Source organism: Rhinoraja longicauda, chromosome 15, assembly GCF_053455715.1.
Source record: "Rhinoraja longicauda isolate Sanriku21f chromosome 15, sRhiLon1.1, whole genome shotgun sequence".
In the NCBI taxonomy this organism is placed as follows: Eukaryota; Metazoa; Chordata; class Chondrichthyes; order Rajiformes; family Arhynchobatidae; genus Rhinoraja; species Rhinoraja longicauda.
This window is the reverse complement of record NC_135967.1, coordinates 38,733,269-38,877,447: the sequence shown is the minus strand read 5'-3', so window position 1 is coordinate 38,877,447 and position 144,179 is coordinate 38,733,269. Positions and strand designations below refer to the sequence as shown.

General features: G+C 44.0%; 4 protein-coding genes and 1 pseudogene across 7 annotated transcripts in view; 2 read left to right on the top strand and 3 right to left on the bottom strand.

The window, feature by feature from the left end:
• The window catches only part of amer1 (APC membrane recruitment protein 1), an 11,486-nt gene extending 6,994 nt beyond the window's left edge, over window positions 1-4,492 (bottom strand). Inside the window, exon 1 of one of the 3 annotated variants that reach the window (XM_078412528.1) lies at window positions 4,408-4,492. The gene's annotated coding sequence lies outside the window, so the exon portion shown is untranslated. Of the gene's footprint in view, window positions 1-4,131; window positions 4,221-4,407 lie in introns of those variants that run through there. The other 2 variants (XM_078412530.1, XM_078412529.1) reach the window with 2 other exon arrangements.
• A 15,831-nt stretch (window positions 4,493-20,323) lies between these two features.
• Window positions 20,324-24,687, bottom strand: LOC144600426 (ankyrin repeat and SOCS box protein 12-like). The gene is made up of 2 exons (XM_078412017.1): window positions 23,868-24,687; window positions 20,324-20,457 (listed from the first exon to the last, which is right to left on the bottom strand). Exons 1-2 carry the CDS (start codon window positions 24,685-24,687, stop codon window positions 20,324-20,326), a joined length of 954 nt encoding a protein of 317 aa, XP_078268143.1.
• A 6,956-nt stretch (window positions 24,688-31,643) lies between these two features.
• mtmr8 (myotubularin related protein 8) lies at window positions 31,644-64,494 on the bottom strand. Of its 2 annotated transcripts, XM_078412526.1 has the most exons (14): window positions 64,344-64,494; window positions 58,560-58,682; window positions 57,814-57,976; window positions 54,197-54,354; window positions 50,922-51,050; window positions 50,703-50,837; window positions 49,380-49,512; window positions 48,330-48,439; window positions 47,645-47,770; window positions 46,071-46,120; window positions 44,384-44,584; window positions 42,259-42,387; window positions 40,849-40,975; window positions 31,644-37,711 (listed from the first exon to the last, which is right to left on the bottom strand). In XM_078412526.1, the coding sequence occupies exons 1-14, from the start codon at window positions 64,365-64,367 to the stop codon at window positions 37,394-37,396; spliced, it is 1,926 nt and encodes a 641-aa protein (XP_078268652.1). In that variant the 5' UTR covers window positions 64,368-64,494; the 3' UTR covers window positions 31,644-37,393. The 2 variants fall into 2 exon arrangements, with proteins under 2 accessions (XP_078268652.1, XP_078268653.1); XM_078412527.1 differs by lacking the exons at window positions 57,814-57,976; window positions 64,344-64,494.
• Window positions 64,495-83,497: 19,003 nt separating this feature from the next.
• On the top strand, window positions 83,498-99,275 carry shisa2a (shisa family member 2a). The gene is made up of 2 exons (XM_078411854.1): window positions 83,498-83,795; window positions 98,659-99,275. Exons 1-2 carry the CDS (start codon window positions 83,498-83,500, stop codon window positions 99,186-99,188), a joined length of 828 nt encoding a protein of 275 aa, XP_078267980.1. The 3' UTR covers window positions 99,189-99,275.
• Window positions 99,276-118,940: 19,665 nt separating this feature from the next.
• On the top strand, window positions 118,941-119,053 carry LOC144600753 (U6 spliceosomal RNA; annotated as a pseudogene).
• Window positions 119,054-144,179: the final 25,126 nt, after the last annotated feature.

The following is a 144,179-nucleotide window of genomic DNA, read 5'->3' as shown; positions in this document are numbered from 1 at the left end:
GAGATTTCTTTGATTGATTTGAGAATATTTTTAAATCTTGCAAATTTAGCTCACACTGCATTACTAACAATAAAGTCATGCAGCACTGTAAAAGAAAATATGCTCTGTCTACCACTGCAATCACCCGCTCCCCAAACTTCTTCCAACATTAAATGCTGGAGTAACTCATTTGGACAGGCAGCATCTATGGAGAGAAGGAATGGGTGACGTTTCATGGCGAGCCAACCCATTCTTTCTCCCCAAAGATGCTGCCTATCCTGCTGAGTTACTCCAGCATTTTGTGTCTATCGTCAGTGTAAACCAGCATCTGAAGTTCCTTCCTACACTCTTCCAATATTACGTTAACATGGGGTAATTGGCTTTGTTAAATCGCTCTCAGTGTGTAGGATGCAAAACTGGAAGAACATGGAACTAGTGTACGGGCGATCACTGGACAGCACGGACTCAGTGGGCCGAAGGGCCCCTTTCCACGCTGTATCTCTAAACTAAACAGAAGCAACATTTTCATTCCCACACCACATCATTCAAGATTTGTCACAATTTCCTTATTTCCAGGTATTTGATTGCTTCACCAAAATTGATAATTTCAAAGCAGAAGTTTGCATTGGGCACCGTAATCTTAAAAAGTTCTCTCAAAGAACCTTGAATTATTGGCCAATGATACATACCAACATAGCACACCAGTTAATACATTGGAATTTGCAACGATGGCAGAATTGTTGTGCCAGCAATACTGTCAGTCACATATACATCAATCAAAAACCTGTAGTCTCTGTGCCCTCTTTGCCAGCCATATTCATGCAGATGTATCAAACGAAATAAGCAAATCGATGACCATTAAACATCTGAACCCGACAAAATTGTTTAGACCACGAGATCAATTAATGTATTTCAACTAAATCAATATCTCCAGAAGCAGGCAGACAGGGGCTGGGTGTATAATGACAAATACATTTATTTTTAAATATAGAAAGGTTATGGAAAGGATCTTAATGTCCTTTACCTCAGAGTCATACAGCATGGAAACAGGCCCTCTGGCCCAACTTGCCCACACCAACCACAGATGTCCCATCTACACTAGTCCCACCTACCCACGTTTGGCCTATATCCCTCCAAACCTGTCCTATCCATGTACCTGTCTAACTGTTTCTTAAGCGTCGCGATACTACTTGCCTCAACTACCTCCTCCGACAGTTCATTCCACACACTCACCACCCATTGTGTAAAAAAGTTACCCTCAGGTTCCTATTAAAACCTTCGCTCCCCTCACCTTAAACCTATATCTGCTATGTGAAGTGTATAACCAAGATAGCATAATTACACAGCTCTGGACAAAATGAACTAGATTTCACAGTCTTGGGTATAGAAACAGACCCAACCCCAACCAGCTCACCCCCTTCTATTCACCACCCAACCCATCCCTCCTATTTCCCACCATTTTAAAGCAATCATTATCACAATTCCTTTAACATCTAAACTATTTACACTTACTTACTATTTCTATTTCAATGCTATAAATAATGGATTGATATATTGCTTTAACCCATGTCAAGATAGAAATTAGTATCACCCAACTTTGAAACAGTTGATTAGTGATATTTTATGTTTGTTTTAATTGGACAACATGATTTACCAATGAATACCAAAATTCCAATCACAATTCAAAAGATCCATTTTTGACCAACTGGCAATCTATTACAAGTAACTTATTTTTTACAAATTAAATTTCAGAAAAAGTGAAGAGAGAATTAACTGACCAGATGCTTAAAATCACAAGTTTCCACTCAAATCTATTGCATGATGTCATCCCGGATAGATATTAATCTATGCCAACAAATGGAAAATTGAAAATACAGCCCTAATTTAAATTCTTCTGTCGTAAGGTCATAAGGAATAGGAGTAGAATTAGGCCATTCGGCCCATCAAGTCTACTCCGCCATTCAATCATGGCTGACCTATCTCTCCCTCCTAACCCCATTCTCCTGCCTTCTCCCCACAACCTCTGACACCTGTCCTAATCAAGAACCTATCTATCTCTGCCTTAAAAATATCCACTGACTTGGTCCCCACAGCCTTCTGTGGCAAATAATTCCACAGATTCACCACACTCTGTCCTCCTTTGTTGCCATCAAAATGTGGCAACACTTGTGGACTGCCAAGTGAGGTCTGATATATGATTTTACCAGGTTGCATGCAAAACAAAGCATTTCACTGTACTTGGGTACATGTGACAATGAAGTTTCATTAAATCATCAGGCAATTCTGTACTACACTACTATATTCAACAGCTTATACATAGTTCATTAAACTGAACATATTACAGGTTAAATAAAAATGGACATTAACAAACAGGTCAAATGAACAAATTAATAAAGTGATTTTTTTTCGGGAAAAAAACTTTTTTTAACAACCCTGGTGTAACTCTGAAGCAGTATGCAGCTAGGTTATTAGTAACCAGGAGATTTGTGAACTTACCCTCAGATTCCAGACACTTTAAACAATGCTTGGCCCCTCACCAAGGTCCAGCAATAGTGTCACTGTGCTTTTATTCTTGGCACGCCGGCACCAAAACAGCAAACAGCTCACTGTGGGCCAAGCATCCTCCCTCCAGCCACCCCATGTACAATAGAGTCATAGAGTGATCCAGTGTGGAAACAGGCCCTTCGGCCCAACTTGCCCACATCGGCCAACAATGTCCCAGCTACATTAGTCACACCTGCCTGTACTTGGTCCATATCCGTCCAAACCTGTCCTATCCATGTACCTGCCTAACTGTATCTTAAATGTTGGGATAGTCCCTGCATCAACTACCTCCTCTGGCAGCCTGTTCCATACACCCATCACCCTTTGTGTGAAAAAAGCTACCCTTCAGATTCCTATTAAATCTTTTCTCCTTCACCTTAAACCTCTGTCTTCTAGTCCTTGTTTCACCTACTCTGGTGAGTAGTTGGTGAGAGGTTTTAGACTAGTGTCACGGTTGCACAGAATTGTCGGGGCAGAGGGCCGAGTGAGGGAGTCTGCCTGTTGCTGACACTGGGGAAACCTTAAGGAGTGGCTGCGCAGTGTTCACAGCCCGGTTTCAGTGAGTGAGTGGGGGGTGAATGAGTGGGTGAGTGAGTGAGTGACGGGGTGAGTGAGTGAGCGAGCAAGCGAGTGGCTGGGTGGGTGAGTGCGGGGGTGAGTGAGTGAGTGAGTGGGGGGTGAATGAGTGGGTGAGTAAGTGAGGGGGTGAGTGAGGGGGTGAGTGAGTGAGCGAGCAAGCGAGTGGCTGGGTGGGTGAGTGAGTGAGGGGGTAAGTGAGTGAGTGAGGGGGGGTGAGTGAGTGAGTGAGTGAGTGAGCGAGTGGCTGGGTGGGTGAGTGAGTGGGGGGGATGAGTGAGTGAGTGAGTGAGGGGGTGCGTGAGTGAGGGAGGGGGTGAGTGAGTGAGTGAGTGGTGATGGAGGGAGGGGGTGAGTGAGGGAGGTGAGTGAGGGAGGGGGTGAGGTGAGTGAGTGAGTGAGGAAGGGAGGGGTGAGTGAGTGAGCGAGTGAGTGAGTAATGGAGGGGGTGAGTGAGTGAGGGTGGAATGAGTGAGTGAGGGAGGGAATGAGTGAGTAAGGGAGGGGGTGAGTGAGGGAGGGAGTGGGTGAGAGAGGGAGGAGGTGAGTGAGGGAGGGGGTGAGTGAGTGAGTGAGTGAGTGGTGAGTGAGGGAGGAGGTGAGGGAGGGAGGAGGTGAGGGAGGGAGGAGGAGGTGAGTGAGGGAGGGGGTGAGGTAAGTGTGGGGTGATGGAGGGAGGGGGTGAATTAGGGAGTGAATGAGTGAGGGAGGGAAGGGGTGAGTGAGTGAGTGAGTGAGTGAGTGAGTGAGTGAGTGAGTGAGTGAGTGAGTGAGTGAGTGAGTGAGTGAGGTGAGTGAGGTGAGTGAGGGACGGAGTGAGGTGTGAGTGAGTGGTGAAGGAGGGAAGGGGTGGGTGAGTGAGTGAGTGAGTGAGTGAAGGGGTGAGTGAGTGAGTGGTGATGGAGGGAAGGGGTGAGTGAGTGAGTGAGTGAGTGAGTGAGTGAGTGAGTGAGTGAGTGAGTGAGTGAGTGAGTGAGTGAGTGAGTGAGTGAGTGAGTGAGTGAGTGAAGCAGCCTGCTGCTGGAGACTCACCTGCAGAGAGAGCCACGGCCACGGCCGGCGCCGGCCTCCTCACTGCCCGGCACTGGGCCTGACCCAGCTCCTTCCCCTTCTCCTCCTCCTCCTCCCTTTCTCCTTCCCCTCCTCCCTTTCTCCTTCTCCTCCTCCTCCCTTTCTCCTTCCCCTTTCTTTTCCCTTCTTCTCCCTCCTCTTTCCTCTTTCTTTCCCTTTCTCTTTCCTTCTCCCTCAGCCCCGCCCCGCCGACACCACCACCCTCACCCACCCCCCCCCCCCCCCCCCGGCACTCACCCGCCGCCGCCTCCTCCCCGACACACAGCACAGCACAGCACAGGCCCGGTCACTGCCGCCCGCCCGCCAGCCAGCCCGGCCTCCGCCAGGCCCAGGCCCTGACGACGCCTCCATCAGGACGCGGTGGGCGGGCCTTCCGTGCACGCAGGGAGCAGCAACTTAGAGAGTCACAGTCACAGTGTGGAGACAGACGGGCCCTTCCTCCCAACAATGTCCCAGGCAGCTACACTTTGGTCCACATCCCTCCAAACCTGTCCTATCCATGTACCTGTCCAACTCTTTCATAGACAATAGGTGCAGGAGGAGGAGGCCATTCGGGCCCTTCGAGCCTGTACGCACCGCCATTCAATGTGATCATGGCTGATCATTCTCACTCAGTACCCCGTTCCTGCCTTCTCCCCATACCCCCTGACTCCGCTATCCTTAAGAGCTCTATCCAGCTCTCTCTTGAATGCATTCAGAGAATTGGCCTCCGCTGCCTTCTGAGGCAGAGAATTCCACAGATTCACAACTCTCTGACTGAAATTTTTTTCCTCATCTCAGTTCTAAATGGCCTACCCCTTATTCTTAAACTGTGGCCCCTTGTTCTGGACTCCCCCAACATTGGGAACATGTCCGAAGAAGGGTCTCGACCCGAAACGTCACCCATTCCTTCTCTCCCGAGATGCTGCCCGACCTGCTGAGTTACTCCAGCATTTTGTGAATAAATCGATTGGGAACATGTTTCCTGCCTCTAACGTGTCCAACCCCTTAATAATCTTATACGTTTCGATAAGATCACCTCTCATCCTTCTAAATTCCAGTGTATACAAGCCTAGTCACTCCAGTCTTTCAACATATGACAGTCCCACCATTCCGGGAATTAACCTAGTAAACCTACGCTGCACGCCCTCAATAGCAAGAATATCCTTCCTCAAATTTGGAGACCAAAACTGCACACAGTACTCCAGGTGCGGTCTCACTAGGGCCCTGTACAACTGCAGAAGGACCTCTTTGCTCCTATACTCAACTCCTCTTGTTATGAAGGCCAACATTCCATTGGCTTTCTTCACTGCCTGCTGCACCTGCATGCTTCCTTTCAGTGACTGATGCACTCGGACACCCAGATCCCGTTGTACGTTCCCTTTTCCTAACTTGACACCATTCAGATAATACTCTGCCTTCCTATTCTTACCACCAAAGTGGATAACCTCGCACTTATCCACATTAAACTGCATCTGCCATGCATCCGCCCACACACAACCTGTCCAAGTCACCCTGCAATCTCATAGCATCTTCCTCACAGTTCACACTACCACCCAGCTTTGTATCAACTGCAAATTTGCTAATGGTACTTTTAATCCCTTCATCCAAGTCATTAATGTATATTGTAAATAGCTGCGGTCCCAGCACCGAGCCTTGCGGTACCCCACTAGTTACTGCCTGCCATTCTGAAAGGGTCCCATTTATCCCCACTCTTTGCTTTCTGTTTGTCAACCAATTTTCTATCCATGTCAGTACCCTACCTCCAATACCATGTGCTCTAATTTTGCCCACTAATCTCCTATGTTAAACGATCTTAAACGATGGGATAGTCCCAGCCTCAACTACCTCCTCTGGCAGAATCCCCCTCTTTCTCACCTTCCACCCCACCAGCCAGCGTATCCAACAAATCATCCTCCAACATTTCCGTCACCTACAACGGGACCCCACCACTGGCCATATCTTCCCATCCCCTCCCCTTTCTGCATTCCGCAGAGACCGCTCCCTCCGTAACTCCCTGGTCCACTCGTCCCTTCTTACCCAAACCACCCCATCCCCGGGTACTTTCCCCAGCAACCGCAGGAGATGCAACACCTGTCCCTTTACCTCCCCCCCTCAACTCCATCCAAGGACCCAAACAGTCTTTCCAGGTGAGTCAGAGGTTCACCTGCACCTCCTCCAACCTCATCTATTGCATCCGCTGCTCTAGATGTCAACTTCTTTACATCGGCGAAACCAAACGCAGGCTCGGCGATCGTTTTGCTCAACACCTTCGCTCAGTCCGCCTTAACCAACCTGATCTCCCGGTGGCTGAGCACCAACTCCCCCTCCCACTGCCAGTCTGAACTTTCTGTCATGGGCCTCCTCCAGTGCCATAGTGAGGCTCACCGGAAATTGGAGGAACAGCACCTCATATTTCGCTTGGGCAGCTTGCAGCCCAGCGGTATGAACATTGACTTCTCCAACTTTAGATAGTTCCTCTGTCCCTCTTTTCCCCTTCCCAGTTCTCTCTCTATCTTCCTGTCTCCACCTATATTCTTCCTTTGTCCCGCCCCCCTGACATCAGTCTGAAGAAGGGTCTCGACCCGAAACGTCACCCATTCCTTCTCTCCTGAGATGCTGCCTGACCTGCTGAGTTACTCCAGCATTTTGTGAATAAATACCTTCAATTTGTACCAGCATCTGCAGTTATTTTCTTACACATCCTATGGCAGCTTGTTCCATTCACCCACCACCCTTTGTGTGTGGAAAAAGTTGCCCCTCAGCCGGTTTATATGAAATCTTTTTCCCTTCACCTTAAACCTACCTGCCTACTCTGGGCAAGAGACTCTGCATCCACCTGATCTACTCCTCTCATGATTTTGTACACCTCTATAAGATCACCCTTCATCCTCCTGCGCTCTGAGGGATAGAGTCCCAGCCTACACAATCTCTCTCTACAGCTCAGACCCTCTCGCCCCGGCAACATCCTTGTAAATCTTCTCTGTACCCTTTCCACAACATCTTTACAAAAACATGGTGCCCAGAACTGAACACAATACTCAAAATGCAGCCTCATCAACGTCTTATACAACTGCAACATGGCTTCCCGACTTCTATACTATACTTGGGCCTCAGTCAACAGCATTAAATCCTTCAGAGACACAGGGTTAGTGCAGCCAAGGGCAGCAGATTGTGGCATTTCATAGACTTGGATAGGCACCTGCCATGCAGGGAATAGAGGGATCTGGATTATGTAAAGGCAGATAAGAGTTGGTCTTAGCATCATGTTCCACACAGACATTGTAGGCTAAAGGGCCTCCTTTGTTTAGTTTAGTTTAGAGATACAGTGCCCGCCGACACAGACCCTTCGGCCCACCGAGTCCATGTGGACTAGCGATCCTCGCACATTAACACACACTGGGGACAATTTACAATTTTACCAAAGCCAATTAGCCTACAAATCTGTTTGTCTTTGGAGTGTTGGAGTGTGGGAGGAAACCAGAGGTCCTGGAGAAAACTCACGGAGTCACAGGGAGAACTTACAAACTCCCTACAGACAGCGCCCGTGGCCAGAAACAAACCTGGGTCTCTGGCGCTGTAAGGCAGCAACTCTACCATGTCGAAAAGTCCACGTTTGTCAGTGCATGTAGGGAAAAATAGAGAGGCCCCAAACATGGAAAATACAGACATAAGGAACTGCTGATGTTCGGTTTTTGAGCAAAACTAGAAGCATGGGAGGAATTCAGCAGGTCAAGCAGCATCTGTGGAGAGGATGGACAGGTGGCATGTTGGGTTGGGACCCTTTTTCAGACCGGGGCAATGGAGAGAATTCACGCAGGATTAACGCAACCAGGAGAAAAAGCAGAATTTTAGTGAAACATGCAAAATGAGCAGATCAGTTTGCTTTAGGTGGGATTTAATTTGAGGGTTGTGCTGGAAACTTAAGGGGCTCTTGATGGTAAAGCCTAATAGTAATGTGAAGAGACAAACTGGAAATAGAGTCTCACATTCAAAGACACATAAACACCCGAGCTAGAAATTATTGGCTATAGTTAAGGTTAAGCTGGATGATTTGGATGAAATATTGTAAATAAATAAACACGTGTTATGTCTTCTGAGATACAGTACTTGTGGGAATGCATCGTTTTCTGAGATAGCACAACAGTGACAAGATGGCTACAATTTGCTTGATAAATGGTCTGAATAACCAGGACAACTGTGTTAAATGATCATGCAATCAAAATCTTGTCAGGCCAGAACAGTATGTATATACTCCCTCTGCAATTGAAAACTGTAGTTGGGCTGAGAGCCAAATAATTGCCAGTGACTAGTTTATTAAAAAATGCTAAAAGGTGTATTCGTTGGTAATGGGTTTATTTATATGGAGGGAGAGTTGGAAACATGAGTAGAACCGAGAGGAAACAAAAGCAGAGGCTAGAAGAACCTTTTTTTAAGGCCCACTGAGTCCACGCCGACCATTGATCACCCATTCACACTAGTTCTCTGTTATCCCACTTTCTTTTTAGGGGGGGTGGGGGCGGGGGGAGGGGGGCGAGGGGGGGGGGCGAGGGGGGTGGGGTGAGCTGTATTATCCAAGATCTCAGTGTCCTCCCCTCCAAGACCACCTACAATGGTACCTATTCAAAAGGGGTAGGGTGCACATCAACAAATTCCCTAATGGGGAGAGAAATTACCTGTGAAAAGGCCAAAAGGATACAAAGTAACTACAGCTTATTCAGTGTAGCATCAGTGAGAATCGGTTTTAATAACAAAGTAGAGAAAAATTTAACATCAATTTTGAAAAGCACTCCAATGTTATAATGCAGATATTAATTCCTTTAACATTAACTGGCAAAAGTTTAATTTTATTGTTTATGATCAGATTCCCTAAATATTTGATTTGATAATTAATTGGATGTATTTCAGAAAATGGTCATTGGAGCCATCTAATGGTCAGAGCTTGTAATTATATTTCAATGAGTGATGGCAAAATTTAATGTGAAATCTTGACATCGCAATTTACAATGCTACAATGCTTAACAGTAAACCGTGACTAAATGTCTAGACAAAAATGAAAGGGCATAACCTCAAAATGAAGGAACATAACTTTAGAAAGGGGACAGGGTGGAATATCTTTAGTCAGAAGGTGGTGAATCTGTGGAATTCAATGCCACGGACGGCTGTGGAGGCCAAATCATTTGGGTATTTTTAAGGCAGAGATTGACAGGTTCTTGATTAGTAATGGTGTCGGGGTTATGGGGAGAAGGCAGGAGAATGGGTTTGAGGGGGAGAGATAGATCAGCCATGATTGAATGGCAGAGTAGACTCGATGGGCCAACAGGCGTAATTCTGCTCTGATGATTTATGAACTTATGAACAATGGGAATTTGGGTTTATAGATGGGAAATGTGGGCAAAATGCTTTTTTGACATTTGATTTTTCCATATTTTGAAACTTACTGGGATGAATATTTTATATGTAGAAGCATATTTTAAGGAATTATACCTTTACTGTATGAATGCAGCAGATTAGCAGAGCTTTTCGGTATTATTGGTTTGGGGCCGCTGCCAATAGCATACGTTGAATGGCGGTGCTGGCTCGAAAGGCCAAATGGCCTACTCCTGTAACTGTTTTTCTATGTTTCTATGCCTCTATGTCCATTTTGTTGCATTTAAGGCTTTTAAGATACGTGGGTTTGGAGGTTAATTGGCCTCTGTAAATTGTCCCTAGTGTGTAGGGAATTTGTGCGAATAAGTGTGAATGGGAGATCGATGATGGTTGGTGTGGACCTGGTGGGATGAAAGACCTGTTTCCATGCTGTATCTCTAAATTGAACTAAACTAAACTAAATATTGAGCTCAAGAGTCACAAGGTTTTTTTTGTATACCAGCAACCCTTTCTCTTTCCATTGAGCTGAGTGCCTCTGATATTTTCTATGTTTCAGACTACCAGCATTTTGATTTTTAATTATATTTCTTCATTTAGGTAATTAGCTTGTACATGAACTGGGAATCAAGGCAGATGTTGGAAATGTCAATATAATTCTGCACAATTATAGACCGCAGATGCAGAACAACCTATGCCGACTTCTTATTTATCAACCAGGTGCTGATCACATTAATTCTACTGTGCAGGTCTTGGGTATAATTACACTGATGATCCAAGAAATTGTTTGCCCACATTTACAGGAGCAATTATCCACATCAGAGCTCTTTCTCCTTTGATGATTTGCATTGCCGCAAATATGTTAGTTTACACAATAAAATGTAACTGGATAATATAATGGATTCTTTCATCAGAAAATATTAGATTTTTTCCAATATTGGACAGTCCCACAAATGAATAATGTCACGATTAGATTTTCCTTTGTTTGTGTTTAACCGTAACGGTAGTACAGCGGTAGAGTTGCTGCTTTACAGCGAATGCAGCGCCGGAGACTCAGGTTCGATCCTGACTACGGGCGCTGCACTGTAAGGAGTTTGTACGTTCTCCCCGTGACCTGCATGGGTTTTCTCCGAGATCTTCGGTTTCCTCCCACACTCCAAAGACGTACAGGTATGTAGGTTAATTGGCTGGGTAAATGTAAAAATTGTCCCTAGTGGGTGTAGGATAGTGTTAATGTACGGGGATCGCTGGGCGGCACGGACTTGGAGGGCCGAAAAGGCCTGTTTCCGGCTGTATATATATGATATGATATGATATGATAATAATACCTCCAGCTCTCACTCCACCTGATGTACTAGGAAAATAACTGCAGATGCTGGTACAAATTGAAGGTATCACAAAATACTAGAGTAACTCAGTGGGTCAGGCAGCATCTCTGGAGAGAAGGAATGGGTTGACATTTTGGGTCGAGACTAAAGAAGGGTCTCGTCCCGAAACGTCACCCATTCCTTCTCTCCTGAGATGCTGCCTGACCCGCTGAGTTACTCCAGCATTTTGTGATACCACCTGATGTAGTCATCACTTAATGAGTGGAAATGATTCACTTTGAAATGTGTACTTTGTGCTGGGACCAAATGATAAAATTAACTTAATCAATGATAGGGATCTGACATCAACAATTTCTCTTTAACCACTCAGAACTTAGAAGGTTTCTTTTTTCTTCTTTTTTCTTTTCAGATTGGGGCAGGTACTGAGACATGGTGAAAAACAGCCTAATCGTATTATACATGAACACAATCAAGCAAAAGACTAATACAAAAGGTAGCACAAACAGAAAAGAAAGACCACAGTGCAGAATATAGTGTCGCAGCATTGGAGCATTAGTTGCAGAGAAAATGCTGATAAGCAAAAAGTGCAAGGCCACTCCGAGGTGGGTTGGGAGATCAGAACTAGAGCCTTGCTTATCGGAAGACTGTTCAGTAGTCCGATGACAGTGGGGAAGGAGCTGTTCCTGAATCTGGAGTAGATGGAGTTGATGAGGGGGAGTGGGGGGAGAGGGGGGGGGGAGGAGAGAGGCGAGGAGGAAAGGCAGGATTGGGTAATGCTACATCTACAATTCTCTGTAATTATTTTGCGGTGTTGGGCAGAGCTGTTGCCAAACCAAGCGATGATGTATCCCGATAAGATGCCTTCTCCGCTGTATCAGCATAAATCAGTAAGAGTCATTGGGGACATGCCAAACGTCTGCAGTCTTCTGAGGAAGTTGAGACATCGTTGTGCTTTTTTGGCCGCAGTTTCAATGTGGTTGGTGCAGGGCTGATTGTTGGTGATAGTTTAACTGAGGAAGTTGAAGCTGTCGACTGTCTCCAGTTTCACAGCATTGGTGCTGACTGGGCTCTGTACACCACCTCGTTTCCTGAAGTCAATAACTAGCTCCTTCATCTTGATGATGTTGAGAGAGAGGTTGAGAATTATCGTGGAGGATGATTTGTTGCCTGATTGTGATCTATGGGTCAGTGAGTAGAGGTATACAGTGGTGTGGAGGGGTCAGCACCCTGAGTCAGGATCAAACCCCGGTCTCTGGGGCTGTAAGGCAGCAACTCTACCGCTGCGTAAATGTGCCGCCCCCAAATACTTTACCATAAATATGAATGCTATTTCATTGAGGCATGATCATCGGCTAATGAAGGACCCCTAGTGGTCTGCTTATACTTTGAAAATAGCTGTATGGAAATCAATGTAAAGATCTTTGCTTTCCTGATAAACTTTCCTGTCATATTGTCCTGATGCGAATGACCTGAAAATGTTTCAGAGGGGGAACCAGGCTATAATGCTCATGTGAAATATCCATCCAACGTGTATAAGCCAAGGCAAGTCAGCGTGGACACACAGGAAGAACGACATTGCTGCTAATCCAATCATTTGGAAAGAAAAGTAGCTAAAATGTTCAACCATTAAAGAATAAACCTGTCACTCACTCACTAAAGGGTTATTACAAAGTGTCAAAGGTATTCCGGTCTTAAATATAATTTTGAAAGTATTTGTCCTTATTTAATCTCTCCAATGACATTTATTGATAAATTGGCATTTGAAAATATATCTATGGGGAAAAACCTTGAAAACATATCTTCAGTTTCAAATACCCTCCTAGATAGTAGTGAAAAGGATTTTCAATCTTTTTGTAACTTTTTGATTAGTTCACAATTTTCTGGTTGGTAAATATTACGAACTGCATTTTATGATTTATGGCTATTAAATTTACTGGTATTTTAGTTCCACCTTATATGATGATCGGGATGGTTCTTAGCTTCAGTTTGTGATTTGCCACTACTGTGTCAGTGTGATGTCTGAATCTTTCCGATGAAAGTATTTCAAAAGATCTTCATATTTCAAAAGTAAACTTTTGAATAAAAGATTAAATTTTGAATAAAAGAATAAAAAATATATGCAAAACAAAAACTGTGGAAAAAAAACTCATCATGTCGTTACCTTCAATAGCTTTGTACCCAGCAGTGTTTACACCGATCTTTAAACAAAGCACCTTGCCACTTGTGTGGGCCCCTGGTGTGATATCCATTCCCTTGTATGAGGAGTGTCCCCACTAGATTCAGCCCCTCAATGTCCAGCAGCGGAAGTACTCTAGACTGTGGTGCATTTCAAAAGATGTGTGTATGGACAGGGTGATAATCGACAAAATCTGGAACATGAAGTGTACCACAATACTACACATAGTGAATAAATAAGATGATCTTTCAGCAGCTTGCTCAAGGTGAATTAGAGTATTGAAGTGCACAATCCATTACCAAGGATGCAGGAAAAGGATGGCTGGGCATTTTACAGATCCGTACCTATTACAAATAAGAATTTCATTGTTCCTTTTCAGTACATATGACAATTAACTCTTGAGTAAAATTGCTTTAAGATTAGATCTTGTGTCTGTGAGTCAGAGGAGAATGAAATGTCCTATGCTACAGAACAGAAGTTGTTGTGTCTTACAGCCTCCTGCTTAATCTGCTAAAATCAATCGTTTCTGCTTGGCAGTTTGTTTGAATGACATATGTAGAGTGAAGATTACCATTTCTCTGACTGAGATAATACTGAGTGGAAATGAGTAACCAAGGATTGCAATTTTTGACATAGGATTATTGTCTTCAGAAGTATCTATAAATCATTATTAGATAGGACCATGGCAGTTTTACTTGATCAAGGAGAGGGGGCATCTATTAAAGGTATCATTTGAAAGACAACACCCTTGATGTTATTGTATTGAGGTTTCGGCTTGGACATTGAGATTTTGCTACCATCGGGAAGAAGGAATAGATGACTGAGAACTGTGAGCTCCAGGTTCAAAAACAGTATCTTCTCATCAAGCCATGAGGCTGTCGAACCACATTGCACAATCTTAACCACAACCCTATCATGACAAACGTGTAGAGTTTCTGCCTCTTAGCGCCTTAGACCCGGGTTCGATCTTAACCTTGGGTGCTGCCTGTGTGGAGTTTGAGTGTTCTCCCAGTGCGCATGTGGGTTTCCTCCGGGTGCTCCGGTTTCCTTCCAAACTCCAACGATGTGCGATGCTTGTAGGTCTATTGGCCTCAGTAGATTTCCTAGTGTATGGGGAGTGGTGCTAAAGTGGTAGAACTGGTGTGAACAGGTTATTGATGGTCAGTGTGACTTGGTCTGCCGAAGAATCTGTTTCCATGTTGCATCTCAAACCTAATCCCTACTATAGGTTGTCCTTCATTCTGTGACTTGCTCTATTATGATCTAGTTACCTACTGTTTATTGTATATTTGTTTGTGTTGGAGCGTTAATGTGTCTGTAAAGCTGCAACAAATGTGATGCTGCCTGACCCGTTGAGTTACTCCAGCACTTTGTGTCTTCTCTTGTAAACTAACACCTGCAGTTCCTTGTTTCTACAAGAATTTAATTGTTCCGTTCCTGGGGCATATGACAAATAAATACACAAAATGACACAAAGTCCTGGAGTAACTCAGCAGATCAGGTAGCATCTCTGGAGATCTGAAGATGGGTCTCGACCTGCAACGTCACCCATTTCTTCTCTCCAGGGACGCTGCCTGTCCCACTGAGTTACTCCAGCTTTTAGTGTCTACCTTCGGTTTAAACCAGCATCTACTATTCCTTCCTACACTTCACTGGAGAACATGGATAGGTAATGTTTCGGTGTCGAGACCCTTCTTCAGCTCTTGACTCTTCTTCTAACTGTCAAGGTGCATTGGATCCACCTGGTTCACTAATCTCCTACTGAGAAAAAAAATCTGACATCCTCATATTGTTTAGTCTATATGTGATTTTAGATCGGCCCACACAGTTGTCTTTTAGTTGCCTCCTTAGTTCGGGACAATGAATAATGAACAGCGAACAGATATATTCGAAATATTTGAAATGCTATTAGGTCTTGCAGCTTGTTTGTGAGGCTTGTTTATCTCTGCGGTGTTACACAGGAAATATCACACTCATAGCAGCAAAACTGTCCTCCCACTGTATCTCCCCATAGATGTGTGCAATCAGTAACTTGATTGCCTTGTGGCTGTGAGGCATTCAATTCACACATCACAGTGTCAGCTCTAACACAGAGTCCCTGTACAATAGTAACACATTGCTGCAGATTTACTTCAGGGAGCATTGAGAGAGGAGCAAGTAGAATTAGCTAAAAGGGAACCGTTTAGATTCGAATTAAGACAAGGTGAGCAAGGAATCAGGTGTATTTTTGGAAGTGTTGAAAGATTGAGCATTATGGGCCCTTAGTTCATAAGATCATAAGTTCTAGGAGCATATTTAGGCCATTCGGCCCATCAAGTCTACTCCGCCATTCAATCATGGCTGATCTATCTCTCCCTCATTCTCCTGTAACCCCTGACACCCATACTAACCAAAAATTGATCTATCTCTGCCTTAAAAATATCCATTGACTTGGCCAATATCCATTGACATGGCATCAACTGGTTTATTTGCTGGGTGGGGGGTTATGTTGGTGGATGGCTGGCTTTTCTTTTGTTTGGAGGGGATGGGGGGGGGGGGGGGGGGGAGAGGTGGCATCAGGATCTGCAATGGTTGTGAATGTCTTGAAGGATTAAAGGTCTGATGAGATGTTTTGGGTGATAGGTTCTGGTGGAAGTTAAGTGAATGAAGCCTGACTTCCCTCAAAGAAGTGCAGGAGTAACTCAACGGATCAGGCAGCATCACTGGAGAACATGGATAGGCAATGAGCCCTTCTTCAGATTGGCTTCTCTTGACTCATTTGTGGATGTTGGGACTCTTTTGTTGAGTGGCTTTTCTACATCCCCTTGAGCACCTTTTGGGTCGATGGAGCTACAAAAGAATGTAGGGCATTTTCATAGGGTTCAGGAGTAGTTGGATAGAACTGAATTGCAGAATCATTGCAGCACAGGAGGAAGAGAATAGGAAAATATCAACACTTGATGTGGAACGGCCAAAAGTCCAGTGGAAGCAGGGAAGACCCTACATATTTAGTGAATGGTAGGGCCTCGGGAGGTGTTGTCGAGCAGAAGTATCTAGGATCTAAAGATCTAGGAGTGCAGATACATAGTTCCCTGAAAGTGGCATCACAGGATGGTCAAGAAAGCTTTCAGTTCATTGGCCATCGTTAGTCAGGTTGTTGAGTGTCAAAGTTGATTAATTTGCCACTGTAACTTGAATCGAATGTATAGGTGGGTGGTAGAATTTGGAGGAGTTCTGGATGAGAATGTGGGAAGACTGGAGAATGGAGTTAATGTAGAATTAGTATAAATGGGTGGTTGATGGAACAGACTCAATGGGTTGAAGGGTTCATTTATACTTCCCATACCGATGTTTTACTAAACCACTTATTTGTGTAACTTTTTCCCCACAGGTTGACTTAGGCAAATATAATGGGCACAGTTCAGGGTGTTGCAGATTCTGAAGGTTTTGTTTTGTACTTCCTGCAGTCCAATTATTCTTCTAATGCAATCTGGCATTTAATGAAAGCCTAGGATTGAGTGCTAGTGCTGGTTTCATGGAATAATGAATAATAATAGTTTACTTACAACATTGGTATTGTCTAACCTATTACCTTAAGACCCAGTCATTCAATCTCTATAGTGTATCCTCCACTTCATAGAGAACGTAAATGCAGCTCAATATTTTTCACCACAATTAGGAACAACTCAAGTTTCAAAAGTATGTTTTTCTTACTTTTTATTTTTCACGGACCTTGACACCAACTGTCAATATTTCAAAGTAGAAAGAACAATATTTCTTTCAATGGAAGCCTCTTTTTGTTTTCTTGCCTTGCTCATCGAATGTTCTTTGTGCGGCCCATCAACTGATCAGCACACGACCAACAAAACATAGAAACATAGAAAATAGGTGCAAGAGTAGGCCATTCGGCCCTTCGAGCCTGCACCGCCATTCAATATGATCATGGCTGATCATCCAACTCAGTATCCCGTACCTGCCTTCTCTCCATACCCCCTGATCCCTTTAGCCACAAGGGCCACATCTAACTCCCTCTTAAATATAACCAATGAACTGGCCTCAACTACCTTCTGTGGCAGAGAATTCCACAGATTCACCACAAAACTCGGGATCATGGCATCAGTAACCAGTTTAGAAAGATGAAGGGGGGGGGGGGACTCATTGAACCCCCCCAGATAATGAAAGACCTGGTTGGAATGGATGTAGAAAGGCTGTTTCCAGTCATGGGAGAGGCTAGGATCAGAGGGCACAACCTCAGAATAAAAGGATGTATCTTCAAAACGGAGATGAGGAGGAATTTCTTTAGCTGGAGGGTGTTGAATCTGTGGAATTCATTCCCACAGATGGCTGTGGAGGCCAAGACATTTGGTATTTTTAAGGCAGCGGTTGATAGGTTCTTAATTAGGAAGGGCATCAGAGCGTATGAGAGGGAGGCAGGAGAATGGGGTTGAGGGGGAAAAATAGATCAGCCATGATTGGATGGCGGAGTAGGCTCAGTGGGTTGAATGGCCTAATTCTGCTCCTATGTTTTATGATCTTTATGTCTAAGCTTAGAGTTAACAAAAGAGGACATTACAATTCTGTGCACGGATTGGCCAACACTTGCATTTAACCAAGCAATGAAAGTGAGGGAGAAAATGGATTTCGATCCTACTTTTTGTTTGTGATTTTATCATATAAATCCTTTTTGAAAGAGTTGACTATTTAAATGGACTGTGGTGTAGGAATTATAATTCATTGAGTGCTAAAGATCCAGCATTACAGTTTTTCCTTTGAGCACTGGCTGAGGATGACAGGCTGAGGTAGTTGGGGTCTGGTGTAGCTGGGTCAAGTTATCTCAGCCAACAGTGGATTTCAGTTTTGGGAAATCACCATTCAGGAAACTTTGGTCAGGGATCTTGGAGATCAGGGTTTCCATGAATGCCTCAGGGTTTTGAAGATTTGGGTGATTTGGTGAAGTAATAATAATATATTACTTTATTTGTCCCACACCGGGGAAATTTGCAAGTAAGGTTAAGGAATCTGGATGTATTGCCAATCGCAGGCATTGAAAGAATTGGAACCTTGGACGTCTTGTGGGAAGGGTCTAGGATTCAGGATCAGACTGTGAGATGAAAGTGCAAGTTCATGCAATCCCATGAAGGGACCGATTATTATGTAAATGGAGAAACCCACAAATAAGTGACGTAGGTGTTCTTATGGATAATTCACAAATTGTTATAAAGCAGGTCCAACTTGAAGTTAAAAAGGCGAACATCATTTATTGCAAAGGGATTAGAGTTTAAGAATCGTCAGGCTTTGTTCAGGTCATACAAGATGGGACCACACCTGGAATACTGAGTACAGTTTTGGTCTCCTTACCAAAAAAAGGATGTAGAAGCATTGGAGACAAACTTAGATGGCAGCTAAAACGTGGCAACTCTTGTGTGGTCTACTATCTTACACTCTAATAATTAGTATGATTGGGCCTAATATATAGTAGGACTGTCACTGAACTGCGTGCAAGAAAATAATTTCACTGTTCTTGGGTACGCGTGACAATAAAGTAACATTGTTCCATTGAACCTTTCTACTGGTGGACTAGAGAAGACTCACCAGGCTATCTTGTGTGAATAGAGGGTTGTCCATTCAAGAGGAAGGCGGCACGATTCGGTCTGTATTTCTTGAAGTTTGGAAGAATGAAGGGTAACAGTATTCAAGCAAATAAGACCCCGAGGGGGATTGACAGGATGGAAGTGGAGCTGTTTTCACCAGTGAGAGAGTCGTGGACAAGGGGTCATGGCCACAAAATTACCAGCTGATCATTTGAAATTGAGGTGTATTGGAAGTTTTTTTTTAAATGTTCTGCTCCGTCTCCCCCCCCCCCCACTTCCCCCCCTCCCCCCACACACACGCACACCACACACACACACCACACACACACATCACACACACGCACACCACACATGCACACCACACACACTACACACACACACACACACACCACACACACACACACCACACACATGCACACCACACACATGCACACCACACACACGCACCACACACACACACACCACACATACACACACACACATACACACACACACACACACACGCGCGCGCACACACACACGCACACACACACCACACACACACACACAAGGGCGATGGCAGCCAGATCATTAGGTTTCTTTAAGGTGGAAATAGGTAAATATTTGACAGATCAAAGTGGAATTGAGGCCACCATAGATCAGCCATGGTCATATTGAATGGTGGGCAGGCTTGATGGGCCGGGTGGCATTGTCCTGCTCCTGTGTTCTTGTGTTTATGGGAGGTGATTAGTAGCATTTGGGGTGAGGGGATGGGGTGAATGGCATATTGTCCAAAGGATTGATGGTTGGTGTGAGAGTTACCTTGCCGGCAGGTGTTAGAGTCACAAAATGCTTGAAAAACTCAGCGGGTCAGGCAGCATCTCTGGAGAAAAGGTGACGTTTCGGGTCGAGACCCTTCATCATAGTTCTTTTCTGTAGAGATGCTGCCTGACACGCTGAGTCACATAGAAAATAGGTGCAGGAGGAGGCCATTCGGTCCTTCGTGCCAGCACCGCCACTCATTGTGATCATGGCTGATCATCCACAATCAGTAACCTGTGCCCAACTTCTCCCCTTATCCCTTGATTCCACTCGTCCCCAGAGCTCTATCTAACTCTCTCTTAAATTCATCCAGTGATTTGGCCTCCACTGCCCTCTGTGGCATAGAATTCCACAAATGCACAACTCTCTGGGTGAAAAAGTTCCTTCTCACCTCAGTTACTCCAGCATTTTATCAGTGTCTATCAGTGGTGTGTGAGTGGCTGTTGTAGAACTGTGACTCTTTGGGACGACATAAATTAAGTGATGATTCACGCACAAGCTGTTTCTTGCATAATAAATTGTTTTGTGATTTAAACGCAACGATGGTTAAAGTGTGCAAAACTACTTCATTTTAAATAATTGGAGAAATAATGATATACAATAATTTAATAATTTGCATTCAAGATAATTTAAAACATTTTGGTGGGAAAGGATGAATAACATCTAAAGTGCCCATAGGTCTCTGTGCGGAGAGCACATAGGCAGAAAATTAACCTTATAATATAACACACAAACCATCGCAATCCATGATAATCCAGCTGATTGCATAACCATTCTAAGTGAAATGCTTTACCTGTGTCTCACTTTCTTGCAAATGAGATCTGACCACATTATAGTTGCAAGATCGGACATGATAAAGATGGGATTTGGCCCAATTTATCTCATCACTACAAAAGGCACGTTACATAACTCAGCAATGCTGGAGAGTCAGCTCAAATTTGATGTTTTACGTAGGTTTTTAGGACGGGTGGAATATCCAGCTGGTCAATGGAATGAAGTCCATTCTGTTGCTTCAGATGCTTGCGGATGGTTATCCTAACGAGTGACATCAAACACCGTGGTTGAGCTAAAATCAAAAATAGTTTAGGTCAGTGTTTTAGTTAAGCAAAATGCTGTAAATTTACAATTTATATATAGGCGGCACGGTGGCGTAGCGGTGGAGCTACTGTCTTACAGCGCCAGAAACCCGGGTTCGATCCTGACTACGGGTGCTGTCTGCACGGAGTTTGTACGTTCTCACTGACATGCGTATAGTGTGTGTGGGGTAGCGTTGATGCGCGGGGATTGCTGGTCGGCGCGGACTCGGTGGGCGGAAGGGCCTGTTTCTGCGCTGTATCTCTAAACCAAACGAAATGAAATTATTGTGACAGTAAAAACCACATTTGTTCAACATAAAGTTCTCCGTTTTCTCTCTTCTAGACTGGATACAGGTTTAATGATGACCAAGAGCGTTTTAGGTTATTAGTGTTGCATCTTGGCTTAAAGTTGAGGTGAGAGTCAACAGCAATTGATTGGCTGATCAATTGGTTGATACAGCATGGAAACAGGACCTATGTCCACCTGGGTACACAGTGATCAATCACCAGCTCACACCAGTTCTATGTTATCTTAAAATCACATCCACTTCCTATACACTAGGCGCAATTTACAGAGGCCAATTAACCATCATTCTGAAGAAGGGTCTCAACCCGAAACGTCGCCCATTCCTTCTCTCCGGAGATGCTGCCTGACCCGCTGAGTTACTCCAGCATTTTGTGTTAACCTACAAACCTGCACGTCTTTGGAATTTTGACGGAAACTGGAGCACCCGGAGGATTCCCACATACAGGGATATTCACAGGGAGATGTGCAAACTGCACACAGCCAGCTCCCGAGGTCAGCATCGAACCTGGGTCTCTGGTACCATGAAGCAGCAGCTCTACCATCTACCACCACTGTGCCAATGGTGTCCTCCTGCCTTCAAGATTTATATGGGGACTTTTTAAAAAGTAAATGGGGAGAATCATCATCCTCTGTGAGAAGAGGTCATCGTGCATCTCAGTTTCAAGCACATTCTCCCAACCTTGGAACTCTGTCCCCTTGTTCAAGATTCTCCCACAAGTGGAACCATCTCATTATCCAGCTTTTTGTGTATGTCTTTGGTTTTAACCAGCATCTGCAGTTCCTTCCTACACTCATTATCTACCTTGCTGTGCTCACTCAAGATCTGCATGCTTGAATGGTCACTTCTCATTCTTCTAAACCACAAAGAATACTGATCCTATTACATTAACCACTTGTGATAAGACAATCTGCTCATCCGAAGAATTCGTCTAGTGAATCTCTTTTGAATTGCCTCCCATGCTGGTATATCCTCTCTTGAATAAGGGAACCAGAACTGTATACAGCACTCCAAATATGAATTCACTAGTACATTGTACCATTATAACACTTCACTATTTCAGAACACCAACCCTTTTGCAATGAAGGCCACTGTTATTTTCCTTCCTAGGCACTCCCTTCTTCTAATCTTTTGCAATTTAACACCTAGATCCCTCCTGTCAACATTATCTTTCTTCCATCTCAGAATATTTGAAATGTTTCCCTCTCCATAAAGATGTCGGTCCATATGAATACCTTTCCATCACAATTTGTTCACTAGTGCACAACTCTATTACACTTCTGGTTAGTTCCCCCAATCTCTGGTCATGTTTCTCTCAATTAATCTTTGTTCACCTGGGTGACAGAGTGGTGCAGCGGTAGAGTTGCTGCATTATGGCACCAGAGACGCATGTCTTCCTTACATGCAGGTGCTGTCTGTACAGATTTTGTACGTTTTCCCTGTGACCGCATGGGTTTTCTCCGGGAGCTCTGGTTTCCTCTCACACTCTAGTGACTTACAAGTTTGGAGGTTAATTGGTTTCAGTACAAATCTGTAAATTGTCCCTAGTGTGTAGGATAGGGCTAGTGTACAGGCTGATCGCTGGTCAGAGCGGACTCGGTGGGACGAAGGGCCTGTTTCCGCGCTGTATCTCCCTTATAATTGTCCGAAATTCGTAGGAACAACCATTCTGCCCGTCAAGCCTGTCCTCAGATTGAATTCTGCACATTAGTTCATTGACCTGCTTTGATTCCATATGCCTTTGGTAATAAAAACATTTTATAAATTTCAGTTTTGAAAGTTTGATTCCAAGACCAACATTCCAGAGAGCAAAACCTCTTATTCATAAAGTGCTCCCTGATACCACCTCTGAACAGACTCGTTCTCATTTTATGTGCTCTTATTCTGAACTTCCCCGCTTTTTTGAGGAAATAATATCTTTCAATCTGCCCTTTCATATCCCTTTAGTTTATTTAACACTGTGATTGTATTACCCCATAATCTAACCCTTTTTAGTCTTTTCTGCTAATCTGTACCACATCCTTTCTAAAGCAGTTACACCTCCTGAGACACAAGGAACTGCAGATACTGGTTTACAAAAAGGGCACAAAGTGCTGGAGTAACTCAGCAAGTCAGGCAGCATCAGTGGAGAACATAGGTACAGTCCATGCTCTCCAGGGATGCTGCCTGACCCGCCGAGTTACTCCAGCACTTTGATCCTTTTTTTTAAACAGCTCCTGAGGTTCGGTTGCGGAAATGAATATGATTAACACCAGCTTTACGCAGCTAAAGCTTAATTCACACACATGGTATTCCAGTCTTTGAGATAAATTCAATGAGGCATTAGCCTTTCAATTTCTAGAGGATAATACATAAATCTTCCTACTTCTCAGCAGTTCCTAATTTTTACATTTTAGAAAGATACTTTTATTATCATCTCTGAGTTGAGCAGTTCCTAGTTTTTACATTTTAGAAAGATACTTTTATTTTTCATCTCTCAGCTCCAAACTGCACAACCTCACATTTCTTCACTTTAATCTACAGCTCCCACAATTTTGCCCTCGCATACTTAATCTACAGGCAGACACAAAGTGCTGGAATAACTCAGCGGGTCAGGCAGCAACTCTGGACAGTGCTCCTCTCATATGAATGAAACAATATACTTCATAGTTTAAAGGACTATTTTGCTTTTAGTTGAGTTTAATTTAGTTGAGAGATTTGGCATGGAAACAGGCCCATTGGCCCACCGATCCCACACCCGGCAATTTTACAGAGACCAATTAACCTACAAACCCACACGTGGGATATGGATGGAAACCGGGGCACCCGGAGGAAACCCACGCGGACATAGCGAGAATGTACAAACTCCACACAGACAGCGCCCGTGGTCAGGATGGAACCCGTGTCTCTGGTGCTGTGAGACAGCAGCTCTGCCACCTTAAATAATCAATAGACAATAGACAATAGACAATAGGTGCAGGAGGAGGCCATTCGGCCCTTCGAGCCAGCACCGCCATTCAATGTGATCATGGCTGATCATTCTCAATCAGTACCCCGTTCCTGCCTTCTCCCCATAATCAAGCTGACATAACAACAAAAAAAAATCTTTTGCTTACCTCTGGTTCTATTTAAAAGTTTGAATACTTCATTTTGGTTTGTATTTTTGTTTGCAGGGAGATCGGGTAAATAAACATTTGCTCCAAAGTCTATGAGCAGCTGGACATACTCTGTCCCACAACCATATCTGAAACACATCTCCAGTGCAGTCTTGCGCGACTTAATTCGTGACAGCAGTTTTTCCTCGGTGCAATTAAAATCTGGGTTAGCTCCATGCAAAAGAAGAAGGCGGAAGCAGTCAAAGTGACCATATACCAAGGAGATGTAGAGAGGGCCACTGCACGCACACGGATTGGAGGCCCAGTCCGGTGCTTTGGAACGGACGTTGACTTCTGCTCCGTGCTCCAACAGCTCCTTCAATATCTCCACCTCTCCTTCTCTGGCAGCGATCAGAATCGGTGAGCTGTTGTTATGTCTACTGCCGTTAGGATCAGCTCCAGCCCTGAGCAATGCCTGGACACAGTCTAGATGCCTGCCACTAACAGCAGTGAACAACGGCGTCTGTGCCTTCACATCCAAGCTGTCCACGTTGGCACCATGAGCCAGGAGCACCTCCACACATTTCAGGTGTCCTCTCATGGCCGCTAAACGTAGAGGGGTCCCTGGTACACCCCAGCCACTCCGGCTATTAATAAATCTAGCATACCTCTCCTGGGATAAAAGTGCAGCTAGCAGTTTGTCATCGTCATTGGAGACTGCTTGATTCAGCTGACCTATTTCCCCATTCTCATCTTCTTCATCTCTTGGCTGGAGCATGGAAAATATCTTGGTGATGTCTACCAGGCTCATTTCCACAGGCCACGTAATCTCCAGTTCCATGTCAATGAGATCTCTCCTCGTTAGCTTCAGACACAACCAGGCATACTTGTTTCCCGCCACTCCTTAAATGTTGCAGATGACCGCTGACATAAAGAAACAACAGCAAGGAGTTTGGCGTCAAAACGCTCTGTTGACTCTCCACTGATCAGGTAACACACAAGAAAGTCTTCTTAGATATACTTCTGTGTCGCAGATTCTTACATTGATCCAAGCAGCTTGCTGTGGCCAGTATCTTTCACAAATACCACAGCAAATGCTTTGGAGCATAGATCCACAGGGGAGGCTAATTTTAGCCTCCTTTCCTTCCTTACTTGGTCAGCCCTACCACTGTGAGTAAATATAGATAGGTGACAATGTGTGTGTGTGTCTGCCTGCTTGATTGAAAGCTAAAGACAGGCATGAGAGAGGTTTAAGTGAAATAAGGAATAATATTCAAATACAATTGCAAACTCCTTTCTGTTCTTTCCTTACATCAGTGTCTATCATAACATAGAAACATAGAAAATAGGTGCAGGAGGAAACCCTTTCGGCCCTTTGATTCATTGTGATCAAGGCTGATCGTCCCCAATCAATAACCCGTGCCTGCCTTCTCCCCATATCCCTTGATTCCATTAGCCCCTAGAGCTCTATCCAACTCTCTCTTCAATCCATCCAGTTAATTTGCTTTCACTGCCCTCTGTCAGCCTAAGTTTAGCCTAAATTTAAGGAGTGACTATAATGAACTATATCTGGTTGTGCCTGAAACTGACTAGAATTATCGACAGAATATGAATGGATGCCATTAAAATAGGTTTAGTAAAATAAAAGCAGAACATTGGCATTGCTTTCTTAAATAGATTATAACTTCTACGTACACTTTGCTGTCAATGGTATGAGGCTGAGTTGCAAGAGTAATGGTATCATTGGATTGTCAGGACCCACTCTAACTGTGCAATGCAGAAGTATGAAGTATCTGGGGAATGCCACACCACATTCTTCGTCTTGGTAAAACTGTTGCACATAACGTCGGTGTGGAATCAGGCCAAGTTGCAAACGTGTACATTTGTAGCTCCTGGTTAATTTGTAAGAGCACGTATTTTCAGTTATTAGGGACAAGTGCTTTCTTGCTTATGTATTTTTCGGGGTTTTAGTGAAATTTGCAGCATTAAAACAATGCTGCCAGATTGGCAGCTTCTTGCTTCAGATGCGTTCCACACTGTAAGTGTGGTATAAATTTGAACTTAAGATAGACACAAAAAGCTGGAGCAACTCAGCGGGCCAGGCAGCATCTCTGGAGAGAAGGAATGGGTGACGTTTCGGGTAGGTTTGCAAACTGTCCCGTATTAGCCGGGACATCCCATATTTTGGGCTAAATTGGCTAGTCCCATACGGGACCGCCCTTGTCCCGTATTAGGCCCGGGGGACACCATAGGTCCGGACAGTGTAGTAGGAAAAAAACTGCAGACGCTGGTTAAAATCTGTGTCTACCTTCCGGACAGTGTAGGTGCGGACAGTTTGGCCCGGATGCCCGGGCGCCGCCTAATGGAGGTTGCGTAGCAATCGGTCTCCCGGCCCGGGTGGCCACCATTGGTGGAGCGGGAGCACGTGGCCGTTGGCTGGGTGAGGTCACATGGGGCGCGGGGCGGTGACATCCCCTTGTCCCTTATTTGGGAGTGAGATAGTTGGCACTCCTAGTTTCAGGAGACATCTGAAGAATGGTCTCGACCCGAAACCTCACCATTTCCTTCTCTCCAGCGATGCTGCCTGGCCCGCTGAGTTACATCAGCTTTTTGTGTCTCTCTTCGATTTAAACACGCATCTGCAGTTCCTTCCTATAAATTTGAATGTAATGGGTACAAGGATAATTACTCCATTTTACCTTCATAACTATCCCCTTGGTAGCTACATGTTATCAGTTCTTATCAGGCTTTTGTATGGTCCCTCCATAAGTTAGAGTGCAGTTCCAATTCTCCATTTTACCTCATTTCAGACATAAAGTGCTGGAGTAACTCAGCAGGTTAGTTACTCCAGCACTTTGTGCCTTTTTTTAAAACCAGCATCTGCATTTCCTTGTTTCTATACCTCATTGCGGACATTGGACTTTTTCTCTTGGACTATTATGTTACAATGCTGAGAACTATATACATATTATATATTTTTTGTTGCTCTACCTACTATAGTTGAGTTTGGTTTGATTATATTCATTTATGTATTATCTGATTTGATTGTACAGCATGCAAAATAAAGCTTTGAACTGTACCTCGGTACAGGTGCCAAAATAAACCCAACAAAACTAAATCATCGTTTCTAGGTGTAGGAAGGAACTGCAGATGCTGATTTATACTGAAGATAAGACAAAAATATGCCTCTGGTTCATTGCAAAACCCAAACGTCACCTCTTCCTTTTCTCCGGAGATACTGCTTGACCCTTTGAGTTACTCCAGCATTTTGTGTCTATCATTCTTTCTAGATGACTGCATAACCTATTGGAGACCCCTGTTATTTGTAGACTAGATATTCCCGTCTACTTTTTAATTTTCTGATCCTGGGGGGAAATTGAAATAAGGATTTGCAAGCACATAATACTCCACATGGCCACAACACATTCCAAAATGCCTGTAGCCAATTAAATATTTTTAGGTGGCTGTTGTGGGAAACCTGGCAGCTAACTTGGTCACAGCAAGTTTCCACAGGCAGCTACGTGATAATGACTACATAATTTGTTCTTTTTAGTTGTTTATTGAAGGTTAATATTGACTGAGGCACAGGGATAATAAACTCTACAGTTCTTGTTCACGCTGTATCTATGGTTATATTTCATATCCAGTTGTGGAATCAAACTGTGCCTTACTTTAATGTCTCATCAAAAAATAACGTCTACAATCGAGCTGCACTTACATAGAACAGGATCAGGCCCATCGGCCCACAGTATCTGTGCCGAACATGGTGCCAGGTTCCTTATCTACCTGCACATAATTCATATCCCTCCATTTGCTGCATATCCATAAAACTATGCAAAGGTCTCTTAAATGCTACTAGCGTATCAGACTCAACTACCAACCCTGGCAGCATGTTCCAGGCACTGACCACACTCTGCGTAAAAATCTTGACGTGCATATCTCCTTTAAAGTTTTGCTCTCACCTTAAGGCTAGGCCCTCTAGTACAGTATTTGGATTTTCCATCCCAAAAGATCTATCCTTTCAATGCCTCTCATCATTTTATCTCTTACATTTGTCTTTCATTTCCTCTCTTCAAGCTTTCTCCCCCACCCCTCACCACAATCAGTCTGATTCAACCCAAAACGTTGCCTATCCATGTTCGCAAGAGATGCTGCCTGACCTGCTGAGTTACTCCGGCCCTTTGTATCTTTTTTAAATTATGCAATACCTTTTTACTTAGTAGTTAAATTTCAAAAGGATGTTCAAGTTCATGGACTGTGACTTTAGTTTAGTTTAATTTAGAGATACAGCTTGGACCTAGGCCCTTTGGCCGACCAAGGCTGCACCGACCACGCACTAACACTATCCTACACACACTAAGGACGATTTACATTTATACCAAGCCAATTAACCTACAATCCTGTACGTCTTTGGAGTGTGGGAGAAAATTGAAGATCTTGGAGAAAACCCACGCAGGTCACGGGGAGAACGTACAAACTCCTTTTGACAAGCACCCGTAGTCAGGATCGAATCCGGGTCTCTGGTGCTGTAAGGCAGTAACTCTACTGCTACACCACCGTGCTACCTTTGTGTAACCTTTCCCCAACTTTTCAAGACCATAAGTCAATTTTCCATCAGTCAATGAAATCTTACACGGTGAATCGAAGAAACGTCAAGTACTTTGTTCCAAAACTAAGATGATATGTGACAAGGGTATCCTGGCTGTCATTTAGTTTTAACTCAGGCAGTTTTCCAGCTGTCTCACCAGCTGCCATGGACTACGGGGCACAGATGAATGACATGAGCATGTTTGTACAAGTTGCTCAGGCTCGGAGAGCCAACAGTATTACTTGATCCACAATCCGACCAGCCGACCGTCAGTTGTATATTCTGAGGATTAGTCCACTGCTATTTCACACATCGCTAATTCAACAGTGTGAATTATAGGTAGCAAGATCAAATTATCAATTGATCAAAGATTTATTTTCTCATCTTCAGAAATCTGCACATGTACTTGTAAACTCTCATAGAATTACTGGTCTCGGCCAATAATCTTTTTTTGTTTTGCTTTGTTTTGATGGCCAAATATTCCAAAACCAATACTGAAATACGCTCCTGACTATGGGTGCTTGTCTGTATGGAGTTTGTACGTTCTCCCCGTGATTTGCGTGGGTTTTCTCCGATTTCCTTCCACACTCCAAAGACATACAGGTTTGCAGGCAAATTGGTTTTGTACAAATGTAAATTCTCCATAGTGTGCTGAGGATAGTGTAAGTGTGCAGGAATCGCTGGTCACTGTTGGAAGGGCCTAGATTTTTAGTATTTTTAGATTTAGAGATACAGCGCAGAAACAGGCCCTTCGGCCCACCGGGTCCGCGCCGCCCAGTGATCCCCGCACGTTAACACTATCCTACACCCACTAGGGACAATTTTTACATTTGCCCAGCCAATTAACCTACAAACCTGTACGTCTTTGGAGTGTGGGAGGAAACCGAAGATCTCGGAGAAAACCCACGCAGGTCACGGGGAGAACGTACAAACTCCGTACAGTACATCACCCGTAGTCAGGATCGAACCTGAGTCTCCGGCGCAGCATTCGCTGTAAGGCAGCAACTCTACCGCTGCGCCACCGTACCGGCGATGATCCAAAAAGGAACGATGATCAAGCAAAGGTTGAGTCCACAATGGTCCATTGTTGGCTGTGGGGTAGGTGATAATGACTAGTTCTCCCTATTTCTGCACTGTATCTAAACTAAAAATGTGTCACCTTCTTGCATTGCTTCAGTCCTCCAGTGTTGTTGGGTAGGTTACAGGATTTGGACTCCGTGAAAATGAATGCTCTAACAGTCTGTTGATGCGTCAAAGGTGTTTGGTATTGGATTGTGGGGAGCATTAGCAGGTCCGGTTAAACACGTGGCCAATGGTGAACTCAAGGTGATGGTAGAGAATTTAGCAATGGTAGATAGATGTACAGATAACCCCTGTATTGTATTAAGCAGTGAGGTGTCGGGGGATCATTCCTAGAAAATGGCCCGTGTCTCAGTTTTTTGTAAGATTAAGCTGTGTCTCATGTTTGTGTGTTATACTGAAGTTAACAGTAGAGAATTTAGTAATGGCAATGGTAGATTATGCAGAAGACTCCTACATTAGCAGGGAGGGGTTCCTTCCTAGAAAATTGTCCATGTCTCACTTTTCTGTAAGATGCAGCTTCATCTCCTGCGCATCAAGAAACGAGAGTTGAAAGAAATCTGAGCGTTTATTTTATTTCATATAGGTTCAGAGAGCTAATTCTATTCTTTATCTGAAATTTATGGGCAGTGATTTGTTAATCTGAGGTAAGTAGAGAAGGATATCAGCGGGCCAGTGAAAAGATGAGCCAACAAGTCTGTTATAAGGATAGGGGAAGACGATTGCCAAAGGAAATTCTATCTTGTTTTAAAACATGAAAAATGAAAAAAAAGTTGGAGCCGAACAGATTTTCCTCAAGTCTTTCCTCACTATTCATTATCACCTAGCCCACAGCCAACAATGGACAATTGTGGGCTCAACCTTTCCTTGATCATCGTTCCTTTTTGGATTTCATTCATTCATCCAATGTACCTTCATATTTCTCGTTTTCCTTTACCGACTCTGTCTGAAGAAGGGTTTCGACCCGAAACATCACCTAGTCCTTTTCTCCAGAGATGCTGCCTGAACCGCTGAGTTACTCCATCTTTTTGCGTCTATCTTCCTCAATAGACTGCCAGATCCAGGACTTTATCAATGGTAGAGTGCATCAGAAAAATGGTGGTTTGCATTCGGGAAAATTCATACGCTTGGAATCTGCCTTATGTGTAATTCTCACAAAATACAGGAACATTAGAAATAAAAGAGTCTATATGGTCGAGCAAGCTCATTTTGTCATTCAGTGTGAGAGATATGATCAGATTTTGGCCTCAACTCCATTTTCTTGTCTGATCCCCAATGTAATCCAGAAATGAAATCCAGCCTTGATTCAAAGAAGGCTGTGGTTACAGATTTGCACTAACGGTGCCCCTCTCATTAGAAAAGGCAACAATCAGCTTCTTCTATGATCAGTATCTTAATTCCTACTGGAAGACCACAAGCATAAATACATGTCTGATCACATCCCATCCTGACATAATACCAACTATTACAAAGAATATTTTGTTCCAATCCTGCGATTATTCATTATATTAGAGGACATCTGGTGTTCATGGAACTAAACTTTCAAGGTATCATCAGAACAGGAAGGGATGGGATAAAATTGGCAAGGTAACAGGACACACAGGAAACAACTATCCCGCATTCATTTCTTTACGGAAAAATCCAGCCTAACATTTGTATTTGTTATACAGGACCCTGGAAAAAGGCCATTTGGCCTACCGCGTCTACGCCAAACATCAATCGTCCATTCACACTAGTTCTACATCCCACTCCATCAACTCCTTGCACACCAGGCTCACCCACCGACATTTCAGTCACTTGCCCGTCTCAATTTTCTAAGAGTAGGCCAAACTTTGCCCTCTCCCTGGTTCTCCCTCTAGGTATTGCCAAAGGAAACTTTCCTGAACACAAATTCTACCCCCATCGAAGCCCTTGGCATTATGGCAGTCCCAGTCTATATTAGGAAAGTTAAAATCCCCTACTATGACAACTCTAGATCCTACTAGGACAACCTTGTCGCATGTGGGAGGAAACGGGAGCGCTCGAAAGAAACCTATGCTGTCACATAGAGTATGTGCAAACTCCACACCGGCAGCATCAAAGTGTTTACAGGGAAACGTGTCCATTTATTTGCAAGGAAAGACGTTCAAAATTACAATATCAAGTTTAATAATGTAAAGGAATTACACAGACCTTTTGTAGAAGGCCGAAGCTGGGAAGGTACAGATGGGAACATTTTAACGTGGCTGAACAAGCAGTTCCAAAACATTACTGCCCGGAGAAACAGATCAAAGTGATAACATTTCAGTTTTGAGTTCGAGATAAATTAAATACAACCAGTCAAGTGCACTAATAGAAAAATACATTTTTGAGCCTGTCATTAAACATCTTGATAATTCGATAAGACAATTGGAAAGTGCTATACAAACCAAGAGGACACTTTTGCTTATTTACAACAGTTGAATACAGTTTCAGCAGCAAGAGCAAAGTTTCATGGTTTAAACAATATGTAAAAATCACCAAAGGAAAAAATACGGACGTTGGAAATCTGAAATAAAACATTACAAACCAATGTCCGAGTTCAAGTCACAATCTTGATCAGTTCTCCTGTGGCAAGTGACATACATGGCACAAAGTAGGCAGCATAAAGTAAATGGCGGTCTACAATTAAATTATATCACAAATAGAAAATCAACAGTTTTAAATTGATCCAAAGGCAGAAGTGGACTGTTGGTGGACATTTCTGAGGCAAAGACTACTGCAACTAAAAGAAAAAGCTCACAAGTCATTTTCTACAAAATCTCTTTGGGGCACTTTCTTTTTGCTTAAATGGCATCTTAATCCGCTTCAAAATTCTGTTCAAAAGTCTGTAAAATTCAAACATGGCAGTCCATTAAATGCTTACGAATAAAAAAATATATGGATGGCTAACTGAACCATTAAAAGCACAAGATCTTGGGCTGATTCCAAGTCTGTTCTACATTATCTCATTTAATCTAGCATGGTTGCAAAGTACTATTAAATCCATTGGCACCCTGAGGGAGGAAATGTCTTTGTGGAATGTCAACAGAATTTGGCTTCCTCCCACCAGCAGTTGATTAGATCGCTCACATCGCGTGGAATCCTGCATCTTGGTTGAAGCCATCGGCATAGCAGATGTTTGTACTCATACGGAAGAGAACACTTGTAGGAGCCATTTATGTCTATTGTTGGCATATCATATTATTTTGCTTAGAGAAACCTTGCAGTATTATTTTGGACAGTCGGAAGCATTCATTAGGGGCATCGGTGACAGGAAAGGGAGGCACAGGTAGAGGGAGTGCATACAGTTCTCACTTAATTGTAATGGCAAATTTTCAATTTGCCTTCTAACAGGCATTAAAGAACAGGCTCATATGGTAGGCTGAATGCACAAGGAACTGCAGATGCTGGAGTCTAGAGCAAAAGACAACATGCTGGAGGAACTCCATGGGTAGCGTCTGTGGAGGAAACAAACAACACTTCGGGTAGGGCCATCTTCAGATTGACGCAAATAATCGCCACCTTTCGACGCACTCTTGCATTCTTTTCTGAATGCAAGTAAATGCTATTATGAAGAGTACTCTCCAAAACTTTCCTTACCACTGGTGAGAGGCTCACTCGCATAGAACATGTGGGCGGCACGGTGGCATTACGGTAGAGCTAGAATTATTTTTTACAGCACTAGAGACCCAGGTTCGATCCTGACTATGGGTGCTGCCTGTACTGAGTTTGTACATTCTCCCCGTAACCTGCGTGGGTTTTCTCCAAGATTTTTTTATTCCTCCCACGCTCCAAAGATGTACAGGTTTGTAAATTAATTAGCTTGGTATAAATGTAAATTGTCCCTAGTGTGTGTAGAATAGTGTTAGTGTGCAGGGATCGTTGGTTGGTGTGGACTTGGTGGGCTGAAGGGCCTGTTTCCACACTGTATCTGTCAATGAATCAGAATCTCTCCATTTGCGTCTACTCATAACATACGCCCATGTAAACCCACACATCCTACCTGTGGAGCATGTTCTTTTTAAATAGATCACTTGAATGGCTTTTTTAGAACAATCTAATTTATGACTGTGTGACAACTTCGCAGTGATGTAAAGACATAGGAACTTCTGGATGAGGACAACCATCGATATAATTCGAGTAGTGAGATGTGGTCCTCATTCGCTAATGCAGTTTTATCTAGCGGATGATTAGAGGCCTTGGGGCCGAAACAATCTCAACCCATTCTCAAACTTTAAATGGGCAAGAAGCCCGGCTCATTGGCTTGGACTTGGGCGTGGAATGCGAGTGCCCAGTGGGCCACTTTTGGTAAGCAGAACTGGCGCTGCGGGATGAACCGAACCCTGGGTCAGGTGCCAGAGATAGATGTGCCGTCCTACCTGCCCGACCTACCTGGCATTGCCGATGACCTCATGTACAGTGCTGATCTAGGTCCTGGTATCGCACCCTCTGTACCAGGAAGCAATACGCCTGAACTGCCCAATTTCAGCACCGTACCAGGTTCAGCCCAGTGTCTACACAAATAGCCCAGATCAGCAGAGCACTAATCTCCCACTGCCATCCATAGAATTGCCTCCGCCTGAACTACTGACGCCAACGAGTGCTCCTCCACCACCTCCAGCCGCGTCTACCAGCAGACAACCGCCAGACGGTATTGTTCAGGGAGCACCGCGGGAGGTTGTGAAGCCCCCAACGGGGAGCCAGCCGTTTGATGCACCACTCCCTATCACCAAGAGAGAACAGCTTGAAGGACGGACAACAGAGAATTATTTCTACGTTCCAGACCAGGGACAGAGCAACCATCTACAACTTCCATGCAGAATTAGGAAAACCTGGTACGTTCATCTCTTTGTTTGTACAACCACTTCAATAAACAACCAACTAAACTGGAAATAACGACTGGAAAATCTGTTCTATTGGGTCTGCGTAAGATCACTCCTACTGTACCTGTGTATTGATGGCAACTGGAAAAGAGGACAGTTGAAAATTTGCCATTACAATTAAGTGAGAACTGTATGTGCTCCCTCTACCTGTGCCTCCCTTTCCTGTCGCCGATGCCCCTACCACCACACCACCCTGTGCCTCTAATAACCGCCCCCAAGTGTCCAAAATAATACTGCAAGATATATCTAAACAAAATAATATGATATGCCAACAATAAAGATAAATGGCTCCTACAACAAATGAGCAAAGAAAACTGGAGCTATTTTATAAAAAGATTTCCTAATATTTCACAACTTTCTTTTGACATGCTGGGTGCTTCTGGGACAACAACCAACAACAAAAATATAGCATGACAAAAGTGGTACATAAAGTAAACGGGCGGCGTACGATTAAATTATATTACCAATTAAAAGGTGAGAGTTTGAAATTGAAAAATTGAAAGACTAATGTTTTAAACCATACATTCCACAAATGGCTGTTTTCAAACAATTTTGCATATTTACTACATATGCAATAAGTTACATTAAAACAGTTGTCCTGGGTATTGAAAGAATTTAGCAAAATAAATATGTTTCTTCCTCCCAATTTTATTTATTCATTCACTGTATATTAGTGTTGTGGACTAGGGCAGTATTCATTGCTAGCAGTAACTACCCCTGAACAGAGTAGTTTGAAAAATTATTTCTGAGGGCATTTAAGAGGGAGTTTGGAGTCACCTGTAGCCCAGTCTCGTGAAGGACGCCACATTTTCTTCCCTTAAGGACATAAAGGTAATTTCATGGAGACCATTTACTGATAACATTTTCTCATTCTAAATTTTATTTAATATTTCAATTAAGTTCACTCAGTGTAATTGTGAATTTCAAAATCACCCAACCAGCTCAATGTTCCAGGCCGCCAGTGACTTAACCACAAAGCTATCATATCCAGCCATGGTTGTGCTATGGTTCATAAGCAAACTAATTGGATTTCACATTAAATGTTTTGAAAAATACCATCCCTAATCCAATTATATTCAACAGAACATGTACTGACTATGAAGCAAAAGATAAAGTGGTCCGAATGCATCTCATTTGCAGCAATACTTCTATAAGTGAGTAGACATAGAAGGTAAGGAGAGCAGGACCTAGTTATCAAATTAATACATTCCCAAGTATGAATCAGAGTCATTTTAATTGGCTCATATTTAAGCAAGCACCCTTGGTCTCACTGTTACAAAATGTGAACCAAATGTCCACACGTGCCCATGAACAATACTTAAGACAATATATGGTCCATTTTATAGTCACAGAAATCCTGTACACTTTCTGCATTTAAAAAAAAAACTATGACAAATGGTCTTGAAGGGAAGCTGAAGCTCAACAACAACTTACAGTTAAAATTTACTCATCGGCAGTTGACGGGACTTTGTCACAGACAATAAACACCACCAGTGCACATGTACACTTCATTCCTGACAAAAGATTCTGCACATCCTCAACCCTGAACCATTGCTCCTAGAGGAACCGCAAAAAGAAAGCCGATCTGAATGACTCAATGGGGCATGTATTTAAGGTTAGCATCGAGAAGGGTACTGGGGTGTCCAGATGAGATTAGATAACTGAATCAGGAGACATAGCAAATAATAAAGGAAATTTGACTAACCTGGTGTCCACCGTCAGATAGGAAATGATAGAATACAATAAACCAAACCTGTTACAAATACATATGACAACCCTTTAATGGTTAGAATAACATACTGTTTTGAACCACTTGAAAACGCGTGCCATTTCTAATGCCCAATAAAGCAAGAAATCAAGATTAATTTGGCAGTAATTATAGCACCACAGCTACTTTTTAACAGTGAATGTCAAGTGATAACCACACAATAACAGTGAAAGAACGCCAAAAACGTTTGATAATGTTCATAATTCAGATTGATAGTACAACCAATTTACAAGGCATTCTGCAAAAATAACTGAGTCACAACCTCATCCAGTGACCCAACCTACAAGGGACTTTCCACAATAAATTGAAAATCATAAAAGCCCCCCGATGTATTCCCTTTCTGGTGTTGACTCACTTGATCATAAGTGAGACAGTAGCTGGCCTTAGCTGAGGTCACATCCAGAGTTAATGCATAGCATTCAATAACAGCCATTCAGCTGATTGAGGTCTTACCCCAAAATGCTCTGCATCAACTATTAACGGGGAATGCAAGTGTTGAAAACACAGAAAGATTTCTTTATAACTGGGGGATAATTTGGCACGCAAAGAATAACCAATTAGCCAAAATATCAGATAGGTATAAAGCCATAGCAAAAAATGTGTAAGTGAAAGGCAGCTAAAGGGAAATAAAATGAGGTAATTGAAGAGGGAAATACAATCATAATCTGATTAAACATTAAATCTAACACGTAATAATTTTTAATTATAGAAAACATATAGGTTATACTCAATATATACAAAGCAGTCAGTTTGGTTTTCAAAAAGGCCCTGTACCAAATGCTGATTTCCTCAAGTTACTGCAAAGAAACTACTTGCTAAGATTGGACTTTCAAAAGTTGAGAAATGCAATAAGACAAACTTGCATTAATTGGACAGATTATAACATCTGAACCTCTACGAACACATCAGAAATTCACGAGTCTCACTACTCAGGACCAAAATAACAACTATTTTCCATCCATTGTGGACATTCATCTAAATATCCACCAGGGCATCCTAATGGATAAATATTCACACCAAGAATGTGATTTTATAAAATTGTCTCTCTGAAGTAAATCATGCGATTTAAGCAGTGAGATTCCCTTTCCAATCCTGGAATATCTTCCCTCCATTACAGTGCTATTTCTTGGCATTTTTTCCCTTTTTGACACTTCTGCAGATGATATAAAAATATCGGGAACAAATATGTTTGGGAACAAACACATCCAATTTGTTTTAAAATTACCAACTATTTTTCAGTCTTATTTGGACATATTTCAAGGTGTTCTTCATCTCCTTGTGCATTCAATTTGTTTAAGGCAAGGGAGTCACTGTGATTCGAAGCTGACTGGTGCATTAATGAAGTATCCAATACGTTTTCCCTTTCTTCAGTCCCATCAGAAATAGTTTCTACCAACTCTTCCATGCCATTTGCCAGTGGACTTGTGTGTTCTTCTGTACTGTCCTGAGTAGCACCAAGTACTTCGGTCTGGGGAGAGTATTCCTCATTAGAAAGCTTTGTTGGCAAGTTAAGAGTGAAATGGGATTCATCTGGATGAAGAGGTTTCTGGGTGAAAGAAAATAGAAAAACCAACAAAGCAATATGCATCAGCTCAAGCTATTTTGGCTAAAATTCCAATAATAAATAGAACATTATAAGTCACATAATAGTGGACAATTTTTCATAGCTTATAAAAAAAACACGGTGGCACAGTTGCGCAACGGTAGAGTTGCTGCCTTACAGCGCCAGAGACCCGCTGTTCGATCCCGAGATGACGGGTGCTGTCTGTACAGAGTTTGAATGTTCTCCCTGACAGCGTGGGTTTTCTCCGGGTGCTCCAGTTTCCTCCCACACTCTAAAGACGTACAGGTTTGGAGGTTGATTAGTTTTGGTGAAAATTCATAAATGGCCCCTAGTGTGTAGAGTAGTGTTGTTGTACGGGGTTGTCACTGGTCAACGCGGATTTGGTGGACTAAAGGGCCTGTTTCCGCGCTGTATCTCTAAACTCTAAACACCAGTAGTGCGGATGTTTATTTTGCATTCGAACTGATGCACAAGTGGGCAGAGTTTCAGTAATCATTCCAAAGACATGGTGTTTGTTATCGATAACCTGTGCACAACTTGGTTGGCGACATAAATAGTCCAGCTACTCTTATTGTACTTCTGTTCTAGTGATGGCCTGGGTTCATAAATTCATACATTCTAAGAGCAGAATTAGGTCATTCGGCCCATCAAGTTAACTCCGCCATTCAATCATGGCTGATCTATCTTTCTTTTTTTTTTTTTCTTTTTTTTTTTAATTTTTATTGGAGATAGGTACATAACCTGTTTACATCTTTACAGTCATACATTTTTAAATTGATAATATTGTCAATTATTATTATATTGTCTCCCATACCTTTTGCCCCTTTTTTTTTATTTTTTAAACTAGATAGAACTAAAGAAATAGATGAAGTAAAGAAAGAAAAGAGAGAGAAGAAAAATAAAAACAAAAACAAATTTAAAAAAAAAAAAAAAAAAAAAAAAAAAAAAAAGGATAAGGACAAAGTTAGTTAAAGAAGAATGGAAAAATTTATTAAAATAACAAAAACTTCATTCGAGATATATTCGTACATTTCAAAGTATAGCATTTCATCCATTCTTTAGTCCGAGTGCTAGTCAGGTTCCTGTGCTGAACTATTCTGACCCTTTAAGTAATCAATAAAAGGAGACCATGTTCCAATGAATAATTCCTGTTTGTCCAACAGGGAAAATCTGATTCTTTCCACGTTTAAGGTCTCCGTCATTTCTATAATCCACATTTTGATTGTGGGGGCCGTAGTGCCTTTCCAAAATTTTAGAATTAATTTTTTTCCTGTTATTAAACTATAATCAATAAAGTTTCTTTGTGTTGTTCTAAATGTTTGATTTAATTCTAATATTCCGAGTATAATTAATTTTGGATCTGGGTCCAATTGTGTGCTGGTTACTTTAGATATTATGCTAAAAATATTTACCCAGAATTTTTTAATTTTTATACAGTTTGCAAACATATGAAATAATGTAGCTTCTAAATGTTGACATTTATCACATTTAGGTGAGATATGTTGGAAAATTTTATGTAGTTTTGTTTTTGAATAGTGTAACCTATGTATTACTTTAAATTGTATTAGAGAATGTCTGGCGTTTAGTGAACACTGATGTATATGTTGCAAACTTTCTTCCCAAGTATCTTTCGTTATTACTTGGTTTAATTCTTTTTCCCATTTTTGTCTGTATAAGTCCGTGGAGGGAATGTCACTGTCTAATAAGATATTATATATATAAGATATTAATTTTTCTGTATTAGGATGTTTGTTCCAACATTCATCAAGAATTTCTGAATTTCTAATTCGAAAATTTTGGGAGTTCGATTTTACATAATCTCTAAGTTGAAGATATCTGAAATAATCATTTCCACGAAGACCATAAGTCTGTTGCAACTCCTGAAATGTCAGAAAGGTGCCTTCCTTATAAAGTTGTCCCATATTTTTAATTCCATAATCCTTCCATTGTGTAAAACCCCCGTCTACCCATGAAGGCTTAAACAAAGGATTATTCACAATTGGAAGAAAAAGTGATAAATTATCTAATTTTAATGTCTTTTTTAATTGTTTCCAAATTCGTATAGCACTAAATATTATAGGGTTTTCCCTATAAATTTTTTTGTTTAATTTAGACGTAGCAAATAATATCGAACCAATATCAAAAGGTAAACAATCTTCCTTTTCCATTTTTAACCAGTCTGGTTGATGATCTATTTCTTCCAACCAGAAATTCATATTTTTAATATTAACTGCCCAGAAATAAAACAAAAAATTGGGTAAAGCCAGGCCTCCATTTATTTTTGATTTACACAAGTGTCTTTTGTTTATCCTATGATTCTTATAATCCCAGATAAAATCATTAACAATAGAGTCCAATTTTTTTAAAAAGTTTTTTGTCAGATATATCGGAATTGTCTGAAAAAGGTATAATATTTGCGGTAAAAAAATCATTTTTATGGCATTAATTTTGCCAACCATTGAGATAGGGAGTGTTTTCCAATATTGAATATTCTTATGTAGTTTGTTCAGTAATGGGGGGAAATTTGCTTTAAATAATGATGTATATATCTTAGTTACATAGATACCTAGATATTTAAATTTTTCATTTACTATTTTAAATGGAAATTGTTGTATTATCTGTTTATTATGTTCCCTTATTGGCATAATTTCGCTTTTATTCCAATTTATTCTGTATCCTGAAAGTGAACCAAATTGGGTTATTAGCTTTAATAAGTTTGGAATACTAATTTCTGGTTTTGTAATATAAATTAATACGTCATCTGCGTATAGAGAAATTTTATTCACTGTGTCCTTTGTGTTATATCCATGTATTTCCGGATGCCCCCTAACTCTTTCCCTCTCAACCCCATTCTCCTGCCTTCGCCCTCATAGCCCGACACCCTTACTGAGCAAGTTGTACACTGGCTCAAATTTCGATACTCACCAGATAAGCAAGTAGTTATTAGATTCTCTTCTATACATAAGTTGGCACAAGGAACTGCAGAACATTTATTTGCATTACAAATGAAAACATCAAAAAATATATGTTCTTGTTTTGAAGACCGTGTAGATTGCAAACTGAAATCTAGAGCCTCTTTTTTTATGGTACCCATGCATAGCAACTTTAAATCCTTTTACCTGATTCATATCTTCCACAGTTTCTTCCAGTTCTGCCTTCTGTTTGATTGCAGCTTGTAAAGATTCTAGAACTGATTGTTTTGGTTGCATTCCTCTATCAAAACGATTATACATTCCACACCAGAACCTAGAGAGAAGTAGCAGTGATATTTTAAAATAACTGTGATGATAACTCATAATGCCAAAGAGTTTCACCAAGAATGGAATAAACAGAAACTTAAAGTTATTATTTTTTTCTTTCCAATGTGTGTCAGCGAGAACATGAATTACTTAACCCAAAGGCGGCAGAGTGGCTGGTAGTTAGTGGAGTTGCTGCCTCACAGCGCCAGACACTCTAGTTTAATCCTGACATCAGGTGCTGTCTGTGTAGTTTGCACATTTTCCCTGTGACTGCGTGGGATTCCTCTGGATGCTCTGGTTTCCTCCCGCATCCCAAAGATGTGTGGGTTTGTAGGTTAATTGACCTCTTAATTGCCTCTAATGTGTATTGAGTGGATGTGAAAGTGGAATAACACAGAACTAATATGAACAAGTGACAAAGTCACATTTCAGGGACAAAGAACACTCTAGTTCAGTCTTTTAACTCCACTATATCCATCCCACTTTTCACTGCCCTTTTGCCTGCAACCACAGGTAGTGCAACATCTGTTCTTTTTCCAGCCATCTAGAAAACTAAACACTTTCCAGCCGAGAGATTTTTGTATTTTTTCTACTTAATACATGACATGCATTGCCTACAATGAGAACAGTGTGAAGATCAAATGCAGATCGAGTGACGTCTTTGACAGTCTCCTTTGTACAGACAGCAAGCTTGATCCAAACTTCTAGATATTGGTCAGTAATTCTCTACCCTACCCTCCCAGACTTCTGTTTTCTTGCTTTCAAACCCAGTTTTAACAAAGATCAACATTAGCTTAAGGACCAGCAAACGAAAACCAAAAATTATAGATGGCACAAAACCAGGAAAGCTGAATTGTGCAGAAGACCTTCCAGGAATTGATATGAAGTGTTAATTTTGATTCTCTCTCCACAGATGGTGCCTGATCTGTTCAATATTTCACAATATATTTTGCAGTTGCAAGTCCTTCCGACTAACCTGCTGTTCACTTGTTTGCCACTTTCCAATCCTCTCTCTCCATTATCCCTTTGTCATTAAATTTATCCTCTCTCACTTTTCCTTGCATCTCGAATCCTGTTTACCTCACTTTTCCCGATCCTGATGATAGATCTTGAATGTAAACCGTTTCCCTTCCTACAATGCTGCACGACATGCTGTTTCTGATACGCCTTTACAAGTCAACTGACAAACTTTCGGCCTCTCATAAAACTACTTTCCACATTTAAAAAAAAAAAAAGAGATAGCACCAAACCAAAACAAAAAAAAAGTTTAAGTTTCAGATTCACACTTACCTGAAGTTAAAAGGGGCAGTATTAGGTTTCAATACAGTATTAATTGCACTGGGCTTATACAGGGGATTCCGGTACTGGTACTGCTTCTCCAGCAGAAATGGCCACAAGGAATGAGTCCTTTCTTGTATTCTGTCATCACAAGAAAATATCTAAAATTATATAAGAAATCATAACATCTAAGTAGATGACTAATTTTTTATTCATTGACGAGAAGTTAACAAGTGCCATTGCGTTTAAATCAAATTGTCCTCTCCGTAGGAGATCACATTTGAATGAAGCACAAGCGTCTGTGCACTTTAACTCCATCCATCTCATTCAAATACCCATTTAGTAATTGTGATCGACAATTATTGAGAGCATCAAAGAAATAACAAATTCAGATTTCATCTGGCAGCACATAGATGCAACCAGTTGAGAATTAAAAGCATTTAGGAATGGGACTTATTTTCTTGTCAACATCACGAGGCGATCTGGTGGCAGCACGGTGGCGCAGCAGTAGAGTTGTTGCCTTACAGCGAATGCAGCGCCGGAGACTCAGGTTCGATCCTGACTATGGGCGCAGTCTGTACGGAGTTCTCCCCATGACCTGCGTGGGTTTTCTCCGAGATCTCTGAGATCTTCGGTTTCCTCCCACACTCCAAAGACGTACAGGTATGTAGGTTAATTGGCTGGCCAAATGTAAAAATTGTCTCTAGGGAGTGTAGGATAGTGTTAACGTGCGGGGATTGCTGGGCGGCGCGGACCCGGTGGGCCGAAGGGCCTGTTTCCGCGTTGTATCTCTAAATCTAAAAAAAAATCTGTGGCACTCCAGTTGCTACGGCCCATGTCAGCTAAAGCTCTATTAACTAGGAGTTCCAATCGTGATGGCTCAACAGTACTGTTCCTTACACAGAAAAAATGTACTACTTTGTTTCTCACCCGATGTTTCCAATGTAAAACAATTAATGTCAGTCAGGATATTTGTTGTATTTGATGCAAAAATACAGAACAGTATATCGCAGGAAAAAGCTCTTCAGCCCATGTTTATGCTGAACATGATCACGACAAACTTTTATCTACATGCATGTGATCCATGTCCCTCTATTCCCTGGATATCCATGTGCCTATCCAAAAGCCTCGAAAATGCCACTATCGTATCCACCTCCACTACCACCCCGGCAACGCATTCCAGGCACCCATCTCTCTCCCTGTAAATTAAAATTGCCCTGCACATCTCCTTTAAACTTTGCACCTCTCACCGTAAAGCTATGCCCTCGACTATTTTATATATCCCTGTGGGAAAAAGTTCTGACTGTCTACCTGACTATGCCTCTCATCACTTTATATACTTTATCAGGCAAGCCATGCTTCAAAGGGGGGAACTGTTTATTATAAGGCCTTAAAATTAAGTTGCTAGGATCCAAAGACAATTCAATACAACGTAATGGTGGGGCGGCATAGTGGCCAGAGACCTGGGTTCGATCCAGACTACGGGTGTTTGTCTGTAAAGAGTTTGTATGTTCTCCCCGTGACCTGCATGGGTTTTCTCCGGTTTCCTCCTACACTCCAAAGACGTGCAGGTTTGTATGTAAATTGACTTGGCATAATTGCAAATTGTCCCTCGTGTGTGTAGGATAGTGTAAGTGTACGGAGACGCTGGTCGAGGCGGACTCGGTGGGCCAAAGGGCCCGTTTCCACGTTGTATATCTAAACTAAACAATAACCAATAAGCATAAAACCAAATTGGGCTTCAAACCCACAATGGTACTGGTCTAGATTTGGTTTTTTTAGATTTAGAGATTCAGCGCAGAAACAGGCCCTTCGGCCCACCGGGTCCGCGCCGCCCAGCGATCACCGCACATTAACACTATCCTACACACACTAGGGACAATTTTTACATTTACCCAGTCAATTAACCTACAAACCTGTACGTCTTTGGAGTGTGCGAGGAAACCGAAGATCTCGGAGAAAACCCACGCAGGTCACGGGGAGAACGCACAAACTCTGTACAGACAGCACCCGTAGTCGGGATCGAACCTGAGTCTCTGGCACTGCATTCGCTGTAAGGCAGCAACTCTACCGCTGCGCCACCGTGCCGCCTTATAGTCGAGTCGTTTCATAATGTAAATGTTTACATTAAGCTCACTTTAACTCTTGACGTTCTTTCTGGGAGTTTCCAATGAAGTTACCAAACTGACAGGAGTAGATGTGGTCATGGATCTCCAGCAGATACATCTCGTTAAACTCAAAAGAGCATGGAAACTGTTCCATCAGATGCCAAACACATTCGATAAATTGAGTAAACACAGGTGAAACCTCCTTAGGGTCACTATCTAGATGGCCACATCTGCAAAAGATAATGGGGAAAACGAGTTTTTTAAAAAACCACAACTTTAAAATGAAATATTTAAAATATATATCATCTGCTCTAACTGCTTTATTTGACCTGAAGCTTCCCGCGACTGCGTGAGTTTCCTCCCATTTGTTTTTATTGTAGTTTGTTTTTGGGAACAATGTGCCAGAAGTGATTGAGGCAGGTACAATAAGACGTTTAAAAGACATTTGAACAGGTTCATGGATAGGAAAGATTTAGAGGGAAAAGGGTCAAATGCATACACATGGTACTAGCTTTGATGAGCATTGTGGTCGGCATGAACGAGTTCAGCAAAAGGGCTTTTTCTCCATGCTGTATGACTCGATGATGCTTCTGTGTGACCTACTGAGAGTTTGGAGCATTTTCTGTTCTTACTTCCAAGTGCAAAATTCGCACAGAGGGCTACCAATGCAGTTACAGCAAGAATTAAGAAAGTAATTGTAGAAAGTAGTTAAGAAAGTAAAATGCCTGGGGGAAATTGAATACGAAAGGGGGGGGGGGTTATGATCCAGTTACATCGAGTATTGCTGCGACCTATCTAGAGTGCTGGTCTCCTTATTAAAGCAAGGGTGTGAATGAGTTGTCAGCAGTTCATTGAAAGTTTACAGACCAATACCTGGAGTGGGCAGTTTGCCTTAAGGGAAAGTTGATAAGGCTGAGATCATATTCACTGGAGTTTAGATGTGAATGAAACATACATGATCTTGAGTGATCTTGACAGGGTGGATGGGGGAAGTATTTAGAATAAGTAGTCCCCTTTGAAAAATAATGCAGTCAATTTGTTTCTGAGAGCTTTGAGTCTGTGGGGCTCATTTTCTCAAAGGGCTGTATTAGCAGAGTTTTTGAATTTTATTAAGCAAAGATAGATAGATATTTATTAAGCAATGGGTGGTGGGAATATAGATGAGGTCAAATAGCCACACTCTTATTAAACGGCAGTACAGGCTTGAGGGAGTAAGTGACCTACTGCTGCGAAGTCAGATTTTCACACGAGGCTCAGCGGGTCAGGCAGCATCTCTGGGGAAAAAGGATGGGTGACATTTCGGGTGGGGACTTTTCTTCAGAGTCTGAATAAGGGTCCTGACCAGAAATGCCACCCATCCTTTTTCTACCAGTGATGCTGCATGACCCGCTGAGTTACTCCAGCACTTTGTGTCTTTCTTTGGTATAAAGCAGCATCTGTAGTTCTATGTTTCTACGTTTCCTCATATATTCACTTGTTGTATACAATAGGACAAGTGCCATAAAAAGGATCTGAAAATGAGGATGATGGTTATAGACAATAGACAATAGGTGCAGGAGGAGGCCATTCGGCCCTTCGAGCCAGCACCGCCATTCAATGTGATCATGGCTGATCATTCTCAATCAGTACCCCGTTCCTGCCTTCTCCCCATACCCCCTGACTCCGCTATCCTTATTTTGATACATCGCCCAATTGTCCACGAGGCAACATGATTACCTTTGAGAAAATTTGTGTCCCATAGAGATCCATTCTTTTTCTATAAGAACCTTGAAAAGAAAGGCAAGTGAGAGACAAATCATTAGGGATAAATAATTATTTCTGATATCCTTTGTGTAGAATCCGAATCATCAGTAATGAAAAATGAGCAATTCCCGTTAAATTCAAATAAAACCTTTATTATTCCGTATTCACATAATTTAATACTCTTTTCATTTACTCCCCTGATTTTCTTTTAATCTCAACATAAAAGATATGCTCTTTACATAGGCATCATTTTTTAATCTGCCCAGCAGTCCTATTCCAAAATTCTTCAATTGTAAGCCATACCTTTACTTTCACAACCAGTTGTCAAAAATCTTCTCATTTCACCCTGTAGAACTGCTAATCTTCAGTGGATAATGTCCTTAATTATACAACTGCATCAAGGTTGTACTCTGCCTGTGCTGTTTGCTGTTATCCTTGCCCCACTCCAAAACTTGCATCCTACCTCACACTAATAACTGCAACCTCATCGTCCCTCTCTTCACAAGTTTCAATCGCTGACAAAATCAAGTTGACAGAGTTTTCTCATTCATTTAAAGCCTCAATGTTATTTTTAAAATCTGCCTCTCAGAATATAGCACAGGTAGAAAATTCCTGATTTTGTTCTCACATAAATCTGTGGACAATATTTCATCTACAGTGTGAGTTAGGAAGTGCTCTCATGAACCTTTAAGAGAGACCACTGAAAATACTTATGTTGAGAAGATTCCTAAAATGCTTCAGATGTTAGTTAGAATTCTACAGAAGAAAGAAAAATGTGAGGTCACTACCATTCACCATAACCAAGGAGTCAGAGCAGCAAATTCCAGCAACAATATCTGCACCGCTGAATGTGGAGATTAAAAAGCTGCTGTCCAACTTGGCCAACTCATCCAGATGGTTCCCTTCTCCAGTATAAAACTGGGAAGCAACCACCAAAATGCACAGATGTTATGTTCATGTTTCGCATTACACATATATGCTAATAAAGGCAAAAAACAAGTAATGTCTTGTTTGCTCCCATGTAAATTATTCTTAATGACATAATAAGAATTAATGCAAAAAAAGAGGCATATCTAGTCCAGATTTTCTTCTCATGTTTTCATGAACAGACTTATTGTAGACCCTTGCTGTCTCTCCACACATCTCCTATCCCAATAGCCATTACCCCACACAAAATGCATTAATAGTTCAATAGGATTACTAATTAAAAGACATTTGGACAGATGGATATGAAGGGTTTAGAGGGATATAGACTAAATGGAAGCAAATACCTGCAAGGCTTGCCCAATATACCAACTTTGTTAGCATGGAGAAAGTGGGCTGAAGGGCCTGTTTCTATGCTATACAACTCTATGACTAATCCAGTTCTTGGCTGCACACGATGATGCCACACAGACCAATCCTTTAACTACTTCATCTGTTAAGTAATTTTTGATTAATAACACAATATATTTTTATCACCAGAATATAAACAAGTCCGTCTGATTAAGTCAGTGGACAAAGGTATCAAAACCCCCAAAACAGTAATGTGTCGGGTAAATTCTCACCACAAATCCCTTTATAGTCCGATAGTAAGAGTCCAAGAGAAGGCCAGCCAACGAGCAAACTTGAACCGTTCGATCCCACCCGTCAGAACAATGAACCAACACACTGGCATTTTCTTCAGCCACTGCCTGGAATCAGGAAAAGAGTTATGAACATGAAGTTCTTTATAAATATCTTATAATACATTTTATGAAAATTTGAATCACACAACAAATTTTTCCCAATTACTTTGCTTTATTTTAGGACAATTTGAAAATACTATAAATAGAAATGTCTTAATTTGTTATACTAACAGTTTAGTTTATTATTGTCATGTGTGCCGAGGCAGAGTGAAAAGCTTTTATTAATAACAGGAGGAGATTTTTACAGGAAATACTACTTTTAGAATACATTATTTCACAATTATGATTCAAGAAATGTTTCTCCATGTGTTATGGCAATAAAGGATGTACAAATTTGGGCAAAATACTGGTGATTTGAAAGTTTTTGCTTGAAGAGGCTAGAACAACCTGGAAAACTAGCTATAAAGTAGTACATTTTTACAGCAGCCTTAGAAAATATAGAGAAAGTTCGATACGTGTTTCTCAGGTTTACATAGCTCTATTAGTGGCTCTGCCACTGAATCGTTGTATAAAAGGATTCAACATCTGCATGAATACCGACATATTAAAAAAAACAAGCCATTACCTTTGATATAAAGAAACCAGCATCCATGACAGCTTTAATATGCCGCAGCCAGCCAGAGTTTTCCAAGCCCGTGAGAAAGTCACTCATTGAAGGCGTTTTCAGCTCACATACTAAAAATAAAATCATTCCCTTCATTTATATTTCAACATTATTTTATTTGCCTCTTGCCCAGTGACACAAATAAAGACATATGCTGTTTGAGGCTCGCACACATAAAGGTGATTATTAGTTCATCATAATTTTCTGTTTTATTGATTTTTAACTACTTATTTCAGCTTCTTCATAATATTCTTTGCAATTACATATCTTCTTTTCTAAAGGAAACGAATCTAATCCTTCAAAATTAATGCAGAGTATTCTAGAGCAATATTGCAGATAAAAATGGATGCAATGACAATATTTTAAAATAAACATAATTGTTGAGAGCAATTTGCATACAATGGTAGTTTAGTTACAGCATGGAGTTACATCTTGGAAACAAGTCCTTCGACACACCTGTTTACACTAGTTCTATGTTATTCCATTTTCCTGCATGCCTGGGGCAATTTTACAGAGACCAATTAACCTACAAACCCTCACATCTTTGGGATGTGGGAGAAAACAGGAGCATCCGAAAGAAACCAGTCACGGGGAGAACATGCAAAATCCACACGGACACCAGAGTTCAGGATCGAACCCAGGTCTCTGGTGTTGTGAGGCAGCAGGTCTACTCCTGCACCACTGTGCTGCCCTTATATCATTGATGTGTTAGCAGTTTAAGCCCCAGCAACTAAAAATAATTCTGTATTTAAGTTATTTTCTAAACAATTTTTAAGCCAACAAATACAAAAGTTTAGTTTAGTGATACAGCATGGAAACTGGCCCTTCGGCCCACCATGTCCACACTAACCATCAATTGCCCGTTCACACTGAGTTCTGTTAGCCCATTTTTGCATTCGCTCCCCACACACACTTATTGAAGCCGATTAACCTAAAGTCCCCACGTCTTTGGGATGTGGGAGGAAACTGGAGCTTTTTTTAAACAATGGTGGAAGTAAAAAGGTAAATTACCTTCTAAAAGCTTTTGCAAGCTATTCCTCATCACATGTATGTTTTCAATACCAACAAACTGGAACCTAATGTTGGAGTAATTATCTTCATTTTCATACCCTTTCCCAGCAGCTCGATTTGCCATGGCATTCAGCTAACAAAAAATATAAATCAGCAACACACAGCTTAATAATTCCTATGCATGGATTTTTATTTTCTATTGAGTCAATGAAGCACAAATTGAATAATCCTCCTGCAAAAGTTATCAACATAACAAGAAATGCAGAAAATATTGAAGCCAGGTAGCATCTGTTGATAGATTTAAATCTTCAAGCTGATTGCTTGATCAGTTTAGTTTAGTTTAGAGATAGATCGTGGAAATAGGCCCTTTTTGCCCAACGAATCCACATCTACCAACAAACACACGTACACTGGTTCTATCCCACACACCAGGGACAATTTACAGAAGCCAATTAGCCTACAAACCTGCACGTCTTTGTAATTTGGGAGGATACCGGACCACCCAGAAAAACCCCACACGATCACAGGAAGAACGTACAAACTCCGGACGCACATGAGGCAGTCAGGATTGAACCCAGGTCTCTGGCGCTGTAAGGCAGCAACTCTACTGCCGCGTCATTGTGCCACCCCAGTTGACTATTTCCAGCACTTTCTATTTTTTATTTTTTTATTCCAGCAACTACAGCATCATTGACAATTTAGCCTACTGAAGATCAAGGTAAATTTTAAAATTAGGTTTCAAACTTTAGCAAGTCATTCTTCATATTGCCTTAATGTCGTGCAGTACAAAATCATTTAAAAGGCAATTCAAACAAAAAAATCCTGGAAATAGCAAAGCAGGCAGCTTCTATTGGTAGAATTAAATGTTGCAGGCTGATGACTAACAAGTTCTGATGGAGCACGAACTCTTTCCTGGCAAATGTTGCCCTGCTTGCCAAGTGTTTTCAGTAATTTTGCTTTTATGTCATATTCCACCATTGAGAGTCCTTTGCTTCTGTGTCACTTAAAATGACTTTACCTGCTTATTCATCATTTGCATAATTTGATCACCGGTCCTCAATCTATAGATTTGAGCACTCATAATTAACTCAAGAATAAATTTGAATTGCAGTTAAGTGATATTTGCTCGTGACATAATTAACAGGTTTCCCAGTGATGACAATGAAATGCTTTGACAATGGTATTTGATCCTGTCCTCTCACTGAGGACAGGATATCGTCGGTGAATTTTGGTATTAATTGCAAAACAAAATCTGAAAATCGTGACGTATCAACTGAGTGACTTGTACGCAGTCTTGAATGAACAACTGGCAAAGTAAAATACCTTTGGTCTGGTATCCACCACATATACGAAAGAACTGTTTGGATTGGAACTATTGATGGCTTGTAGCATTTGCTCATCTTCCACACACCTGGTGCTGAATCCTGATAGTGGCTGACTGCACCTACAGATGGCAGCCTGTTGAAACATAATTATCAAGGAATAAGATGGAAGAAAATAATTTTAAATTAGCAAAGTTCACTTATCTACAAAGATACCCACATTGTTGTCCTTGAAAAAGTAAGAAAGAACAGGAAATCGTCCTTTACTTCTGAACTTTGAGCTCCCCACTATTGTTGGATTGGTGGCTTCCCTTGGTGTGTACAGACTTGATGAATAAGTGTTACAGGTCTAGAAAAAAATCAAAACAATATTACACAGTAGAATGTAACAAATATAAATTTTCATAAAACTGATCAACACTACAATAAAAGGATTGTTGTTATCAAAGTATAAAGCTAAAGAAAAGTTGAAAATACTTCATGTAGACAATTCATATTTCAAAATGTAGTTAAAAAGAACTTACTACGATAACCTTGAGGTAAATAAAAGGACACAAAGTGCTGGAGTAACTCAGCAGGTCAGGCAGCATCTCTGGAGAATGTGGATAGGTGACATTTCGGATCGAGATCCTTCTTCAGACCTTCCACATATCAATCCAATCGGCCTGAAGGGTCCCAACCCAAACGTCACCTGTCCATGTTCTCCAGAGATTCTGCCTGACCTGCTGAGTTACTCCAGCACTCTGTATCCTTTTGTGCATTAACCAGCATCTGCAGTTCCTTGTTTCTAACCTTGGGGAAAACTTGAATTGGGGAAAACTTGAATTGGGGGAGTCATAGAGCCATGGAGGACAGAAACAGGCCCTTCGTCACAACTTGTCCATGTTGGCCAACATCTAGCTATACCTATCTATCCCCCTCATGATCTTATACACCTCCGTAAGACCATCCCTCATCTTTCTGTGCTCCAAGGAATAAATTCCTAGACTGCCCAACTGCCCTTGGCTGGTTTTCGTGCTCTATGACTATCACTTTAACCATAAAAGCTTCTCTTATCAAATAGAATATACAATGTACTAGACTAGGATTCATGTAAAAATGGCTACTCGATGGTTGGCACAGACACATTGGGCCGAAGGGCCTGTTTTTAACATGTATATCTCCGTCACTGAACAGGAGCCTGAGAATACCTCCAGGAATTCTCATTCCCGCTGGTTTCAAGGCTTTGAATATTTATTCTTCTGATATCTAAAGTGTACACAGTTGCGAGAGGATTTATGTCAAGTATAATATACATTTTTCTGCTCACCTTTGGATTAGGCTGCATTGCAAGATATTGTACTTACAATATCTCTTTAGAAGAATTGAAGACATACTTAAGCACCGATCATTAGTACGAGGCATGGAAGAAATGTTTTACAAAGTCTTAAAATATAATAAATTGCAGATTTGTTTATATCTTTATTCCAGATGTTCCAGACAAAACTAAATTGAACTCCAGACTTCAGAAGCAGATTAAATTCTTCAATTCAAATTTGAAGAATGGCATTCGAAACTACATCTGACAATCCAATGAACTGTAAAGTCTTAAACTCGTTAAAGTTTTATATTCACATCAGGAATGTCAGCTACTGGAAAGCTGAAAGTTTTTTTTTCACCAAATAATCAAGAAGTGGTTTGATTAGTTCAACAAATTGAATCAGCAAAACGTAACAAAGCTTGTGTAAATAAAAACATGACAGATTTTAGACTAGGTCCCTTTTAAGGGACATGTAAAATGATTCCACTATTAGCCTGCCATTCAACCCAGTAAATCCATGCCAATTAATTTCATTCCTGCATATTTTTCTAAGTCAGCAGTTGATCTTATTTCCTTTTCAAAGTTGTTTTTGAATAAGATTCCATGACCTTATCAGGCTACTTAAATTAACTACTGTACTATTAACTACTTGGAAACTTGTTCAATGCTAATACTGGCAGAAATGAAATAACAAGGTCAACATAAACAAGTTAGTCAAATTGAATGCACGTTTTGCTGAAATTAACTTATCACTGCCAGTAGGAAAGTGAAATTCCAGTTTGGAAATCCACCAAAACACCAAACAGGATATTAATTCAGCTCCAACAAACAAAGAAGGCAGCTTCAAAAGTCAAGATTCCAGGAAATGCAGAACATTACCAAAAACAACTTAAAAAAACATAAAAGTATGTTGAAGACATTGTATTATTTAGATTTAGGCTTATTTTGTGCCTGGGTTGAAAATAATTTAATGTTACATTAAGAATCTGTACGATTCTGTTATTACTCCAGGGGCACTCATTCTCGCTGTGTTATAGACAATAGACAATAGGTGCAGGAGGAGGTCATTCGGCCCTTCGAGCCAGCACCGCCATTCAATGTGATCATGGCTGATCATTCTCAATCAGTACCCCGTTCCTGCCTTCTCCCCATATGTATAGTTTTAGATCGGCTGCCTTCCGAAACCTCGAATCAAATGGATTATTTCCAAATACAGGTAGTTCTACTATAATGCCCGTTTTCACACAGTAAATTGGATATGACCCGGTTGATGACCTAGGGAAAACTATTTATATTACATGATTTGGTTTTGTACACAACACGATTTTGGTCAGGAACAAGAAAACAGCTTAAAAGTTGCTTCGGAAGTTGGCAAGCAGAAAATAAAAGCCACCTTGGGAAAGCAAAATGTGGCCTCCCACAGAAATCAAACACCATTGCCTCTTAAGAATAAAGCTACTTTCACCATGGGAGACCATTGAATTCTATTGATACTTACTTGTGCAATGATATTCTATTAAACAATGTAACATTCAGCCATTAGTATTTTTATTGCTGTAACAAAAATTAACTTACAGCAATTAAAAAACACCTCTATTTTTGAAAATCCTACAGGGAAAAATAACTTTGTTATTGTGAGTGTGAAACTCTCTCGTTCCTAACCCCACTTTCCCCATTGACCAATGGTTTTATAATGCGATCTTCTATAACACCACGTTTCTTAATAATGGAACTACCGCATTATAGCAGAACTACCTGTATAAATCTTGACAGTGTTAGAAGGTGACTAGAGAGAACACCAAACTTATTTGATGCCAATATCCACACTATCTGGAATGAGTAAATAGGAAAGTGAGTCAAACTGTAACCGAGTTTTTCCCCTTTTTTATTTCCAAGTACAGATTGTTATTTTATAAAGCCTTTTTTCACAATGCAAATTGGATATGACATGGCTGATGAATTGGGGAACACTATTTGTATTACATGATTTGTATTTGTACATAACATGATTTTGATCGGGAACAAGAGAAATGCTCAAAAGTTACTTTGAAATTTGGCAAGCAGAAAATAGAAGCCATCTTGGGGAAAGCAATATGTCGCCTCCCACAGGTTGTCTCAGCTATTTGGGAACTGTGATCTTATTGAATCATGGACATAACTGGCTAACAAGAAATGTGCAAATCACCATTACTCACCTCATAATTTTCATTTATATCAGTCTGTTCCCAATGCGCATTAGGTACTCCCATTCGTTGAAATTCTTCCCTTATATTTATCATTTTCCAACCTATGCCTCTGTCCATTTCCTTCTGCTTAGGGTTGTACGAGAAAGCATAAAGCTCCTCATACTCCACTGAAATAGAAACAATTTTGATGGAAAGTTATTAAATGTTAAAACATTGGTGGGGAAAAAGGTATGTCCTTAACCATGCAGCACAGAACGCCACAAGAGACCCTTTTCCCTGTGGCTGTCAAACTGTGCAACTCCTCCCCTTTCTGTCGTGGGGTAGACCGATTCCCCTCCCCTCCCCCCCCAGCCCCTTCCCCAATCTTTGCACATCCCAAATCCTGGACTTTCCACTCATCTCTTTAATTTCATGTTCCATGTATCTTGTTGTGTTTTATGACTGTCGGCAGATCAATTTCCCTCCTGCGATAAAGTTCTATCGTATTGTATCAACAATTATATACATATACACCGATCAGCCAAAACATTATGACCACTGACAGGTGAAGTGAATAACATTGGTTATCTTGTTACAATGGCACCTGTCAAGGGGTGGGATATATTGACAATAGACAATAGGTGCAGGAGTAGGCCATTCAGACCTTCGAATCAGCACCGCCATTCAATGTGATCATGGCTGATCATTCTCAATCAGTACCCCGTTCCTGCCTTCTCCCCATACCCCCTGACTCCGCTATCTTTAAGAGCTCTATCTAGCTCTCTCTTGAAAGCATCCAGAAAATTGGCTTCCACTGCCATCTGAGGCAGAGAATTCCACAGATTTACAACTCTCTGACTGATTGGGCAGCAAGTGAACAGTCAGTTCTTGAAGTTGATGTGTTGGATGCAGGAGAAATGGGCAGGAGTAGACCTGAGCGACTTTGACAAGGGCAAAATTGTTATGGCCAGACAACTGGGTCAGAGCATCTCTGAAACGGCAAGGCTTGTGGGGTGCTCCCGGTCAGCAGTGGTGAGTATCTACCGACAGTGGTCCGAGGAGGGACAAACCACAAACTGGCAACAGGGTGTTGGGCGCCCAAGGCTCATCGATGCACGTGGGCAACGAAAGGCTATCCCATCTGGTCCAAACTGATTGTGGGAAGATGACAAGCTGGTGGACGGAGTGTGATGCTCTGGGAAATGTTCTGCTGGGAAACCCTGGGTCTGGCCATTCATGTGGAAGTCAATTTGACACGTGTCACCTACCTAAACATCGTTGCAGACCAGGTACACCCCTTCTTGGCAATGATATTTCCTGATGGCAGTGGCCTCTTTCAGCACGATAATGCACCCTGCCACACTGCACACATTGTTTGGAAATGGTTTGAGGAACATGATTCTCCAGATCACAATCCGATTGAGCATCTGTGGGATGTGCTGGATTGACAAGTCCGATCCACGGCGGCTCCACCTCGCAACTTATAAGACTTGAAGGATCTGCTGCTAATGTTTTGGTGCCAGATACCACAGGACACCTTCAGGGGTCTTGACGAGTCCATGCCTCGGCGGGTCAGCGCTGTTTTGGCGGCACACGGAAGACCAACAGCATATTAGGCAGGTGGTCATAATGTTTTGGCTGATCGGTGTATAAACTACAATTAAAAATGCCAAGTTTTGTTCCATATCATGTTTTTCTGATCTACCAAGTATCCTAAGATTTTTTTATTGAACTGAACTTTGTCAAATTCAGGTGAGGGTTATCAATTGAAACATCCACAACCATCCATAAGATTCTTAAATCCTACTTTGTCCCACCCCACTTCTTTTCCAGCTTTCTCTCCCCCACAACAATCAGCCTGAAGATAGACAATAGACAATAGGTGCAGGAGTAGGCCATTCAGCCCTTCGAGCCAGCACCGCCATTCAATGCGATCATGGCTGATCACTCTCAATCAGTACCCCGTTCCTGCCTTCTCCCCATATCCCCTCACTCCGCTATCCTTAAGAGCTCTATCCAGCTCTCTCTTGAAAGCATCCAACGAACTGGCCTCCACTGCCTTCTGAGGCAGAGAATTCCACAACTTCACCACCCTCTGACTGAAAAAGTTCTTCCTCATCTCCGTTCTAAATGGCCTACCCCTTATTCTTAAACTGTGGCCCCTTGTTCTGGACTCCCCCAACATTGGGAACATGCTATCTGCCTCTAATGTGTCCAATCCCCTAATTATCTTATATGTTTCAATAAGATCCCCCCTCATCCTTCTAAATTCCAGTGTATACAAGCCCAATCGTTCCAGCCTTTCAACATACGACAGTCCCGCCATTCCGGGAATTAACCTAGTGAACCTACGCTGCACGCCCTCCATAGCAAGAATATCCTTCCTCAAATTTGGAGACCAAAACTGCACACAGTACTCCAGGTGCGGTCTCACCAGGGCCCGGTACAACTGTAGAAGGACCTCTTTGCTCCTATACTCAACTCCTCTTGTTACGAAGGCCAACATTCCATTGGCTTTCTTCACTGCCTGCTGTACCTGCATGCTTCCTTTCATTGACTGATGCACTAGGACACCCAGATCTCGTTGAACTCCCCCTCCTCCTAACTTGACACCATTCAGATAATAATCTGCCTTTCTATTCTTACTTCCAAAGTGAATAACCTCACACTTATCTGCATTAAACTGCATCTGCCATGTATCCGCCCACTCACACAACCTGTCCAAGTCACCCTGCAGCCTTATTGCATCTTCCTCACAATTCACACTACCCCCCAACTTAGTATCATCTGCAAATTTGCTAATGGTACTTTTAATACCTTCGTCCAAGTCATTAAGATGGGTCCCAATCCAAAACGTCGCCTCTCCATATCCTCCAGAGATGCTGTCTGACCTGCTGAGTTACTCCAGCACTTTGTGTTCTACGTAAGATTCTTAAATCAGACTGCTCCTCTATGACAACAAATCTCAATAGCATTCTGGTGCAGGTTGGTGATTTAAGGCATGGGGAGCTTTGGATGGAGGAGGGCCATCGGTGTGCAGTGATGCCGCTGAATTTTTTACAAGTAACAAAAAATTCTGTGACTCCAGCTTGGTTCAAAGCTGTCTCTCCGCGCACGCTCTTGGTGGCCTTCAAGATGATGTACCTGGACTTCTTGTGTGATGCTGAATCACTGTCTTAAATGCCAGAGATTTAGCCCAGAGGAGGCGATGAGTCTCCTAGTTCATCCAAACTTCTGGTTAGAGAATCATATTATCATAGAGCTAAACAATAACCTAATCACCCCAGTCATTCCCTCTTCTCCACTCTCCCATCAGACAAAAGGTACAGCAATGTGAAAACACATATCCCCAGATTCAGAGATATTTTCTTCCCAGCTGTTAGCAGGCAACTGAACCATTCTATCACCAACTAGTAAGCGGTCATGACCTCACATCGACCTGACTGGGGACCTTCGAACTATCTTTAATTGGACTTTACCTTGCACTAAACTTTATCTTGCCTTGATCCTGTATCTGTACACTGTGGATGGCTTGATTGTAATCAATGTATATATTTTTTGCTGACTGGATAGCACGCAACAAAAATGCTTTCCACTGTATCTCGGTCTGTGTGACAATAAAAAAACTAAACAAGGATGTACTGTACCTGGCTGTGAGAGTCTGAGAAGTGAACTGTAAACATCATGACAATCACGCTCTCGAGAAATAACAAAGTGTGCAACTCTGAAGTTCTTGCAATGAATCAACAACGGGCACCCTGCTGAAGTAAGGGGAAGCTTCCCTATTGTTGAAATATGATGGTGCAAAATCTATAAAAAGTAATATTAAAAATAAATTAGTTTTAAGTGTCTTGCTGTGAATATATGCCAACAACAGTTTCAATCCTGCAGGGCGTATTTAATTCTCATGTCAAATAAAGTTATCAAATGAATCTGAAAACAAATATCACTGTTAGCTGGAAGAAATCAAAATAGACCTTGTAAAGGAAAAGGAAAATATTGTTTATTTTCCTGACTGCCACTAGTAATTAATACTTTAAATGACTCATTGGGATATTGCGGAATACATAATCTCACCGTTGATTATGGGAAACCAGGGAAATTTAGAAATAAACAGGAATTAAGATTTAAGGTTTTAACCTTGCTTTTTAAAAAAATTAGCTTTAGGCATTCACAAAACAAATCTTCATGAATTTAGTGAAAAATTGATCCCGTCATTTAACTTAGGAAATTGTCCATGTTCTCGTGGAATGCTATGGCATTTTGTGTCTGTTTTGTAAACCAGCAACTGCAGATCCTTGTTTCTACTAAGGTTTAAGTTAAATTGGGTACTCTTACTTTCAGAGTCAGAAGGTAACACAAACGCAGTGGGCAGCAAAATGTAATTACATACCCATGTCTCTTTACGGATCTCCGGTGAAGATTCGACAAATATCAGATGTGTTGCAGTCAAATAAAGTGTTCCCAATGTTGGTTTCTTGGAAGTAAACCGGTCAAGCAACTTCACATACTCTGCCTGCAAGATAAAAAGGGGAAATTAGAAGTTAAGATGACATTTCTGCAATATTCGAGCTGTTAAATTCACGGTGGATGAATTAATTGCCAGGCAATTCATAAAGACTGGCCAGATACAGATGGCAATAAGCTTAGGCCAAATGGAAGCTACAAGGAGAACATGTCCCTGAGAAAAGCAAGGCGTGATTTACGTTGATTTAAACGGCCAGACAAGGCCTTCGGAAAACTCATAAAAAATTCCTGTGTTCATATTTATAATCATAAGCGTTGGCGCATATTTCCAATATTGCTGAACATTAACCTACTAATGGAGGCAATGTGGTGCCATTGGCAGCAGATAGGCACATTTACTGGCATTTCTTGTTACAAATGTGAACACAGAGATAAATAATGGAAAATTGGCATAACGGCAAACTAACCAAACATTACACAATCCGGCATCAGAATGAATGTTTTAACTAGAAAATGACTAACATCGATACACTACTGCTGGAGTAACTCAGTGGGTCAGGCAGCATTACTGGAGAACATGGATAGATGACATTTCGGGTAGGTACTCAACCCAAAATGTCACCTGTCCATGTTCTCCACAGATGCTGCCTGACCTGCTGAGTTAATCCAGCATTTTGTGTTTTTTTACTCTAAATTCCAGCATCTGCAGTTCCTTGTGTCTATCTGTATCGTATTGTCTTCCTTCTAATCCCCCTCCATCTAATGATAAGGCCTATTCCTAACTCAATTCAGCCACTGGTCTGCTTTTTAATTTATCACTATGACTATGCAGATCAATCTGAAGCAGAAGCTTTGCCAACAATAGTGACGACATTTACTTAGCAATTTTATATTTTCATACAAGGGAGGCTGTCAAACTGAGTGTTTGTTCAAAATGTTTTTTTTAGTTTATCAGCAAAGCTGTCAGAGCTCGACCCGAAACGTCACCCATTCCATCTCTCCTGAGATACTGTCTGACCTGCTGAGTTACTCCAGCATTTTGTGAATAAATACCTTTGATTTGTACCAGCATCTGCAGTTATTTTCTTATACTCTATGAAGCATGGTATCATTTTAAATATGCTTTATACATATTGCAAATAATACAACAGATAAAAGATCAAATAGATTTGGATTGATAGCATCTCAATTTAAAATAAACTTTGCTGCATTCAATGAGTGCTCCTCATCAACAACAAAGGAGAATATTTGTAGACAACAATGTAGAAGAGAAAATGTTGTTTATAAACAATTGACACTGAAGTGAATGAGTATATCTTGTTTTCTACCATAGTACAAATATAAAAAGTATAGCAACAAAAACACTTCAACAAAATACCATTTATCAGAGTAGAAAAGTAACATTAATATGTCAGAGATTTTATCTTTAATGTTTATACAGCCCTTGTAGGTACAAATGCCCAACAAGAAAATGATAATCTGAAGGGTCTCGACTCGAAAATTCACCCATTCCTTCTCCCCAGAGATTCTGCCTGCCCATAGAAACATAGAAATATGTGCAGGAGTAGGCCATTCGGCCCTTCGAGCCTGCATCGCCATTCAATATGATCATGGCTGATCATCCAGCTCAGTAACCTGTACCTGCCTTCTCTCCATACCCCCTGATCCCTTTAGCCACAAGGGCCACATCTAACTCCCTCGTAAATATAGCCAATGAACTGGCCTCAACTACTTTCTGTGGCAGAGAATTCCACAGACTCACCACTCTGTGTGAAGAAATGTTTTCTCATCTCGGTCCTAAAAGACTTCCCCCTTATCCTTAAGCTGTGACCCCTGGTTCTGGACTTCCCCAACATCGGGAACAATCTTCCCGCATCTAGCCTCTCCAACCCGTTAAGAATTTTATATGTTTCTATAAGATCCCCCCTCAGTCTTCTAAATTCCAGCGAGTATAAGCCTAGTCTATCCAGTCTTTCTTCATATGAAAGTCCTGCCATCCCAGGGATCAATCTGGTGAACCTTCTCTGTACTCCCTCTAAGGCTAGAATGTCTTTCCTTAGATTAGGAGACCAAAACTGCACACAATACTCCAGGTGCGGTCTCACCAAGGCCCTGTACAACTGCAGCAGAACCTCCCTGCTCCTATACTCAAATCCTCTTGCTATGAATGCTAACATACCATTCGCTTTCTTCACTGCCTGCTGCACCTGCACACTTGCTTTCAATGATTGGTGCACTATGACACCCAGGTCACGTTGCATCTTCCCTTTTCCTAATTGGCCGCCATTCAGGTAATACTCTGCTTTCCTGTTCTTGCCGCCAAAGTGGATAACCTCACATTTATCCACATTATATTGCATCTGCCATGCATTTGCCCACTTGCCTAATCTATCCAAGTCACTCTGCAGCCTCCTAGCATCCTCCTCGCAGCTAACACTGCCACCCAGCTTCGTGTCATCCGCAAACTTAGAGATGTTGCATTCAATTCCCTCGTCCAAATCATTAATATATATTGTAAATAACTGGGGTCCCAGCACTGAGCCTTGCGGTACCCCACTAGTCACTGCCTGCCATTCCGAAAAGGACCCGTTTAATCCCACTCTTTGCAGCTGTTACTCCAGCTTTGTGTCCATCTTCGTGATAATCACAGATTTCTATTTATTTATTTATTTATTGCCATGTAGCTTTGTCACACAAAGCAATATATTTCTAGTTGCAAAAGTAAAATACCATAAAATGCCATGTATTCTTTCTTTGCTCAAAATTCCAGTATCTGCAGTTCCTTGTCTTTCTATATAGTATTTCAATTAACTTTTTCAATTATTTACATTAATATTTTTAATAAGTTATTGAATAACAGACATTTATATATTTCAAACTTAATTTTAGACCAACCTGACAAAGTTGAAGACGAAGTTTGCCAGCTGTCAAAACATTTAATGACATTTAATCAATGTTGCCCCCATTTACTCCCAGGACCTGCATGCTTAGGCCCAGTGAAAGTGGCAGTCTGCTTATGGGTCAGTTCATTCTGGATGTGGAAAGACCTCATGTGGCATTTCTAGATAAGCAGACCAAAAACATCCTTGCCTCCGTCACCATCTCCATTGAATCCTGAATTTTAAAGATCAATATCAGCTCACTTCTAATCAGTTTATTATCTAAAAGCCAGGTCTCTTATCCCTCCAATCTTTCCTCATAGTTGTTTTTTTAAATTCTGATACCATCTAAACATTGTTTGGACTTTCCACATTGCTTCTTTGTCCTCTTTATAGCATAGTTTGTCCAACTTAGCTTTCTAAGTACAACCTGACCAGAATATAAGAGACTATCTTTACAGCGTTATGAAAGGAGGTAAAAAATTTGAAAATCAAGGGACTCGAAATTGGGTCTTGCACCATTTTTATAATGCATAAATCATCCACTAAAAACTATCTGGTGCACATATAAGCTTTCAGGCAAATGTGCTGAGGCAGTGGAGAGGAACAATGTTACGAGCCTTGGTATTAGATGATAAACTCAGGTCTGGCCAGATACACAAGTTTGATTTTTCAATCAATAAAGCCGGAGGAGCGTATTATAAAATAAATACCAAGAGCTGTAATTCTGCAAAATTCTTGGATATTATAGTCAGAGTAACAGGCCATTTGGCCCGTCTCATTCATGCCAACCAAGATGAATTGGTCCCATTTGCCTGATGAGGGGGGGAGGAGAGGGTGGATGAGGGGGAGAGGGTGGATGAGGGGGAGAGGGTGGATGAGGGGGGGAGGGTGGATGAGGGGGGGGGAGGGGGGATGAGGGGGGGAGGGGAGGGTGGCTGAGGGGGGAGGGTGAGGGGGGAGGGTGAGGGTGAGGGGGGGGGAGGGGGAGGGTGAGGGTGAGGGGGGGGGAGGGGGAGGGGGGGGAGGGGGAGGGGGAGGGGGGGGAGGGGGAGGGGGAGGGGGGGGAGGGGGAGGGGGAGGGGGGGGAGGGGGAGGGGGAGGGGGGGGAGGGGGAGGGGGAGGGGGGGGAGGGGGAGGGGGGGGAGGGGGAGGGGGAGGGGGAGGGGGGGGAGGGGGAGGGGGGGGAGGGGGAGGGGGGGGAGGGGGAGGGGGGGGAGGGGGAGGGGGGGGGGAGGGGGAGGGGGAGGGGGGGGAGGGGGAGGGGGAGGGGGGGGAGGGGGAGGGGGAGGGGGGGGAGGGGGAGGGGGGGAGGGGGGGGAGGGGGGGGAGGGGGAGGGGGGGGAGGGGGAGGGGGGGGGGGGGAGGGGGAGGGGGGGGAGGGGGAGGGGGGGGGGGGGGAGGGGGAGGGGGGGGGGGGGGAGGGGGAGGGGGAGGGGGAGGGGGGGGGGAGGGGGAGGGGGGGGGGAGGGGGAGGGGGGGGGGGGGGAGGGGGAGGGGGGGGGGGGGGGGAGGGGGAGGGGGGAGGGGGAGGGGGGGGGGGGGAGGGGGTGAGGGGGGAGGGGAGGGGAGGGGGGTGAGGGGGGAGGGGAGGGGAGGGTGAGGGTGAGGGTGAGGGGGGAGGGTGAGGGTGAGGGGGGAGGGGAGGGTGAGGGGGGAGGGGAGGGTGAGGGGGGAGGGGAGGGTGAGGGGGGAGGGTGAGGGGGGAGGGGAGGGGGGAGGGGAGGGGAGGGGGGAGGGTGAGGGGGGAGGGTGAGGGGGGAGGGGAGGGGGGAGGGGGGAGGGTGAGGGGGGAGGGTGAGGGGGGAGGGGAGGGGGGAGGGTGAGGGGGGAGGGGAGGGGGGAGGGTGAGGGGGAGGGGAGGGGGGAGGGGAGGGTGAGGGGGGAGGGGAGGGTGAGGGGGGAGGGGAGGGTGAGGGGGGAGGGAGGGTGAGGGGGGAGGGGAGGGTGAGGGGGAGGGGAGGGTGAGGGGGGAGGGGAGGGTGAGGGGGGAGGGGAGGGTGAGGGGGGAGGGGAGGGTGAGGGGGGAGGGGAGGGTGAGGGGGGAGGGGAGGGTGAGGGGGGAGGGGAGGGTGAGGGGGGAGGGGAGGGTGAGGGGAGGGGGTGAGGGGGTGGGTGAGGGGGGAGGGGAGGGTGAGGGGGGTGGGGAGGGTGAGGGGGGAGGGGAGGGTGAGGGGGGTGGGGAGGGTGAGGGGGGAGGGGTGGGTGAGGGGGGAGGGGAGGGTGAGGGGGGAGGGGGAGGGTGAGGGGGGAGGGGTGGGTGAGGGGGGAGGGGAGGGTGAGGGGGGAGGGGGAGGGTGAGGGGGGAGGGTGAGGGGGGGAGGGTGAGGGGGGAGGGTGAGGGGGAGGGGGAGGGTGAGGGGGGAGGGGAGGGTGAGGGGGGAGGGGGAGGGTGAGGGGGGAGGGGGAGGGTGAGGGGGGAGGGGGAGGGTGAGGGGGGAGGGGGAGGGTGAGGGGGGAGGGGGAGGGTGAGGGGGGAGGGGAGGGGAGGAGGGGAGGGGAGGGAGGGGGAGGGTGCATGAGGGGAGGGAAGGGGAGGGTGGATGAGGAGGGGAGGGTGGATGAGGGAGGGGAGGGTGGATGAGGGGAGGGGGAGAGGGGAGGGTGGATGAGGGAGGGGAGGGGAGGGTGGATGAGGGGGGGAAGGGGAGGGTGGATGAGGGGGGGAAGGGGAGGGTGGATGAGGGGGGGGGAAGGGGAGGGGGAGGAGGGCACAGGGAGCGGACGGGTCTCGGGGGGAGTGAGAGATGGAGAGGAGGGGGTCGGGCGACGGGGGAGAGTGGATGTGGGGAGGAACTCTGAGGCTCTGACTCCCCTCCAGCAGCCCCTACCTTGGGCGTGATGATGTGCTCCATGGCCGAGTCTGGCAGCGCTCCCTGCCCCGGGTGTGGGTGTGCGCGGGAGGCGGTCAGACACCGGTGCGGGGCAGCGCCTCAGAACGGCCGCCCATCGCCACCGTCAGCGGCCGCCATTTCCGGCAGCACCACGTGACCAGCGCCCGCCCCCGCGGGGGGTGGGGCACCGCGCTCTCGCGAGACCCGGGGCTGGGCAGCAGGAGGGGAGGGGCGGGGCGGGGCGGGAATTAGGGGCGGGGTAGAACAGGGGGCGGGGCTGGGTTGTGGGGGGGCAGGGGCGGGGCTTGAATGTGTGCGGGGCTGGCACCGGGGGCGGGGCTGGAATAGGGGACGGGCTGGAACAGGGGGCGGTGCTAGAATGGGACGGGGCTGTAATAGGGGGCGGGGGCTGAAATGGGGGCGGGCTGGAATAGGGGCGGGCCTGGAATTAGGGGGGATGGGCCGAAATGGGGGAGGGGCTTGAATAGGGGCGGGGTTGACATAGGAGGCGGGGCTGGTTCAGGGGCGGGGCTGGAGGTGTCCTACCGCCTCACATCTATCCAGGGACCAGAGCATTCCCTCCAGGTGAGACTCCTCTAAGCGCATCTACCTGGCTACACTATGTACGTGTGGCAAATCACAAAGTACTGTACTGGCAGCAGTCAATTATTTTTTTTATTATTCAAAAAATACTTTTTTCAAGAAATAAATATATACAAAACATGTTCCTTACAAAACTCCAACATTCTTGGAGGTTATACATACATTCAATACAGATATTCAATATACCAATTACACAAAATTACTCCCCCCCCCCCCACCCTTGCCACTCATGTGGCCCACTGGCGTGGAATTCCGTCCCTTATTTTGAGGGCGTTTCCACCAGTCAGTGGGTCAGGCAGAATCTGTGGAGGAAATGGACAGACGACATTTCGGGTCAGGATCCTTCATTTCATTCCCTCCACAGATGCTGCTTGACATGCTGAGTTACACCAGAACTTGGTGTTTTGCTCAGGATTCTGAAGTTCCTTCTATACACTGGAATATAGAAGGATGAGGGGGATCTTATTGAAACATATAAGATAATTAGGGGATTGGACACATTAGAGGCAGGAAATATGTTCCCAATGTTGGGGGAGTCCAGAACAAGGGGCCACAGTTTAAGAATAAGGGGCAGGCCATTTCAGTCAGAGAGTGGTGAAGGTGTGGAATTCTCTGCCTCAGAAGGCAGTGGAGGCCAGTTCGTTGGATGCTTTCAAGAGAGAGCTGGATAGAGCTCTTAAGGATAGTGGAGTGAGGGGGTATGGGGAGAAGGCAGGAACGGGGTACTGATTGAGAGTGATCAGCCATGATCGCATTGAATGGCGGTGCTGGCTCAAAGGGCTGAATGGCCTACTCCTGCACCTATTGTCTATTGTCTATTGTTCTTTATGTCTCCTACATTTGTATGAACTATAAATGAAAAGAAAGCCTTCTACTGTTTTGTTTTTCTTGTATATATATTTTTTAAGAACTTATGATTTTAATTTTTTTTTAAACTTCCTATGCTTTTGCAATCCCCTTCACTACTTCAAGACCACCTGTGTTTGTGCTGTCAATGGAGTGTCTGTTCTGGACTCAACATTTTTTCCTCTTGGCTAATCTCCAATACTTCAACTTTGGCAAATTTCTGCTTGTCCAGTTTGCCCAACATCATGTTTATATTTATTGTCATTGCCTTCCAAGTTCTGAAGACCTTGGTTAAACATTGACACCATCGTCTCTGAATTCTTCTTGGGCCTAATATTTTTCTATCTCAGTAACTTTCTCTTGATCATTACCAAATTTTCTTCTTTGCTCTATTGGTAGATTGTGGCTACAGTCCCATATTTTGTGATTCCTTTGTCAAATTCATCCGCATCTAATCTGATCCCTTTTTGGTTATTGCTCAACTCAATACCCAAAAGTTTGTAGCCTCCTTTTGCTCTGGTATTTTATTTCATTCACACGATTAAACTAGAATGTTTTATTCTTAATGTTCTAATGTTTTATGTTTTATTCTTCATTGTTTACTGTATGTCGTGTTGTTACTTGTGAGCAAAGCACCAAGGCAAATTCCTTGTATCATCATCATATATCTACAGCCGGAAACAGGCCTTTTCGGCCCTCCAAGTCCGTGCCGCCCAGTGATCCCCGTACATTAACACTATCCTACACCCACTAGGGACAATTTTTACATTTACCCAGCTAATTAACCTACATACCTGTACATGTATACATACTTGGATAATAAAATTTATTCAATTCAATTCAATTATTTGGATCCCTCTTATGATCACAGTATGAAATATTGTGGAACATTTTCCATATTAAAGCACTGTATAAAAATGCCAGCAATTAACAATGGTATACCCAAATCTTGTTTGGATACTGGGAACTAAAATAAACCAATGCATTCAAGAGAGAGCTAGATCTCTTAAGGATAGCGGAGTCAGGGGGTATGGAGAGAAGGCAGGAACGGGGTACTGATTGAGAATGATCAGCCATGATCACATTGAATGGCGGTGCTGGCTCAAAGGGCCGAATGGCCTACTCCTGCACCTATTGTCTATTGTCTATTGTCTATTGTCTAAACCAGCTCTGGCCCTTAGAATGCATCATATTTTATACTCTCCAATTTGCAACACACCAGTTTATCTGCCCGACCATCTATTTTCTATCCATTTTATTCCACATAATTGTATTACAATACAATAAACATGTCCTTTGACATTGCAAGTAAACAGCACAACACAAAGTGCAGGTGTAAATCAGAGGGTTACAAAAAAAGACATAATGTGCTGGAGTAACACAACGGGTTCTAAAGAAGACACAACGTGCTGGAATAACTCAACAGGTTACATGAAAAGTAAGTGGAGTAACTCTGTGGGTTACAACCATCCCTGGAGGACATGGATTGGCGAACTTTTGGGTCGGGACCCTTAAGCAATAAAAAGCTCAGTACAGCTGACTCCCGAAATATAGCCATTCGGGTAATGGATTTCATTGCGAAATTCACAAATACCAAATGTATGAGCTGCTGAAGAAAATTCATTCTCATAGAATTTGTGAGAAAAAGTAAATAAATAAACACAAAATCTGTTTCTTCTCATGAAGCATTGCTTGGCATCGACACAGAAGATGCTACTTTGCATTGCGGAAATTTACAACATGGACTGTTTTCCAGAACATATCACCTCCCCCACCACTATACTGCAGGGGTCACTTGTATCTAATTCTTTATTGTTGACAAAATAAATTCCAATAAATTCCCATTTAAAAAAATTATAGGGTCATAGTCATACAGCGTGGAAACAGGCCCTTCAGCCCAAATTCACTTGAGTTACCCCAATCCCTGTTTTAATTAATTTGATTGTAATTAATTAACCAAATAACTTTGTTGTTTACTTTTCTATTGTGTCTGTGTTCTCTTTCAGCTCTTTTTTTTCATTTGAGTTTAACACTTTAAATAATTTTCCTCACTTTTAAGTTTTGGTCTGGTATTCATCTCAGTGCATCAAAGATCACCGTATAGTTATCATTGGAATATCACTGGATTTCTTTCAATTTTTCTGTTTCTCGTATCTATACATTATTTATTGAATTATTTGCCACCTTTATTATTCATTCGATTTGTAATACATTCTGTATATCTTAACCAACTTTGCCCCAAATATTTTGTTCTTCGAGGCAATGGTTATCATTGTCTAATTATTCTTCTGCTTTGGTGTGAGTTACTTGCCCCTTTTATTGCCTGAACCAAATCACACTTTGAATAATATCAATACTGAAGAAACAAAAATGGTCTTCCTAGAGGTCCTGGCTGAATTCTATAATCATTCAACACTTTGGTCAAATAGTCTATTCCAACATATTTTATGCTGGTCATCTTGTACAATGTCCTTGGTTGTTCTTGCGCACCTCACTGAAATAACTACACCACCTGTGATGCACAATGAGAATCGTTAGCTTTGCCTTTCTTAACTATGTCCATATGGTTTCTGTCTCAATGCAATCCCCAGAACATCCTTGCATTAGTTCTGTGATTAAATCCTTTACCGCAAAAGCCATCTCCCTTCCCTTCTATCTTTTCTAAAAATCTTAAAATCCAAGAATATTAAGTTACCATCTTGTCCAAACGTGATTGCTACAAAATCATTTGCTCGGTTACTAATGTTTCAAGCTTTTCTCGTTTGCTTGGAATACTTTGTGCATTCACATGCATTCTCAATCAATCTCAGCTCTGATCTTCTGAACGTTGATATTTTAATTGTTTGACATCTTTGCGGTAAAACAAGTATTTTACTCTTTTGTAGAATTCCCTACTTGCTCCTTTCTCTGGTATCACAAAAAGCTGGAGTAACTCAGCGGGTCAGGCAGCATCTCAGGAGAGAAAGAATGGGTGACGTTTCGGGTCGAGACCCTTTGCTCCTTTCTCTAATAGGTTCATGCCATTCATTTTTAACAGTGCCTTCTGAATCCAACTGAATACGTTTTGTTTTGTTTTTTGAAATGCATTGAGAAGGCACAATTTCCATCCTGGGTAGTTGGAAAGGCACCCTGCTAAGAACATTTTCGATTTTGATGCTTGGTTGAGTTAAAGCCAAAGGTAATTTCCTCTGGAATGAATAAATAGTAAATACTCAGCCTTAATTTATTTATAGGTGCACCCTTACTTTTCAGCATGAATAATATTGCATGTAATTTTTGGACTCCATGACAGATGCAAACCTTTTGTGAGATCTGGGAAACTGACAAAACGTTGGAGAAACCTTTTGCCGTTCAGGCCCTGGTTTTGAGGTCTTTTACATTTGCAATTACTGACATTTCAGTAAAGGGCTGATATTCATCAGTGGCTCTGTAGGTCACGTGTTAAACATTGCTTTGACAGTGAATGATGTACCATTATTCCATTTAATCCGTGTTTTAACATGAAAGAAGAAAAAAAACCTGCACATTCCATGAAATAGCTGCCATGTGAGTGGGCAAAATCCAAACAATCAGTATCACGGATCTGTGGAAATAAAGAACCGCAGATGCTGGTTAACACATAAAAGGGTTGCAGGAAGGAACTGTAGATGCTGGTTTAAATCGAAGATAGACACATAATGCTGGAGTAACTCTGTGGGACAGGCAGCATCTCTGGAGAGAAGGTGTGGGTGATGTTTTGGATCGACACCCTTCTTCAGTCTAAGGTATTTATTCACAAAATGCTGGAGTAACTCAGCAGGTCAGGTAGCATCTCAGGAGAGAAGGAATGGCATCTCTCCTGAGATGCTGCCTGACCTGCTGAGTTACTCCAGCGTTTTGTGAATAAATACCTTCGATTTGTACCAGCATCTGCAGTTGTTTTCTTACCCTTCTTCAGTCTGATAGATCTGTGGAAATAAAGAACTGCAGATGCTGGTTAACACACAAAAGGGCACAAAGTGTGTAGGAAGGAACTGCAGATGCCGGTTTATATCGAAGATGGTCACAAACTGCTGGAGCAACTCAGCGGGTCAGGCAGCATCTCTGGAGAAAAGGAACCGGTAACATTTCGGGTCTGAAGAAAGATTCCGACCCGAAGCGTCACCTGTTCCTTTTCCCCAGAGATGCTGCCTGACCCGCTGAAAGGATACAAAGTGCCTGAGTAACTCAGCAGGTCAGGCAGCATCTCTGGAGAACATGGATAGGTTATGTTTTGGTCGAGTTTGAAGAAGGGTCTTGACCCAAAACGTTGCGTATCCATGTTCTTCAGTATCTCCGATATTAAATATTATAAGCATAAAACCTGCTTATGTGGATACTTCATCAATTCCTCAGTTAATTAGATACCTTACCTCAGGCTCCTATACTTTAGTTGCTGAATTTTTAAATGTTCATTAAAATACAGAAATGCATCAGACTGAAAGAGCTGTACAGAGGAAAACAAATGTTTGGCGACAAAAATACGTTCACCACCAGTTCTAACGGGAGAGATTGGGTCTGTAAGAATAATGTTAATCTGTCCAGACCTGTAGAGCTGGTATGTACAAGTTGAAGGTGAAGGCATGCCAAAAAATATAAACTTCACTTTGGAACTTTATTTAATTAGCTGTAAAATTTAAACAGGATTTCTCCTTGTTCATTGCACTGCCAAGCTTGGCCAAACAACATGTAAATCAAAATAAAACTGCAAATGCTGGAAATCTGAAATAAATATAAAAAGGATGAAACACTCTGCAGGTCAGGCTGTATTTGGGGGAAGAAAAAACAGCCACGCCTCTCCCCTGAAACCTAGCTGACATGAACTACTCGAAGATGCTCTCCCCCCCCATTCCACGCCCCTCCCCTGAAACCTGGCTGACCTGAACTACTCGAAGATGCCCCTCTCCCCCTTTCTTCCCCCCCCCTCCCCATTCCACGCTCCTCCCCTGAAACCCGGCTGACCTTGTGCCAGTTTCTCCCCTCCCTCTCCTCCTCACTCTGCACCATCATTCCTTCCTCCAGCTTCACGATTCACAACTTTTCTATCCTTGAGCTTCACATTTCGCAACCCATTATCCCTTTTGGCTCACACCTGCTCGTTCATCTCTGGCTTTTGCCCAACAATCTGCCTGGCAAAAAACTCCCTCGCCTGTGTTCACCGATTACCGGCCATTCTCTGTCCTCCTTTCCTCCAGCTTTCTTTCCTGACCCCCCCCCCCCCCACCATATTTTGCCCCCCCCCCCATATCAAAAATCTTCTAACTCACCACTCTATCTCCAGGTCCCTCAGGTCGGCCGACTTGGGGCTACTGACTATCCCGCGGTCTAGGCTTAAGCTCAGGGGTGACCGCTGTTTTGCGGTTGCAGCTCCTAGACTGTGGAACAGCATCCCTCTCCCCATCAGAACTGCCCCCTCCATCGAATCCTTTAAGTCCAGGCTCAAAACCTATTTCTACTCCCTAGCGTTTGAGGCCCTCTGAGGGGGCGCTGTGAACTGTTTATGTATGTGCTGTTATGTTTGTGTGCCATTGTATGTTCGTTCTTAGTACCTGAACTGATGTACAGCACTTTGGTCAACGTGGGTTGTTTTTAAATGTGCTGTACAAATAAAATTGACTTGACTTGACTTGACTTGATGAAGGGTGTTTGACCTGAGATGTTAACTCTACTTTTCTCTCAGAGTATGGGTTTACGATAAGGGCCTGAAAAATGATGCCAGAGTCCTTGTCACGGTTCATTATGAACAGCTTTGTTGCAGAGGACTCTGATTTACAGGCTATTCCCAGGGACACATTCTGTGATGGACACCAAGTGCTGGTGGAAGGTCATCAACTCGGTGAAAGACGCCTTCTGGTCTGCCCGAAACTTGTTGGCCTCCCAGCGCAGTGAGTTGTCCGTTAGGGAATGTTGCCAACTGGCCCATTCCGGACTGAGGAGTGTACATGCTGAGGGACGCACTGAAGCTTGGTTCAGCCAACCCCAAAGCTCTGTGGGGGAGGACCACAGTCTAGGGACCTTCTGCTCTTGGACATTGAGGGGCAGTGTCTGGTGGAGACAAGGGAAGGGAGAACACCTCAAAAGGCCACATGAGTGGCAAGAGTGTTTTGTTTAAAGGTAGGTGGAAACACTACTGAGTATATTCAGTACTGTGTACTATAAAATCAACATATGGACACTGAGAATGTTTGAAGCGTTTTTGCAGTTTTTGGTTTGTATATATTTTTTATTCCGAATAAAGTTTATTTTAGTATATGAAAAAATACCCCTCTATTTCTCTTTCCATAAATGTTACTTGTCCATCTCAAAACGCACAGCACCGTCCTTTAAAGACCCAACCAGATGAGGTGATAGAAAATCAATATACTTATAATCTCGACACATGATAATATCTACTATGGTATTGGAAGAGTCTTATTCAGCCAGAACTACAGTGCAAACATTCCTGAAAACAACACACAAATATGAAATATTTACCTTGCCTGTTCACACATAGTTTTTTTCTTTTCCAGTCACTAGATGGTGCCTCAGGGGCTATCTATGAATATAAAGTAGGATTTTTTTGTTAGAATCAATGACATATTGTTTCAATAAAGTTACTGTTCTAATTTAAATACAGTGCATTTAACTTCCTCTCCTTATAATTTCAATAGCAACTTGCTTAATGTTTGCTGCAATATATTTCCATTTCTCTTTTACTTATGAAAATAAAAAACAGTAACATCATAAAGCTCAGTACAATACATTATTTATAAAAAGGCCTTTTCCATTGTAAATACCTTTGCTATCTCACACATATATGCACGCACACACACAAATATTATATTGTACAGGGCTTAAAAGTGGTTGTATCTTCTTTCGTGTCCATCATCCATGTTTCAAATGTTGACATCGCTGTCATCGTCCGTCCTAAAAAGGGCGGAAGCTTCCGGCGACAATCAGTGGGAACCATCACTTGTTGCAATAGATGATGGTGGTAGCAGAATTAGCTCAGGACACTTCCAGTTTCCAGCCCCGCGACATGGACGCTTCTGCAATGGGGCCATTTAAAAGTGGTGGGTGTACGGAATGAGCTGTTGGAGGAGGTATTTGAGGCAGGTACTATCACAACATTTAAGAAACATGTAGGCAGGTACATGGACAGGACAGGTTTAAAGGATATGGGCCAAACGTAGGCAGGTAGGACTAGTGTACATGGAACATGTCGGCCAGCATGGGCAAGTTGGGTTGAATGGCCTTTTTCCATGCTGTAAGACCCTATGGCTCTATTACTCTAGCCATAAGGAACGGGGGAAGTTTATCAGAATGCTGCCTAGATTAAGGGGTTTTAGCTAAGAAGAAGAAGCTACAAGGAGAGGTTGGACAAGCATAGATTGCCTTTTCTGGAATGCCGGAGGTTGATGGGAGACCAGATAGGAGTATATAAAATTAGGAGAAGCATAGATTCTGTGGACAGACAGAACCTTCTTCCCAGGGTGGAAATGTTTCGATGGGACAGATTTAAGTTGACAGGAGCATAGTTTAAAGGAAATGTGAATGGCAATTTCTTTACACAGAGGATGGTGGGTGCCTCAATGTGCAGCCAGGGGTGGTGATGGAGGCAGATACGATAGTGTAGTTTAAGAGGCTATTAGGTGGGCACATTGACAGACAGGGAATGGAGGGGGTGTGGATCATGTACAGGCTCCTTAGTTTAGCATGGCATTATATTCAGCACCGACATTGTCGACCAAAGGGCTGTTCCTGTGCTGTACTTTTCTATGTGTAGGAAAGAACTGCAGATGCTGGTTTAAATCGAAGGTAGACACAAAATGCTGGAGTAACTCAGCGGGACAGGCAGAACCTGAGGAGAGAAGGAATGAAGAAGGGTCTCGACCCGAACTGTCACCCATTCCTTCTCTCCAGAGGTGCTGCCTGTCCCGCTGAGTTACTCCAGCATTTTGTGTCTGTACTTTTCTATGTTCTATGTTCTATCTCAAGAAAATAGTGGGATCGCTGGGCAGTTAAAAATTAAAGAACATGGGTAATTAAAAATGACGTCAAGCTTATTTTCGTTTCTTATTTCTACAGATATATTCACGGCAACCCTTTTCAGAGTTTTGTTGAAAAGGTGTTCTGATGTCAGCTGGTGTAGATCCATTTGGCTTTGTGACCTGCCAATGCACAACAGACCGGTGTGCTGAGATGTAACTCATGTGTTACTCACCTCTCTCCTGTGCTGAATCAGCACTTTGTTGATGTAAATCTTGAGAGAACATGTCTTTCATGAGGGTGAAACATTACGTGAAGGTTGACACAAAATGTTGGCCTAACTCAGCGGGACAGGCAGCATCTCTGGTGAGAAGGAATGAATGGGTGACGTTTCGGGTCGAGACCCTTGGTTTGTCTGTTCATGTTACAATGTGTTAATAGAGTGTACATGGTTGGCAGCTGGGTAGAATTATTATTCAGTGAATAGCATTTTAAAATGTTAGAGTCAAAGAGTCACATTGCTTCAGCTAAACTACTATATCCCTCAGTGGTGACTATCCTTGATCGGACTTTGCTGGCTTTACCTTGCACTAAACGTTATTCCCTTATCATGTATCTACACACTGTAAATGGCTTGATTGTAAGTCAAGTCAAGTCAATTTTATTTGTATAGCACATTTAAAAACAACCCACTTTGACCAAAGTGCTGTACATCTGATTAGGTACTAAGGAAAAAAAAATGAAACATACAGTAGCACGCAAACATAACAGCACATACAAAACAGTTCACAGCGCCTCCTCAATGAGCCTCAAACGCTAGGGAGTAGAAATAGGTTTTGAGCCTGGACTTAAAGGAGTCGATGGAGGGGGCAGTTCTGATGGGGAGAGGGATGCTGTTACACAGTCTAGGAGCTGCAACCGCAAAAGCGCGGTCACCCCTGAGCTTAAGCCTAGACCGTGGGATAGTGAGTAGCCCCAAGTCGGCCGACCTGAGGGACCTGGAGTTAGAGAGGGGGGTTAGAAGATTTTTGATGTAGGGGGGGGAATGTCCATTTAGGGCTTTATATGTGAATAGGAGGAGCTTGAAGTTGATTCTGTACCGTACAGGGAGCCAGTGGAGAGAGGCCAGAATCGGCGTGATGTGGTCCCTTTTACGGGTACCCGTCAGGAGTCTCGCTGCGGCGTTTTGGACCAGTTGCAGGCGGGACAGGGAAGATTGGCTGATCCCAGTGTATAGGGAGTTGCAGTAGTCTAGGCGGGAGGAAATTAAAGCGTGAATGATTTTTTCAGTGTCGTCGAATTGGAGAAAAGGTTTGATTTTAGCTATGGTACGAAGTTGGAAGAAGCTGGCTTTTACCACAGCGTTGACTTGCTTGTCAAATTTTAATGCAGAGTCAAATATCACGCCGAGGTTTTTGACATGCGGTTTGACTAGGCAGGATAGGCTTCCAAGACTGCCTGTTATCAATTTGATGGAATCGGGGGGGGGGGGGGGGGGGCCGAATAGGATGACCTCAGACTTGCTCTCGTTTAATTGGAGGAAGTTCTGCGCCATCCAACATTTTATGTCCTCAAGGCAGTGTAAGAGGCTGTTTAAATTTGACTGGTTGTTGGGTTTCAGGGGGAGGTAAAGCTGAGTGTCATCGGCATAGCAGTGGAAAGAAATGCCATGCCTTTGAATGATTTGGCCAAGGGGGAGCATGTATAGAGAGGAGAATGGGGCCTAGGATGGAGCCTTGTGGAACTCCGCAGGAGAGGCTAGCTGGAGCAGAGGAATATGTTGATAGCGAAACTCATGTATTGTCTTTCTGCTGACTGGATAGCACGCAACAAAAAGATTTTCACTGTACTTCAGTGCACTTCACAATAAACAAAACTGAATATAGCATATGACTTACCCACGTTGACCAACATGTCCCACCTACACTAGTGCAACCTGCCTGCGGTTGACCCATATCCCTCTAAACCTAGCCTATCCATGTACCTGTCTAAATGTTTCTTAAACGTTGCGATAGTACCTGCCTCAACTACCTCCTCCAGCAGCTTGTTCCATACACCCACCACCCTTTGTATGAAAAAGTTACCCCTCGGGTTCCTTTTAAATCTTTCCTCCCTCACCAAGAAAACCTATGTCCTTGGGTTCTCCATTCTTTGATATGCTTTCACTTTGATGTGTTGACAAAACTCATTCCTTTAGTCAGTTAGCAAAGCTACAGTAAGTGATGTTATAGCCATAGGAGCATAAAATTCAGACCAGCATTCCTGTACAGTACTGACAAAGTGCTCCAACATCAAAGGATCCATATTTAAAATATGATTTTAAACCGAGGACACATCTGGAATTTTTAGTGAATGTAAAATCCTGCTGTATTTGAAAAATAATTCTCCACTGTGCCCAGGTTAATGTTTAATCCTAAATCCCCATCACCATAAAAAAAAACATGATCTATTCATTTCGGAGTGCTTGCTACTTGCCAAATGGTTGGTACTTAAATTACATGCCAAGACCGAATACATTTAGAAACAGTTCTTTGCTGGATGTAAACCAATTTGCTATATCCTGAGGTCATAAAAGACATTGGGCTAGAAATTCCTACTGTGTGCTGCACTTTTTCAGTCCTTTTTTTATATGTTATACACTTCCGGAGGTCTGATCCAGATTATGGGAGTGTCCGACATGCATGGAATCTGCCAGGCATGCAGAGTGGTATCAAAGAGTTCATATTTTAACCTCTTTTCAACAAAATTATTTTAGATACTCAAGGACTCTGAATATTGAATGCCTGATACGAACTGGCGAGGCTTGGTTTGGTCTTAATTAAAAGAGCCCAAACTAATCTCTTCCACTATAAAAAAGACTCAGCGTGCTGGAATAATGCCACGAGTCAGGCAGCATCTCTGGAGAACACGGATAGATGACGTTTCGAGTCAGGACCCTTTCATGGATCCCATCCATGTTTTCCAGAGAAGCTGCCTGACCCGCTGAGTTACTTCAGTACTTTGCTTCAGTAGTTTGTCCCTTTTATTGTAAACTAGTAGCTGTAGTTCCTTGCGTAACCTCTTCTACCACCCTGGAATACCTGGCATCTGTTGATTTGCAGGCAGGTCCTCCTTTTAAGCACATTTCTCACCTCCTGCTTCACTTAGTTTAATTTAGTTTAATTTAGAGATACAATGCAGAAACGGCCCATCGAGTCCACACCGACCAGTGAACCCCATACATTAACAGTATCTTACAAACACACAAGGGGCAATATACAATTATACGAAGCCAATTAGCCTACAAATCTGTACGTCTTTGTAGTGTAGGAGGAAACTGGAGCTCCAGGGGAAAACCCACGCAGGTCACGGGGAGAACATACAAACTCCATACAGACAGCACCAGTAGTCAGGATCGAACCCAAATCTCTGGTGCTGTAAAGCAGCAACTCTACCGCTGCACCACCATGCTGCCTACTTGATAACATTCAGGCTATTAGGTATATGTCCTACCTCATCCTGGACCCTTGCTTGCTTTGCTGTCTTTCACGTTCCACGTCCTTGGGCCTTGGCCCTATCATGTGTCCACCACCACCCTCCAATCTTTCATCCTTCTTCCCCTATGCTACCTCCCTAACTGTGATGTGCTTGCTAACTGGGTGTGCTTGTACATCAGTCACTGAATGTAAGCATGCAGGTACAGCAGGCAGTGAAGAAAGCTAATGGCATGTTGGCCTTCATTGCGAGAGGATTTGAGTTTAGGAGCAAGGAGGTCCTACGGCAGTTGTACATGGCCCTGGTGAGACCGCACCTGGGTATTGTGTGCAATTTTGGTCTCCTTATTTACTGATAATTAGGATTTCAGATACACCCCACATTTATGCAGAGTATTCTTTTTAAGGCAGGAATTTACAACAGGAACTATTTCAGACAAGCCGTATCAATAGCGTGATATCCACAAGTTACACTGTGTAATCAGGAAATAAACACAGATGTATAATTTAGGATGCCAATTTCTGCTGTTGTAAAATGCCACGTTAACTGCTAATTATTTTCCTATGTATGTGAGCATGGGGAATTGCAACTACAGTATCATAATTAAGCCTAATTCTGACCTGCCTCAATATTCGGCTCCATTTTTCTTTCAGTTGGAACTGCACCACGAAGAGTTCCAGTAGATATTTTGGTTTCTTAACCTAGAATTGTGGAGCCTCCGATATGGTTGAATTCAGATCACAATCCGGCTTGGAATCTTTTCATTCTGTATGGCTCAGTGTTCCAATGACAATAAATTTGTAATTGAAGTGTTAGAAAAGTCCAATTTTAACACGAAGGTCGTTTACTTTATATATATATTGCATTCATATATTTAATAAATTGCATCTTCATATCTGATTTCACCATCCTCAATTAAATATTAACGCTTTAAGACACAAACTAAAAAAACTCCCTTCCAAACCCTTGTGCTCAGCAAAAGCAAGGCGGATTTGCATCCTGCAAACCACAAGATTTAAGATTCCATGTGGGTAATGTGGAAATAGCTACAAACCATGGCTTCTTTGATCCTTGGATTAGACCTTCGAGTTCAAAGAAACACACGGCAAGGAAATCATTCCTATTGCTTCATTTTATTTTGTGCCACCTTTTAAACGGAATCGGCCTCCTCCATAGCATTTCCCTGCAATTTCGCACATAAATAATCAGGGCGCCTGGCACACACGAAACACAGCCCCTGGAAGGTTGAGTGTCCGCAGATATCCCATGCCCTTTGTTGTTAGTCCCTCTGTAGGAAGCAACTGCAGATGCTGGTTCACACTGAAGATAGACAAAGAATACTGGAGTAACTCAGCAATCAGGCAGCATCTCTGGAGAAAAGGAATAGGTGACGATTTAGGTCGAGACCCTTCCCCCAACTCTTACAGTACATTACAGGTAAAATACCTGGCGTTTTGCCAAATGAAAAACAAATTCCCTCGACACTTCTGTTGACATGGATTTAACCTACTTCAACCATTTTGGTTTGAACTGCATGATCCCTCTGTTAAAAATAGCAAATAACTGACTTAATTTTTCATTCATAAATTATTAATTGGCATTCTTTAGTTCAGAAGTCAATCAAAAGCTGGCAATGTGTTTCCCAGAGGTTTGTTTTGTCTGACTTCTTTTCCCAAATATTTTACATTGATAATTTTGCCACTTTTCCTCTTGAATATCACAAATTCTCACATTGCTTGTAAACCGCGGTCCTTGGCACCTGTGGTTTGTTTAAAGACGGGCCGGGCCTGACGGGTCACGATGCACAAGTCGGCAGACAACGGGGGCTAAAGTGTGACCTCATCCTTCAGGGCAACCTTCGTGTGTGGCTACATTAAGCTGTGAGTAGAACCAAAGCACATGGGCACTAAGTATCACTACCTGCTGAAGTTCTACCTGTCCCTGGTGTTGCGAAGGATGGGCCTGGCGCAGATGCCGCGCAATATGCCAGTTAGCTGGATATTGCCACAACACCTGTCAATAGACAATAGACAATAGGTGCAGGAGTAGGCCATTCAGCCCTTCGAGCCAGCACCGCCATTCAATGCGATCATGGCTGATTTCCTTCGGACCAATACCTTTGACCACAAGTCCATCGGGCGGTGATCTGCATGGAACATCCTGTAGGCACTGCAGGAAAAGGACTCAATGGATCCTCTGGCATGGTTCCCAGAGCAGACCGCCCAGCTTGTCTGGCGAAATGCCTCATCGCCAGAACTCACCAACAAGCACCAAGACTAGACTTGGCTGGTGGTGAGAAGGGTCCACCCTGTCAGATCCTTCTTGCACCGTCAAAATCTTACCACCAGCGCACGCTGCCCTCAGGACGGCTGCTGTGGAGAGGAGATGGTTGCCCACCTTTTCGCAGATTTACGAAGAGAGTCTGGAGAAGGATGCAAGGGTCCTTAGAAACATAGAAAATAGGTGCAGGAGGAGGCCATTCGGCCCTTTGAGCCAGCACCGCCATTCATTGTGATCATGGCAGATCGTCCCCAATCAATAACCCGTGCCTGCCTTCTCCCCATATCCCTTGATTCCACTAGCCCCTAGAGCTCTATCTAACTCTCTCTCTCTCTCTCTCTCTCTGTAATAGAGGACTCTCTGATTTACGGACTGTTCCCAGGGACGCATTCAGGGACAGTCGTCAAGTGCTGCTGGAAGGTCATCGACTCGGTGAAAGATGCTCTTTGGTCCTCCCGAAAGTTGTTGACCTCCCAGCAGAGCGAGATGTCTATGAGGCAATATTGCCGACTAGCCTGCTCCAGACTGCAGGGACGCACGGAAGCTTGTGTAGATGGCAAGGGTGTTCGGTATAATGGTAGTTCTGCGAACACTATCAAATGCGACGCTAAAGAATGTATCTATAGCCGCTGAGAATGTCTGGAATAATTTTTGCACAGTTCTTGGTTTGTATATGTTTTATGTTCTGAATAAAGTTTATTCTGATTTTAAAAAAAGATCGGTGCGAACACCACTCAGCATGATACGATTGAATATATAGACACTGGGACTACTTGAAGAGTTTATGCATAGTTTTGTTTTGTGTACATTTTGTACTCTGAATAAAGTTTATTTTTGAACTTTAAAAAAGTTCGCACACGATTGAATGTACAGAGTTTTAGCATAGTTTTTGTTTTGCATATATTTTGTATTCTGAAAAAGCTTATGTTTGAAATTATAAAAAGTTCACACAATATGACACTATTGAATGTATGGACAGGGGATGGCTTGAAAGGTTTTTGTAGTTTTTGCTTTATTTTAAATTCTGAATAATCTTTATATATTAAGTTTTAAAAGGCACAATCACCACCGAGCATTCACTAATGAATGCATGAGGAGCTTTTGCATTTTTTATTTTGCGCACATTTCTTATTCTGAAAAGTTTGTTATTTTAAATTCAAGAAGAAACGCAAACAGTCCTGTGTAGCACTACCGAAGATATAACTTGACAAGCTGGTCAGGAAGGCCAGCTCTGCCCTGGGATGCCCCCTCGACTCAGTGCAGGCGGTGGGAGAGAGGAGGATGATGGCAAAGCTAACATCGCTGCTGGACAACGACTCCCACCCCATGCAGGACACTGTCACTGCATTGAGTAGCTCCTTCAGTGACAGACTCCTTCACCCCAAGTGCGTGAAGGAGAGATATAGGAGGTCCTTCCTTCCCGCTGTTGTGAGACTACACAACCAGCACTGCTCCCAGCAGACGAGTCAACAGTAACAGTTAGGAATACACAGTAAACTGATGACAATTTATCCTTGTCTTTACTCTTATTTATAATGAATGATCTCTTGCTATCCACTTTGCTGCTGTAACACAGTAAATCTCCCTGGCGTGGGACGAATAAAGGAATATATTATATAAGCTGAGACTGTATGATGTTCTTGGCACATTTTTTTTTGTTTTGGAGATATTTCTCATTCTGAAAAAAACCTGATTTCTGAAGTTAAGAAAAAGATGGCAACATTGCTGGGGGGGGGGGGGGGGGGGTCCCAGAGTGGACACTTTGAAAAGTTTTCGCACAGTTTTGGTTGTATTTATTCTGAATTGAGTTAAAATTAAAATAGAAAATCTTGCAGACGCCGTCTTCTTGGGCTGCACCTTTGTTTCAATTTATTGAGATGCTTTTTTTTTTTCTTAAAAAAAAGAAGCTATTTACAGAAAATACACACAAAATTACAAACAAACCCACCACCATAATACAGAATAGACAAATATTCTTAAATATTATAGAAGCTATTTCCCCGTCCTGATTGAGGATACCCTCCACCCACGCAGTGCCCAATGGTCCAGGAAATCTCCCACGGATAGTCTCTTTCCAAGACCACCCGGGCGCGGACGGATCCCCGCAAATTGATGGGACATGTTGCGAGTTGCAGAAGTTGGCTGTGTGGACAAGACGGACGGACGGTAAAGTTGTGGGCCATGTGGGCAGCGGATGGTGGGTGGGTGGAGGGAGGGCGCTCTACCCGGGACGTGGTGCCTCCGCACAGGCGGAGCCTCGCTGGTCTGTCTCATGGAGACGGATTGGTGAAGGAAGCCCAACCTACGGGAGTTCACTCAGCAGAGTTTAAGCGAAAGATCAACCCCCCCCTCCCATCCCCCCAAAAAAGCAGCAGACTGCGAGGTAAAGCCGAATGGAAGGAGGGCAAGGTTTAGTCGCCGCTGCAATGTGTGCACCTCACGTACTGTAGCGAGGTGCGTGTGGCTACAGTGACTTGTCCCATTGTTGTACACTGTAGCGGGCTGCGTGTGTGTCCCGTACACTGTGTGTAGCAGACTGTGTGTCCTGCACACTGTAGCGGGCTGTGTATCCCGCACACTGTGTGTAGCGGTCTCGCACACTGTAGCGGGCTGTGTATCCCGCACACTGTGTGTAGCGGTCTCGCACACTATAGCGGGCTGTGTCTCACACACTGTAGCGGGCTGTGTCTCACACATTGTAGCGGGCTGTGTATCCCGCACACTGTGTGTAGCGGTCTCGCACACTATAGCGGGCTGTGTCTCACACATTGTAGCGGGCTGTGTATCTCACACACTGTAGCGGGCTGTGTATCTCACACATTGTAGCGGGCTGTGTATCTCACACACTGTAGCGGGCTGTGTATCCCGCACACTGTGTGTAGCGGTCTCGCACACTGTAGCGGGCTGCGAGTGGCTACAGTGACTTGTCCCATTGTTGCACACTGTAGCGGGCTGTGTGTGGCTACAGTGTAGCAGACTGTGTCCCGCACACTGTAGCGGGCTGTGTACCCCGCACACTGTAGCGGGCTGTGTATCCCGCACACTGTAGCGGGCTGCGAGTGGCTACAGTGACTTGTCCCATTGTTGCACACTGTAGCGGGCTGTGTGTCCCGCACACTGTAGCGGGCTGTGTGTCCCGCACACTGTAGCGGGCTGTGTGTGGCTACAGTGTAGCAGACTGTGTCCCGCACATTGTAGCGGAGTGCGAGTGGCTACAGTGACTTGTCCCATTGTTGCACACTGTAGCGGGCTGTGTGTCCCGCACACTAGCGGGCTGTGTGTCTCACACACTGTAGCGGGCTGTGTGTCCCGCACATTGTAGCGGAGTGCGAGTGGCTACAGTGACTTGTCCCATTGTTGTACACACTGTAGCGGGCTGTGTGTCTCACACATTGTAACAGACTGTGTGTCTCACACATTGTAACAGACTGTGTGTCCCGCACATTGTAACAGACTGTGTGTCCCGCACATTGTAACAGACTGTGTGTCCCGCACATTGTAGCGGGCTGCGAGTGGCTGCAGTGACTTGTACCATTGTTGCACATTGAGAGCGGCGGGCGCTCGCAGATGGGGGACTTCGGCGGCGATCCTTGCCTTGCCTTGCCTTGCCTTGCCTTGCGCTGGGAGTTTGGCCGGCGAGCGCCATGAATGGAGCTATGTTACACTGAGGAATGAAGGGAAACTCCTGCAACCCGCCCCCCGTTGTCCGCAGACTGTCTGAGCCCGGGGACGGCTGCGTGGAGCAAGAACGGGGCAGTCGGGAGAACTCTGGTTGAAATTATCCTTGACTTCCCTCCTCCTCCTCCTCCTCCTCTCTCTCCCCACCCCTCCTCTCTCTCCCCCACCCATCCCATTTTCATCGCCACCAAGACTTTTTGTTTGTTTGTTCGTGAGCTTCGTCCTTCCCTTCCCCTCCCTCCCCTCCCTTGCAGCGGGGGTTGTGTTTCATTTTATCGCCAGCAATGGGTGGTGGTGCTGGGTTTGGGACCTTGCTCCTGTTCCTCGCCAACAGACTGTGCCTGTGCGGTGTTGGCGCCGCCTCGGGGGAGTATTGTCACGGCTGGTCTGACAGTAACGGCAGCTGGCACGCCGGCTTCCAGTGCCCCGAGAGGTACGACGGCCAGGAGGCCACCTTGTGCTGTGGGTCATGCGGCCTCAGGTATTGCTGCTCGCTCCTGGACAACCGCCTGGACCAGGGCGTCTGCAACAACGACAAGGACGTCCACCAGGAGCCAGGGACCCAGGGCAAATCTGCCTCAGGTAGGGACACGTTTTTACCCTCCCCTCCCCTCCCCACAGGTTCTTCTTAGACTTAGGTTTGGATCCGAGTTGGGTTTAGCTCTTGGGGCTAAGGGAATCAAGGGATATGGGGAGGGGGGGGGGGAGATGGAGGAGGAGAGGGGAAGAAAATAACTGCAGATGCTGGTACAAATCGATTTCTTCACAAAATGCTGGAGTAACTCAGTAGGTCGGGCAGCATCTCGGGAGAGAAGGGTCTCGACCCGAAACGTCACCCATTCCTTCTCTCCCGAGATGCTGCCTGACCTGCTGAGTTACTCCAGCATTTTGTGAAAAAAAGCAGGATACTGATTTTGGATGATCAGCCATGATCACATTGAATGGTGGTGCTAGCTGGAAGGGCCGAATGGCCTACTCCTGCACCCTTTTTTTTCCTTCTGTTTCTTCCCTCTGATTCTGGAGATATTTCTTACCACAGATGTAGTTTTCAGGAGCTGGTAGTTCTCCAAGTATGTAGATAAACACCTGAAGATATGAGCACTTCCAACCCATAGCATCAGTCTGAAAAAGGGTCTCGACCCAAAACGTCACCCATTCCTTCTCTCCAGAGATGCTGCCTGTCCCGTTCAGTTACTCCAGCATTTTGTGTCTACCGTAACATCTTGTCCTGTAACCAACCCACCATGGGTCTTCTATTTACTGAACTTTTTTGTTTGTTTGAAGATAGACACAAAGTGCTGGAGTGTACAAAGTTCATAAGTTTTAGCAGGAGAATTGGGCCATTCGGTCCATCAAGTCCACTCTGTCATTCAATCATGGCTGATCTATCTTTCCCTCTCAAACCCCATTCTCTCCCCCCCCCCCATAACCCCTGGCAAAGTGCTAGTTTGTTATGTTATCTATGGAGTACTGTGTTTAAAAACCTGTTGTGCTGCTGTAGGTAAGAAAATTCATTGTAAAAACAAGGGAAACAAAGTGCTGGAGTAACTCAGCTGGTCAGGCAGCATTTCTGGAGAACACTTCATTCAAGAACTACATTGTTCTGTTTCGGTACACATGACAATTAAACAAATGGCTTTCATGAATTGATGAAAATAGTTTGTTTTCCTCTTGTCAATTACTTTTATAAGATGTTTTACTAACATGACATGGAATCCACACCAAGTTAGTTACAGGGTAAGACATAAATTGATTAGTATGGGTGTCGGAGGTTATGGGGCGAAGGCAGGAGAATGGAGATAGATCAGCCATGATTGAATGGCGGAGTAGACTTGATGGGCCGAATGGCCTTATTTTACTCCTATTCCTTATGACATGACATAAAGACATAGGAGCAGAATTAGGCGATTCAGCTCATCAAGTCTGTTCCACCATTTAATCACGACTGATCTATATTTCCCTTTCAACCCCATTCTCCTGCCTTCTACCTGTAACCTTTGCTGTCCTTCCTAATCAATAACCTATCAATTGCCACTTCAAAAATACACAAAGTCTTTCCTTCCACTGCCATGTGTGGCAACGAATTTCACACATTCACCACTCTGGCTCAAGAAATTCCTCCTCATCTCCATTGTAGCAAATCCTCAGAATATGTGGGCTAACATCTTGATAATTTGACAGGGGTCCTAATGTCTCAGATTTGGTCCTCCTGCTAGGTTGGGCTTTCTGATTACAGCTGTTAATTACATTTTGCTCTAGCAATGAGCCACTGCATTGGAAGCCATTTGGCCCATTGTGCCTGTGCTAGCTATCAGAAACGTGTCTCCGTTTATTTCCCCTTTCTGCTTTTCTCCATTATAACACCTCTTCAAGGTATTGTAGTGTGTGCTGAAACTATTGCTTCTGGGAAGCGTTAATGTCATAGTTATATAGCACAGCAAAGTTTTACAAAAGTAAACTTTACGCGATTTAAAATTATACAAAACCAAAAAGTCTTCATGCATTTTTGGTGTCTATACCTTCAATGGTGTCATGCACAGTATTTGTGCCAATCTTTAAGAAAATGTCCTTGCCACTCATGTGGCCCCCTATTTTTTGAGCACAGAAGTGAAGTGGGCTTCACTTGGTCCATGTAGACCATTGAGTACCCATCTGACTTTCCAGCATGTAGCCAGTTAGCCTTCTATGCCATGATGATTCGGGTGTGTGTCTACAGACTTGGAGAATTATGGGCTCATAAAAACTACATCTGTGGCAAGAAATATCTTCAGAATCAAAGTGGAAAGGTACTTCATCAAGATCAACAGACTTGTTAAAATCTTCTTCTGAAGATGTTTAATCCATTCTTGTGGCATACCTCCCTGGGATTTGGCATCTTAACAGCTTTCAATTTGCCATTGATCATATGAATGTTGGCAATGATGTTTGGAAGGCTATACATTTCAAAATTGCAGTGGTTATGGTGTGTGAGCAATTTGGCTGATGTACCACAACAATTCAAGTACAATCCAGCTGTCCCAACCTCCCTTCTTACTCCATATAGTTATGATTTATCTCTTCCCTCTCTGATGCCAATCCATTTCCCTTTTGAATGCCACAATTGAACATGGGCCTCACTTCTACACCTGGCATTGCACACTAGACCCTAATCACTCCCTAATATTTAAAAAATCCTCATGGGATTTGGTTCTCTTGACAATCACCTTCACTCTGTCCTCTAATTCTTGACTACTTGAAGTATTGTACAGAATAAAATTCTGTCACGATCTAACAGCCATGTGCAGCCAATATTTAGGATTAGAAATCTTGGAAGGTTTTCGCTTGTCTAATAAAATCTGGCCATGTTGGACCCCAAGCTGTGGCCCTTGAAAGAGTTGGTTAATTTGGTCTATTCCTTGTTCAAACATGGGGTCATATAGTTCACAAACGTATTTGCTACTACAATCTTGCTTTTGGATACAGTTAGAGTCTGCAGCTTACTTGCTATTTGTCGTGAAACTTTTCACGTTACAACTGCCATTTGTGTGGAAGAATGCCTTTGTGTGAGAGAGGGAGTTTGCTATTTCTATCGATAATCTACAATCTACACATTTTTGTGTTCTCGAGGCATCATTCAGTGGAAGCTATCTAGTACTATATGTTCGTGTTATTGGAGCAGAATTATGCCATTCGGCCCTTCAGGTCTACTCTGTCATTCAATCATGGCAGATTTATCTTTCCCTCTCAATCCCCTTCTCCTGCCTTCTCCCCATAACCCCTGACACCCTTACTAATATCCTCTTTAGACCTTTGAAAATCTTAAATTTTTCTCTTAATTTTACAGTTAGATATTTTTAAGGTGGCGATTGACAGATTCTTCATTAGTAAGAGTGTCGGGGGTTATGGGGTGAAGGCAGGAGAATGGGGTTGAGAGGGAAAGATATATCGGCCATTATTGAATAGCCAGGTAGACCCGATGGGCTAAATGGTCTAATTCTGCTCCGATAACTTATGAAGTTCTGAAAAGTTCCAGTGGAAAAAGCTGTGTAGGAAAATAACTGCAGATGCTGGTACAAATCGAAGGTTTCACAAAATGCAGGAGTAACTGCAGGTCAGGCAGCATGTCTGCAGAGATGCTGCCTGACCTGCAGAGTTACTCCTGCATTTTGTGAAACAGTGGAAAAAGTTAATTCATTCTCATGGTATAATCGTAGTGAATCTTAAATGAATCACTTCCACAGCTCCAACATAATGAGTCAGTCTTATTTTTCAACTGTTGATATTAAAATGTATATTTAATATCTTAAATGACAACGTTTAAAATGGCCCTGGACTGGTGCTGCCAAAATATTCCAGAAGAGCTGGAGAAAGTATACAGAGTGTGTTTATGCGTGCGTATATATATCTTTATATGAATAACTTCCATTGACTAAGTGGTGAACCAGGACATTCCCCTAGTCCCAGAACAAACTTTCTTTCTGCCAAGTGGAGATTGCATGAGAGAAAAAAAAATGAGGCCAGGCTGCTGAAGCCCCAAGAAGTATGTTTATAACTGGTTATGAAGTTCTGTAACAATCGGACTCCGCAGAGTAATTTCAATCCATTCCACATGATGCAAAATCCACTGGATCGAGACCACTGTCCCTTTTTAGACCACATTTGATTTGACTCTGAACATTGACCAGTCAAGGTATAAAATGAATTCCTGTCTCAATCCTGTCAGTTTTCTTCTGGCGAGTTAAAATTCCTCCCTGTTCTAAAAGTACAGTTCTAAATGTGTTCTGTTTTGAATTCTGAAGTTATGACTAAAAATCCTGCAACTAAAAAATTCCATGATTTAAAATGGACGCTTTTTTTCCTATATAAATATTAAGTGCTTACACAACAGAATTGCCCACCAATCTGTCCCCTTCTATTTCAGAGCTGCTACTGGTTTCTGTCTTGTAGGTGGTGAATATCCTTCACTCTCTTTCCCACTTGGGCTGCCTTCATGCACAGTTTCAGGGGATGTTTCTTGGTAAATTGTGCATCCGTGTTGGCGGGCAGGATGCTTGACAAACATAATTCGTCTTCACTTGACATTATAACTGAACACATTCCACCAGATGTCACTTGATACAGGGAGAGCATAGAGCTAGTGTATGGGTGATCTTTTTTATCGGCACTGACTCAGTGGGCCAAAGGGCCTGTTTACATGGTAATGCTTCTGCTAATTAATCTCAGTTTTTAAAAAAAATGCTAAGATATTACCCATGAAACGTTCTCAAATCAGATTCAAATCAGATGGACAATTTGTCTCGAACAACAGATTAATTTTTTTGTCTGATGTACTGATCTTGAAACAATTTTATAACAAACTAACAATATATACAAGTTCATCAGTCACCTTTTTTAATGTAGTGTGGTTTAGGCTCCATTAGGACCACATGTTTCGAGGCATTTTATTCCAGCTTTGACACAGATCTTTCCCTTGCTTCCTAAAAATCTCCAATAAAATGGTCACATATCATTTCCCTTTCACCAAACCATGTTGACCATGCCTGATTGCCATGAATTCTCCCACGTACGCTGATATCATGCCTTTCCTGATCGATTCTAATATTTTCCCTGAGACTGACATTAATCTAACCAATGGATGTTGACTTTGCCCGAAGGGTCATTGTGCCGTGAATGCGCCCTTCAGCCCACTCTGCCCATGCTGACCTTTGCACGTCTACATTAATTCCTTTTGCCTGCAATAGGATTGTATGCTTCTTCTATGCAAGTGTCTGTGTAAAGTTTTCTTGAGTGTTGTGATTGTATCTGACTCCACAAACTCTTCTGACAGCATGTCCTAGATATCAACCATTCTGTGCATTTAAAAATAAACCATTATTCCCTTTCGAATCCCCATCTAAAATTTGTTCCTCTTCCCTCTAGTTTTTGATATCCCTGCTACGTGAAAAGATTCTATCATCACTATTAATGGCTCTTACAATTTGATATGCTTTTATCAGGTCAGAACTTCATGCGTCACTAAAATTCATCCCATGCACTCAAAAGATTTATTCCTTGTTTTTTAAAATAAATGTCATATGGATGTATATATCTATTGATATACTAAAACTCTCGTTTGTTCCTGAACTCCAGCCAAAACGGTATATGATAGCGCGACAATTTTAGGCCCACCTTACTCACCTTCGTCCCTTCGGTGCTAATGGAGGAAGTTTCATTGAAATTGGTGTTATATTTTAAAAGTTATTCACATTTTAAAATTTAAATCTATCTCCTAGGGAGGGAGGGAGGGAGGGAGGGAGGGAGGGAGGGGAGGGGGGAGGATAAGAGGGGTTGGAGTGGAGGGGGTGGGGGGGGGGGGGGGGGGGAGGGAGGAGAGGGTGCTGCAGGCAGGAGAGGTTTGGGCCCAGGAGATAAAAATAGTAAGTGTTCAAATGACAAAAAATGTGGTGGTGTGGATAGTGGTTGTCCAAGACTACAGCAAAATGTCAATCATATAGAAAGTTGGGTGGAATGTCAGTTCGTGCAATTTACGCTTGACAAATGTAAGGTGATACATTTTGGCAAGTCAGATAGGTGTAGCACATGTATACTAGGAACTGGCAGCGCTCTAAGGACTAATGATGAACAGGAGGACCTTATGGTGCCCCTGTACATCAATATTTGCTGAATTCCATAGTTTCCTGAAAGTTGCAACACAGACGGAGAGAGTGGTGAAGAAGGAATATGGTATGCATGTATGAATAGAATACAATATGGGACCACCATTTTAACTCCCCTTTCCATATCAGTACCATTCCATCCGCCTTTATCAGAATGAAGCCTCGCGCAGAGGATGAGAGGGGATCTTATTGAAACGTATAAGATTGTTAAGGGGTTGGATACGTTAGAGGCAGGAAACATGTTCCCAATGTTGGGGGAGTCCAGAACCAGGGGCCACAGTTTAAGAATAAGGGGTAGGCCATTTAGAACGGAGATGAGGAAAAACCTTTTCAGTCAGAGAGTTGTGAATCTGTGGAATTCTCTGCTTCAGAAGGCAGTGGAGGCCAATTCTCTGAATGCATTCAAGAGAGCGCTAGATAGAGCTCTTAAGGATAGCGGAGTCAGGGGGTATGGGGAGAAGGCAGGAACGGGGTACTGATTGAGAATGATCAGTCATGATCACATTGAATGATGGTGCTGGCTCGAAGGGCCGAATGGCCTACTCCTGCACCTATTGTCTATTGCAAACGGGTGGAACAACACCTCGTATTTCCCAACGATAGGAACATTGAATTTTCCAATTACAAATAAAACTCTTGTCCCCTTTCTTTTTCCTGTGCCCACATTTTGGTGGGAAAACCCATTTCTCCAACACCTTTTTTTGAAAGATGGCAAGGACTGGCTTTTTTTTAAAAAAGTTACAATTAGTCAAACTAACACGCCAATGCTGCTCACCAATATATGAATTGAGGATTATGTGAAGTAATTGAAATTTCTTTCTTTAAGAAATGCACTTTCCGTTGTTAGCTTTGCAGTACCTATCCTATTCATTGAAGGAAATGCAGTTGCTGTGTTTGCATGAATAGACACTAACTATGTTAAAGTTAGATCTTATCCGTTTCACTCAACAGTACATTTGTTAGGTGATGTGGATAATTACTGTTATTAATCTCTGGCACTCAAACAATTAATTTATTGGATGTCTGGTTTCTTTAGCAGGACTTAGTTGTAATTGGAAACTTAAAAAAATTACAAGTTGTTTTTCATTCTTCCTATTTCCTTTTTATATTTCTCCCACTCAATACAACCTTTCCATTTAAAAAAAACATGTGGGTTTCACAGTCCTTAAATCTAACTTAAGATTGTGGGAAGAAGGGTCCTGATCCAAAACGTCACCCATCCTCTTTCTCCAGAGATGCTGCCTGACCCGCTGAGTTACTCCAGCACTTTGTGTCTATCTTTGGTATAAACCAGTTCTTTGTTTCTACTTAAGATTGTCAACAGTTTTTTCCCCTGTTCAGTCTGATCCCATTTACTTGATTTATTCAATTCACAGTCTTGAATTAGAGAGGGTCAGAGAGCACTAAAAAACATCAGCAGCAATTTACAGTGGCCCATTAACCCACCAACTGACAAGTAGGATACGTGAGTATCTGGAAGATATCTAAGATGTGGCATCAAAACTCCAGACCGACAGACCAGGATTGAACTCAACGGGACAGGCAGCATCTCTGGAGAGAAGGAATGGGTGACGTTTCGGGCCAAGACCCTTCTTCAGGTGGAAGCTTCTGTCTGAAGAAAGGTCTCAATCTGAAACGTTACCCATTCCTTCTCTCCAGAGATGCTGCCTGTCCAGCTGAGTTACTCCAGCATTTTGTGTCTGTCTTCGGTGTAAACCAGCATCTGCAGTTCCTCCCTACACACACCAGGATTGCATCTGGTTTGATGGAGCTGTGAGATGGCTCCTTCAGCACCAGTTTTGTGCTACACCCAATTAAGCAGTAATCATCACTGGATAATTACAGATTTTTTTTAAAGCATTAGTAAAACTTGGGACATTTTTTAGTACATACTATTTGTCATTATTTAATTCATTTCCTTACAAATGATTCATTAAAAATTGACCTAGTCATCACCAGCACTCGACTTCATGTACCAACTGAAAGCAAAGTGGTGATCTGAAATAAAAACAGAATCAATTTAAGACTGTCACAGTCAGGCAGCATCTGATGAAACGTCGCTGACCTGAAATGTTAGCACTCTTCCTCTCTTCCCAGCTGTTATCAGGCAACAGGTGTCAGAGGTTATGGGGAGAAGACAGGGGAATGGGGTTAGGAGGAAGAGAGAGATCAGTCATGATTGAATGACAGAGTAGACGATGGGCTGAATGGCCAAATTGTACTCCTATTCCTTATAACCTTATGAACTGAACCATCCTACACGGGTGGGTTTAAACTAAACGTTGGGGGGGGGGGGGGGGGGGGGGGTGGAGTCAACAACGTGGAAGCATAAGCGAGCAGTTAATGGGAAAGAGAGTGCAGGAAAGGTCACGTTTAAACTAACAGGGCAAGGGGATGGGAACCAATGCAATGAGACAGAGGGCCATATAAGGACAGAAACAAAAGGTAGAAGGGAGATACGAAAAACAAACCTGAAAGCTTTGTGCCTTAATGCGAAGAGCACTCATGAGGTAGATGAATTGAATGTGCAGTTAGTAGTTAAGGAATATGATATAGTTGGAATTACGGAGACCTGGCTCCAGGGTAAACATGCAGGGGTATTCAATATTCAGGAAGGATAGACAGAAAGGAAGAAGAGGTGGGGTGGCATTTCTGGTTAAAGAGGAGATTAATGCAACAGCAAGGAGAGACATTAGCTTGGATGCTGTAGAATCGGTAGGGGTAGAACATCGATATCGCAAAGGGCAGAAAACACTTGTTGGAGTTGTATACTGGCCACCAAACAGCAGTAGGGAGGTTGGGGATAGCATTAAGCAGGAAATTAAGGATGCGTGTAGCAAAGGTACAGCAGTTCTCATGGGTGACTTTAATCTACATATAGATTGGGCCAACCAAATTGGTAACAGTGCTGAGAAAGATTTCCTGGAATGTGTACGGGATGGTTTTTTAAACCAACATGTAGAAGAACTGACAAGAGGGCAGGCCATCCTAGACTGGGTATTGTGTAATGAGGAAGGATTAGTTGGCGATCTTGTTGTGCAAGGCCCCTTGGGCAACAGTGACCATAATATGGTGGAATTCTGCATTAGGATGGAGAGTGACACGGTTAATTCCGATACTAGGGTCTTGAACTTAAAGAAAGGAGACTTTGAAGGTATGTGATGAAAATTGGCCAGGAAAGACTGGCAAATTATACTTAAAGGGTTGACGGTAGAGATGCAATGGCAAAGATTTAAAGACCGCATGGATGAACTCCAAAAAATTGTTCATTCCTGTTTGGCGAAAAAATAAAACTGGGAAGGCGGCTCAACCGTGGCTAACGAGAAAAATCAAGGATAGTGTTAAATCCAAGGAAGAGGCATATAAATTGGCCAGAGGAAGCAGCAAACTGGAGGACCGGGAGAAATTTACAACTCAACAGTGGAAGACAAAAGGGTTAATTAAGAGGGGGGGGGGAAAGAGCATGAAAGAAAGCTTACAGGGAATATAAAAACTGACTCTAAAAGCTTCTTTACATATGTAAAAAGGAAAAGATTACTGAAGACAAATGTAGGTCCCTTACAGTCAGAGAGGTGAATTTATACTGGGAAACAAGGAAATGGCAGAACAATTAAACGAGTACTTTGATTCTGTCTTCACTAAGGAAGACACAAATGATCTCCCAAAAATACTAGGTGACTGAGGATCTTGTGGGAGGGAGGAACTGAAGGGAATCCACATGAGTCAGGAAATGGTGTTAGGTAAACTGTTGGGGTGGAAGACAGATAAATTCCCAGGGCCTGATGGTCTGCATCCCAGAGTACTCAAGGAGGTGGCCCTAGAAATCGTGGATGCATTGGTGATCATTTTCCAATGTTCTCTCGACTCTGGGTCAGTTCCTGTGGACTGGAGGGTAGCCAATGTAACTTCACTTTTTAAGAAAGGAGGGAGAGAGAAAACGGGGAATAATAGACCAGTTAGCCTTGCATTGGTAGTGGGAAAGATGCTTGAGTCAATTATTAAAGATATTATAGCAGCGTAGTGACAGGATCGGTCAAAGTCAGCATGGATTTACAAAGGGGAAATTATGTTTGACTAATCTTCTGGAATTTTTTGAGAATGTAACAAGTAGAATGGATAAGGGAGAGCCAGTGGATGTGGTGTATCTGGACTTTCAAAAAGCCTTTTGACAAGGTCCCACACAAGAGATTAGTGTGCAAAATTAGAGCACATGGTATTGGGGGTAGGATATTGACATGGATAGAGAACTGGTTGACAGACAAGAAGCAAAGAGAACGGGTCCTGTTCAGAATGGCAGGCAGTGAATAGTGGGGTGCCGCAAGGCTCGGTGCTGGGACAATAGACAATAGACAATAGGTGCAGGAGTAGGCCATTCAGCCCTTCGAGCCAGCACCGCCACTCAATGCGATCATGGCTGATCACTCTCAATCAGTACCCCGTTCCTGCCTTCACCCCATACCCCCTCACTCCGCTATCCTTAAGAGCTCTATCCAGCTCTCTCTTGAAAGCATCCAACGAACTGGCCTCCACTGCCTTCTGAGGCAGAGAATTCCACACCTTCACCACTCTCTGACTGAAAAAGTTCTTCCTCATCTCCGTTCTAAATGGCCTACCCCTTATTCTTAAACTGTGGCCCCTTGTTCTGGACTCCCCCAACATTGGGAACATGTTTCCTGCCTCTAATGTGTCCAATCCTCTAATTATCTTATATGTTTCAATAAGATCCCCCCTCATCCTTCTAAATTCCAGTGTATACAAGCCTAATTGCTCCAGCCTTTCAACATACGACAGTCCCGCCATTCCGGGAATTAACCTAGTGAACCTACGCTGCATGCCCTCAATAGCAAGAATATCCTTCCTCAAATTTGGAGACCAAAACTGCACGCAGTACTCCAGGTGCGGTCTCACCAGGGCCCGGTACAACTGTAGAAGGACCTCTTTGCTCCTATACTCAACTCCTCTTGTTACGAAGGCCAACATTCCATTGGCTTTCTTCACTGCCTGCTGTACCTGCATGCTTCCTTTCAGTGACTGATGCACTAGGACACCCAGATCTCGTTGAACATCCCCTCTTCCTAAGGGACCCCAAATATGTACTATATATATTAACGATTTAGACGAGGGAATTCAATGTGGCGTCTCCAAGTTTGCGGATGACACAAAGCTGGGTGGCAGTGTGAGCTGTGATGAGGATGCTGTGAGGCTGCAGGGTGACTTGGATAGGTTGGGTGAGTTGGGTGAGATGCATTATAATGTGGATAAATGTGAGGTTATCCACTTTGGTGGCAAGAATAGGAAGGCAGATTATTATCTGAATGATGTCAGATTAGGAAAAGGGGAGGTGCAACGAGACCTGGGTGCCCTTGTACATCAGTCGCTGAAAGTAAGCGTGAGGATCTAGGCCAGGGGCCTCCAAAGTTTTCAGCATGAGGGCCACATTATATATTTGGCACATTTTTGCGGGCCGTAGGAAAAAGAAAGAAGTGTGAGTTTTATAAATTTAATGAACTCAAAAAAGTTTAGACTAGGTTACGTTAGATTAGGAAAGGTTAAACTAGGTTAGGTTAGATTAGGTTAGTTTATATTAGGTTTATATGGCAACAAATAAATAATGTTCAATTTTTAAAAAGTGCTTGAAATATTGGAATATATATATATACCATAGGTATACAATTATTTATAAAACAGAAAAAATACAGTAACCACCACTGGGGGAGAGAGGGGGGGGGGGGCAGAGAGACAGTGCGGGGGGAGAGAGAGTCAGGGTAGAGGGAGCAGCGGGTGAGCGCGGGGAGGGGGAGGGTGTCAGAGGGTTCGGTGAAGGAGCGCCGTCACTTGCGGGGGCTGCTCCCTCCCTCTCTCTCCCCCCTCTCTCTCCCAGAGCCAGCGAGACCTGTGCCGCTCCTCCACTCTCTTCCCCGGCCCCGTCTCCCTCTAACGCGGCGAAATAAGAACAAACACAAGTGTGGTTGTTGTTCAGAAGCCCCGCATCCCCGGGGTGAGCTGCGGTGGCGAGGAGGGAAGTTTCACTTGTGTTTGTTCTTATTTCGCTGCGTTAGAGGGAGACGGGGCTGAGGAAGAGAGTGGAGGAGCGGCGCAGATCTCGCTGGCGCTGGGGGAGATGGAGAGAGCAGCCCCTGCTGACACTCTCCCCCTTCCTGCGCTCCCGCTCCCACCCGCTGCTCCCTCTACCCCGACTCTCTTCCCCTCCCCCCCCTGGGGTGAGCGGTGGCGGCGAGGAGGGAAGTTTCCTTGGGTTTGTCGTTTGCGAGGGGACGCTGCGATCTCTCGCCTTGTCCCGGCTCTGGGTCGGTGGCGATCCGCTCTCTGGTGAACCTTCACCGGCAGCTTCTGCCTCCAGTCCCCGCCCCCCAAGAGCCTGCTGCGGGCTGGATAAAATCTCTTGTCGGGCCATAGTTTGGAGATCCCTGACCTAGGGGAGGGAGGGAGGAAGGAAGGGACTGAAGGGAATCCACATTAGTCAGGAAATGGTGTTAGATAAACTGTTAGGATGGAAGGCAGATAAATCCCCAGGCCCTGATGGTCTGCATCCCAGAGTACTCAAGGAGGTGGCCCTAGAAATCATGGATGCATTGGTGATCATTTTCCAATGTTCTCTCGAATCTGGGTCAGTTCCTGTGGACGAGAGGGTAGCCAATCTAACTTCACTTTTTAAGAAAGGAGGAGGGAAAAAACGCAACAAAAGCTTTTCGCTGTACCTCGCTACACGTGACAATAAATTAAACTTGGACTCTCTGAGCTGCAGCCTAACCTGCTGAGTATTTCCAAGGTTTGCTGCCTTTATTTAAAGATTGTAGTGTCAGCATTTTCATCAGCAACTTGCTGTTTGAGATGCAACTTGTGTCCATCCACGTTCTCCCCTCACACTTGCACTCCTTTTCCCCTTGATCAAATGGGCTGATTGAACTGAAATGTTAACTTTCCCTCTCCACAAATTGTGCGATCCAGATAGCAAATTGTAATCCTGTTTTTAAACGGAGCTTTCTGTGTCCTTTATTCACCAAATGCTGGAGTAACTCAGCGGGTCAGGCAGCATCTCAGGAGAGAAGGAATGGGTGACGTTTCGGGTCGAGACCCTTCTTCAGACTGATGTCAGGGGGGCGGGACAAAGGAGTCAAATCCTGGTCAAATCCCTCCCCACCTACGTCCAAGACACCTCACATGCTCTCCAGCTCCTCGATAACTTCCGGTTTCCAGGCCCCCACTCCCTTATCTTTACCATGGATGTCCAGTCACTCTACACTTCCATCCCCCACAAGGATGGTCTCGAAGCCCTCCGTTTCGTCCTCGACCGTAGAACCAGCCAATCCCCATCTACTAACACTCTCCTCCGCCTAGCAGAGCTGGTTCTTACCCTTAACAACTTCTCCTTTGACTCCTTCCACTTCCTCCAAACCAGAGGCGTAGCTATGGGCACCCGCATGGGCCCTAGCTACGCCTGCCTCTTTGTCGGGTACGTTGAACAATCCCTGTTCCGGACGTACACTGGCCCCATCCCCGAACTCTACCTCCGCTACATCGACGACTGCATTGGTGCTACCTCTTGTACCCATGCAGAACTCACTGACTTCATCAACTTCACCACTAATTTCCATCCTGCTCTCAAATTTACTTGGACCATCTCCAACATCTCCCTACTGTTTCTGGACCTCACCATCTCCATCACAGGAGACAGACTAGTGACTGACATCTACTATAAACCCACTGACTCGCACAGCTATTTGGACTACACTTCTTCCCACCCTGTTTCCTGCAAAAAGTCTATAGCCTACTCCCAGTTCCTCCGTCTACGCCGCATCTGCGCCCGGGATGAGGTGTTTCACACTAGGGCATCAGAGATGTCCTCATTCTTCAGGAAACGGGGCTTCCCCTCTTCCATTATAGATGAGGCTCTCACTATAGCCTCTTCTATATCCCGCAGCTCCGCTCTTGCTCCCCCTCCCCCCATTCGTAACAAGGACAGAATCCCCCTCGTTCTCACCTTCCACCCCATCAGCCAGCGGATCCAACAAATCATCCTCCAACATTTCCGTCACCTCCAACGGGACCCCACTACTGGCCATATCTTCCCATCCCCTCCCCTTTCTGCGTCACGCAGAGACCGTTCCCTCCGTAACTCCCTGGTCCACTCTTCCCTTCCTACCCAAACCACCCCATCCCTGGGCACTTTCCCCTGCAACCGCAGGAGATGCAACACCTGTCTCTGAATAAATACCTTCGGTTTGTACCAGCATCTGCAGTTATTTTCCTATACTTTATGTGTCCTTTGTTGCTCTTTGTTTCACCAAATGCACAATGAGGTGATCATTGCCTGTGTATTATTCGGTGTCCAAAGTTCGATTCCAAAGGACTTGTAATGAATGCACATTTCAAGTGCCAATGGTATTTTATTGTCATATGTCCTGAAACGGAACAATGAAATTCTTACTTGCAGCACCACATATATAAACATAGGGATATATTGGAAACAGACAAGTAAATAGGCAATAATAGTGCAAAAACAATGTACACCATTATAAATACAAAATACTGGAGTAACTCAGTGGGGCAGGCAGCATCTCTGGAGAGAAGGAATGGATGACATTTCGGGTCGAGACCCTTCTTCAGACCAACGTCCACGTTTATATAGTTTGGAGCTTATTTGGTTTAATTTGCAGGTATATCACCAGTTGTTTAATTTGCAGGTATATCACCAGTTATTAATGTTGGTTTCGACCCCTTGTATCTTTTGTGCCATGGCCAAATGTCTCGTGCTCAATGCTAACATGCTCTTGATGTTTCCTTTGCAGTTCCCATGTATTTGCCGTTTCTCGTCGTTGGTTCCATTTTTGTGGCCTTCGTCATAGTTGGTTCGTTCATTGCCATTTGCTGCTGCAGGTGCTTAAAGCCAAAGCCAGAGGAGACCCATCAGGATGCCCCCACCCAGAATCGATTGCTGGAGCCCATTCCCCCAACTGGCATCAGAACTCCGTCCCGCCACTCCACCTCCAGCACCACCACCACTTCAACCAGGAGCTCGATGGGGCGGCAGAACAACATCTGTTCCATGGGCACGGACGCCATTAACCTCTACATGAACATGCCCACCAACTTCCCCATCGTGGGATGTCACCAAGCTCAACAGTTCTTGCCTTCCCAATCCACTGGGAATCCTTTCCTGCCGGCACAATATCTCAGCTATGGAATCCCTCCGGATCATACGTTAGTCATGGCACCTGCATTCGTGGATAGGACAGGGTATGCACAGCAACCCAACAGTCCTTATTCACATGGGCCATTAAATGCAGACCAGCTCATGTACCCAACTGTGACTCTGTAAGGTTCATCTGCGAAAAGGACTTGAGTTTTCGCGGAATCTTTAACGTGTTCTGTGTTAATAGAAATGGAAAGATTTGGTCAAAGCCAAAATGAGTGTTTCTTCATTTTAATCTTACTGCAATATGTGAACTTTTAATGCTGCGGTCTTCTGCTCCTCTCACTGGAATAACTGAATGGTTACGACGTGATTTGTTCCGTAGAACAAAGTGCTGGAGGAATTTAGCGGGTCATCTGGGCGGCACGGACTTGGAGGGCCGAAAAGGCCTGTTTCCGGCTGTATATATATGATATGATATGATAAACACGTAGAACAGTACAGCACAGGAACATTGGCCCATTGTGTCTATGTCAAGCGTGATGACATGTTAAACTACTTTCCTCTGTCTGCACGTGATCTATGGCCCTTTTCCACGCAGCTTTTTGTGCATATTTAATCTGCTTCCAACACCACTCCTGGTAGTGTGTTCCACATGTGCGTTTGTGAAAAATATCCCACACGTCTCCTTTAAACACCCACCCCCCACCCTCTCACCTGAAAGCTGTCCCCTCTAGTTTTAACATTTCCATCCTGGGAGAAAGGTTCTGACTGACTACCCTGTGTCTCTCATATTTTTATACACTTCTGCCATGTCCCCCCCTTGACCTCCGACACTCACGTGACGTGAAAATAATGTAAATTTGTTTCTGAATGGAACACTTCTTCTGAAGAAGGGTCCTGACCCAAAATCAAGTCCATTTCCCTCCATTGATGCTGCCTGAACCGCTGAGTTTCTCCAGCATTTCTTTTTTTTTTGCTCGAGATTCCAGAATCTGCATTCTGTGTCTCCATGATTTGTTCCATGCATGTCCGTTGCAATTCAAGTATTTGGCCATACGAGCTGGGAATATGAAGCCCAAAAAAAATCAATTTTGATCCTAATGATTGTTACCTAAGATCAGCAAATTGAGAAACGTCACGTTTTTCAGCGATTCTCTCAATTTCTCATGTTGCAGTGAGAAATATTCCCTTAATTGCCCGTGTTAAACATGTATATGTTGCCGCAAGTATGTGGTGAATCTTGGCCGTTTTTGAGTCGATGGAGCCGCATTTCAGAAATGGAGGCCAATATTTGGCTGATGCATTGTTGTCAGCAATCGAAGATGAATTTTGGACCCATGGTTTTGCTATTGACCTGTTAAATGCGATCAGTGCAACATCTCCTGGTTTGAAGAACTTTTGTCAATCAGCAGTCTTCATATTTTATGAAAGTTGTCTCTTCTGTAATGTCCAAGGAGAGCATCTGTTGACTTCTCTGACCGACTGCAGGCTGCAAGACACTGAACTACAGGAAAATTCCAATATTGGTTAATGGAGTTGGACTTTGTACAACTGGTATTGACAGAGCTCTGGCATACCACTAGAAGACCCCATAGGTTTTGCAAATATGGAGAAGATTTGTAAATACATTTGTGTATATTGTGTGTGTGGGGGAGGGGAGAATTATTTTTTGGGGAAATAACCCTTATATTTTTGCTTTTCAGCAAGAATGCTTTTAAATGCTCTTCAGGTTCCTTTGTTGCAAATGTATTATACGATTTTTCTAAAGGACTGTTTTGTTTGTATATTTTCTCAGGTTGTAAATAAAAAGTGACCAATAGGCATTGCTATTTCCTTGCGTAACAAAAATTCACAAGGAGTGTGATTGCACAGGAGATTATGGGAAGATTTGAGGTTGAGAAGAACATACAAAAGATTTGAGTCTTCAGCGGCTATCTAAGAGAGAGTGAGGTGGCAGGGAAGATCTAGGATGAATTTGTCGGATGCTGACAGATTTGAATGGTGGACATCAAGAAGTGGTGGGGGATGGTAACCTCTAAAAGACCAAAGTTAGGTGAGTGGGAATGCATGACTGAAGGTGAAAAATAGCTGGGGGTTTAATTACTTGGAAGACTACATCTGTTCTCTAACTTTTGCCAAATTGCCTGGTGTAGGATGACAGGAGTATATGTCACAGATGTTGAATCTCAATTGTTGAATGGTGTTGTGTTGTCTGACTGAATTTTCTGAATCGGATTTCCAAATGATTACAAAAACTGCCAGCATCTGTTTTGGAAATGGGATATTTTGCTGATATAATGGCCTTGCACCAAAACACAGCAGAGGTCACTCATTCTGCTGCTTTCTTTACAATTGTAGATTTGCTTCAAAGTTCCTGTAACATTATAGGGCATAAGCCTAACTGATTGAGCTCTTGAAACCGGCAAATACACCTAGATTGTCTTGACAGATGGATCTGATTTAATTTAGAGAAGATAGATCTCAGTATTTGAGTCTTTAAAAAATCCTTCATCTAAAAATGTTGACTTGTTGTGGTGTGCTTAGGGTTGCCAACTTTCTCACTCCCAAATAAGGGACAAAAGGTGACGTCACCACCCACGCCCCACGGGACCTCATCCAGCCAGTGGGCCTACACTGTCCGGGCCTAATACGGAACAAGGGCGGTCCCGTACGGGACAAACCAATTCAGCCCAAAATACGATAATGTCCCAACTAATATGGGACAGTTGACAACCCTATACAGGACCCTGGTGAGACCGCACCTGGAGTATTGTGTGCAATTTTGGTCTCCTAATTTGAGGAAGGACATTATTGCTATTGGGGGAGTGCAGCGCAGGTTCACCGTGTTAATTCCCGGTTTGGCAGGACTGACATGATGAAAGAATGGGTCGACTGGGCTTGTATTCACTGGAATTTAGAAGGACGAGAGGGGATTTTACAGAAACATAAAATTCTTAAAGGATTGGATAGGCTAGATGCAGGAAAAATGCCCAATATACGGGATGTCCCGTCTAACACGGGACAGTTGGCAACCCTAGGTGTGCTACCCATAGTTATGTTCTCAACTGTCTTGGGTCATCATAAGTTCAGGGCTAATCTGTCAATATTATCTTTAACCATGATCAGCATGCTCTTGTACTGGCATAACCAGATCATAGCAACTTTTGTTGAGGGTGTTGTCCACTAAATATTTTTTTTCTCCACCTGTCACAGAATGTATTTGCATGTATACTGCTAACTTGGATAATATTAATTAACATGGCAGGCTGCAGGTCTAAGAATTCATTAATCTACAACACCAGTGCAAGTATAAGCTACAGATGGTTTTTAGCTTGAAGAACCAAGATCAACAGAGTTCGACTCCATCTGGTCGTTCAGACCAAGATTGCCATGTCTATCCTTTGATCTCTTGTTCAGTCAAACAATCCTGATGGATTGGGCAGTGCCATCCCCATTCACTATCTTCCTAGATGCACTCATAATTCATTCCCCTTTTTCATATGCAAGACCAATGCCATTAACCAGTTAGAGTTTGCAGCATGGGAACAGACCCTTCAGCCCAACTTGCCCATGCTGAAGCAGATGCCCCATTTGCACTAGTCCCACCTGCCAATCTTTGGCTGTACTAAACCTTTCCTATCCATGCACATGTCCAAATGTCTTTTAAATATAATACCTGCCTCAACAGCCCCTTCTGGCAGCTCGTCCCATAAAACCTATTCCAGTGAAAATGGGTTAAAAGGTTATAGAGAACTTGACTTCAGTTCTGAATGGGATGAAGAGAGAGGAAACAGAAAAGGCAGCTTTAGCTGGAAATCGGAAGGTATGGAGAAGGGGAAAGGGGAGAACAGTAAGATGAGTTACTTGCATTATCATAGAAACATAGAAAATAGGTGTAGGAGTAGGCCATTCGGCCCTTCAAGCCAGCACCGCCATTCAATATGATCATGGCTGATCATCCAAAATCAGTACCCCGTTCCTGCTTTTTCCCCCATATCCCTTGATTCTATTAACCCTAAGAGCTAAATCTAACTCTTGAAAACATCCAGTGAATTGGCCTCCTCTGCCTTCCGTGGCAAAGAATTCCACAGATTCACAATTCTCTGGGTGAAAAGGTTTTTTCCTCGTCTCAATTCTAAATGGCCTACCCCTTATTTTTAAACTGACCCCAGGTTCTGGACTCCCCCAACATCAGGAACATTTTTCCTGCATATAGCCTGTCCAATCCCTCAAGAATTTTGTATGTTTCTATAAGATCCCTTCTCGTCCTTCTAAATTCCAGTGAATACCAGCCCAGTCGACCCATTCTTTCATCATATGTCAGTCCCGCCATTGCGGGAATTAACCTGGTGAACCTACGCTGCACTCCCTCAATAACAGGAATATCCTTCCTCAAATTAGGAGACTAAAGCTGCAAACAATACTCCAGGTGTGGTCTCACCAGGGCCCTGTACAACTGCAGTATGACCTCCTTGCTCCTATACTCAAATCCTCTCGCTATGAAGGCCAACATGCCATTTACTTTCTTCACTACCTAGTGTACCTCCATGCTTATCAGGAGCAAGAGGATAGCTGGGGGGGGGAAGTAGGTCCCATTAGGAATCAAAAGAGTAATCCGTAGTTGGATCCAAGTGATGTGGGTGAGGTCCTAAATAATCTTGTTCGCTGAGAAGGATGAGCTCAGAGAGGTGTTTAGGTAATCTGAAGCAGGTCTGTAATGAGAAGGGGCTGTTAATGCCAAGGGCTCCACCCAGGCCATGCCCAGATGTGTCCGTGCCCAAATCCCACTGGAGTGGAAGCACCTGGTGTCCATGGCTACCTGGGCCACTTTCTGGGCCAGCTGGGTGCCGCAGGGGCATGAGTTCTGGATGAAAGTAGTAATGTTATGGTTCCATACTTGCAAGTATAATCTTTATTCTCAACCAATATCACCCCAGAATAGTGTTTTTTGTTATTTTGTACCTGTAATTAAACTTGCATTTGTAAAAAAAAAAAAGGAGTCTTAGATGTCATGGGATGCTTGAGGGCCAAATGAGATCTATCCCAGATAGCTATGAGAAGCAAAATGGGAAACAGCTGGGGCCATAACAGATTTATTTGTTACATCTTCGCCAGATACGATACAATACAATAGAACTTTTTATCCCACGAGGGAAATTAATCTGCCAACAGTTATAAAAAAACACAAAATACCTGAAACATGAAATCAAAGTGGCGATTGAAAAGGATTGGGGATGTGCAAAGATTGTGGGGAGGGGGAGTCAGTCTACCCCACGACAGAAGGGGGAGGAGTTGTACAGTTTGATAGCCACAGGGAAGAAGGATCTCCTGTGGCGTTCTGTGCTGCATCTCGGTGGAACCAGTCTGTTGCTGAAGGTGCTCCTCAGGTTGACCAGTGTGTCATGGAGGGGGTGAGCTGTATTGTCCAGGATGCTCCGCAGTTTGAGGAGCATCCTCCTCTCCAAGACCACCTCCCATGAATCCAACTCCGCCCCCAGGACGGAGCCAGCCTTCCTGATGAGTTTGTTGATCCTAGTGGGGTCCGCGGCCTTCGCCCTGCTGCCCCAGCACATGGCAGCGAAGAAGATGGCGCTGGCTACCACCGATTGGTAGAATATCTGCAGCATCTTACTGCAGACGTTGAAGGAGCGGAGCCTTCACAAAAGGTACGTATAAGATTATTAAGGGGTTGGACACGTTAGAGGCAGGAAACATGTTCCCAATGTTGGGGGAGTCCAGAACAAGGGGCCACAGTTTAAGAATAAGGGGTAGGCCATTTAGAACTGAGATGAGGAAAAACCTTTTCAGTCAGAGAGTTGTGAATCTGTGGAATTCTCTGCCTCAGAAGGCAGTGGAGGCCAATTCTCTGAATGCATTCAAGAGAGAGCTAGATAGAGCTCTTAAGGATAGTGGAGTCAGGGGGTATGGGGAGAAGGCAGGAACGGGGTACTGATTGAGAATGATCAGCCATGATCACATTGAATGGCGGTGCTGGCTCGAAGGGCCGAATGGCCTCCTCCTGCGTCTATTGTCTATTGTACAGCCGGCTCTGTCCCTTCTTGTACAGGGCCTCTGCGTTCCTGGACCAGTCCAGTTTACTGTCCAGGTACACTCCAAGGTATTTGTAGTTATTGGAAATTATTGGAGAAAATACACTGAGATGGGATTTGTATAAATTTGGACAGACAGGCCGGGTAGGCCATTATCGGCATAGCTTTGTGTGAGTATGTTAGTATTGGGCGGGAGAGAAGAAATCCAGCCTCCCTCTATTTTTTTATTTTTCAGGAGGTAACTCAAGATTGTTGAAGCCAGCGCTGAACATGTCAACGTGGAATTTAGTTAGGCATTTGACAAGGTCCTGCTTTCAATTGACATTGCATAAGGGAGTGGTGTAGGAAGGAACTGCAGATGCTGGTTTATACCAAAGATGGACACAAAGTGTCGGAGCAAGTCTGCAGGTCAGGTAGCATCTCTGGAAAAAAAGAATAGGTAAAATGTCAGGTCACACCTCTCCTCTGGCACTCCTCCTCCATGCGAATGTTGCCAGAGGATTGAAGCTTTGTACATGTTCCACTTGTATTCCAAGGTACCATGGGAGAGGTGAAGCTGGTGATTGCAAGCCAGTTATTCTATGATCAATGGTGGGGAAATCGTGAATGTCCACAATCCAGGACAAATGAGCTATTGCTTGGAAAAAGGTAGTTTCCCAATGGCAGAATAATTGACATGGAACTCGGGTTGTTAGACAAGGAAGGGGTGCTTTTACAAAACTGTTTATCAGAGGAGTCCATTAACTGGCGTGAATAATGTTAGTAATGTTAGACTTTCAAAAGTACTTTGAAATTTAGCCTTGATTCAAAGAATTTGGTCAACACCCAGAAAAGTCCATTAGTGTGGATTGCATATCAAGTCTGCAACTGCTCAGACAGTGCTAGATCAATATCAACACGGTAATCTGTACCTCATTGCTGCCTAAAACATGGACTGTGTTTAGCATATCTTTATTAGAACTTGTCTTGGTTCATTGAGAATCCTAACTACAAAAGGGGTTAGTGTTGGTGTTCGCTTCAGGTATCTGCAGCCGGAGAGTGTCAGTTTGAATAGAGTCAAGAGTTTTATAATTGTCATATGTAGTGACAATGGAACAATAAAATTCTTACTTGCAGCAGCATAACAGGCCTGTGAACACAATACTCATAGATCGGGATGCCAACTATCTCACTCCCAAATATGGGACAAGGTAACGTCACTGCCCCGCGCCCCACGTGACCTCACCAGCGGCCAAGTGCTCCCGCTCCACCAATGGTGGCCGCCTGGGCCGGGAGGTGGGTTGCTATGCAGCCTCCGTTAGGCGGCGCCCGGGCCTCCGGTCCTAGACTGTCCGGAGCTAAAATGTCGGAAACCTAGACTGTCGGGGGCTACATCATCCGCGTATACAGCGCCCCCCCGGGCCTAATACAGGACAAGGGCAGTCCCTTAGGGAACATATCAATTTAGCCCAAAATACAGGATGTCCCAGCTAATATGGCAGCCCTACTCATAGATAACATAATAAACAGGAGTGGGGAGGGGGGATGGAATGGAAAGAGGAGAGAAAGAGGGGAGAGAGGGAGGAAGAGAGAGCAGTAATGTGATCTTGAATTGTAGTTGTTTACAGAATCAAGAGTGTTTTATTGTCATATGTCCCAGATTGAACAATTAAATTCTTACTTGCTGCAGCACAACAGAATATGTAAACATGGTACACTGTAAACAATATAATAAACGAGAGGGGGAAAAAAGATCAGTGTGTATATATAGTATACACACACTCACAAGTACACACACACACACACATATATGTATATATATATATATATATGTATATGCACACACACACACATATATATATATATATATATATATATATATATACACACACACATATATATATATATATATAGTATACACACACACACACATATATATATATATACATACACACACACACACACACACATATATATATATATATATACACACACACACACACACACCCGCCCGTCCCCAGCTACGTTACAAGGATGTCTGCAAGAGAGATTTGAAGGCGCTCGACATCGATGTGGAGTCCTGGGAGAGCCTTGCAGCTGACCGTACGAGGTGGAGAGGTACCCTGAACCAACATCTCAAAACGGGGGAGGAGAAACTGATGAACGCAGCGGCAGAAAAGCGGGCACGCAGAAAGGAGCGCAGCAACTTCAACAAACCTGAGACCACACACAAATGTGACCTTTGCGACAGAGACTGTCACTCCCGCATTGGTCTCTTCAGCCACAAGCAACGCTGCTCTAGCCGAGGTGTGGAGCAAGCAGCCAACTAGGATGCATCACCCATGGTCAGCCGTGAGCGAGGGGACACATACATACACACACACAAAAAGCAAACAATAGTAGTACAATAATAATAATAATAATAATAGTTCAGTTCTTATTTGAGGTTGTCGTGTTTAATAGCCTGATGGCTGTAGGGAAGAGGCTGTTCCTGAACCTGGACGTTACAGTTTTCAGGCTCCTGTACCTTCTTCCCGATGACAGGAGTGAAATGAGTGTGTGGCCAGGGTGGTGTGGGTCTCTGATGATGCTGACTGACTTGTTGAGGCAGCGACTCGGATAAATCTCTTCGATGGTGGGGAGGTCAGAGCTGGTGATGGACTGGGCTGTGTTTTATTTGCAGTCTTTTTTGCAGCTGGGCATTCAAGTTGCCGAACCAGGCGGTGATGCAACCAGTCAATATGCTCTCTACTGTACACCTGTAGAAGTTCAAAAGAACCCCTCTCTGACCATACCAAATCTCTGTAATCTTCTCAGGAAGTAGAGGCGTTGATGTGCTTTATTTACAATTACATCAATGTGCTGGGTCCAGTGTGTGCTGTTCAGATGCAGATTCAGATTAGCTTCTCGTCCTATACCAGGATACAATGCAATTCCTGTGCAGATGAAGCTCAGAGTAAACAGTGAGGATAATGGAACAGTCAATTCAATAAAAGGTGTAAAACTGCAGAATTTTGCAAGATTGCAGTGCAAAATATAATCAGATAATAAGATCATTAAGAGTAAGATAAGTGGCAGCACCTCCAGCAACAGGGTGTGTAAGGTGTGTGTAGGAAGGAACTGCAGATTCTGGTTTAAACCGAAGATAGACACAAAAAGATGGAGTAACTCAGCGGGTCAGACATCATCTCTGGAGAAAAGGAATAGGCGACGTTTCTTTGGGAGATTCGCGCAAGAGCCTGATAGCGGTGGGACGAAACCGTTCTTGAGTAATGGAAACAGGCTCTTCAGCCCCACTTGCCCACGCTGACCAACATAGCCCAATCCACAACAATTGATGATTGTAATGAATAAAAAGGCGACATGGTGGTGCAGCGGTAGAAATGCTGCTTTACAGCACCAGAGACCTAGGTTTGGTTCTGACTACAGGTGCTGTCTATTTGGAGCTTGTACGTTCTCCCCGTGATTGTGTGCGTTTTCGCCAGTTCTGCCGTTTCCACCCACACTCAAAGGACGTACAGGTTAATTGGCTTGGGTAAAAATGCTGACTTGTCCCATGAGTGTAGGAAAGTGTTGGTGTGTGGGGATCACTGGTCAGCGTGGGCCAAAGGGCCTGTTTCCACGCTGTATCTCAAAGCAAAACAAAACTAATTGATCATTCTACAAGATGGAAGGTATTTATTTCACAAAATGCTGGAGTAACTCAGCAGTTCAGGCAGCATCTCAGGAGAGAAGGAATGGGTGACGTTTCGGGTCGAGACCCTTCTTCAGACTGCATCTGCAGTTATTTTATTCCACAAAATGGCATTTTCTTTAAACTTTTTTTAAAACTGGGTCTGTGAGACTGCTGCTGGGATAATAGAATTGCTCATAATACAATAAATGCTGGAAACTAATTGGTGCTCTGCTAAAATCTGAGCTAAACTGTCTGCCTAACGAAGCTGTTATTTATAACTTGGCTGCAGGGTGAAAGCGTTATATGATTTGAGCTAAGAAATTAAACGCATGACACTTTCATTGTCCTGAAGCTGCAAGGCCAAGAGAAAAGTAAACGGGATTAGAAATGCATGACAATGGCGGGAATAGACGGCAGATCGTCAACACCAGCTGTGTCAATGGGGAGGGTGGAGTTGTGGCCACAAAAGCTGCTTAAGCAAATCAAGTAAAACAAAACAAGAAACTTTAAAAACATTCACACTCATACTTAACATGTAGATCAAAAATCAGCATGATAAACAGGTTTTAATTGGGAAATGAAACGTAATCACTTAAAACCAATTGCTGAAGATGGCACAGTCTGACTCAGTCTTTAGCCTTCTCGGGCTTGTGTCTTTGGCCTTCTCTGGGTTGACTGGGCTTGTAATTCACTGGAATTTTGAGATGTGAGGGGACCTTATGGAAACATATAAAATTCTTAAAAGATTGAACAGGTTAGATGCAGGAAAAATGTTCCCGATGTTGGGGGAGTCCAGAACCAGGGGTCACAGTTTAAGAATATGGGGTAGGCCATTTAGGACTGAGATGACGGAACAAAAATTCACCCAGAGAGTTGTGAATCTGGAATTCTCTGCCACAGAAGGCAGTGGAGGCCAATTCACTGGATGTTTTCAAGAGAGAGTTAGATTTAGCTTTTCAGGCTAAAGGAATCAAGGGATATGGGGAAAAAGCAGGAACGGGGTACTGATTTTAGATGATCAGTCATGATCATATTGAATGGCGGTGCTGGCTCGAAGGGCCGAATGGCCTACTCCTGCACCTATTTTTCTATGTTCTCTCAGAATGTCCCGGTCCAATTAAGTGTATGAATGCACATTGTGACAAACACCCTCCTCGGTAGATGTAAGGAACTGCAGATGCTGGAATCTTGGGCGAGAAACACAAAGTGCTGGTTACTCCAGTACTTGCTTACAATTATCTTTAGGGAGGGGTGTGGAGGTGAGACAAAGATTAAAGAATATCCTGGAACATTTCATGATGATGCAGCATCTCTGGAGAACATGGGCAGGTGACATTCCGGGTTGGGATTCTGATTCTCCTTGGTATATAAAAGCGAAGACTCGAATCGCTGAGCTATCTGACTGGGTCAGGCAGAATCTCTGGAGAACGTAGATGACACAAAGTGCTACTGTAACTTGGTAGACTCTCTTGTACCACCTAGACCGTGCTTGAGTTAATTTACTACCTCAACTCATCTAGTTTTGTTTTAGTTTAGTGATATAGCGTGATAGCAGGCCCTTCGGCCCACTGAGTCCATGCCGACCAATGATCACGCATACACTAGTTCTATGCTATATCCCAGTTTTGTACCCTAAGCACTAGGGGAAATTTACAGAAGCCAATTAACCTACAAACCTGCACATCTTTGGAATGTGGGAAGAAACAAATGTACCAGGAGAAAACCCACGCAGTCACAGGGAGAACATACAAACGCACAAACAACCCGTGTAGTCAGAACCTGGGTCTCTGGTGCTGTAAGGCAGCAACTCTACCGCTGCGCCACTGTGCAGTCATTTTGTGTCTACCATGTACCTGTTTAAATGTTTCTTAAGTGTCGCAATAGTACCTGCCTCAACTATCTCATCCGGCAGTTTGTTCCATACACCCACCACCCTTTGTATGTGAAAGATTTACCCCTCATGTTCCCATTAAATCTTTCCCCCTCTCACCTTAAATCTACACTGATCAATCAAAATATTATGACCACTGACAGGCAAAGTGAATAAACATTGATTATCTTGTTACAATGGCACCTGTCAAGGGGTGGGGTATATTAGGCAGCAAGTGAACAGTCAGTTCTTGAATTTGATGTGTTGGATGCAGGATAAATGGGCAGGAGTAAAGACCTGAGCATGGAGTAAAGACTTTGACAAGGGCCAAATTGTTATGGCCAGACGACTGGGTCAGAGCATCTCTGAAACGGCAAGGCTTGTGGGGTGCTTCCGGTCAGCAGTGGTGAGTACCTACCGACAGTGGGCCGAGGTGGGACAAACCACAGGGTGTTTGATACAGAGGGCAACGAAGGCTATCCCGTCTGGTCCGAACCGACAGAAGGTCTACTGTGGCATAAGTCACATAAAATTTTAATGGTGGTCACGGGCGGAATGTGTCACAATGCACAGCGCATCGCACCCTGCTGCGTATGGGGCTGCACATGGAGGACCAACAGCATATTAGGCAGGTGGTCATAATGTTTTGGCTGATCGGTGTATATCCTCTGGTTCTTGATTCCCCTACTCTGGGTGAGGGACTCTGTTCCCGATCTGTTCCTCTCATGATTTTGTGAAAGGTAATAAAATCTCTTTATGAGTCATTATCTGGGTTGCACATCTGCTTGCTGCAAGATTGGCGGGGCCAGGGGAGCTGAGGCAGACAAAGACCAGATTAGAATTGCAGACCAGTTCAGGGTGCGACCAGAGGCTAATAATCTGTTTATTAGAGGAAGGGTGACACTGACTCCTTGCAAATACCCTGCTCAATAGGTAAACCATATTACCTGCCCACCTGCCTGATCTCTTCTCGATGAGCAGCTTTCAAAGCTGCCTTTCAAATTTGCTTTTGAAATTGATCTCAACGGTAATTCCAGGTTTCAATTAAGGAAAAGCTACTGGAATGTGCCATTTTACAAAAAGGGATCGGGGATGATTTCCTCAAAATATATTCATAGCAAACCACACGGAGAGAATTACTGTTTTAAAAATTCGGAGGCGGTTACTGAAGAAATGATACATTCATGCCTCAAGTGAAAAACGAAATTGCATTTTGATTTGGAAGACAAAACCACGCTGATTAACTCAACTACTTCTGTCGTTCATTTGGCAAGTCCTGGCCAGGCAGCACAAAGGCTCTTTCAGCCCGGGGTCCCAAGAGAATAAACAAAAAAAAAAGTTTAAGGAGTACATGATTACCATCGTTGAGGACTTATTTGTCTCCTAATCTGTCTCCTAATTTGCATCTTTTAATCTGATGCAAATCAAATGCAAATATGAAATTATTAAGGCCAAGGAATATTACTGCTAACCTTTCGACTATCTTCATTGTTGACTTTGTAAGTGCCATGTAATAGGAAATTAATTTGATACCCTAAGTGCCTCTGTCAAAAGCCCTTTTAACAGTGACCTCTAGCCGTGTGCACAATGTAAACTTGAAGCTTCTTTCTCACCAGGAATCTTTGCCTTTGACACGATGAGAAGATAGATGCAGATGAGGAGAGCCATTTTATACATCCAAAAAGCATTTACAATTCACGGAAAACAACCGTGTTTCCTTAAATGAATTCTGGAGTTTGTTGTGCTCTACTCTGTGGAGCATTGCAAACAGTTATCATTGCGAGGCCTTAGTTCGGTATTTGCCATTTGTCAGTCTGAATAGATGGCTGTGAATTCTGCATTTTCTGTACTATTTCCACATGGTTCCTCTTTCTGTTATTTCTTTTCGAGACTGTAAGTCTGGAAATTTCTCCAAAAAAAATTTGCTCTAGAAATTAGATATCCCTAGTGCTCTTTATTTCCAATGGCGATCTGTTAAAAATAAACTTTGGATGGAGTAACACTTCATAACACATCACTGCATGCATTCGACCAGGAAACTGGAACAAGATTTTGCGCCATTTCTCTATCAGACGTGGATCACTTTCAGAGGATTGTTGGGAAAATTAAACCTGTTGTTCACACCTGGGATACAGGTGTTTTCATTGTGCAATGACAGGCCCAAACCCCACTATGGTAAGTCCCACACTTACACCCCATACTTTAGACAACCCCCGTTCCCTCCAAGGTACTTAACTCTTGCAACACTTTGCTCAGGCCTGATTTCCCCGATTGGCACAGACCATCCAAGTTCCCAATCCCTTGGGCCTTCAACCCTCCAAACATAGGAGCCTTCCAACCTAGCAACCACTGAGGCCTTTGACAAGGCCCTAATTGTTCTGTCCACCCACAACTCCTTTTTCATTTGTCAAGAAATGACCGTGGATACTAAAGCAGGGTGGCACAGCGGTGGAGTTGCTGCCTTACAGCGCTTGCAACCCGGCTTCAATCCCGACTACGGGGGCCGTCTGTACGGAGTTTGTATGTTCTCCCCGTGACCGCGTGTGTTTTCTCCGAGATCTTCGGTTTCCTCCCATACTCCAAATTCGTACAGGTATGTAGGTTAATTGGCTTGGTGTATGTGTAAATTGTATCTAGTGTGTGTAGACAGTGCTAATATGCGAGGATCAGTGCGGACTCAGTGAGGCAAAGAGTCTTTCCACGCTGTATCTTTTTTAAAAAAAAGTACATCTAAGATAGACACAAAAAACTGGAGTAACTCAGCGGGATAGGCAGTATCATTGAAGAGCAGGAATGGGTGATGTTTCGGGTTGAGACCCATCTTCGATACATCTAAAGTGGACAATACAGTTCCCCTGTCTTTATCGAACTGACCTGCTGAGTTACTCCAGCACTTTGTGTTTTTTTTGGAAACCGGCATCTGCAGTTCCTTGTTTCTTCCTCTATTCTTCCTTGGTCTGTGTTATTGGATGCTGGCATATTCCTTGGGAAACTATTTCCTAAGAGTTGGCAAAAAGCACAACTAACAAGTAGCACCTGGAGAAGAGAGAGGGAGGAAACATGGAAATTTTGTTCAGAACTTTATTCAGAATAAACAATATGTACAAAATATATACAAAACAAAACTGTTCAAAACTCCTCCGACATTCTCAACGGCTACACATACATTCACTAGCAGTGTATCTGGTGGTGCCATCATTATACCTGTCACCCTTGACAACCATGTGGCCCCCTCGGGTGATATCTCTTCCCTTGTTTGTCGGGCATCTCCACCGCATCCTGCCCTTCAATGTTCAGCAGCGGAAGGACCTTAGACTGGGGTCATTCCCCACAGATCCTTGGCATTGGCTGCAGCAAGCTTCAGTGCGTCCCTCAGCACCTACTCCCGCAGTCTGGAATGGGCCAACAAAACCAAAGAGTCTTTCACCCAGTTGATGACCTCCCAGCAGCACTTGATGTGCATAAGTTCATAAGTGATAGGAGCAAAATTAGGCCAGTCCGCCCATCAAGTCTACTCCGCCATTCAATCATGGCTGATCAATCTCTCCCTCCCAACCCCATTCTCCTGCCTTCTCCCCGTAACCCCTGCCACCTGAATGCCCGTCTCCGAATGTGTCGCTGGGAACACGGGAATGGTGAACAGAAGGCCCGGTGGTTAGTGACACAAGCTGTGGATTAAAGGCACTGCATCTTTTATATTTATATATTTGGGAAGCACAATACTCATTCATTGTGTCCAAGAAGAAGGCAGATGGCAAAAGGCGAGTTGTAGATCACTCAATGCAAAATAGAAAAGCATCAGTGAATAGTAGACAATAGACAATAGGTGCAGGAGGAGGCCATTCGACCCTTCGAGCCAGCACCGCCATTCAATGTGATCATGGCTGATCATTCTCAATCAGTATCCCGTTCCTGCCTTCTCCCCATACCCCCTGACTCTGCTATCCTTAACAGCTCTATCTAGCTCTCTCTTGAATGCATTCAGAGAATTGGCCTCCACTGCCTTCTGAGGCAGAGAATTCCACAGATTCACAACTGTCTGACTGAAAACGTTTCTCCTCATCTCCGTTCTAAATGGCCTACCCCTTATTCTTAAACTGTGGCCCCTTGTTCTGGACTCCCCAACATTGGGAACATGTTTCCTGCTGCTAACGTGTCCAACCCCTTAATAATCTTATACGTTTCGATAAGATCCCCTCCCATCCTTCTAAATTCCAGTGTATATAAGCCTAGTCGCTCCAGTCTTTCCACATATGACAGTCCCGCCATTCCGGGAATTAACCTAGTAAACCTACGCTCAATAGCAAGAATATCCTTCCTCAAATTTGGAGACCAAAACTGCACACAGTACTACAGGTGTGGTCTCACTAGGGCCCTGTACAACTGCAGAAGGACCTCTTTGCTCCTATACTCAACCCCTCTTGTTATGAAGGCCAACATTCCATTGGCTTTCTTCACTGCCTGCTGTACCTGCATGCTTCCTTTCAGTGACTGATGCACTAGGACACCCAGATCTCGTTGTACGTCCCCTTAGCCTAACTTGACACCATTCAGATAATACTCTGCCTTCCTATTCTTGCCACCAAAGTGGATAACCTCACACTTATCCACATTAAACTGCATCTGCCATGCATCCGCCCACTCACACAACCTGTCCAAGTCACCCTGCAACCTCATAGCATCTTCCTCACAGTTCACACTACCACCCAGCTTTGTATCATCTGCAAATTTGCTAATGGTACTTTTAATCCCTTCATCCAAGTCATTAATGCATATTGTAAATAGCTGCGGTCCCAGCACCGAATAAGGGCAACAAGATTAGTGCAAACATAAGGAAACAGGTGTCAACACTCAAACGTAAAGTTCAAAGAACAAGGCATACTTGTTACAAAGGAATAAACACTTGGCAGCTGGTAACAGGGAACATTATTTAATGTTCATTGACAGCATTCTTAACTCTCACTCAGAAGCAGGAGAGATGTGTTTCTCATATTGAACGTAATCACAGAGAAGGTTTTCAGGGGTGCTGTCCTTTGAGACATAAAACGGAGACTTGGTCTATTGGTTTAAGCCAGAGGGAACGCATGGTGGTATTGTAAGAACAGGGTCAGCCTTGAAAGCATTCCTATGTTAAATAAGAAAATAACTGCAGATGCTGGTACAAATCGAAGGTATTTATTCACAAAATGCTGGAGTAACTCAGCAGGTCAGGCAGCATCTCGGGAGAGAAGGAATGGGCGACGTTTCGGGTCGAGACCCTTCTTCAGACTTCTGAAGTTCTGAAGAACTATGTTAAATAATGTCATCAATACAAATAACTCCATCTATTGGTGAGCTGCTGCCTATTACTAGTGTGTCGGAAGGACCTGCAGATTTGCTGCTTTCCACCGAAGGTAGACACAAAATGCTGGAGTAACTCAGCGGGACGGGCAACATCTCTGGAGAGAAAGAAAGGGGAACGTTTCGGGGTGAGACCCTTCTTCAGTCATTCTTCACCCATTTCTTATCTCTAGAGATGCTGCCTGTCCTGCTGAGTCACACCAGCATTTTATAGACAATAGATAGACAATAGGTGCAGGAGGAGGCCATTCGGCCCTTCGAGCCAGCACCGCCATTCAATGTGATCATGGCTGATCATTCTCAATCAGTACCCCGTTCCTGCCTTCTCCCCATACCCTATTCTCCCCCGTGCCTATTACCAGTATATTAAAAAAAATGTTTTTTAATGTTGCTTTGGTGTTAATGATTTAAAAGAGGAATACCTTGGCATCCGCACCGCACCCAAAGAGGACTTGGCCGCCTCCTTCGCCGAGTTGGTGTACGGGGCCCCTTTGACGGTTCCCGGGGAGTTCATCCCACTGGCGCAGGGTCGAGTGGAGCAGCCTTCTGACGCCCTGCAACGTCTTCGGCAGTCGGTGGGCAGGCTGGCACCTGTGCCCACGTCGCGTCATGGGACCTTCCATCCGCACGTCCCTCCTGCTCTGGAGGACTGCCAGTTTGTTTTCCTGCGCAGGGACGCTCATCGGTCACCTCTCCAGCGGCCGTACGAGAGCCCCTTCCGGGTCCTGCAACACGGCTCGGCCACATTTGTCCTGGTCATGGGGGGTCGCAGTGAGACTGTTTCGGTCGCACGACTGAAGCCGGCACACGTGGACATTGATCGGCCGGTGCTGGTTGCGCAGCCCCGCCTGCGTGGTCGCCCTCCGTCCACGTTACCCCCGCCAGTGTCTGCTACATCCCCTCCACCTGTTGATCGGTCGCCGGTCCCTGCGCTGGGCGTGGTGTGCACCCGGGTTGGTCGCCTCGTGCGCCCTCCTGTCCGCTTTGTACCTCTGGTTCTTGGGGGGAGGGGGGTCCTGTGGCGGTCCCTGGAGATCAGGCCACTCCTTGGGTCAGCCCCCTCGGCACTTGACGGACAGGCTTAAGGGGTTAAGAGTCAGCCCGTTGGGGGGTGTGGTTAATCCCGAGGTGGACTTCGCTGTGAGTAAAAGCTCACAGCCAAATAAAGACCTTTACTAAACCTGCCTGGCGTCCAGCATTTTCTCTGGCCTCCGCCAGGCCACTACAATCTCAACGTTTAAGAAACAGACAGGTACATGGATAGGACAAGTTTGGAGGGATATGGACCAAACGCAGGCAGGTGGGGATAGTGTAGCTGGTTTTATTATTTCGTGTCATCACACAACTGTTTGCCAATAGCAAGCAAATTGTAGTGCCATGTCGTTGGCTGTAACAGTGTAGCTGGTACATGTTGGCCGTTGTGGGCAAGTTGGATCGAAGGGTCTGTTTCCACACTGAATCACTCTATGGCTATATGACTCTATGACTCTACCATACATAGGTGACCTTTCAGGATGGGACCCTTCTTCAGATCCGACCCGAAACGTCACCCATCCTTTTTTCTCCAGAAATGCTGCCTGACGCACTGAGTTACTCCAGCATTTTGTGTCTATCTTCCGTATAAACCAGCATCTGCAGTTGTCTCCTACACTAATAATGCCACACCTGTTTTTATTGACCCCTTTAAGTTATAGTGAGCTTATACGTTTTCCCGATTGCAACCTTCCTCACCCTCCAATATCACCCCACTAATTTGGTTACATGTGATGAGAGAAATGAAACTGGACTCTGAAAGACAGCAGACTGAAGGCCCTGAGTGTTTCTACTGGGTCCAATGGCTAATTAAATCACCCTAATCAAAAACCTACATCAGGCCAGCTACAGCTCACAGACTTTCCCCGAGTTAGTGATTTAGAAACATAACTGTATCATCATTCACGTTTGCACTGGACAAGAGGAAAAAAAGTTAAAAAGCAAGTAAACATGAGCAGAACATTTCTGGCCATATTGGTATACACAGCAATATAAACCAGCAATGTAAATCTTTGTGTGTTTTGGAGTGGTAAGCAATGGTCAAAATGTATTTAATTTATTTTATTGTTCCTGTTTTTATGATCTCATTTCTTTATAAGATTCGCTTCCCTGAAACAGGGCTCTTATCTGAAGAAGGGTCTCAATCTGAAACGTCACCCATTCCTTCTCTCCAGAGATGCTGCCTGTCCCGTTGAGCTTTTTGTGACTATCTGTGGTTTAAACCAGCATCTGCAGTTCCTTCTTACATTCTTATGTGAGATATTCTGTTCGATAATACTAAGGGCAGTCCTGTCTGAAGAAGTGTCTCGACCCGAAACATCATGTTCTATTCCTTTTCTCCAGAGATGCTGCCTGACCCACTGACCTACTCCAGCGTTTTGTGTCTATCTTCAGTCCTGTAACAATCTATTGTCCAAATAAAATAGCAATAAAAATAACAATGTATGTAGGAAGGAACTGTGGATTCTGGTTTATACCGAAGGTAGACACAGAGTGCTGGAGTAACTCAGGGGATCAGAGAAGAACCTCTTCAAAGTAGGCATACATTGGGGAGATTTTGCAGTGGAGCAGACAAAATGTGTAGGAAGGAACTGGAAAAATAATATCTGCTATTTTAGTGATGTAACTTTATATAACTGTGGGCAACAAGGTGGGGCAGGGATAGATTTGGTACCTTACACCGTCAGAGACCCGGGTTCGATCCTGACTACGGGTGCAGTCAGTACGGAGTTTGTATGTTCTCCCCGTGACCTGCATGGGTCTTCTCCGAGATCTCCGGGTTTCCTCCCACATTCCAAAGACGTACAGGTTTGTAGGTTAATTGGCTTGGTATAACTGTAAATTGTCCCTAGTGTGTGTAGATAGCGTTAATGTGCGAGGATCACTGGTCGGCATGGATGAAAAGCCTGTTTCGATGCTGTACCTCTAAACTTAACTAAACTAAACTAAACTATAAATGCAAGAAATGTGTGTCAGTCAGGTGTGAGGTGCTCTGAGGGCATTCGGCAGCACATATACTAAAATTGGAACAATACAGAAAAGATTAGCAAGCCCCCTGCGCAAGGATGACATGCAAAGTTTTGAGGTGCTCTCGGGGCTGCTGTCGGGGCAAGTGTGGCCCGTCCCTCCCTCCTGCGCCACACGGATTGCCCGGGCCTTCTTCCAGTTCATCTGGGGGTCGAGGATGGACCGGGTGCGACGGGCCACAATGCACAAGTCGGCAGACAACGGGGGTAAAAGCGTGCCCAACGTCGCCCTCATCCTGCTGGCCACCGTCGTGTGTGGCTGCATCAGGTGGAGCGTAGAGCCAAGGCATGTGGGCACCAAGTGTCACTACCTGCTTAGGTTCTACCTGTCCCCGGTGTTGCGAAGGATGGGCCTGGCGCAGAGGCCATGCAATGTGCCAGTCAGCTGGACATTGCCGCACCATCTGTCATTCGTGGAAAGGTTCTTCCGGACCAACACCTTTGACCACAAGTCCATCGGGCAGTGGTCAGCATGGAACGTCCTGCAGGCACTGCAGGGGAATGACTCCATGGATCCTGTGACGTGGTTCCCAGAGCAGACTGCCCAGCTTGTCTGGCAAAAGCCTCATCGCCAGAACTCACCAACAAGCACCAAGACCTGGCTTGGCTGGCGGTGAGGGGAGCCCTCCCAGTCAGATCCTTCCTGCACCGCCGGAACCTCACTACCAGCGCACGCTGCCCTCGGGACGGCTGTTACGGAGAGGAGACAGTTGCCCATCTCTTCAGAGTGTGGATTTGCAAAGAGAGTCTGGAGAGGTTTGCAGGGGTCCCTGTCACAATTTATTTCGAGTAGCTCCGTCACAGAGGACTCTGTAATCTACGGACTGTTCCCAGGGACGCATTCAGAGACTGACATCGAGTTCTGCTGGAAGTTCATCAACTCGGTGAAAGACGCTCTTTGGTCTGCCCGAGCTTTGTTGACCTCCCAGCGGAGTGAGATGTCCGTCGGGGAATGTTGCCGACTGGCCCGCTGCAGACTGCAGGAGTACGTGCTGAGGGACGCACTGAAGCTTGGTGCAGCCAAGGCCAAGGCTCTGTGGGGGAGGACCACAGTCTAGGGGCCTTCCGCTGCTGGACATGGGGGGCAGGGTGTGGTGGAGACGCCCCTCAAAATAAGGGAAGGGATTCCACACCAGTTGGCCACATGAGTGGCAAGGATGGGGGGTAATTGTGTGTAATTGGTGTATTGAATGTATGTATTGAATGTATGTGTATCCTCCGAGAATGTCGGATGGAGTTTTGGAAGGAACATGTTTTGTATGTATTTATTTCTCGAATAAAGTACATTTTGATTTTTTTTTTTAAAGTGCCTTCCTGTTACTGATGGTTAAAGCTCCTCATACATCCCTGAGAGTGGCTCTTCTAAGATTCAGTGAGTGCTTCTTAAAAGCATTTCCCCAGTACAACTAGGCCATTGTTGTCTCCATCTGCACTGTTGTTTGAATGTAATCCAGATCGGGGGTAAGGTTGCAGGGCCGGCATTGTGGGGGTGTGATGGGAGTTGAGGGGGAGTAGGTTATCAATATCCAGTGTCCCCCTCTTGATAATTGCTGAGTGATTGATAGAGCCTTTGCAGAGAAACATGAGAAGCAGAAACTGCTGGCTTGCTCACTTAAACTCAATGAGCTAGAATTCAATTCTTGCTATTCATGTTCACTGGGGGGAAGAGAGCCGCCTAATGTGTACTGGGAGGTGGAATGTGATTAAATATTATTGAATTACTACTTTAAGGATACAATGCACCCTTTAATCTGATTGCTGCAGGTAAATATGCCACCTACCTCAATTCTTATTTTATAGCAGTACTTCTACTGGGGTTCAAATTTGCAGTAAGTTTTTTCTCTTAAAGCACCCATTTAGGTGGCAGTTTATACAGTAGAAACAAAGAACTACGGATGCTGGTTAATGCACAAAAGGACACATTGTGCTGGAGTAACTCAGCGGGTCAGGCAGCATCTCCATCGCGGGCGGCACGGTGGCGCAGCAGTAGAGTTGCTGCCTTACAGCGAATGCAGCGCCGGAGACTCGGGTTCGATCCTGACTACGGGCGCCATCTGTACGGAGTTTGTAAGTTCTCCCCGTGGGTTTTCTCCGAAATCTTCGGTTTCCTCTCACACTCCAAAGACATACAGGTATATAGGTTAATTGACTGGGTAAATGTTAAAACTGTCCCTAGTGTGTGTAGGATAGTGTTAATGTGCGGAGATCGCTGGGCGGCACGGACTTGGTGGGCCGAAGGGCCTGTTTCCGCGCGGTATCTCTAAATCTAAATCTAAAAAAATCTGGAGAGCAAAGAATAGGCGACGTTTCAGGTCAAGACTCAAAACATTACCTATCCATGTTCTCCAGAGATGCTGCCTGACCCACTGAGTTACTACAGCACTTTGTTTCCTTTTAGGTAGCAGTTTGCCTTTGCTTGTGGACAATTAGATGATTACACTTTAGTGTTACAGTTTTAAGCAGACCCTCTGAGAAGCCTTCGAGAAGAACTGGCCATGATTCCTGATTCTAATAGTTATCTAGAGATTCCTGCCACACTGTTATGTAAAGAGAGAAAATAATTAGTGATCTGGGAAGATGTAGGCTTTATAGGCTAACGGAATCAAGGGATATGGGGAGAAAGCAGGAACGGGGTACTGAGTTTGGATGATCAGCCATGATCATATTGAATGGCAGTGCTGGTTCGAAGGGCCGAATGGCCTACTCCTGCACCTATTTACTATGTTTCTATGTTTCTAAATTTATCTGTGTAGGAATGGGGTCACAGTTAAGAATAAGGGGTAAGCCATTTAGAACTGAGATGAGGAAAAACTTCTTCACCCAGAGAGTTGTGAAACTGTGGAATTCTATGCCAAAGAAGGCAGTGGAGGCCAATTCACTGGATGTTTTCAAGAGTTAGATTTAGCTCTTTGGGCTAAAGGAATCAAGGGATATGGGGAAAAAAAGCAAGAATGGGGTACTAACTGACTTTGAAACCTTGTAACCTTGATTTTAGATGATCAGCCATGATCATATTGAATGGTGGTGCTGGCTCAAAGGGCCGAATGGCCTACTCCTGCACCTATTTTTCTATGTTTCTATGTTTTAGACTCTCGACCTGAAGGGTCTGGACCCGAAAGGTCACCCATTCCTTCTCTCCAGAAATGCTGCCTGTCCCGTTGAGTTACTCCAGCTTTTTGTGTCTATTTTACATTTCTCTGTATATCCTTGGATTTCCTTCACGTTCTTCACTGCAAACATTATTTTCATTTCAGTTCCTTAGAAGAAAGAAAAAAAATGTTTTACACTTTGTCATCCTTTCAGGTTTCATGTTTCTCTGATTTTCTCTGTGAAATTTGATATAATGGCACTCCTGTGGGTTTGATTCCTTTTGTATAGATCTTTAACTGATTGCTATCACCATGAAGTAAGTGGGCACAAAGAAAAGATTCTTCTACTTTCTAAAAAAATTAACATTCTCAAAGTCATCAAATCTTCGCTGGTCTTTTAGAATAGCTGTACCACTTGTTCCAGTCAGCCCAAATTTAAATTTTCTCATCAAATAATTATTCAGTCCCATTCCGTCATTGCACCTCATTCTTCCTGCTTCTAAGTGTTTTGTTTAGTTTAGTTTAGTTTAGAGATACAACTACCATTGTAGCATCCCTACGGGTGCTTTTTACATCCATCAAACCTTTCTGTGAAGATAGACACAAAATGTTGGAGTAACTCATCGGATCAGGCAGCATCTCTGGTGAAAAGGAATAGGTGATGTTTCGGGTCGAGACCCTTCTTCAGACTAATAGTTATCTTGAGTCTTGAAGAAGGGTTTCGACCTGAAACATCACCTATTTCTTCTCTCCAGAGATGCTGCCTGACCTGTTGAGTTACTCCAGCATTTTGTGTCTATCTTCGGTGTAAACCAGCATCTGCAGTTCCTTCCCACACATAAAGCTGTTTGTGAACTTGGAAGTGGGTGTATAATCCAGCTGTCCAGAATTGGGCTGTTATATTCTCTTGCCATGAAATTGATGCCTTTTACATGGAACTTTTTTCCATTTCCCTACAAACAAAAGACACTGATACCTCCTTGGAATATTTTGTTCTAGCATTTGTTCGAGGGAATTTAAATTAAACGTTTCACACAGTTCTGTGACCGATCCCTTTACGTTCTCCAGAGAATTGCTTTGGCACTCTAATCGTATCAGTGGGATTAGTGAGCCAGGAATTATGCAATAGGTATGTTGTTCTACCCTGGAACCTTAAGCCACCATATCAATAATCTGATTACACGGGGAATCTACTGCAGATTTGTATGTGGTGTGTTCAGTTTAGTCTAGTGTAGTTTAGTTTAGAGATAGAGCGTGGAAACAGGCTCTTCGGCCCACCGAGTCCGCGCCGACCAGCGATCCCCGCACACTAACACTAACACTAGGGACAATTTTACCAAAGCCAATTCACCTCCAAACCTGTATGTCTTTGGAGTGTGGGAGAAAACCGGAGCGCTCGGAGAAAACTCACGCAGGCCACGGGGAGAACTTACAAACTCCGAACAGACTCCATAGTCAGGATCGAACCAGGATCTCTGGCACTGTAAGGCAGCAACTCTACCATTGCGCCACCGTGCCACCCTGTGTGCTCTTTAATGTCGTAAACTCACCAGGAAAGAAGGCAAAAGACAACTTCCACAATTGCTCCCTCATAATGCCAGTGCATCATGCTGAAAAAGAACCCTTGATTTAAATGAAGTCCTACGATATCTACAGTACATCTCTCAGCTCATCTGTTGAAGACAGCAGGCATCAGTTTCCCTTTTCTTACATCCCACAACCAGTGTCTTCCACTCCCTTGTATTCTCTGGCTCATAGAACATCCCCACCTGGACTGAACGGCCACTTATTTCTCCCGCCCCGCTCCTGTTACCTGTGGCTTCACAATCCGCAGTTTCTCAATCCGCAGTTTACAAATGAGTTTATTGTCATGTGTACCGAGGTGCAGTGAAAAGCTTTGGTTGGGTGCAATCCAGTCAGCTGAAAGACAATACATGATTATTCTCACATCTTCTGCCTATATCTCCGGCCTTTGTTCCAACCACCTGCCTGTCCAAAACCCCCTCTTGCCTGCATCCACCTATCACCTACCACGCTTTGTCCTGCCTTGAGATCAAATTGCTTCTGATGCTTTGCTGAACCGAGTAGTAGGCCTTGCCACACAGTGGGGCTCAGTCTGAAGAAGGTCCTCGACCCGAAATGTCACCCATCCATGTTCTCCTGAGATGATGATGAGCGTTTGATGGCACTGGGCCTGGAGTTTAGAAGAATGAGGGGGGGACCTCATTGAAATGTACAGAATAGTAAAATGCTTGGATAGAGTGGATGTGGAAAGGACGTTTCCCCAAGTGGGAGAGTCTAGGACTGTAGGTCATAGCCTCAGAATTAAAGGACGTTCTTTTAGGAAGGAGATGAGGAGGAATTTCTTTAGTCTACAGTACATCTCTCAGCTCATCTGTTGACGACTCAGACACCAGGCATCAGTTTCCCATTTCTTATATCCCACAACCAGTGTCTTGGTGGTGAATCTGTGGAGGCAAAGTCAGTGGATATATTTAAGGCAGAGATAGATAGCTTCTTGATTGGTAGAGGTTATGGGGAGATGGCAGGAGAATGGGGTTAGGAGGGAGAGATAGATCAGCCATGGTTGAATGGCGGAGTAGACTTGATGGGCCGAATGGCCAAATAATACTCCTATCTCTTATGATCGTATGATGCTGCCTGATCTGCTGAGTTATTCCAGCACTCTGTCCTTTAGGGATCAGTTTATGTTTTTTCTTTAATCTATAACTGCACTGCGGGCTCATTGACTACATTTTGAAAATGAATAAGGTAGGTTGGCCCATGGGATGTGAATGTACTGCTTTATGTTAATAACACTACATATAGTGAGTCATCATCTTCTCAAATGTGATATATCCCAAATGGATTTTCCTACAGGCAGCGAGGAAAAGAGTCTTGCCGGGTCGCAACAGAAGACCATTATCGACCACATTCCAATGGGTAATATTAAAGTCCCATACTTGCGCTAAGAAAAAAAGACAGGAATGTAATCTAAAAAATTCAACCCAAAATAAACCACCAGTCGTCGTATAATTGACTCAGTACAAAGAAACCTCTGAAACTAGACTATAAAAATGAATTGAGAGGAAATAAATGAAGTACCAGCATGAATGATACATGAACTCAATATTCAATGTTTCCATAAGCAGAAAGTATTTTTCTTATCAATTGATTATGTGACCTATTGGTTGTGTTGTATATTTAACAGGACATGCATCTTGTACCAGTTGCCAGAGAGTTATAAATATAAAATATGGTTTTGATCATGACTGTATAAATGTAATTACATCCATTTCAGCGATTTTTCTGTGACAACCTTTATTGCTGCTGTTCTGAAGGTGACTTTGTTCTGTGGCATTGCTGCACTGGTGCCATTGAATACTACCCGTTCCTTCACCACCCCCTCCCCCACCCATCCACTCCCCCCATATCCCTCTAAACCTGTCCTATCCATGTACCTGTCTAAATGTTTCTTAAATGTTGTGATAGTGTCTGCTTCAACTACCTTCTCCGGCAGCTGGTTCCATACACTCACCACCCTTTACGGATGATTGTGTGATCATCCATTATTGATGTATGAGACAAAGGAGAACTATGTATATTCATGGTGAGGGAATAGTTATTTGTTTATGTTCGGAGAAACAGCATGGAAAAGGGCTCTTCAGCCCACCGGGTCCACACGGACCATCAGTCACCTATTCGTACTAAATCTACATTATCCCACTTTCTCATCCACTCCCTGCACACAGTGCAATTTACAGAGGCCAATTAACCGACAATTTACACAAAGGTAAAAATTGATATCTTCTGATTTCTAGCATGAATTCACAATAATTGCTAGAACCAGTCATTTATAACTTGCTAAATAATATTGGCCTGGATTTACTGGTCAGAAGGAATGTTGACTGGTGATCTTGAAGTAAGCTTCTTGCAATGATCTCGTGTGCCTTCTGGCAGAGATTCCCCCTTCTGAAGTACCTTGAGGTCCAGCACCTTTCATGGAGGGTTGTGTTCTCCAACGACAATGACAGGGCAGTGAATCACACTGTGTAGGAAGGAACTGCAGACGCTGGTTTAAACCGAAGATAGACCCAAAAAACTGGAGTAACTCAGCGGGACAGGCAACATCTCTGGAGAAAAGGAATGGGTGACGTTTGGGTCTGAGGAAGGGTCTCGACCTGAAACGTCACCCATTCCTTCTCTCCAGAGATGCTGCCCGTCCCACTGAGTTACTCCGGTGGATCACGTGAACAGATTCTATCAGAAAACAATAAGGAACTACGCCAACTTTATTTTAAACAACTTTTGAAACTTTTCCCAGGAGGTGAAATAAAGTTTGGGAACTTTTGCGTAAAAGGCAGAGGCTGAAGTATCAATAATAGATGTATTTTATACACAAGGAACTGCAGGTTTACAATGAGAGGAGAAAGATTTAATAGGAACCTTTTCACCCAGAGGGTGCTGTGTACGTGAATGGGATGCCAGAGGAGGTAGTTGAGGCAGGTGCCATAACAGCATCACGGTACATGGATAAGTACATGGATAGGAAAAAGTTAGAGGAATATGATTTAAGATTTTAGATTTAGAGATACAGTGCAGAAACAGGCCCTTCGGCCCACCGGGTCCGCGCCGCCCAACGATCCCCGCACATTAACACTATCCTACACCCACTAGGGACAATTTTTACATTTGCCCAGCCAATTAACCTACAAACCTGTACGTCTTTGGAGTGTGGGAGGAAACCGAAGATCTCGGAGAAAACCCACGCAGGTCACGGGGAGAACGTACAAACTCCGTACAGTACAGCACCCGTAGTCGGGATCGAACCTGAGTCTCCGGCGCTGCATTCGCTGTAAGGCAGCAACTCTACCGCTGCGCCACCATGGGCCAAATGCAGGCAGGTAGGGCTAATGTAGATGGGGCATCTCGGTCGGTCGGCATGGGCAAGTTGGGTGAAAGGGCATGTTCCCGATCTGTATGACTCTGACTCCATGCCTCTATAACAATGTTTCTGATCTCGTAACTGAAAACTTTGTGTACAAAAATATGATTAAACGCTCCTATGATTTTCCCCCTAATTTGCTTCGAGGCGTGTTTAGGAGATCAATCTCTAATTCCAAAAGGAAAGGAGTGGAATTCTAAAGGGGTGCAAGCCCAATCTCCATGTACCACTTTGTGATGAACTTGACAACAATCAATAGTTTCCCCTTTCCCAATTCAGATGTGCGATGATTCCAATTGACAGGATCTAACTTAATTCAATCTGAAGAAGGGTTCCAACTCAAAACTTTGCCTATCCATGTCACCCACAGATGCTGCTTGACCCGCTGAGTTACTCCAGTGCTTTGTGGTATTTGTTTTGGAAAACCAGCATCTGCAATTCCTTGTGCCTCTAACATGATTCAGAGCACGATTCAAACTTGGGCTTGTGTCACTCAACCTCTGAAGGGGTAAAAAAAACGGCCCTTTGAAATATATTTGTACTTGATTAAAATTAGCATGAAAATGATGCTAATCTAAAAACGTGAACTTACTGAAGCTGAAATGCTGGAAATGCCTCGTTGTTAGGTGGATGGAACAGCGTGTGGTTGCTATGACAACAGACAGCTGGGCCTCGACATAGGATGTCCAGTTTGAATGCTAATCTCCCAACTGATTCCCCATTGTTTCTCCCGATGACCTTCGTGCCACTCAGACACTCCCTCTGGTGACCGAACACAAAGGCAAATACACAACCTGAGGATCAAGAAAACTCCAGATGCTGGAAGACTAAGACGAAAACAGAAAAATGCTGCAAGCGCTCAGCAGGTCAGGCAGCATCTACGGGAAGAGAAACTGAGTTAACAGAACAAAGACACAGAGTGCTGGAGTAACTCAAGCGGGTAAGGCAGCATCCTTGGAGAACATCGATAGGTGACCTCTCCGACAAGGATCCTTCTTCAGACAGCTAACAAACTTGTTGTAAATCACAACTGCAGCTCTCTGAGATTCCCAGCCAGCATTCAAACATTGGGTAAATGTCTTCACCTTGGTCTACCACCGATTTTCCGGCAATTGGTAGTCCGGTCCCTCCTTTAATTCGGACAAAATCCCCCCCCCCCCCATAAGCGCCACCCCCTGGGAAGTCCCCCTGAAAATGTAGCGCCTAGGCCGGGTGAGGCGGCCGATCTTGACCTCATCGGGACTTCCGTGTCGATCGACGGGTCGAATTTGCCCCCTGTGGCTGGGGCTCTGGAACTATGGCCTGGCCGGAGCCAGCAAATCTGTTCCCATAACCGACTTCCGCGGCCAACTTTGTGGGCCGTTATCTCGGCCCACCAAAGCTGTGACCTCTGCTGGCCCGGCAAAACGGATAATCCGGAAAGGCTCTGGAAACAAGAGTGCCGGAAAATCGGCGGTGGACCTGTACTGGTATCATGGCCACTAAATGCCAATCGTCCCCTGTCAGATGCTGATCAATGAACACAGTGACAAATCACCAATTCAAAAATACTTGCAAAGAAAAGCGTGTCGCCATTGCAGTTCGATCAAGGTAAATTCACACTTTGTGGAACAAGCTGCCAAAGGAGGTAGTTGAGGCAGATACTGTCACATTTAGACATATACATGGATAGGACAGACACAAAATGTTGGAGAAACTCAGCGGGACAGGCTACATCTCTGGAGAGAATGGATGGGCGACATTTCAGGTTGAGACCCTTCTCCAGTCCCGTTGAGCTACTCCCGCTTTTTGTGTCTATCTCAGGGAAACAACATTGTCGTGGGCATTACAAAATGTTGGAGTAACTCAGCAGGTCAGGCAGCATCTAGGAGAGGGAATGGGTGACGTTTCGGGTCAGGACGTTGTGGGCATGTATCTCAGCGGTCTTTTGTTTTTTGGTCTCCGACTTTTTCCCTCTACTGAAGGCTATGACTCTTGTTGGGTTACAATTGGCCTTGGGGAATTCTCTAACCACGTGATCAATCTTAGAGTCATGCAGTTATAGTCATAGAGTCATACAGCGTGAAAACAAGCCCTTTGGCCCAACTTGCCTACACCTACCAACATGTCCCATCCACACTAGTCCCATGTCTTTCTACATGTCTTTCCTCAGTTTAAACCAGCATCTGCAGTTCCTTCCTATGCAATGTTGTTTTCCTGCTCCGTTGCTGTGATTGGCGTTGTCATGCTTGATCACAATATTCCAGGAAGTTTTAACACATGACAATGAAAACTCATGCCATGCCGGGCATTACTCAGCACTCTGGTTGCTCTGCGAAACCCATGTCAAACGTCGCATGGTTCCAGCAGAGACCTGGGAGGCACCCTGTGGGAAGAGGCTTCTCATGTTATTGAAACTTACAGAATAACAAGAGGCATAGATACAGTGGATGTGGAAAGGATGTTTCCACTGGTGGGAGAGTGTAGGACCAAAGGTCATCGCCTCAGAATTGCTGGGTGCTCTTTTAGAAAAGAGGTGAGGGGGAACTTCTTTAGTCAGAGGGTAGTTAATCTGTGGAACCCATTGCCACAGAGCTGTGGAGGCCAAGTCACCGGATATTTTAAAGTCAGAGATAGACAAATTCTTGGTTAGAACGGGTGTCAAGCGTTATGGGGAGAAGGGAGGAAAATTGGATTAGGAGGCAGAGATCAGCCATGATTGAATGGCAGAGTGGACTCGATGGATCCGAATGGCCTAATTTCTACTCCTATAACTTGTGAACTTGTGTAAACTTGTTTTTATTTAAGGCTGGACAGCTGTAAGCTGTCAGAATGAAGTTTCGGTAAACAGAAACCGAAAAGGACATGAACTTTTATTTATTTAGGTAGTCCAATTCATATCATATCATATCATTATATATACAGCCGGAAACAAGCCTTTTCGGCCCTCCAAGTCCGTGCCGCCCAGCGATCCCCGTACATTAACACTATCCTACACCCACTAGGGACAATTTTTACATTTACCCAGCCAATTAACCTACATACCTGTACGTCTTTGGAGTATTCTGCAGAGGTTCCGAGTAACTTGAGATTAAAATAGAGGTTCCGAGTAACTTGAGATTAAAATAGAAACAAAAATTACAAATCGCATCAAACACAGCTGGGAGATAGCGAAAATGCGTTCCTATGTTTCACAACTGTTTTTAATGGGATGTGTACAATCGCTTGCAAGCTCTGCCTATATTACTTATCCCAGGTCACCTCTTGAAAAATGCGAGTGAACTGCTATTTTGAATGACTGTCGTCTACCTGGTGAGGGTGCTCCCACAGAGGTCGTAGGATGGGGTAGCTCAAGGATTTTGATCCAGTAGTGGCAATGAAGGAAAGGTAGTGGGTATAATTTAATGTAGTTACACACATAACCAGCATTTACAACAGACCAAAAGTTTACGGGAAGAAAAGCAAAGATCAGGGTATTAGATTTAGATTTTTGATTTAGAGATACAGCGCAGAAACAGGCCCTTCGGCCCACCGGGTCCGCGCCGCCCAGCAATACCCGCACATTAACACTATCCTACACCCACTAGGGACAATTTTTACATTTGCCCAGCCAATTAACCTACATACCTGCACCTCTGAATTTCTTCTGTAAATATGCGGGCGCCCAAATATGTGGAATTCTCTGCCTCAGAAGGCAGTGGAGGCCAGTTCGTTGGATGCTTTCAAGAGAGAGCTGGATAGAGCTCTTAAGGATAGTGGAGTGAGGGGGTATGGGGAGAAGGCAGGAACGGGGTACTGATTGAGAGTGATCAGCCATGATCGCATTGAATGGCGTTGCTGGCTCGAAGGGCTGAATGGCCTACTCCTGCACCTATTGTCTATTGTCTATTGTCTATTGAGTGTGGGAGGAAACCGAAGATCTCGGAGAAAACCCATGCAGGTCACGGGGAGAACGTACAAACTCCGTACAGTACAGCACCCGTAGTCAGGATCGAACCCGACGCTGCATTTGCTGTAAGGCAGCAACTCTACCGCTGCGCCACCGTGCCGCCCACATATTTGGGCGCCCGCATATTTACAGAGGAAATTCAGAGGTGCAAATCGGAGAAATCGGAGGTGCAAACGGACATGGGAGTGCTGGTGCGGGATTCCCGAACGGTTAATTTGCAGGTTGAATCGGTAGTAAGGAAGGCAAATTCAACGTAAGCATTCATTTCCAGAGGACTAGAATATAAAAGCAGGGATGTAATGCTAAGGCTTTATAAGGCACTGGTCAGACCACATTTGGAGTGCGGTGAGCAGTTTGGGCCCCATATGCAAGGAGGGATGTGCTGTCGTTGGAGAGGGTCCAGAGGAGGTTTATGATGATGATCCTGGGGATGAAAGGATATGATGAGCGTTTGACAGCTCTGGGCCTGTGCTCACTGGAGTTTAGAAGGATGAGGGGGGACCTCATTGAAACTTGCTGAACAGGGAAAGATCAGGATAGAGTGGATGTGGAGAGGATGTTCCCACTAGTGGGAGAGTCTAGGGCCAGATGGCACAGTCTCAGAATAAAAGGACGTATCTTCAGAAAGATGAGGAGGAATTTCTTTAGACAGAGGATGGTGAATCTGTGGAATTTGTTGCCACAGACGGCTGTGAAGGTCATTGGGTATTTTTAAAGTGGTGATTGGCAGATTCTTGGTAGTTAGGGTGTCAAAGGGAGAAGGCAGGGGAATGGGGTTGAGAGGGAAAGATAGATCAGCCATGATTGAATGGTTAAGTAGACTCGATGGGCCGAATGGCCCAATTCTGCTCCTATGACTGTGCTCAGAATGAACAAGAATGGATTTTAATGTGACAACGCAATAGGTCTGATTTCCCAAGTAGTGCCTCAACATGGCGGCGCTGCCCTAGCAGCTGCGGCTCACCTGCGGTCCATTTGTCTTTGTGTTTTTGTTGTTTTTTTTGTCTTAATTGTAGTTGTGATGTGGTGTTTTTGTGTTTGTGTACTATGTGTGTATGTGGGGGGGAGGGGGGGAACTGTAACATTGTAAATATGTGTCCCTTCCGAACGGAGACCCGACCTTTGTTTTCTGGGTGGTGTCTCCGTTCCTGCTGCGGCCTACCATCGGCCCAACTCCTGGAGCTGTCGGCCTCCAGGGCTCTGGTTCGCAGAGCCCGCGGATCGGAATTACCATCACCGGAGCCGGCCGTCTTCGGAGGCTGCGGGAGCGGCTGCGACTCGCCTTAGGCTCGGGCCGCGTGGATGCCGACATCGGGAGCTCCGGCAGCGGCAGCGGGTTCGCCCGCCCCGGATCGCGGGGCTTGGGTCGAGGACATTTCACCGTCCGGCGCGGCCTAAGATATGCCGCGGGATATTTCTCTGCTGGGCGGGGGCTTCAATGTCGGGAGCCACGACCGCCCCGACGTGCAGCAACAGCGGCAGCAGCAGCGTGTTCGCCCGCCCCGGATCGGACTTATCATCGGCGGAGCCGGCCGTCTTCGGAGGCTGCGGGAGCGGCTGCGACTCGCCTTGGGCTTGGCCCGCTGTGGACCGTCCGGTGCGGCCTGCAACCACAACAACCTGACTGCGGGCGAGGACAGCAGGAGAAGTGAAAGACATTGTGGCCTTCCATCACAGTGAGGAGAGAGAGAGGACTGGAGGAAACTCACTGTGATGGATGTTTCTTTGATGGATGTTTGTTTTTTGTGTGTTTTTGGGGTTGGGTAATTTGAATGCCTATTTAATGCTTTTATTGTTGGACTGTGTTTTTGGGGGTTTTGGGGTTGTGTAATTTGAATGCCTATTTAATGCTTTTATTGTTGGACTGTGTTTTGGGGGTTTTTTGGGGTTGTGTAATTTTAATGCTTATTTAATGCTTTTATTGTTGGACTGTGGGTGACTGAATTTCGTCCAATATTGGATGACAAATAAAGCTATCTTGAATCTTGAATCTTGAAGACAAGTTTATTGATATATGAACCAGTCGGGTGAGATATCGGTGCAATGAGAATCTTGCATGCAGTAGCATCACAGGCACAGAGAACGTGATCATAAACACACAAAAATATAAATTTTACATAAATTTCAAATAAAATTCTACGAGACATTAAAGAGCCAAACACTGCAAGCATACAATAACAGCGCAAAACACAATTAGACTAAATAAACAAGCCACTGGCAGTGAAATGGAGTGTGAATGTACCAGAGTGGCAGTGTGGCACAGGGGTAGAGCTGCTGCCTTAAAGCGCCAGAGACCCGGGTTCAATCCTAATTATGGGTACTGTCTGTACGGAGTTTGCACATTCAACTTGTGACAACATGATGCTCCAGTTTCCTCCCACATTCCAAAGACATGCAGGTTTGTAGGGTAATTGTTTTAATGCGATGTGTACATCGCTGCCAAGCTCTGCCTATATTACATCCCGGAACGTCTCTCGAAAAGGGCGGCACGGTGGCGCAGCGATAGAGTTGCTACCTTACAGCGAATGCAGCGCCGGAGATTCAGGTTCGATCCTGACTACAGGCGCCATCTTTACGGAGTTTGTACGTTCTCCCCGTGACCTGCGTGGGTTTTCTCCGAGATCTGCGGTTTCCTCCCACACTCCAAAGACGTACAGGTATGTAGGTTAATTGACTGGGTAAATGTAAAAATTGTCCCTATTGTGTGTAGGATAGTGTAAATGTGTGGGGATCGCTGGGCAGCGCGGACTCGGTGGGCTGTATCTCTAAATCTAAATCTAAAATCTAAAATGAGAGTGAACTGGTATTTTGAACGACTGCTGTTTGAACGTTTATAACCTCGTCTCTGTGCCTGTGATGCTGCTGCGTACAAGATTCTCATTGCATCGATATCTCACCCAACTGGTTCATATATCAATAAACTTGACTTGAGGCACTACTTGGGGAATCAGACCTATTGCGTTGTCACATTAAAATCCATTCTTGTTCATTCTAAGCAGTAAATTGTCCCTAAAGTGTGTAAGATGTTGCTACTGTAAAGGGTGATTGTTTTAATTGTTTAATTGGCTTCCGTAAATTGCCCCCAGTCTGTCGGATACAAAACTGGGATAACGGGTGATCGTTGATGGGCGCGGACTTGGTGGGCCAAAGGGTTCGCTTCCATCTCATCTGCCGTCATCTCGATTTTATAATTCCCCATCTCCAACTACCTCCTGTTGTATGAAGATTTGGAAACTCCACTCTAAAAATAAACTCTGACAATGCACTATTAGATAACTAATTCCATCCAGGGTGCTTTAGGCAGTCTGTGAGATAAGGTTTGTATGTTTGCATTTGATTTGCATTCACATTGAAATAGAAATCTGCCGTAGGCAGGAATGGAAGACTGACAAGCAATAAATGGATTGCCCACAGGCTCCCATGCCCAATATCCAATTCCATCTCTGTGTTTACTTTCATTAGCTGTCAGTGTCTCTGGCTCGACTGTCTATCTCTAATTGCCTTAGAAGTGAGTTGACATATTTGGCAACGTAAGTGTCACCAACATTGCTTTGGGGTCCCAAGGAACTGCAGATGCTGGAATCTTGAGCAAAGAAAATGGTGCAGGAGGGACTCAGGGGGGTCAGGCAGCATCTCTGGAGGGAAAGGAAAGACCACATTTGAGTTGGGACTCTTCGGACCCCTTCTTTGGGTTCGCTGGAGTCTGGGGTTGCACATAGAACATAAAAGAATAACAGATTTAGTAAACCAGATTGGACAATCCAGTGATTCCATGGCTGATACATAGAGTCATAGAGTCATATAGCACAGAAACAGGCCCTTCAGCCTAGTTTGTCCATGCCAACCAAGATTCCCCATCCATTTTCCTGCCTTTGGCAAATATCCCACTAAACCTTTCCTATCAATGTACCTGTCCAAGTGTTCTTTAAACATTGGTATAGTACCTGCCTCAACTACCTCCTTTTATTTTAGTCTTCAGAGTTTAGAGATACAGCGAGGTACTGGGCCCTTCAACCGACCGAGTCCCCACCGACAAACATTTATCCTGTAACAAGCACTATCTTACACACTAGGAACAATTTACAATTTACAGAACCCAATTCTGTTGAGATAGATAGATTCTTGTTTAGTACAGGTGTCCGAGGATATGGGGGAGAAGGCAGGAGAATAGGGCAAGGAGGGAGAGATAGATCAGCCATGATTGAATGGCGGAGAAGACTTGATGGGCCGAATGGTCTAATTCTGCTCTTATCACTTGAGATCCTATGATCTTATGAATTAACCTACAAACCTGTATGTCTTTGGGGTGTGGGAGGATACCGGAGCAGCCGCATGGGAGAACATACAAACTCCTTACATACAGCACCCATAGTCAGTATCGGAGAAACACCTACCCAACCTCCAAGCCTTGCTTTGTCCGATTACCTGCTTCCCATCCGCCTGCTGGCACTGATTCCTGCTATTTTGTTAGAAAGTCCAAACCTGAAAGGGCTTCAGTACCAACATTTCTTGTGTCTTAGTATGTAATCTGTTCACAACCAAGTCCCTACACACCCCAAAGTTGCCCTGATTAAAGGCGTCCACTCTTTCTAAAGCAATAGATTAACATATTGTTTTTTTGTTTAGTATAATGATACAGCATGGAAACAGGCCCTTCAGCCTACCGAGTCCACACTGACCAGTGATCCCCGCACATTAACACTATCCTACACACACTAGGGACAATTTACATATACACCAAGCCAACTAACCTACCTACCTGTACGTCTTTGGAGTGTGGGAGGAAACTGATGATCTCGGAGAAAACCCATACGGTTACGGGGAGAATATACAAACTCCGTACAGACAGCGCCCGTAGTCGGGATCGAACCCGGGTCTCCAGCGCTGCTGGCGTTATAAGGCAGCTACTCTACCGCAGCTCCACCGCTGTCTTTTTTTTGTAAACCAGTATCTGCAGTTCCTTGTGTCTCCAACATATTTCCCGTTTAAAAATATTGACTTGCTTCTATCTGTGACTTAACCTTATTGATTTTGCATCACTGATACAAATTAAAAGACAAAGTGCTGGAGTAACTCAGCAGCTCAGGCAGTATCTGTGGAGGGAATGGAGAAGGGACATTTCAGGTCAGGACTTCTTCCCACTGAAAAAGGGTCTTGATCCGAAACGTTGCCCATCCATTCCCTCCACAGATGCTGCCTGACCCGCTGAGTTACTCCAGCACTTTGTGTTTTACTCAAGATTCCCGCACTTGCAATTTCTTGTGCCTCCACTGATACAAATTAGTTTAGTTTAGAGTTCAGAGATACAGTGTGGAAACAGACCCTTCGGCCCATCAAGTTTGTGCCGACCAGCAATCATCCATTCACCAGTTCTTTCCTGCGCACAAGGAACAATTTACAGATGCCAATTAACCTACAAACCTGCACGTCTTTCGAATGTGGGAGGAAATAGGCGGTGCGCCCAGAGAAAACCCAGGGGGGTGGCAGGGGGAACGTACAAACAGCACCCGTTGTCACGATCAAACCCATGTCTCTGGCACTGCGAGGCAGCGACTCTACTGGCGTGCCACTGTGTCGCCCTGGATTAGATTGGTTGAAGTAAATAGAATTTGTGGAAAATAAGCAGGAGGCAGAGCAGAAGTGGAAGTGTAACTCTATTGATCGCATAAGATTTCCTTTTCCTTCTGAAGGTTACCACTTGTTTAATAGTTTTAGGCCTTCCCTAACATGGTATCCAAGTAGGTCCCTTTAGCAAAAGAAAGGTTGATGGAATATGCCTCAGGTCTTTCTGTTACTTTTCTGGTCTGAAACACTTTAATAATAGCTTGGAGGCAATTCAATCCCTTTATCTAATTATTAATACTTTCTTAGGGAAGCATAGCCATGTTATGAAAGTCTGCATGAGAAGACCAAGTCATGATTCTGTCTCATAATCTTCCATTAACAGCTCATTGGTGACATGTTGTGTCACAGTGCCCTTCCATGTGAAAGCCCATCATTAAATGATTCATTTCAACTACTTTCCCTTTGATTATTTTATTTCTGTTTCTCCGAAGGGTTTATTTCTGGCCGAGTTTATTGAATGACAGTCGCCCTAAATGGCTGTTCATTGCGAGTGGCCGTGGACAGTGAGTGCGTCCGTACATTTCTCAGAGACGGGGACAAAATCCAAATGTGTCTCGTAACATCCATATGTGTGTGTGTGTGCGCAGCAGTTTGGCAGAAGGCAACGGGGCGAATGTGCCCTTGTCATCTCTCCAGTGGTTGCAACTGAGCCAGCAGTCAGTCCATACTCATCCATGCAGAACTGTGTGCAGGAAAGAACTGCAGATCGAAGGTATTTACTTCACAAAATGCTGGAGTAACTCAGCAGGTCAGGCAGCATCTCAGGAGAGAAGGAATGGGTGACGTTTCGGATCGAGACCCTTCTTCAGACTGAAACCTTCTCGACCCGAAACGTCGCCCATTCCTTCTCTCCTGAGATGCTGCCTGACCTGCTGAATTACTCCAGCATTTTGTGAAATAAATACCTTCGATTTGTACCAGCATCTGCAGTTATTTTCTTAAAGAACTGCAGATTAGATTAGATTAGATTAGATTAGAGATACAGCTGGTTTAAATTGAAGGTAGACACTAAATGCTGGAGTAACTCAGCGGGACAAGTTTGAAGTCTGAAGAAGGGTCTCAACCCGGAATGTCACCCATTCCGTTTCTCCAGAGATGCTGCTTGTCCCGCTGAGTTACTCCAGCATTTTGTGTCTACCTTCCATGCAAAACTATCTGGGCCCAGTATCAGTGAGTATCTGGCAACACTGACATTTCTTTAGTCAGAGGGTGGCAAATCTGTGGAATTCTTGCCGCAGATGGCCGTGGAGGCCGTCAGTGGATATATTTAAGGCAGAGATAGATAGATTCTTGATTAGTGCGGGTGTCGGAGGTTATGGGGAGAAGGTAGGAGAATGGGGTTAGGAGGGTGAGATAAATCAGCCATGATTGAATGGCAGAGTTGACTTGGTGGGCCGAATAGAAACATAGAAATATAGAAAATAGGTGCAGGAGGAGGCCATTCGGCCTTACGAGCCAGCACCGCCATTCATTGTGATCATGGCTGATCGTCCCCAATCAATACCCCGTGCCTGCCTTCTCCCCATATCCCTTGATTCCACTAGCCCCTAGAGCTCTATCTAACTCTCTCTTAAATCCATCCGGTGATTTGGCTTCCACTGCCCTCTGTGGCAGAGAATTCCACAAATTCACAACTCTCTGGGTGAAAAAGTTTTTTCTCACCTCAGTTTTAAATGGCCTCCCCTTTATTCTAAGACTGTGGCTCCTGGTTCTGGAATCGCCCAACATTGGGAACATTTTTTCCTGCATCTAGCTTGTCCAGTCCTTTTATAGTTTTATATGTTTCAACAAGATCCCCTCTCATCCTCCAAGTGGAATGGTCTAATTCTACTCCTATCACTTATGACCTTATGACTTTATGAGCACAGAATGGGAACGCAGACTGAATGAGTCAGCTCCTTCGTTGGAGAAGAGACAATGGGCATATTTGCCAGTGAACAACAGGAGGATAGTGCATGGTAACAGTACATTGCAGCTGAATTAATCCCTGCCCCTGAATCTTATTTCATATCTTCTCTGATTTACACAGGGTCTCAAAAGACCTTGACCCAGTCATGTTCATTGTGGGTGGCCGTTCATTTGTTCAAATAAACACAGATCAAGGGCAGGGAAGTAAAACATTCAAACCGCTTTTATTGTGGAACTTATCTCTTTGAAATATCCACTCTGTCACTCAGTCCTTTGCAACACATGGAGCATGCTGCTGCATTTAAGTACTGATGTATTTATGCATAGCAATGTTTATTAACAGGAGCCTGTTACAACAAGCAACCGGGGTCCTGGTAATCTCAGCTCCTTTTCATGCTAGCGGTCGGGCACGGCCAAAATGGAGTTCAAAGGGAACTGGCTTGCTGTTTGTTGATAGTCTCCATTGTGTCTGTAGTGAGACATAATACAGATGGTGAGCCATGTTTGGTATGGCCTCGAATGCTCCAAGAAGCCACAACCCATTCCCCTGACTCTCAGTCTGAAGAAGGGTCTCGACCCGAAACGTCATCCATTCCTTTTCTCCAGAGATGCTGTCTCGCCCGCTGAGTTACTCCAGCTTTCTGTGTCCATCTTTGGTGTAAACCGGCATCATCAGCTCCTTCCAGCACAGCTGCAACGCTTGTTGTGGGGACCACGAGGGGGAAGGCGGGGGGGGGGGGGGGTCGCAGGGGCGCCTGTGGCCACGTGCGGTGGCAGAACGGCTTCGCCGCTGCGAGTGGAAGATAAGACCGTTCGATGAACTTTTTGTTCACTTTGTGAAACATGGCGACTCTTTGTATACCTCTTGGGTGAGGTCATAGAGTCATGCAGTCATACAGTGTGGAAACAGGCCCTTCAGCCCAACTTGCCCACATCGGCCAACATATCACATCTACACTAGTCCCACCTACCTGCGTTTGGCCTATATATCCTTTAAATCCATGCACCTGTCTAAATGTTTCTTAAATGTTGCAATCGTACCTGCCTGAACTACTTCCTCTGGCAGTTCCACACACTCTCCACCCTTTGTGTGAAAGAGTTACCCCTCAGATTCTTATGAAATCTTTACCTCCTGCTGTGTGATTTTACCGGGCTGTATACTAAACAAAGCATTTCACTGTACCGAGGTACACGTGACAATAACGTATTGTTGAATTGAGTTGAATAATTGAACTAGGCCATGCAAACTGTGAGAGGCAAGGAGTCTGTTTTCTTCATATTGGCAGGTGCTGTAATTGGCAAATTCTGATTTCCCATCCATCAGAGCACTACTGATGTATTTTTAGTCAAAATCAGAGTTACAAAATCATGAGAGGAATAGACCAGCTAGACGCACAGAGTCTCTTGCCCAGAGTAAGGGAATAGAGAACCAGAGGACATGGGTTTGAGGTGGGGGGGTAAAGATTTAATAGGAACCCGAGGGATAATGTTTTCACCCAAAGGGTGGTGGGTATATGGAACGAGCTGCTGGAGGAGGTAGTTGAGGCAGGGACTATCCCAACGTTTAAGAAACATTTAGACAGGTACATGGATAGGATAGGTTTAGAGGGGTATGGGCCAAACGCAGACAGGTGGACTAGTGCAGATGGGGCATGTTGACCAGTGTAGGCATGTTGAGCTGAAGGGTCTGTTTCCAGACTATAAGACTCTATGACTGGTTGGAATCAATTGTAGATATCTTCTCCAAACTCCATGGTATATTGTTGCCTGATGGTTTTATAAGTATGTTTACAAAATGCACAGATGAATGGTTACAACTAGCATTACTATGTAGAAACAAGGAACTGCAGATGCTGGTCAACAAAAAAAGACACAGAGTGCTGGAATAACTGCGGATAAGGCAGCATTTATGGAGAGCATGGACAGGCGATGTTTCAGATCGGATATCATTTATGTAATTCTTTTAATATCGGAAATTCTGGCAAAGTATTTCACAGAAACGTTAGAGAACGTGGATGTTAAGCTAAATAATTTGAGGGTTAAGATGAGAAAATGGCATAACATAGAGCTACTGTGGTGGGTGATCGATTGTCAGTTGGGCTGAAGGGCCCGTTTCCACACTGAAGCGCAGGCTGGTGGGACTAGTGTAGCTGGGACATGTTTAGATTTAGATTTAGAGATACAGCGCGGAAACAGGCCCTTCGGCCCACCGAGTCCGCGCCGCCCAGCGATCCCCGCACATTAACACTATCCTACACACACTAGCGACAATTTTTACATTTACCCAGTCAATTAACCCACGTCCCTGTACGTCTTTGGAGTGTGGGAGGAAACCGAATATCTCGGAGAAAACCCACGCAGGTCACGGGGAGAATGTACAAACCCCATACAGACGGCGCCCGTAGTCAGGATCGAACCTGAGTCTCCGGCGCTGTATTCGCTGTCAGGCAGCAACTCTACCGCTGTGCCACTTGTTCTCCGAAGGGCCTGTTTCCACATTGTATCACTCTATGACTCTATGACTTGTTTCATGCTGTTTCTTTCATCCAAGAACACGACAATCCTTCAACAATTTCCGGTATCTACCCTTTCTTTAATACTCTTCAGAGATATTGCTGTACCTTTCTGTTTCATCTTGTTTCTTTGTTTTTCGCTTCTGAATCCATGCGGCCATTTTTTAAAGCAGTTGTTACCTTGACAACTCTGTTCTGCGCCTTATCACACACATTCCCTCGGTTCACTCCACCCTGACTAGCTCTGCAATTTAAAACATGCTTGTTTTCTCACTTTTCCAGTTCTGATGGAACCTTGGCTTGAAGCCTTGACTCTGTTTCTCAATCCACAGATGCCATTTGACCTCCTGAGTGCTTCCAGCATTTTCTCCCTTAACTCGGCTTGTTTTGAATATATTAGCATTACATGCTCAGTTGTCCAGCTATCTGCCCTTTAACCCCCCCCCATGTGTATCCACCTATCACTCGCCAAGCTTTGTCCTGCCCCACCTCTCTTCCAGCTTTCTCCTGCCCCTCTCACCACAATCCATCCGAAGAAGGGTCCCGACCCTAAACGTTGCATATCCATGTTTGCCAGTGATGCTGCCTGACCCGCTGAGTTGCTGCAGCACTTTGTGTATTTTTTGCATCTGCGGTTCCTTGTATCTCCATCTCCGTCTCACTTTCTCCTTTCTCCTGCTCTCCAGAATCGAACATAAGAAGGACAACATTGAGGATGGTGCATTGCAGTGTCTCTGTGTCTCCATGATCCCTTCTCCCACACCAAAAGAAACCATCCTGCTGCAACTATTGCTGCTGCAACTTTTATCTGTGTGCTGAAAATGCCCCTTTTCTACAGCTTTTGCTTCCGCTGAATCAGGAGGCGAAATGGGTGAAAGTGTATAGTTAATGGCAAGACCCTTAATAGCATTGCAGTTGCATTGATCTTGGGATGCATGTCCGTAGCTCCTTGAAAGTGGCAACAGAACTGTAAACAATACTCCAAATGCTGCCCTGCACAAGTCGAAAGGGTGGTAAAGAGGACGTATGGGATGCTTGCCTTCATCAGATGCGGCATTGAGCATCAGAGTCTGGAGATCACGTGCCAGCTTACTAGGAGTTTCCATGGGCCGCATTTGGAGTATTTTGTGCAGTTCTGGTCGCCACATTACAGAAAGGATGTGGAGGCTTTGGAGAGGGTGCAGAAGAGGTTTACTCGAACGCTGCCTAGAGCAGAGGACATTACCAACAAGGAGAGGGTAGACACAAAATGCTGGAGTAACTCAGTGGGACAGGCAGCATCTTTGAATTACCTTCGATTTAAATCATCATCTGCAGTTCTTTCCTACACCTACAAGGAGAGATCGGGCAAACCAGAATGGTTTTCTCTGGAACATCGGAGGTTGAAGGAAGACCAGATAGAATAAAACATTATGAGAGACCTAGATAGTGTAGACAATCAGAACCTTTTTCCCAGGGTGGAAATGCTTTAAGATGAAAGGGGCACCATTTAAAAGAGCATCTTAGACAGAGTGGTGGGATGTATAAATATTTTAATCTTAATCTTTCTGGCCAAGTATTTATGATAGATTGGTGAAAATCGATTTCTAGATTGTTTAACTGTTGTAGAAAACTGATCAAACATCGATGGGTTGAAGTGAGCCTGAAAACTGTAACGTCCAGGTTCAAGAACAACTTCTTCCCTACAGCCATCAGGCTATTAAACACTACAACCTCAAATAAGCACTGAACTACAATAGACTATTATTATTATTATTATTATTATTATTATTATTATTATTATTATTATTATTATTATTATTATTATTATTATTATTATTACTGTTTGTTTTTTTGTGTGAACGTATGTGTGCATGTGTGTGTATATGTGTATATGTCTGTATATAGATATATACTTATATATATATATATATATATATATATATATATATATATATATATATATATATATATATATATATACACACACACACACACACATACACATATATACACCGAAGGTATCACAAAATGCTGGAGTAACTCAGCGGGTCAGGCAGCATCTCAGGAGACACGCGCACACACACACACACACACACACACACACACACGTATATATATGTGTGTGTGTGTATATGTACACACTGAACTTCTTTTTCTCTCTCGTTTATTATATTGTTTACAGTGTACTATGTTTATATATTCTGTTGTGCTACAGCAAGTAAGAATTTCATTGTTTTATCTCGGACATTTGACAATAAAACACTCTTGACTCTTGACTCTTGGGTTGTAAGCAGGAAATAGTTTAGTTTAGTTTTATAAATTTACTTTAGTTTATTGTTGTGTATAACGCGATATAGTGAAAAGCTTTATGTTATAACCAGTCAGCGGAAAGACTATACATGATTACAATCGTGACAAAGAGGATAGATGCAAAATGCTGAAGTAACTCAGCGGGCCAGGCAGCATCTCTGGAGAGAAGGAATGGATGATGATTCGGGTAGAGATCGCAGACAATCAGTATCCTGCTTTGCTTAACAATGGGGCATATTTTTAAATGACAATGTAAAATATTGGGTAAATTATCTGAGTCTGTGTACACTTTTGGCTTTTGTAGAAAACTACTTTGTATCTGTTGTTAAAGTAACAATGAAAGGAGTCTGGCAAGCTGAAACACGTCTGCCATCTGTGGGTCACAAGAAGAAAGGCAGAAAATGGACAAAGAACAAGGAGTGGAGGAGTAGCCTGTAGCCTGCTTTGCCATTTAATATGATTAAGGTTGTCAATGCCAACAGTTTAAAGCCCATAGCGCTGTTGAAAGCCCATTGCGCTGTGTTTAAAGCCCATAGCGCTTTGGCTGGTAACCATCAGGCACTTAAACACTACACAACACTAATCTCAACTGTGAATTTCTGTGGACTGCACTACAAACTATTTATTTGCACTTGTATTGTGGTTATTAATTTATTGATTTTTTTGTTGATTTATATAATATCTGTGTGCATTGACTTACAGGCCTGTTGTGCTGCTGCAAGTAAGAATCTCACTGTTCTGTTGTCAGTAGACCACTAGACAGAGGAGCAGAATTAGGCCATTCGGCCCATCGAGTGTGCATATGTTGTTTTACATGTGATAATTAAATCCGCAGGAGGGTCACGGCCTGAAACGTTGCCTAGCCATCCTCTTCGGAGAAACTGACTGACCTGCTGAGTT

Coding starts and splice junctions, on each gene's coding strand:
- LOC144600426 (XM_078412017.1), bottom strand. CDS start 24,687: ATGGAACTGGAGATTACGTGGCCTGTGGAAATGAGCCTGGTAGACATC. Junction 20,458..23,867: donor ACTTTTAAATAGAACCAGAG/GTAAGCAAAAGA, acceptor TTTTGATTTTAG/CTCAACCACGGTGTTTGATG.
- mtmr8 (XM_078412526.1), bottom strand. CDS start 64,367: ATGGAGCACATCATCACGCCCAAG. Junction 51,051..54,196: donor ATATAAATGAAAATTATGAG/GTGAGTAATGGT, acceptor ATTTTTTTCTAG/ACCTGTAACACTTATTCATC. Junction 46,121..47,644: donor GGACTATAAAGGGATTTGTG/GTGAGAATTTAC, acceptor TTTCTTTTCAAG/GTTCTTATAGAAAAAGAATG.
- shisa2a (XM_078411854.1), top strand. CDS start 83,498: ATGGGTGGTGGTGCTGGGTTTGGGACCTTGCTCCTGTTCCTCGCCAAC. Junction 83,796..98,658: donor CCAGGGCAAATCTGCCTCAG/GTAGGGACACGT, acceptor TTTCCTTTGCAG/TTCCCATGTATTTGCCGTTT.